The sequence below is a fragment of the Apteryx mantelli genome, chromosome 3 (genome assembly GCF_036417845.1).
Source record: "Apteryx mantelli isolate bAptMan1 chromosome 3, bAptMan1.hap1, whole genome shotgun sequence".
NCBI lineage: Eukaryota > Metazoa > Chordata > Aves > Apterygiformes > Apterygidae > Apteryx > Apteryx mantelli.
In genome coordinates, this window is record NC_089980.1 from 38,445,778 (window position 1) to 38,589,956 (window position 144,179).

The 144,179-nt window shown below is 38.9% G+C and overlaps 4 protein-coding genes across 9 annotated transcripts in view; 3 read left to right on the top strand and 1 right to left on the bottom strand.

Moving 5' to 3' along the window:
- The first annotated feature begins 423 nt into the window (after window positions 1–423).
- Window positions 424–77,003, top strand: PPM1B (protein phosphatase, Mg2+/Mn2+ dependent 1B). 2 transcript variants are annotated; one of them, XM_067293155.1, is made up of 7 exons: window positions 424–588; window positions 32,355–32,499; window positions 46,165–47,028; window positions 49,127–49,244; window positions 61,477–61,588; window positions 67,293–67,350; window positions 75,169–77,003. In XM_067293155.1, exons 3-7 carry the CDS (start codon window positions 46,183–46,185, stop codon window positions 75,196–75,198), a joined length of 1,164 nt encoding a protein of 387 aa, XP_067149256.1. In that variant the 5' UTR covers window positions 424–588; window positions 32,355–32,499; window positions 46,165–46,182; the 3' UTR covers window positions 75,199–77,003. The 2 variants fall into 2 exon arrangements, with proteins under 2 accessions (XP_067149256.1, XP_067149255.1); XM_067293154.1 differs by lacking the exon at window positions 75,169–77,003 and adding an exon at window positions 73,260–74,830.
- A 15,315-nt stretch (window positions 77,004–92,318) lies between these two features.
- On the top strand, window positions 92,319–106,626 carry SLC3A1 (solute carrier family 3 member 1). The gene is made up of 10 exons (XM_013949781.2): window positions 92,319–93,127; window positions 94,391–94,570; window positions 95,563–95,717; window positions 96,841–96,966; window positions 99,035–99,154; window positions 100,028–100,152; window positions 100,787–100,985; window positions 102,931–103,077; window positions 105,239–105,355; window positions 106,172–106,626. Exons 1-10 carry the CDS (start codon window positions 92,701–92,703, stop codon window positions 106,610–106,612), a joined length of 2,037 nt encoding a protein of 678 aa, XP_013805235.1. The 5' UTR covers window positions 92,319–92,700; the 3' UTR covers window positions 106,613–106,626.
- On the bottom strand, window positions 101,723–129,980 carry PREPL (prolyl endopeptidase like). Of its 5 annotated transcripts, XM_013949778.2 has the most exons (15): window positions 129,001–129,717; window positions 125,979–126,179; window positions 125,347–125,413; window positions 124,310–124,516; window positions 120,806–120,929; window positions 117,574–117,790; window positions 115,638–115,823; window positions 113,960–114,163; window positions 113,042–113,217; window positions 111,438–111,654; window positions 111,079–111,228; window positions 109,959–110,085; window positions 108,763–108,845; window positions 107,986–108,034; window positions 101,723–102,077 (listed from the first exon to the last, which is right to left on the bottom strand). In XM_013949778.2, exons 1-14 carry the CDS (start codon window positions 129,214–129,216, stop codon window positions 107,987–107,989), a joined length of 2,223 nt encoding a protein of 740 aa, XP_013805232.2. In that variant the 5' UTR covers window positions 129,217–129,717; the 3' UTR covers window positions 101,723–102,077; window position 107,986. The 5 variants fall into 5 exon arrangements, 4 of the variants coding, with proteins under 4 accessions (XP_013805232.2, XP_067149254.1, XP_067149253.1 ...); XM_067293153.1 differs by lacking the exons at window positions 101,723–102,077; window positions 129,001–129,717 and adding an exon at window positions 129,824–129,980 and having other exon boundaries at window positions 107,957–108,034; XM_067293152.1 differs by lacking the exon at window positions 101,723–102,077 and having other exon boundaries at window positions 107,957–108,034; window positions 125,979–126,176.
- Window positions 129,981–130,066: 86 nt separating this feature from the next.
- CAMKMT (calmodulin-lysine N-methyltransferase) overlaps window positions 130,067–144,179 on the top strand; it is a 237,477-nt gene continuing 223,364 nt past the window's right edge. Inside the window, exons 1-2 of the mRNA XM_067293156.1 lie at window positions 130,067–130,537; window positions 138,360–138,526. Coding sequence (XP_067149257.1) covers window positions 130,454–130,537; window positions 138,360–138,526 — 251 coding nt within the window. The 5' untranslated portion in view covers window positions 130,067–130,453. The remainder of the gene's footprint in view (window positions 130,538–138,359; window positions 138,527–144,179) is intronic.

The window sequence follows — 144,179 nt, forward strand, 5'->3', positions numbered from 1 at the left end:
TCCCGGCCAAGCTACGAGGCCGGATCAGAGAAGGGCGGAGGGAGAGAGCCTCTGTGCGCGACCTCCTTGATTAACAAGGGCCGCAGCCAATAGTTACCAAAGCCGAGGCCAGATGTCCAATCAGGGACAGCTCCTGGGCGGGGCTGGCGGGTGAGCGGCGAATGGATTCACCAATGAGGCCGCGTCAGGGTAGCGCGAGCGGGGATGGCGGCCAAAGGCCACCGGGGGAGGCGGGACCGAGTGAGCGATGGCGCCGCCAGCCAGTAGGCGGGGAGCGACGCGGGCCGGCCGGGCCGGGAAGGGCCGTTGAGCGGCGGGGGGCGGGGCCATGGGCGGGGCCCTCCCGCCCCCCCGGGACATTCTGACGTGGGCGGCGGAGGGCGGGCCCAGCGGCGGCCTTTGGGACGGGGGCTCCCAACATGTCGGCGCTGCTGGCGGCGCTCGGAGTGCGCGAGCGGGCGGCGACTGCGGCCGGCGGCGGCCAGCGCGGGGCGGCCCACGCGTGAGGCCGAGCCAGGCCCACCCTCACCCGGGCCGGGCCGCCTGGGGCCGCGACGCCGGGGGACGCAGGCGCTCGTCCGCCGACAGGTAGAGGTGTCAGGGCCGGCTGCGGGACGTGTTTGCGGCGGGGCCGGGCCCGGGGCCGGGCGTGGGGGAGGCGGAGGCGGCCGCTGGGCCGGGCCGGGCGCTCAGCGAGTGGGCAAGGCCTGCGCGTGTGCGCTGGGAAGTGGGAGGAAGGCAGCGCCGGCCTGCTCGCGTGGGGCTGGCGGGGAGGCGGGCAAGGCCTGCTGCGTGCGTGTCTGTGGGAAACGGGGAGGCGCCGCGCAGGCCTGGCCGCCGCTCTCCCGTGCCGGGGCGGGGGGGGGAGCTGCGGGCCGCGCTGGGGGGCCCCCGGCGCCGCGGCAGGGGAGGGGGGGGCGGCCGGGGCGGGGAGCGAAGCGTGCTGGTGGGGCCGGTGGGCCCGCCCCGGGCTGCGCGCCAGGGTGGGGCGGGCCGAGGCGGGGCAGGGGCGGCCGGCGGGCTGGGCCCGGGAGGTAGCTGCGCGGGGGGACGGCGGGCGGCCGGCGGGCCGGGCCTGCGCACGTGCAGTGGCCGGGGCCGGGGGAGTGGCGGGCCGCGGGCCGGCGAGGCCTGGCGCTTGCCGGTGGAACGGGGTGGCGGGAGGCGAGTGAGGCCCTCGTGTTGGAGGCAGAAGTTGTTGTTCGGCCTGGGTGCTTGTGACTAGCCGGTGGTGGGGAGGGAGTGAAGTGACAGACAAACGGGCAGTGCTCTTGCGTGTTTATTGTGGAAAGGGAAAGAAGTTAAAGGCAGGCCTTTCTTGCCGGTTGGTGGCTGCCGAATTTGCTGACTCTGTGTATAAATGTGGATGTGTTCTTACTACGATTTGTAGCTAGTCAAAGGGTGGGAATAATTCTGATGGCCTGGAGATAGCTGGATGAATCTGCCTGGTTTATATTGTGTAATGTAGTAGGTTGAGCAGTATGTTTACAGGTATGTTCAAATTGTGGGGATGCAGATGGTGGGTGAGATCACATATATTAAGGAATAGTGGTAAAATGGAGTCTTATGGGTTTAGGAGTGATAGGTGGACAAGCTTGTGTATATTTTGAGAAATAAGGTGATAAGCTGGTTGGCTTGTAAGTGTTGTGGAGGAGGGAGGCTCTGGGTGGTAAGCTTACATACAGCTTACAGGCACTGTGGCAACAGGTTGCTACAAGGTTTTGAACTTGTTTTGTTTAGTGGCCAGTGTGGTCACGCATAACGTGTGAGACCTTCATGTGTAATAGGAGATGGTGTGTGGACACAAAGGCATGCATGTTCTCACTGCATGTAACTTGGTTTGTCTGGCACTTGTATTGAGGGTTGAAAAGGATGCCTGGCTGTCACCAGCTGAGTGAGCCTGTTTCTTGTGTGTTGAGATGGGCTATGGCAGCAACTGGAAACATGAGAAGAGCTGCAAATTGTTGTCTCTGCAATAAAATTGAAAACCTGGATATTTGTTGTTTAGGCTATGGAATGCAAATTAGAAAACTTTTAGCAAATGGTGCATGTTGGGGACATGGTAGTGCTGTTTGTAGGTATCTATCCTGTTGACAGGTTATGTCAGGCAGTGTAAACTCTATAAGGACATTAATGCACTCTTGTGGGTAAATTAACATGGATTGTGAGGGGCCTTGGGTATTGACTGAGAGGGAGAAAGGAACAGTGGGATCTTTGAAAGGTTTGTGTAGGTTTGGAAAAGGGGGGGAAGTAGGATGAGTTTGTGGGGTTTATGCATGTACAAGGTGAAGATTATGTTAAGCTATATATGCATACATGTATCAGGGGAATGGTATTTGTGCAAAAGGGAAACTGGAGTTTTTATATTGCTGAGTTAGTGGGAACTCCAGTCTGTGTATGGAGAGAGGAGGCAGGCTGTTTTGCTGAGGATATGAAAAGCTGAAATGGTGTAGAGGAGGGGCAGTCAGCAGAGCAGGGGGTTCCAGATGTGTCCTGAGACTTAGTTTCCAGTAAGTGGCCATTGAGCAGCTAGGGACTGAGGGAATTCTTTTGCTCCCTTTAGTGTGGAGAGAAATATTTCATAGTTGTGATAGCCTGTGGAAACCAAAACAATTAATGAAAATGACAGTGTTTATGACTGTTATGAATATTATCAGATTAAGGGCTACAGAATAGTCAAGGGATTGCTGTTAAAAGCTCTTTTGTTTGTTTTGTTTGTTCCACTGGGAAAATTGTCCATTAACTTCAAGTGTAAACTTTTGCTGAAACTAGCATGGTGTTGACAGATCACCAGCTAATCAAAAGCACACCATTTAGTGTAGACAAGCCCTGTGTATGTGTCTAGTGAGCTCAGGAGCTAGAATGTGCCTGTGCTTGTGCATGATATATTTTAACACTTTAACTGAGTGCATGTGTTCAGAAGGTACAAAATTGTCTGCACTGGGCGTATGGTTGTGTTTGAAAGAGAGTGGCTACATAAATGTTTGAGGGCCAGAGGTCTGTGAAAAGATGATCTGCGTGGAGTGGAAGGCTGGTTGGCTCATCTGGAAACGAGGAAAAATTGCATGTGTGTATACCATGGTCTGTGGGTTTGGGATGTTATGTATTACTTGTTTACACAGCCTCTCCTCTCTTGTTCTGTACAGATATGTAGAAGAAGGTAATGGTGTGGGATATCTGGTTTAACTAAAGAACATAACATCAAGATGTGGGGATACTGAATTAATGTAGTATAGAGAGGTCTGTATATAGCACACGACTTTTTTTGTGAGATAGTTTGAAGGAGGCCTTATGTGTTTGAAGGATAAGCTTGGAAAACTCACTTGTGGGAAGTTGGGTGTTAGTAGGTCAGAGACACCTGTAGTAGCTGCAGAGGACAAAGGGAATGTGGTGACAGTGAGGGAGGGAGGTATTTGTGACTTTTTTTTTTTTAAAGAGCAAAGTTGTTGAAAGCAGTGCATAGAACCCATTTCTCACGTATTGCAGAAGCTGGATGGTGGTCAGTTTAACCAGGTAGGGAGCTATAGAAAGAGAATAGTAGTCTCATAGTAGTTACCCTGCATTACTGAATTCCCTCCTTGTCTCTGTTGTGGAATTACTATTGGAACTTCTCCATAGATAATCACTGCATGCTTCTTACTTTTCTTACTAAAGTTGAGACCCTGGCTTGCAACACGTACAGACCAAACGCAGTTGAAATTGAAGGTTGTGAGAAGTGTGTGTTGAATGTACAGTCTCTTAAGGTGCTGAGTGTCCGGAAGAGCTACTTCTCTCAGAGTGGGTGATTGAGAGTAGTGAATATTCCTTACCTAAATGTGTTGCCCCCATATTACAAAAGGGAGAGGCATCCTGCAATTGGATGTAAAAATTGGTATCTGTGAAATATTTATATTGCAATAATGAGTATCACTTAATTCTGTCTTTGGAGCAGGGTTTATGTAGACTGCTGCAAGGGATGGGGTTGTACATTAAACAATGAGGGAAAAGTGAAATTTCAAGTTGCTGTTTGTTCAGAGAGCACTGTCCATCTTGAATGAAGAAGATTGCAGCACACCTACTTAAATGCTACTGTGATGTACTTAAGTTTTTTTTTTTTCCAAACAAAATTAAAATTGAAATTCATCATCTTGGTAACATCTTGGGTCATGAGTCCATAGGAATGTTTAGATTCATCATGTAGCCCTATTGCTGTAGCTTAGTAAGACAATGCCTGCTTTTTTTCAGCCAGCACTGGAAGATAGCTAGCCTTTGGTTTTTGCCAGTGCTGGCCTTACCAAATGAATGGGAAGGCTTTGGTGAAAGAACCTAAGTTCTTTTACCAAACCCACAGTCTACTCTGTGTGAGTTGTGGAGAGTGGTTAGTACAACAGGTCATGCCTATTTTTGAGCGTATTTTTTTTCTCTAATATTCTTTCTGTGTCTTTTACTGTTGTATCAAATGTGCTCTTTTTTGACACTTAAATTTTGCCATATTGTCAACCAGTCTTTTCATCTGTCTGGACTTGCTGCTGCACTCTTGTTTCTTTTCTCTTCTCTGTGAAGACAAAAAAACATCCATTGGATCTTGGGCCCTTTAGAGACCCAAGTGCGAGTGCATCTGAATACTGGTTTCCTCAGTAAGTTGGAAGAGAGCAATGGTGATCTGTTTCAAAAACTGTTAAAGTTCTTGCTGCGCTGTCTCCTTCCCTGTTTTGTAACTCTTGTTGTTCTGTGCTTCAGTTATTTACGCTTGATTGTCTTCAAGATTTGGCTTCTAGACATACGGTCAGTGAATTGTGGCTTCTTCCTCCTCACTGTCCAGCTGCTATCAGTGTGAATGCAAGAGGCAAGTCTTCTATGAAACTACAGTAAGGGTCTGGTTTAACCCTGGTCTTCAGCATATCTTAGGGGGAATTTAGTTCCAAAATCTGGACAAGTATATACAGGTTCTTAGTAAGAATCAATTTCTCCTTTCTCTTTCAGTCTTATAGTTTGATGTTATTTGAAGTTATGTTTGCATAATCAGTGAAAGATAGTCTCTAATACACAGAACAAGAATGCCGAGTTCACCAAAAGATCATCAAAACTGTTTTTCTTAAACAGACAACCTTACAAACACCTCAGTTGCTTTGACTGATGGCTTTCAGGCCTGGGCAGATATCTAGCATGGAAGATTTCAGCCAAAGTGTTTAAAATGTGGCAAATCTATACAAGATTAATTACTTCTAGCGTGGGCAGTCTCAATCCTGCTTATAAATGTTGTGAACTCAGAAACTTACAGCACTGTATTAATGGGATTTTTAAGGTGGTGACTACTTGAGGTAGTGTCGTGCTAAAACCAAGTACAGATCCTGAATGAGTGTCACTGTCAAAGAAAAGTGGTCTGAAAAGCTTTGCACAGGATGGTATAAATTGAGTCAGGGGTAACTTCTTGCAATTTGGCACATTCCATGAGACATTATTGTCATGATAAAACATAAGGGTTGCCAATGAATGTAGGTTAAATTAGTTGTCCAGCTCTTAGCATAAATTATGTTGGGAAATGAGGCACAAAGACGTTCTCATGTAGAAATCAACAGGAGGGAAAACCCCTTATTTCAAAAACAGCCATTCTTATAATTTTGGAGGAGATTAGTGAGGTCCAGGTATTGTTTTGCAAGGAAAAATATGTCACTCATCATTCTTCCCCCCCCCCCCCCCCCCCCCGGGCATCATTAGTTTCTCATTAACATTACTTGTATGTCATTTTATGATGTTACTGCATTATCAGAATAATTCTATATCATGGTATAGATTCTCTTCCTCTTCTATGGGAAATAACTTTTTCACTGAGTTCTCTTTTGTCTACATAGTACAACTAGGCCCTTCAGTCTGTTCTCACAAGAGTTATTAACAGGGATTCAGCTCAAAGTCAGTTGACTTAAGGATGTTTCAGACTAGGTTATTGAAGTGCCAAAAAAGACTTTTTAGTGTATATGGTAATGACCAGTCAATGACCACAAGCTTCCACTTAAGTCACAAAAGAAAGCATCTGTCTGTCTTTGCAGTTTTCAGGGGATTACTGGGTGTTTAAACAAAATGTCGTCTTTAGTAATCCTACTTCTGTGTCTGCACACCAGTGTAGGAAGTTGACCTTTACTGAATGTAGAACTAATATGGCTCTGCATTGTTAGTATATGAATTAAATGTTTTGCCAATGAAATAATAAAATAAGATTTTTGTTGTGTGGAGGAGGTACATCTTATTGTAATTCTTATGACCAGTGCACCAGTGTATGCAATTCATACAATATTGTTTTGGTCTGTTCTTGCCAATTATTCTCCTGTCATGCTAAAGGCAGGTATTACTTGTTCAGAACTCATGACCTTGTATTTAAAAACTTGTGTAATTAAAAAAAAAAAAGAAGGCGATTAGAGAGGATGCAACTTGAAAATGATAACAGTATTTGTAAAGAATTGATATTTTGATCCAAGTAGAAAACTGGAACCAATGAATCTTATGGTAATACTTTAATAAACACACAAACTGTTGGTCAGCTTATTCAAGAACCAGTGAAGCTCTTAACTGGGCAGCTTTGTAGGTTAAGTTACTGTGCAAGTGATATAAAAGACTATTGAGCAGATACTCCTCTTCCTTTCCTACCAGCAACTATAGTGGAGCCATTGGTGTGGGTTATTGGACTATGTTTTCAGTGTTATTTAAAAGGATGAATATTACTATAGATGTAGGTGATATGTGAAATATGTAGATTTTTGTTTTTTTAACTTCCCTAAGGAATTGGTTACTGTATTCAGAAAAGTTTTCCTAGGTGTGTCGCTTGATACCCCTTAACAAGGGTGGAAGCAAAAACAGATGAGTGATGAGATGCTGCTGCTATGGTCACTCGGAGAGAAACACTCAAATCCACAGTGCGGCTCTTCTTTGTAGGGCTGAAGAGGCATGTGCTGGCAGCTTAAGCCTGCTGGCTTAGTTACCATTGCTTGAGGCACTTCTAGATGAATGGGCAGTGTCTGCCACATTGACTATATTTACATTAGCAAGTACACTGCAATTGAAGATGATTCCTAGAGTGGCACAATAGATTATTGAGGACCCAACGTCCAAGGTGTGTGTCTTTCATGGGATTCTGTTTCAAACTAGTTAATCTGGTTCTGTGGACTGAGTACCCAGCAGTGGGTTGGAGGGTACTAGGTGTGCTCCAGTTTTGGTTTAGATTAATGACAGATATTCAGATCATGTGTTCAGAAACTACTCCAAGATGTGAAAAAGCACAGTAAATGAGGTTGGCTTAGATTTGCTTCAGAAGCGTGCTCCTGATTCAAACTGAAGTGCTAATGTAGATGTACTTCTCTAAAAGGCATCTTGGAGCACAGGCAAGGGTGTTGAGCTGTGCTGGGGGGCTGGGTTCAAGTACTACCTGTATGTAGTACTATAGCACTCCTAGGTGCTGTTGTCAGGACTGGGGCAATTGTGCGACTGCTCTCTAAATAGTTTTTTGTTTCTTTATCTTGAGTGGTAACTGAACCCGTATCAACAAATTATTGTCCCTAATAACCCCTGTTCCCAAACTATTGCCCCTAATTTTGCAATTGCATGTTAAAATGGCTAGTATTAAAACTATAGTAAGTTCTGGAAAGTAGTTATTTCATGGCTTTACTTCAATTAATTGAGAATGAAACTAGTAGCTGTGTGAACAAAAAGGTTATGAAGCCTAGTTTCCTGTGGCTTTGTGTCTTGTGGTTGAATTTTTCTGGGTATAATATGTTTTGAGCTCTGACAGTATTTTCATGTGTTTGGGGCACTTGTAATACATCTGTCCTGTATGGAAAATCATTATCAGTAGCATAGCTGAGCTCCTGCTGCACCTATCCTCAAGAGGGACACTAATTTTGATGTCTCTCCTTGACCTGTCTGCTCATTTCCACAAAACTCATAGGATCTGAACATCTGTGAAATATTTACCTTTGTGGCCAGTTTCAACAAAACTTATTGAGGGAAAACTGCGGCTTAGTTTCCCAAGGTTGTATTTTATCTTTCAAATAATGATAGCTTTTGTTTTACTTCCTTTTTGTACTTATCACTGGTTTAAATTTCTTTCAGAAGAGTTAAGAGTGTTTTTCTTCACTAACATTTCAGGTAACATATCTAGAGGTAGGAAATGATGTTTGTAATAGGAACTGTCAGTTTCTCTTACTAATGGATGCTGAAAATCTCTTCTCCATAGGACAGATAAAATTCTTGGGAGTATCCAACCTGCTTTTTAAACAAAATCCAAATAAATATAGATGGATCTAAGGTTGTCTTTGATGTATTGTAGCCCTTTGTAATGACTTATATGGAACTGGAGATTAGTGATACACACTGGTACCATGTACAGTAGTTTTGGACCATGATTACAGGAGGAAAGTGAATGAACATTAGAAAATGAATGGTTTATTGAAGCTTCTGGAGTATAGCTAGGTTAGATTATGAGGGTAGTAGATTAGGATTTGGAGGGGGAAGGGAATTCTGTGATTGTCCTTGTGACCTTGAAAAGCTGTTGAAACTGTAATACACTTTGAAACTTTTCATATGAGAAGTACTGTATTGAAGCTAAGTGGCACTGCAAACTGAGTTTTGAGTTTTGTCTTCAGTACATAAAAGTTAAAGAAATTGCTCCTTTAGGTTCTATGTTAAGTGGATCTGTACTCAAAACACTGACAGAGAGCTTTCTGTGAAGCTGTAAAAGGTGAATCTAGTGCAGATGTTCTTCAGTTTCTTCTTGCCTCCTTTGTGCTTCTGCTCTCAGTTTGCCTTGTATAGTAATAAAATACTTGTCTTGTTTTACTTGTTCTAATCCCAACAGGAATCTCTCTTCCTAGGCAAAAGGTACTCTCTCTGCCAGTTTGTGCACAAGATGTCACTTCAGATACGGTACTGCTAACGCTTACTGTCTAACATCTAGTTTGATCTCTGTGGGGCATTTGAGAAAGAAATACTTATAGCTGTTTTTTTTCTTTTTTTTTCAAGAAAAGGACACACTTCCTTAATGTGCATCTATATCCAAGACAAACATGAAATGCTTTTTTGACTTCAGCTGTTGGAATATTTGAATCCAGCCCTAATGGGAGATAGTTCATTGATTCACCTAGGCAGTGATCAGTCCCACATCTCAGAAGGCATATATGTTCTGTCCATCTCTAGATTCTCCGTGTGCGTGCATACAAATCTAAAATGGTCTCAGCTCCAGCTCAGTAGAGTCCCAGTGCACAATACTGCCTGTTACTTTCTAAGAAAGTCTCACTCTGTTGTCAGTCAGAACTGAAGTGCTGCCCCTAAGGAGATGATTAACAATGTCCAATTACAGATTGGATTTGCAGGCATTTTTAGTGAGTATCATTCAGTACTACTGGGACTAGTACCTATAGGTGTGTTGAACTGACTACTTCGATGTGATGTTCATCTAGTCACTAGCTTGTGGTGTTTCCAGTCTCTGCCACTTTTGCAGGAGACTCATATCACAGCTAGGGATTTATTGTTTCACTTATTTTTTTTTTCCTCTGAAAAGATGCCTTTTATTGATGCGCCTTTTGGGTGTGTGTGTAAATAATACTATTTTATTACTGTTCTTAATTTTAAAATATCCAGTACTTGCTCTGGACTTGTCATTTCTAGTTCTTCCCCTTACTAGCTTAGGCTGGTGGATTAAGTTATCTTTACTGGAATCATTCAAGTTCTAGGTTCTTGCTGTTTTTGTTATTTTGGGGGACACTTTTTTCTAAACTAGTAGATGGCTCTACATAAAACTTCAAATAGTAGGGGTCTTACACACTTAACAAAACTCTTGTGAAAGCAACAGCTAGAGCTAATGCAGATTTTTTGGTGAAATCTGTTCTGTAAATCCTCTGTAAGCAGTTTTTAAGCAGTCTTGAAGTACCACAATTGGACTGTTGTGTAAAAGATGACCTAGGCATAGTCATTTAAAAGATGATTTAATAATAGAAATTGCTTGTTTTGTAAATTTTTTTCAGCCATCCCTTCTTTAGATTGTATGTATCTCTTACAATGTAAAGAAACTGGATTTTAGGGTGATTCAGTCTTTTAGTACTCATTTGTGGGATCAAGGAAAAGATAAGCATGCTACCTTTGTGGATACTGCTGCTGAAGGGTGTTGTCATGTCCAGTACATAGGTAAATTCATTTCAATTAATGATGTTTAATAATAATGTTAAATTAATGTAATAATGTTAAGTGAATGTTTCACATTGATTACTAGAGTCAAATAGCTGTGCAGTCTCCTTTGCAGACAGATCTGAGAGCTTGTTTTTGATAAATGATCAATGTTTTTGATAAATAGTAAAAGCAATAGTTTAACCTTTCCCTGTGTTTTACAATTGAAATAATTATACCTGCATATGATGTAGAAACAAGTCATTAAGACTGCCATAGTTACATTGGTATTTTGTATCCTATCTTTTTATCATACTGAAACAGTAGAATTTATTTCACTTCTGCTTTTTCTTTGGTTTGTCTTACACTGAACTATGTCTGTGCTTCTATATGTCTTTTTTTTTTTTACCATGTATGAATAAAAGCCTGATATGGGCTAACAGCTGTTGAAGACCAATATCTAGCTTGTAACATTAAGTCCCGTAGGATGACTTCCCACTTCCTTAACTGGAGGAAAAAAAAAAAGTGCACCAAACATAAGATGCTCTAGGCTGGAGAAGAACTTCCCTTAAATATTTAAAGAACTCAAAATAGAAGCTGTTGTCAGCCATAATAGCTTACTATGTAGTCTTGACTACTGTTATAGTATTATTTTAATTTAAAGAAAAGATGAATGTTGTCAAAATTAAACTTAGAGTATATCTTAACTTTTGGAGGGGAGGGGATAAGGATGTACATTGTCCAAACAACTTTTTTTTTTTTAATGCAGTGAAATGGTGAAATGAGGCTTAACTGATGGAGTTGGTGGGGGAAGGGATAAACTTTTAGTGTATTTTAGGATCTTCCTTGAAATGAAGTGCATGTGTACTGTTGTTGCCAATGGTAGGGAATAGAATTTAACATGGTCACAAAACAGCCACTGAATCACAGAATTGCAAAATAGCTGGGGTTGGAAGGCACCTCTGAAGATCATGTGGTCCAACCCCCATGCTCAACTAGAGTCAGCTTGAGCAGGTTGCCCAGGAGCATGTCCAGCTGGGTTCTGAATATCTCCAAGGATGGAGATGCCACAACCTCAGTGGTAGAAATATTCTGAAATTATTATTATTATTATTATTATTATTATTTGGAATAACTCTAATGTATACAGTACTTTGAAACTAACATGCTTATTAAGTATGTCTACGAATATAAAATATTTCTCAAGGAAAATATTTTCCATCTAACGAGTTTTCCTTATATCTGAATCTGTACAGAAAGAAAGTAGGATTCCATCTGGGAAAACTACTAATCAGCTACAATTTGAAGTGACCTTTTTTCACTGTTGCTCTCTTTGTTCAGGAGCTAAATGCTATTGTCTAAATGAAAAATTGGGGTAGCAATTCCATAATCAAAGTAACTTAATTTTTGAAGATGTTAAAGGCCTGTCCAGCCTTGAAGCCTGACTATGTTGTCAGTTCTGCAAAGAATATGAAGCTAATGTGGGGAACTTAATAGGTCTCTCCATATTGTCCCTTCCTCTCTAGGCCTTTTTAATATTAAAGGACTGGTTGACGCAGAAGTTACTGTATATAAAGCAGACATGACAGCTTTTTTAGTAATCATTTTTAGCTATCATTAGTACAGAAAGAATCAATGAACCAGGAGGAACTATGAGCAAGCTGCCTTCTGCACAGTTTATCTTATTCCAATTTCAAAACTGTTGATTCTTTCCAACTAGTGTTTATCCTCTCCTTGCCTTTGGTCAAAGACTGATACTCCTGCTGCAGGAGAGAAGAAATGAGAGAGAAGAGGAATTGAAGAGTAATGCTCTTTTTATTGAGGAAGGAAGCGAAAATGCTATTGAAATAACTAAGATCATAAACTTGTTTAGAATTCAGGGTAGTGCAGCGAATACCTGGGTAGACAGAGCACTGTTCATCAAAGATTTTTATTGTTCTCTTATCAGTGGGTTTTGTTTTGTGTTTGTCTGGCCATGTTTTAAAAAACCCCCAAAAAACTATGATATCAGATACTCAGCCTTTTATTACCAAGTTCTGCTGGCCACTCCTAGCTTACTGAAATGATCTCTCAGAGTTATCATGACTCTGATACTGGCATGGGTAAAGAACAGCAAGTGCAAGTTGGCTACTGGCTTGTGTTTTGCCGGGGGAATGGGGAGGAGCCTGTTATTTTGTTTTTTGTTACTTTTCATTCTTTCTCTTTTAATTCTGTCTGCATGGTTTCTTTGAAATCATTTTCATGTTGTGTTCCTTCTTGGGAATGGGGGGTGGAGGAGGGGACAGCTTCAGTCTGTACTGCTTTTCCCTGAAGTTTGTACCCTTTCCCCGCTGGACTGTGAGGGGTGGGGGGAAAAGTCCTGTAGACAGAGGAAAACCTCGTGCATGGAATGATCCATTCTAGTTATGGAATTAAGGTGATATGGAAGGGGCAGGCTCATGTCACTGTCACCATGGAAGCAAAGATTTTAGAAGGGCTTCAGGAGAATGAAAGGATGCACTTGGGCTAAACTGCCGTGTTTAGAGAAGGAAAGAAAAATTAGAGTGGGCTGAAAGAACCTAGAATTATTTTTCTACAAAAAGAGGGGAAAACAGTCAAGCTTGCTTGGTTCAACTGCCAAAGGATAGTACCTTCAAAACCTGGAGACAGGACAGAGGTAAATCAAAAACAGTTAAAGTAGCAGCTAGTGTGTAATTTATTTGAAACTGCTTTTTTCATTCTGAGTTTCTTCCTATGTTGATTTCAAGGCTTTGAGTCTTATGCCACCTCAGTGAGAGTGCTTGGCACTAAATGCCTCTTTCCTTTGTCAGTCAGACTCTGTTATTTCTTTGTGGCTGTTCTAAAATAATGGGTGCAACATCTTGGAAACTGGCTTGATTGATGTGTACAATATAGCTTTGTTTTTCTTTTCACTATGGGGAGTTCATATCCTCTACACGAACAATATTCTGTTGTATGCTACCTGATGAGCCTCTTTTTTGGGGGGTTAAAGGTGCTTAGAATCACTTTTTTTTCCTCCAGTTTTCAATTTTGATATAGTGTGCTAGAACAGAGCTCTTGCTAAACCTCTGCCTGTACTCTTGACATTTGCTCTGGTAATCCACTCATAATCTTGACTCTTTCATTGGGAAAGAAGTCAGTTATTACTTGAATAAGTTAGTGATGCTGTGTTTATGCACTCTTCTGCCTCTGACCATGTGCTTCTCTTTCTCCTCGTGTTGATACTTGGCTTTGTCAGATCTCATGGTGAAAGTTACTGGAAGTGTGTGTGTATGTTGCTTGCTTATTGCTGGTCTTTGCAATAAATTATCTTTTAGTCTAGCTCCTTGAATCAGCTTGGTACGTGAGCACGTAAGAGCACCTCCTGGCACAAAGGTTGAATTAGAAATGTACACGTGGGAGGAGACAGGTTCACAGCACTATCAATTTAGTTTTGCCAAAGTTGTCACAAGACTGCACCCCTCAGATGTTTCATAAGAGGTGCTTTAAGGTGTAGGTATTAACACTAGGTATTCAAGCTGATGGTTTGGATGCCTGATGACATATCTTGCCGCTGAAACTCATAAATATGCTTGTAATGTGACTGCTGATGACTTGCTTCACAACTAGGCTTGATTTGTTGCCACATGTGGCTGCCATTCTCTGAGCTGCTCTAGTACACCCCTTGCCTGATATTGTTTCTGTCCTGATTTGTTACAGCAGGGGAGAGTTAAATTAAATTTAAATGAGAAAATATAAGAGGAGACAATATTGGAAGTCACGTAACAGTGACAATGTTAGCAATGTCACCAGCTGTGTTGCAGTCTTAAAGAACACAAAGTCAAATGTTGATATAAAAATCTCCATTATGAGAGACAGGTGTTCTTAACTTGCCACTTTTGGATGTTCCCTGAATGCATAGCATGGTGCAGATGATACTGCTGCCCTCACAATGGTCATTCCAGGTGAATTAAATATCAGCACTCACTGACAAGAATATCTTTATTCTGTAGGAGCATGAGAATACAGCATAAACAGAAACTTTGCATAGCAAAACTCATGGCAAAGATTTTGTCAAAGTTCTTGAGTGAGTCGGACTGTTTCTCTGTACACAGTCAGTTGCGTGATGGCTATGTGTACTTGTTGAGACCTGCTTATTTTTTGTTTTTATGCATAAATTCTTGTATTTTGTTTTTGGAACATTTGAACTCTGAATTGTTGAAGCTTGGAGGTTATAATTTTTCTTCAGTTTCAGGCATCCTTGCTATGTTATAAAATAATGAAAACTTCTGTTTCACTTGCTAGAAGCATTAAATATTGCTTTACTCTAGATAATGTTATCAAGAAATGGTTTATATCAAACAGTGGCACAGTGCTTCTATAACCTAGCAATAGAAGAGATAGTGAGCTCAAATCAGTTGATCCTGTTACCTTTCAGACACACTTGCCAAATGCCATACCTATAAAATTCCAAGGCCTGCTATGTAAGCAATACTGTAGTATCTGTTGATGTGCAGCATGAACTAAGAAACTCTAGTCAGCTCTCCATCACCCCAAATTGGAAGAAACCTGATGCTGTAGGACACTTGAATGGCTCTGCATGGAACTAGTTTTTGTCTAGCAGTGAAACAGCTGATGAAGGTGGCTGTCTGCCTGCAGAACCAGTTGAGGTCCACAAATACTCAGTGATGGAGGAGATTACTAACTTCCATTCAACATGATAGGAATGGATTGAGATGTGTTGAGTCGCGTTAAGTGCTCAAGCAAATAGGGATTGTGATTGAGGTGTTAAAGATGCAGGGCATCTTGTCTAATATCCTGTCCTTGACAGTAGTCTCACATATATAAATTCATAATTTTTCTTTGATCAGCTTTCTCCCATATTATTGTGGGTGAATAAACACCCACATTTGACTTACGTTGTCATTATGTCTCATTTCTAATCTGAAGACAAATGAATTTTAGAAGTGGGAGCATAATGTGGTCATTTACATTCTGTTATGTTTGACAGGATGCGGCCCTTCGTGTAGGGGCATGGTTCAAGAACACAACTGAGCTGACATAATCTCTTCCTCTCACCAGTGCTATTTTCCTGATCTTTCTTCTATCCTAGCTCTAGATGATGTTGATTATACCCTGATTTATTTTGGTAATCCATCACACATCTTTTTTTTCCAATGGTTTTATGCCAGTTAATGAGTTGAAATGGTTCAGCAAGACAAGTTTGAATCCCAGGGCTGACCCGGTGAAGGTAATGGGAGCTCACAGTCTGGGGGAAGGAAGGATAGGAAAATGGCACTGTTCTTTTCTGGCAACCATGGCTCAGCTGTATTACAGAACCATATCCTTAAAAGAAGGTATTAATGTGACTTACATCTGGAGAAAATGTTCTAGATCTATGTATTCATAGTCTTTGATAGCTGTTCTTTTATGTGATCCCAGAAAGACAGCGGTTTCTCATGACACCCTTCTGTTCTTGGTCTTATTCTCCTGTGCACTCTTATGGGTCAACTTGGTGGCTAGTTCACCTTTAGCAAACAGTAAGAGTGGTATATATGTTCTAAAGTATTGAATCACAAGTGACTTGTAAACTAGCTCATGAAAACTTGTTTCTGGAATGTGTTTGATATGTGTTTTTTTTGTTGTTGTTTTTCCAAGGGTACTAGTGTAGAAAAGACTTGATTGGTGTAGCTGATCTGTTGCGCCTTGGTTATTTGCTGTCAATCCTAGTATTTGAATCAATTTGAAAGCAACAAAGGTTCTGAAGGCTTCTGATATGGTGACAAGCAGACTATGAATTTAAGGGGAAACTTAAGCTTTCTCCAGTGAGTTCCTGTATCCTATATTGCCTCCATGTAAAAAACTATACAGGAGAATAATTGCTTAAAATGGTGGCCAGAAAAGGATTTCTCAGTAGCTCACTCATAGAAGTAGAAAGGGGGATGGTGATGAAAAATCAGGCCTTATTCAATGGTGAGTTGATTTCTCTAGGATGTTACATCTAAGCACCAGAAGTGGAGGTAGCAAGGCAAGTAGCAGAGTACAGACCCTCGACTTGAGGAGGACATACTTAACTTAAGGAGTCTAGTAGGTAGATCCTGTGGAAGGCAGTTCTGAAGGGCAGAGAAGCTCAACAGAGCTGGCAGATCGTGAAGGACAACCTCCTCCAAGCACAGGAATGGTCCATTGTCATATTCAAGGAAGTGAGTAGATGTACCAGGAGATTGGCTTGGCTAAACAGACAACTCATAGCTGAGCTCTAGAAAAATGGATGTGTACAGGAAGTGAAAGTGAGGATAGGCTACAAAGAAGGATTTTCAGCAGGGAATGCAGGGCTTGCATTAGGAAAGCCAAAGCTCGACTAGAGTTGAAACTGGCAAGGGATGTCGAAAGCAACAAGACGAACTTCTGTATTAACAAAAGAATCAAAAAGGAAAATACAGGCCTGTAACTGAATGGGGCGGGTGAGTTGGTGGCAGAAGACATAGGTTAAGACGGAAGTTAAGACGGAAGTAATCAATGCCTTCTTTGCTTTGATCTTCACTGATAAGGTCTCACAAGCCTTTGTGCCTATGGACAGGGTTCAAGGAAGAAAGGAACTACCAGTAGTGGAAGGGGATTGAGACAGGGATTTCCTGAGAAATCCTGGCCTGTACAAGCCAATGGGACCAGACCAGATGCAGAAATGCTGAGAAAACTGGCTGATGTCACTGTAGGGCTGTTGCCTGTCATCTGTGAGAGACAGTGAAGATAGGGGTGGTGCCTGATGACTGGGGAAGTTTACATTTACATTAATATTTGGAAATAGCAAGAATGACTTTCTGGGGAACTGAGGCCAGTTTGGTCCCAGGGGAAAATCATGGAGCAAGTCTTCTTGTAATCCGTTTCTGGAGACCTGGAAGAGAGGAGGGGGGCAAAGCTTTTGACACAGTGCCCCAGATCATGCTCTTACTTAGTCTGGATGGGTGGGCTACTAGATAAATGGAAAAAAATGCTGGATTGTCAGGCTCAAAGGGTAGAGATTAATTGTTCATACTCTGCTGGGATGTGTGTTACAAGTGGAGTTTCCCAGGGGTCTGTGCTGTGACCTGCTCTTTTTAATGTCTTTATCAATGATCTAGAGGAAGAGATGGAATGTACCTCTATCAGGTTTGGGGTAGACCCTGAAGCAGGGGGTGCCATTTGTAAGCTCACTGGCAGGGCTGCCCTTCAGAGGGACCTGGACAGGCCAGAGGAATGGGCCAACATGAATCTTGTAAAATTCAGCAAAGGCAAATGTGAAGTCCTGCTCCTGGGGTGGGCTAACCTCCAGCAGTGGTACAGGCTGGAGACTGACTGGCTGGGCTATAGCTCTGCTAAAGAAGACCTGTTTCACCCTGACAGTGATGAAAGCTAACAGTTTACCAGGCTGTATCAACAACAACATAGCCAGCAGGTCAAGCAAGAGAAGTGATTATTCCACTTTGGTTGGAACTTGTTTGAGATGTTCTCAGGCTGCATCTGGAATCATGTCTCCAGTTTTGGGGAACAAGAAGGATGTTGATAAACTTGGGCAACTCCACCAAGATGGCCAGGAAGCTGGAGTATGTGAACTCTGAGGAGACACTGAGGGCCCCTCATGGTCTTGCTTACCCTGGAGAAGAGAGGCTTAGGAGGGACCTAATATCAACCTTCCAAGACCTGCAAGGATGGATACTAAGAAGATGAAGCCAATCTACTGAAATGCACAGTGAGAGAACAAGAGACAGTGGTCATAAATTGAAATGTAGAAAAACCTTTGCTTTGAGGATGTGTGTGGTGCTTTTATTTTTATTTTTTTATTTTTTAACAGGTTACTGGACATCCTACAACAGAGAGGTTGTGGGATCTCCTCTCTCTGGAGATTTTTCAGGACTGGACAAAGCCCTAAGCAGCCTGGTCTGAGATTAGCATTGACTGGACTTTGAGAAGGAGATTGAATTAGATGACCTCCTAGGTCCCCTCCAATCCGAATCATTCTATGAAAGATTAACCGTGACTTAAGTAGCCAAGCTAACCAGTATAATTTTATTTTATTTGGAAACTCAGCTCCTTATTTGAGTAGCATTTATTTGTAGTGCTGGTAAATAAAATAGCTTGGACATAATCAGTTACTCTTGTTGACTATTTTTGATGCATTACTGATGCATTACAGCTGCTTGAAATCTGTGCCTATTGCATTGAATAAGCAAGACACATTCACTGAATGCATTATTCATTAAATAAGCTTATTTCATCTGAGAAACAAATGAGAAATATTCTTTCTCTATGTTGAAAAATCAAGTTGCTCTAGAACTTTGTAATGACCAATGCCTTGTCTCTTGCCTTCCTTTATCCGTCATTCTGAATGTTGTAGTAAAACTAAGTAATATGTAGAGCATTTGTTGTTTGCACTACACTGTCCAAAATGGTATTTGAATAGGAAACTGATAACTTCTGAGATTGGTCCAATTCCCTCTTTGCCTAGGCCTATGAGAAGAAGCTGCCATCTTAGATTCTACATGTGGACTGTGTTCACCTCTTTAGAACAGAGCAGATCATGCTACAGAAATTAACTTCAGTATGTACTGGTATCTTTAAGGCATGGTGAGTTTGACTGTGATCATCCTTCAGGACAATGAATCTTAAGAGTTTGTGGGAAAACCAACTTTGCTTATTTCTTGTTACCAAGATGATTTTGGTGAATAGTCATCTGTTTCTTTACTTTTTCTTGTAAAGAAATCTTAAGTAGCTAGCGACAGGCTTCTTGAATACAGTTTCTACATTTAAGACTAAGTTTGAATCTCATTTTTTTTAGTCCTTTTTGAGTCTGGGATCTGGATATACTCTTGTAAATGATTGCATTAATATTTTTAGACCTTCCCTCCTCTCTGCCCTTAAAGTTGCATGCATACACACAAGCACATGCATGTTCCTAGTCTGCAAATGAATTTGCTTGCACCTCTGTGAAGGCAGTGCATATTGACTGGGTTTTTTGGTATGTAGTGGCCATTGAAAGGATTAGCTGAGATCGCCTTCTACTTTTCACCTCCAGCAAATGAAAGTCACTTCTGATAGCTCATGTGTGTTAGTGCCCATTAAGAAGTTGCTACTAAGCAGCTTTTGAGCTATGGGTTTTATTGAGTAATGTGTTAAACTAGGAAAGAAGTTGGTCAATTGTTTCATCTTACTACTTTCAGACCTACAAGTTCTTGTGCTTTATTCAACCCTAATAAACAAGGAAGAGTCTCTAAAGTGGATCTTTATCAGAAGGACAAAGATCTGGAGGAAAATTGAGTCTTGTACTGCATTCAAGGTGTAAGACCTTCAAAATTGCCCATGAGCAAGCAGAAAGCATGAATTCTGAGGCTTTCAGAATGGAACTATTTTGAATTTGTTACAGCTTTCTTCCATAGTGTAATATTTCTGCAAAATACTATAAATATTTTTTATTAAATACTTCTGCATAATTTTGTGAATTATCATCAGATGCATTATCATCAGATGCATATAAACTGGCTGTGGCTGTGTTCTTTACCTAAAACAGTTAAGCAAGTCGCTACATATAACTAATGCTTACTATGCAAGGCTGTCTTTTGCCTACCATAGTTGTTCATACTTCTAAAACTGAAATACTAAGTTGCATGATGTAAAATGGTATGTTTTACTAAATTGGCAATGTGTTAGTGACTATTTCTGATGTACTTTGTGAGGTTCTGTGCTAAGCTTGATGAAATTTCTCTTTGGATATAATGTGGCAGCTCTCAAGTGAGATGTACAATCAATTTCAAAATATTAAGGAGACGAAATCCTGAAACGGTGGATTTACTGCATTTTGGGAGGAATGGTAGATGAATGTGTTTTTGTCTTGTTTTTTTTAAGTAAAGCCATAGGTAATTGTCATCTGTCTGCAAATTAGAGAACTGATCAACTGATAGGAGTCATTAACATCTTCCAGCAGAATGATAACATTTCCTCCATCTTCCATGCAAGTTTAACAAAATGTTTAATAAAATGTTTGTGGTTGTGTCCCATCTCCCTCAACCCCCCCTCCCCCCCCCCCCCAAAAAAAACAACCTAACTGCTTAAGAAGAATGCAGAGGCCTCCTCTAAGAAGAGGAAGAATGGAGAACTGTAGCAAGGACTAGGAAGACAAAACCTTTAGCAGACAGAGTGAAGTTCCCTCTGTTGGAACTTCAGGGAGAGTATTGATGGACTGTACTGTTGACAGGGCTAGCATGTTCAAAAGGAAGAACTAGAAAAGTGGTTCAGAGGAAGACACCCAGCCACCCATCCACACCCCTTGTGGAGACAACAGATTGTGTGGGGAGGGGAATACGAGGCCAAAGTATTCAGCCATAAAACAGATAGTGGAGACATTCACATGGAGTCACTCAGAGGAACATGGGAGATGTTTTGAGGACTGAAAAATACAAGTAGCACTTAATGTGTGCAGGTGGATGCTGGTTGCCTAAAGCTACCCCCTCAATCTTATCTGAAATAAACTACTGAAACTGGCACTCATTGTGCTGAATTCAGCACCTGTTTAGAGCTTCGAATCAGCAGTGTTTTGTTCACATAACTATTTCTAATTTGTTGTGACGGTGTGGTTTTCTTTTTTATATAGTAGGTTTACTGAATTATCTATTTAATACCCAAGCTGAATGTCTACTTTTCTTTCTAAACTGCTAAATTCATCAGATTCTTTCAACTGTCATCCTCTAAAGACCTAAATACTTAAAACTGTATCCCTTTGTGAGCCCTGATTTTTTTTATTTTTATTTTTTTAAATTTTTTTGGTGTGACTACCTGCTCCAGACTTAAACTTATTAAATCCAATATAGAGTACATGCAGGATAAGCTTTATGTGTAGTAAAGTGATAAGACTGAGACACAAGCTTTGGAATATTGAGATATATAATTTTAAAATATCTTGACGTGTTGCCTCTATAAATGGGATGATGGAGTAGGATGTCTGCCCCCTTGCTACAATTAATCTGTTATTTTATGTAGCTTCATGCTAAGATGTTGCACCTATCATCATTCACAGTCCGGTGAAGGCATGTCTTGCAGCCAGTGTTATATAGGAGCAGTAGCCTTTGGAGCTGGGGATGGTGTCTTTAATCCATGTTATCCAAATTTGCCTGCAGCTGATGTCTGAGCTGGTGAATAACATAAAAATAAATGTTGAATTATTAGCATGCTTGCTTCCTGGAATCCTTTTTACTGTCAAGTCTGTGTAGACCTAGCATTGCTGCATTGACTGCCTGTAATGCCCTTAAGTGCCCTCTCTGATATTGATTTCTTGAAAACTGGAATGGTCTCTTTGCATGTTAGTTCTAACATTTTTGCTACTAAAATTGCCCTTTGAATTTTTGCAGGTATAGTTCAACATGTATTATAGTATTTACCTAGTGGCAAAATTAAAACAGTTTTTATTGCCTCAATAGATATATCTGAAGCTTCAGCACTGAAATATATTGCAAATCAAAAGAATTTAAACTGTTTTGATTAAAAGTGAGTCAAACTGATTTAATGTGGAACTGAAGTTGCAGTACTAATTGGACAAAACTATTTGAGTATTTAAGCTTGCAAGTTGCCAAATGGCTGCTGCTTGCCAAGTACTCCTCTGTTTAGATGACAAGTGAAGCAGTTCAAATAACCTCAATGCAGACACCTGAAAAAGATTCCATGTATCCAAGCAACGATACTGGAGACTGCTGCCAGAAAAAAGGTAATGGAAATTTGCTTCACTCTGCAGTTCCTAGAGATAGTAATTTTTATTTAGACTTCAGACACTTTGCTAGAAAGTTATTTTAATGTGATGAAAAAATAAAGCATGCTGTAAAGTGGAGGGGGAAGTACTTTGTTATTTGAAGTAGTCTGACATGCCCTCTGTGATCTGAAACTTGACTTTCTGTGACATACTGGAGATTGAATAGTGTATATCATGTGACTCCAGATATGTAGATCCTGTTATAGTATGGAAGCATATCATGGCATGTAACTTAAAATCAGCTACTTCTCTTAAGCATTTGTTTATATCTGACTTCTTGAAAGTGCTTTGAGATATGCCTTATGTAAAATGAGCCAAGTCGGTTTAACTGGGTTGAATTAGGAAGATAATAAATTTGTTTTAGCAATTGGGAGCAACTTTCACAACAGACTGGCCCTCTTAAGAGTTTTAAGATGTCTTTACTTATCTTATATACTTATATACTTACTGTTGCTTCTGTTTGCACTAACAAAACAGTTTACTATAAAAGGAATAACTGTGCTAATAAATACAAAAACATTTCTTATTGTGGATGACACTACAGGAAAAAAACCTGAGGTTCTAAAACTGTAATTGCAGCACAAATAATATAGAAACTGAAGTCTCCAAACAAGGGTCATTATAATACTTGGTTATTTTTAAATACTAAATTCGATTTAGTTCTTATATAAGATGAATTTTTTTGTGTGCACATGTAGGCTGTTAATTGACATAACAGGTGTTTGAATTATCTCTTTCCAAGTTGTGTGTTTTGCAGTAAACATTAAAATGCCTATAGCATAATAAGTGTTAATATTTGGAAGCTTGTAATAGTGGTATTCTTATGTTACCGATTTGAATGTTCTGGTGCAAGGACTTTATTATGGTGTTGAATTACTCTTCTTCCCCCCCCCCACCCCATTTAATTTAACTCCTTTTGTGTATAAACCTAGCTAATGGTACCATGGCTAAAAAAAAGCCACAATTAGATCCAAGTGGTTAAGTAGCATGGCAGAGAGTTTACGCTGCCTATCACTGTCTGCACAGGAACCTTGGCAATGTCTGAGCTTCAGTTCACTGCTGTGGTGCCTCAGCTTTAGTTCATTTGTATGTTAAAAGTTTTCCTCAGAAGATGAGGGAAGGATAGGAATGTAACTTGCTTTCTTGGACAGAGGAGAACTCCTCCTCCTAATCCTCAGTATCATAAATAAAGAAATTAACACTTCTGATATTCCTCATAAATTTGAGAGTTGATTTCTCTCATTGTCAAATGTATCAACATTAGGGAATTCTTGCTGTACTATCAGTTTCTGGTGCTAACTGAAATATTGTAGTTTTGCAATCTTCTTGCTTGTTTTGCATTTGAAATAATTTAAAGTCCTTTTTGTTTGGTACACCCAAAATTTAGAAGCCCAGTGTATTCCCATTCAGGACTGTGCGTCTTACAACTAATGATGTTTTTCCCCATCTCACAAGTATGACATGCATGTATTGTGATGGCTTAATTCCCTTGACAGACAAAACAGGGTGCTATGGTGTGGGTTAGTTGTTGTAAATGTGGGATCTGTTCAAAAATACATAGAAACAAAGTTTAAGTCTTGTTTTATCAGAAGCAGCAGGAATATAAAATGCAACACTGAAGTTAAATAACTCCTTGTTGGTGTCTGGTTCCTTCAAAAGCTAATTCGGTCTCATTGCATTGCTAATCACTGAATCATGGTCAGATTCTCTACCCAGGTAACAAAAGACTAAGTTTTTTGAATGCTGGCTGCTAGCTGGTTTAAAAAAAAAAAAAACTCTCTGAAAACTGTGAAGCATTAATAAAGAGTTAATCTGCAGAGAATCTCTCTTCCATTTTGTGAGTACTTCCTATGAGAAACTCACAATAATATTAATCTTTTGAAAACTTGCTTTCAGACCTCCTGACTCTATCCCACAGTTAGAGCATCTTAAAATTTTGGAGCTTAGTCACCTTTGCTGTCTTAGCAATAAAACAACGCGACAGCAATGTCAGGCTTCTTAACTACTTATCCTACAGTATTTTGAAGTGTGAAGTAGTGTGGGTTTTTTTGTTTTTGCTTTGTTGTTTTTAATATTTTTATCTTTTTCCCCTGAATGCACAAACTAGTCATGGAATTAACTGATTTGAAATCTCTTGCTTTCTCTAATTTTATGGGGTGCTGCTTCCTTTGAGTTCTTTATGGCCTTGCACTTCAGACATTTTCCTGAACGGCTTAGTAAGAGAGGGCTGTAGAATCAACAGAGAAAGTTTTTATTCCCAAGATTACTTGTGAATTTGAATGCTATTATATTTTACTAACACCTTGCTCTGCTCTTGGGAAAAGGAATAGCAAAATCTGGATGCTGTTTGATACTGCTACAGTAGCTGGAGTGGGTGAGAGCTGTGCTTGTGTGTTGTGAGGTGTGGTTTAGGGGGAAGCCATCTTGCCTGCGGGGACTTCTAAATAGATAAACTCCATAATCTGCTATCAGATGACAGGCGTGGTGAATTCTTTCTCACAACATTTAGCTAGTGCTCAAGCTCTGGTCTCTACATAAGTATCCATCTGCTTAAAACAAGCAATGTAAGTTGTCCACCTGGAGTGACTCTTTTTTTAAACATTGGTCTGCAGGCCAGATGTTCACAGAGGCAACAAATGTACAGAGAGTTTCAAGCTGACTCATTAGCTATTGCTGACTAGAGATCTTAAATTTATTATCTTATAGATACCTCATGGGGATACACCATAGGAATGTGTTCAGAAGAAACTCTTCACTAACAGTAAATATGATTCTTGTTTGCCTGTGTAACGCTCTCTGGTGCAGGTTAGCTGGTGTTTTGAATCTTTGTTGCAGGAGCTGGCAGAGTTGTTACGCTCTGCATGGTAGTTCAGAAATTGTAGATTCAGGAAGATGTGTTCTTATTCTGCATGTATTTGTGTTCTTTTTCTTAATGGCAAAGGGCACTGTCTGCAAGCATCAGCAATTTCTGCATTGTTATGCAGGGCATAACATGTGTCTCGGATTTTTCTTGTGCAAACAGCTGTAATGCAAGATAGATGATAACAGAGTTGGACTTCTGCAAGGACTTGTTACGGAAGTCTTAGCAGCCCCAATAAATGTGTTTATGTTCAAAGTAAAACTGCTCTATGTACAATCCTTCTTCATAGTTTTAATTGAGATTTCCTTAGTAAAAGAACACTAGGATGTGAATGTAACTCTTTTTTTTTAAATTCAAGATCCTTTCTTCTCCTTAACATAGATAAAGATCAGATACCTGACAATAGAAAAGTTTTATGCTTGCATATTTTACTGAAACATGTTAGGTGGCCTTGTTCTTCAGTGCTCTTGAAACTGAATGTTTGAAAAGATATCCTGCTTAACTGATTGAGAGATGTTTCCATATTCCTGTGCTTGAGTTATGCTAATCATAGTTGAAACAAAGTGAACTGATCTGTTAACAGAAGAACAGAGAAGCGCTTGCCAGTGACCTTCCATTAGGCAAGCATAGATTGTATAAATGTATGTGTGTATTCCACTTCTACTAAGGCTGGCTCTCGGTGTATCTTCATCTTTTGCCTGTATAAATCAACAGAGTTTGAGTTACTCATTAACCAGATAAGCACTCTCTGCTTTAGGCATTCAGTTATGTACCAGCATAACTATCTGTGTGGCTGAGCAACAGAGATTAACGTGGAAACATGAACAAGCTGCTGAGGGTGAACATTGCTTCAGCTACCACTGCTGCCAAGAAATCTACATAGCTGTCATTTGTATTTACTGATTTAAAACTTACCCAAAAGGCAATTACAGGGAATTTAGAATTAAAGAGATGCTTTACAAGTATGTATCAAAGATAGGTCTGCAGGAAGAAAGTTCGGAATACCTTTTGTAACTGCTTTCTATAGATATATCAGAAGCCATCTTTTCGATGCTGTAACTTAGATCCAGTGTCTGTGAGCTAATATGTAAAAGTGTGGACCTAATTTAGAATGCAAAGGCCATACTGTTATTAGGCTTTAGAACAGTACAAAATATTGTGCTAAGAGAGTGTTCCTGTTGGAAATTCAGCCTTTGAATAATTCAAATGACTAAGTTGCAATAAAAGTTTGAACCACAAATGTAAAACTGCTGAACTAAATTTTCACCAGAACCCCATATAAATTTAGTCCAAGGCATTTATCACTGTAAGGATCCAGAGATTTGACTTCTTAAATGTAGTAAAAAGATACCACTGTGTCTTTTACCAAACCCTAATATTAGTTAAACTGTTTCAAAAGGGATAAAGCACAAATATTGCTTCATAGGGTTTTTTGTTTCAGACTTCTGTTCTTTCTCCTCCTTTCTTTAGCTGTTGTAATGATTAAAATTTCAATGTGTCTTCAGCATTTGAGGGGACCCCCCCCTCCCCCCAACCAAATCAAGACTCTGCTCAGTTTTGGTTGATTAACACTGTTTTTGTGTGGAACCAAGAATCACTTAGCAAATGCATAGATATTTCATTATCACTTTATTAGAAAGGATGGGTGGACAGCTCTCTTGAGAGTGACAGTTGTACGTTGTCTCAAGTCATTACCCTGAAGCTAACTCCTAGTTTTAATTCAGGCTGTATGTCATATGGGTTGTAGATTTTGTCATGTAGGTTAATGAAGAACTAACGTATGAACTTGTGGCACAGCTCGCATTCTCTCCTGGCATGTACTCTTATCTTATTGTAAAATCAAATAGCTTAATTCCCCTGTGAGAAGAAGGATGTTATCTTGCATTTGCCAGATGTTGGGGACATGCAGTTGGGAAGTTGCAGTATACTAGCTGTGCTGTGGTAACTTTATAGCATAGCCCTTTTCCCTCTCCCCTTAGTACTATTTACTTCTGCAAAATCTTCAACAGACTTCTGCATGAATCAATTTACATGCAACTCAGAGGGATAATTTTAGTAGTGGTAGTAAGGTGATGTCATAAGATCAAATATAGAAACATAAGATTTTAAACTTGTTTCTGTTGCTGTTCAGGCAGTGAGGTTTCCTAAAAGAGCAATGGTTTGACTGTCCCTGAAAGGTCAGAGCTACTGCTGGTAGTGAGGCAGAATAAAAACAGTCTATTACTGGTGCTTCCCTGACCAGAGTCGGGAAGATTTAGGAGGACTGGATGTAGTAGTGTTTTTGTTTGTCTTGAACATTATGATTCAGTTTGAGGATCATCAGGGCCTTGTCATCAAAGATATTTAATATGTATTTAATCTTCAGAAAGACCAACATTTGATGCCTACCTTTCTGTAGAATAAAATAGTAGGGTTCCTCAAATTTCTCCAGACTCTTGCCTACCTATTTTTTTTAAATATGCTTACTATTGAATATTAGTTTTCATTCTTTAGCAGTGATTTACTTAGAATGGCTTTGGCAGTGTAGCCTTTCCCTTTAAAAGGAAATACAAGCATACCTTGGAGATACTGTGGGTTCGGTTCCAGACCACCGCAATAAAGTGAATATCACAATAAAGCAAGTCACATGAATTTTTTGGTTTCTCAGTGCATATAAAAGTTATGTTTACACTATACTGTAGTCTATTAAGTGTGCAATAGCATTATGTCAAAAAAAAAACAATGTACATACCTCAGTTAAAAAATACTTTATTGCCAAAAAGTGCTAACCATCATCTGAGCCTTCCGTCACTCGTAATCTTTTTGCTGATGGAGGGTCTTGCCTCGATGTTGATGACTGCTGACTGACCAGGGTGGTGGTTGCTGAAGGTTGGGGTGGCTGTGTCAATTTCTTAAAATAAGATGGCAGTGAAGTTTGCCCCATTGATTGACTCTTCCTTTCAGGAAAGATTTCTCTGTAGCATGCAATGCTGTTTGATAGCATTTTACCCACAAGAGAATTTCTTTCAAAATTGGAGTCAATCCTCTCCAACCCTGCTGCTGCTTTATCAACTCAGTGTATGTAATATTCTAAATCCTTTGTTGTCATTTCAACAATGTTCACAGTATCTTCACCAGGAGTAGATTCCATCTCAAGAAGCCACTTTCTTTCTTCATCCCTAAGAAGCAACTCCTCATCTGTCAAAGGTTTATCAGAAGATTGCAGCAATTCAGTCCCATCTTCAGGCTCCACTTCCCATTCTAGTTCTCTTGCTACTTCCACCACATCTGCAGTTACTTCCTCCACTGAAGTCTTGAAGCCCTCAAAGTTCTCCAGGAGGGCTGGAATCAACTTCTTCCAGACTCCTGTGAGTGTTGATATTTTGACCTCCTCCCATGAATCAGGAATGTTCTTAATGGCATCTAGAATAGTGAATCCTTTCCAGAAGGATTTCTATTTACTTTGCCCGGATCCATCAGAGGAATCACTATATGCGGCAGCTCTAGCCTTACGAAATGTATTTCTTAAATAGTAAGACTTGAAGGTTGAAATGACTCCTTGATCCATGGGCTGCAGAATGGATGTTGTGTTAGCAGGCATGAAAATGACATGAATCTTGTTGTACATCTTCATCGGAGCTCTTGGGTGACCAGATGCCTTGTCAATAAGCAGTAATGTTTTGAAAAGAATCTTTTTTTTTCTGAGCAGTAGGTCTCAACAGTGAGCTTAAAATATTCAGTAAACCATGTTGTAAACAGTTGTGTTGTTATCCAGGCTTTGTTGTTCCATTTATAGAGCACAGGCAGAGTAGATTGAGCACAATTCTTAAGGGCCTTAGGATTTTCGGCATGGTAAGTGAGCATTGGCTTCAACTTCAAGTCACTAGCTGCATTAGCCCCAAACAAGAGAGTCAGCCTGTCCTTTGAAGCTTTGAAGCCAGGCATTGACTTCTCCTCTCTAGCTATGAAAGTCCTAGGTGGCATCTTCTTCCAACAGAAGGCTGTTTTGTCTACCTTGAAAATCTGTTGTTTAGCATAGTCACCTTCATCAATTCTCCTAGCTAGATCTTCTGGATAACTTGCTGCAGCTTTTGCATCAGCACTTGCTGCTTCACCTTGCCCTTTGATGTTATGGAGACAGCTTCTTTCCTGAAACCTCATGAACCAACGTCTGCTAGCTTCACACTTTTCTTCTGCAGCTTCCTCCCCTCTCTCAGCCTTCCCAGAACTGAAGAGAGTTAGGGCCTTGCTCTGGATGAGGCTTTGGCTTAAGGGAATGTTGTGGCTGGTCTGATCTTCTATCCAGACCGCTAAAACTTTCTCCATATCAGCTGTAAGGCTGTTTTGCTTTCTTATCATGCATGTGTTCACTGGAGTAGCACTTTGAATTTCCTTCAAGACCTTTTCATTTGCATTCACAGCTTGGCTACCTGCTTGGCGCAAGAGACCTGGCTTTTGGCCTGTCTCTGCTTTCGGCATGCCTTCCTCACTAAGCTGAATCACTTCTAGCTGTTGATTTCAAGTGAGAGACGTGCGACTCTTCCTTTCGCTTGAACACTTAGAGGCCATTGCAGGGTTATTAACTGGCCTAATTTCAATATTGTTGTGTCTCAGGGAATAGGGAGGCCCGAGGAGAGGGAGAGAGACGGGGGAACAGCTGGTTGCTGGAGCAGGCAGAACACGCACAACATTTATTGATTAAGTTTGCTGTCTTACATGGGTGCGTTTCATGGCACCCCAAAACAATTACAATAGAAACATCCAAGATCACTGATCACAGATCACCTTAACAGATATAGTAATAATGAAAAAGTTTGAAATATTGCAAGAATTACCAAAATGTGACGCAGAGACACAAAGTGAGCGTGTGCTATTGGAAAAATGGTGCTGATAGACTTGCTTGACACAGGGTTGCCACAAACCTTCAATTTGTGTGTTTAAAAAACCCCAAACACAACAACAAAAAAACCAAAAGCACAGTATCTGCAAAGCGCAATAAAATGAGGTATGCCTGTAATGTAAACATGGTAAAATTCAAATTCTTTATTAGCCAAGGCATGTTTCAGTTATGCTCAATTAAAAACTATTCAGTTGTAGGGTACTGGTATCTTAGTAGCAAAATCAATGAAAGTTGACTGAAATAGCTCAGTCCTACTTAAATATTAAGTGTTTAGATACACCAAACACTTAAGGAGCCTGAATAAAATGCTTAATGCGTTTTTGTAATTCTGTTAAGCCTTAAACAGGAAGCATTCAGTTTTATACTTGTGATCTAATTTATGATAGGCAATCTAGATAAAACCACTTCATTTGTGTGTGTGAACATTTCCTGCACCCAAGTTACTGGGGGATGGGAAGAATAGATTGTTATCCTGAAGCTGGTTCATGAATCCCGTCTTTGATATGGAAAAAAGTGCAACTTATTTGGGGAGGTAAGAGTTGCTACTGTGCAGATGTAAGTAGGAGTAATGCCCCCCTTTTGTGCAGTATTTGGTGTGGAGTGTTTGGTGTGGAGTGTATCTCTTAAGATGTTTCTGTCTTTTGAAACACTTAATACCCATATTTCTCACTTCTGAGAACTGGGGTAGACAGAACTTATGTGAATAGGAGCATATTTTGAGGTAAGATGCTCCTAGCCTAAAGTTTCTATCTTTGAATCTACCCTAAAGAAAGCAACCTGCCACCAGGCTAAAAGTCACTGTTTTCTAATGAATGTTCTTGCCTATTCTGTAGAGCAGAAGAATTTGGGAGGGGTCAAGCCTGTTGCTTCTGGGAAGTGTAATGTTTGTCTTCCGGTCTGCTTTTGTAAGTCAGCAGCTTCTAAATGCTACTGGAGTAGCATCAAAAGAACTGAGGCTCTTGAGCACTTCATCCTGCGAGCACGCTGTAGCCTGGTGGTTAAGGGGATCATCTGAAGGTCAGAGGTGCTGTTTGAGAAGAGTTGAATTCTGGTCTCTAATTCTGTTTGCATGCCCTAATCTCTGATGTACTCAAGAAAAGGGAGTTACGCTATTTTCTGCAACTCTGTGAATTGGATCTTTTTGTTTTTTTTTCTTTTTTTTCTCCTGAAGTTCTCGGATATGGAAACAACTTCTTCTTATTATTATTTTTTTTAAACTGATGAACAACTTAACTTTTTTGAGAGGGATTTTAACAGACCAATACAACTATTTAGAGTCTGGCTTGAGAGCTGCTTTGAGTTTACTGCTGATGTGCTGTTTAGTTCTTTGGAAGAAAAATCTTTAGAGTTCATTAATGATTGAGTGGATACTGCTTAAGGTATAGTTTCACAATATTCTGAGCAAATCTAAATCAGCAGCAGCTGCTGGCTGTGCATTTCTGGCATTGGCACTTGTCTGGTCCTATGGTTCCTAAGCTGGTTCAGAGAGCTAAACTGGCAGGAAATAATTTACTTTTTCTGGCTTAGTTTAATGGCTTAAACCATCCTTATGGTTTGGTGTCAGATGGGAGAGAATCTTGGGGAAAATATAGGGCTTGCAGCAATCTGGCTCTACTTGTATAAAACTCAAGAAGCCTTAAGATTCTTCAAACAGTAGAAAAGTATTCCTTCTTTCAAGAAACTTCTTGCTTATGAGAATCCAGAAAACATAGACACAATTTCGTGGTTCAAAACAGCAGTTGGTGTTCTGAAGAGTCAAGCCGTAATGAAATGTGGTCATAGCTCCATTCTCCAGTCAGTGGCCTTAGAGTCAAGGTCTGTAGTATGTCCCCTTTATTCCTTATTCCACTTGTGAGAGCTCACTAGGCTTTTGGAATACGTGCTCTAATCACAGCACACTTAAAATCGTCAGTCTTACCAAAAGGCTTGTATTTTCCTCGTGTCCCAGACAAAGCTGGCTGTTATCCAGAATTCTTCCTGTGATGGTTCCTTCTACCAGTGTACTGTCATGGTAACTTTTGTGAGATGCGGTGGTTTATAAGATTAAATATGTAGTCTCTGATCCATGAAGGAATTTGGGCGTTTGTGTCCTGTTCAAAACAATGGGATTTAGATGCCTAGATGTTTTTGTAGATGTGCACGTTTGTATTGCTAGTTATTGGCTACTTTTATATTTTAAGCTGAATTTATTATTAATTTTTAGAAACTGCTTTAAAGATGTATAGTGATGCTTATTTTTGAGGAGCTGAAATGCTTTTTATAACTGAAGCTTAATGATCTTGTACATATGTACAAGACAATTTCAAAGAGCTTACAAATCATACACACTGCACTTGGATTTCAGTCTTGTCGGTCACACTGAGCGTACTCTGTCATATAAGCAGGTTAATAAAATTGGGAGAATGGCTCTCTTATGTCAGCAGGCATGCAAAGGCTATTCCTTCCCTAATTAAATTTAGGGACTTGAATGCCAGGTATGGGCTAGATGGTTTTTGAGATGCTAGTCTGTGTTGCTGAATGAAATGGGATTTTTATTTATTTGTTTTTTTTTTCCTCTCCTAGCATGAATCTTTAATGTGCTGATTAGAGCATGTGCTGGAGGGGTTCTGACATCCAGGTTTAATGGTAGTTCAAGCACTTCTGTTTAGGGAAAAGATGCATTCCTGAAAAAACTGGTGTACAAATCTGTTGTATACCATCCAGAGTAGCTAACCACTTTCTTTGTTTCTTTCTAGGAAACACCAAAATAAAGCAGATGTTGTGGCCTGTACTGTTATCTCAAGGTTTTGCAAGTTGTTCTTTTATGTGCTTCTTGGCAGCAGGAATGTAAACTAACCTTTTCAGCACTGAACTAGAACCTTGACGGGGTTGCGGCTACAGGTAAGAACAAATTCTCCCCCTTAGAAGTTTATGGGATGGTATAATCAATTGTACTTTGACTGTTTTATAATTATATATTTGCATTTGACTAAGAATTTAATGTAAGTTTAAAAATACATCGGATAAAGCATATGTGTGAGGTTTTTTTTTCTTTCTTTAAATGCATTTGAATCTTGCATAATCTTGTTTTCTGTAGGGAGGAAATGTGACTTAAACTATAACTCCTCTCTCTTTCTGTGGAAAGCACTGTTTAAAAAAAAAATGGAAAAACTGTAATTTTTTCAAAATGCAAGTGTGTTTTGTCCCAGATTTTGAGGAAGATATTTTCTCAAACAAAAGACTGCGTAGTGTCAGTCAGTAAAATTCTTGAAGCTTTTTGACACCATACGCTGAGATCAGCTTACTGTCTATGTGCGTGGTTCTTTTCCCCTCAAGGTTTGTGTTTCCTTAAATGAGCTACTAGCAGCAGTACTGCTAAAGTTACCTTTTAAATCAATAACAGAAAATCTCTTAATATTTGTTATAAGTCTGCTATAGCTTCAACTTTTGAATGACCTTTTCAAGGGGAAAGGTTGGTGTCTTCTTCCAGGTCAATGTTGAATGTTTCAGCTGCTTGCTTTCTATCATAACTTTATCTGATGAAGGGAAGCGAAGGAGATAACTCTTCTCCCACTACTGGGTGACTGTTCTCGACTGCATGTGGGGAGCTAAAAATCTACATTATTTTTCTGATTGTTAAAGACTGATGAATTTGATGTTACAAAACTAAATAACCCCCCCGCCCCCCCTCCCCCGCAAATACTTATCAAAGGCTGCATGCTTTATTTTGTATGTTTCTGAATAATTTACTCCCTGTTTTTAAATGGGGAGTATGTGTTTGAAGATTGCAATAAAGTGATTTTATGAATATATGCTGAATCAGCAGAATTGTGATTAGTGTTTTAGTCTTAATTTCACCTTTTGGTATCTTACTTGACAGTAAGATTTGCTTGCTTTAGGCTATAATCATTGTTAGTGGCAGGACCAGTCTGGAATATTGATATTGAGTGGTGTAATATGTCTTATTCTTAGGCGGGATGATATATAGGTCAGTAACAGGTTTGTGCCAGGAAGATGGCTTGAATTCTCTTGTTGCTGCAGTGGAAGAAAGGTACAAATGTGTTTTTTGTTTTTGTTGTCTTGATCAAATTTTTATGTGTCAGTTGCATTGCTGTAACAGTTAAGTGAGTAGTGTGTTCCATCCTAGGCAAAAAAAGGCAAAACTCTTCTCATGGTGTGCAAGGCATAGACTACTTTATGTTGCAAGGTACCTCTAGCATTCATCTACCCTAACCCTTGTGTCACATTTCCTCAGGTTTGTGTGTGTGCGTGTGTGAGAATCAACAAGTTAGCCCTCAATTAAGTAAATAAATGGCAATTTTCTGCTGTGGTTCTGCAGACCTGCTGGAGATCACTTATTCTGGTCTTTCATACCTGTTTAGGAACAACTTATTGATAGTATTGAGCTAACCATTCATTGCTGCCTTGTTCTCACAAAAATACATCCGAAATTTTTATTAAACAAAGTTGAAAAGGATAAGGAAAGAATTTGTCCTAAATGTCTGATTTAGGGTAGAGAAATAGTATTTAGTGACATACTGCTTCATGCTAATGAAGAATAAAATAAATTCTTCAACTTTAATACAAAGTGTGTATTGGCTAAACACTGGCTCTCTTTTTTTCAAAAGCTTATGTGCTGTTTCTTTTAATACTGGTCAAACCTGGCTGCTGGTAGTTAAATTGATGATTGGAAAGGGATAAACTAAATTTACCTCAAAAAAAATGGCTGCTCTTTTATTAAATTTAGAGCAGGAAAAAATGATTCTGCAAAGAAATAAATATGAATTTTACTTAGGGATTGTTTTTGTATTAGGTCAATGCTTTCTGGTATCCAAGTGCCACACATGTATCTCTGTTTTGAATAGCCAGGTAAAGAAATGAGAACATGCCTATTGGCTATGGGAAGTATGAGCTGATACAAAGAAAAGGAATTTCAGTTAATACTGTGTGCATATAAATCTCCATAGCAGACTTGCCATAGTATGGGCAGTAGGGAGAAATAAGAGTACAGTGCAATCCTATGGCTGATATAATACAGTAAAACCACACCTGGTTGCAGAGTCCCTGTTAAGGACAAAAAGTGACTGCAGAGCTGATAGGCCTGAAGTGTTAATATCTGATTTAACTAAGTAGACCTAATCAATAAGGTGCCTGTGCACCAGACTCGTATTTCAGGAAAGTGGTGCAAGGGCATGAATACTGACTCACATGCCTCTAGCTTGGCTCTTACAGACTTTAGCCTTCACTCTGTTCCCATGCAGTTACTGTGCTTCTGGAGCCATGAAGGTGCTAGAAGCAATAGCCTGTTTGCTTTGCTGTTGTACTTGGTGAACCAGCTTGGGTATTTATACATCTTTTTTGTATGGTTAATCTGTAACTCAGATAAACTGCTCACATATAACCAAGTTGACTGTGTTTCCCAGGCTTCATAGTATTTGGAGAAAATCTAATAAAGAAAAACTGAAGTTGTTACGTGACAAATTAAGATGCCTGAAATTCAGTGAAGAAGTTGTCTACTTTAGAGTATTTCCCACTGTGAGTGACATCTGCTTTCATCTTCTTTAGCAAGTTCCTAGCTGTGGTGCCCATATAACCTAAGAGCTGCTGAATGTTAGAAGTCACAATGGCAAACAGAATTATGTGCTACGAAGAGCATTACATCTTTTTTTTAAGTTTGCACATGGTCACAAAACTGTGAATTTGACTTCTGCAACTTATCTTAGGGTGAAGCACATGTACGGATAAAGGTTTGGTGGCTGCAAAATGCATTGATCTGAGTGATGTCTTTGTACTATTTGCTGTGGTTGCAAAGCCAGATTCAGAGTCCGCTTTCAAGTTTTCTGTGGATTTCATCCTATATGTCTGAGTTGATCTCTAACTTTGCACCTACCAAACTGCATTCCAGGAGAATAAGACGCCACAGCATAAAAGCATGCAACTCATCCATGAGAGACCATTATATAAGCTGAGCTTGAAGGTCTGCAGTTGCATAGTTTAACCTACTTTTCAGTAATAAGGTTACAAGAAAGCAGAATATGAAGTGAACCTCTGAAAAGACAAACTTTGAAATATTTTTAGTTTTGCTTGATAAATATATTCACTTTATGAGTGCATATTTGATGTTTTTTAAGTTACTTGCACACACTTCTTAATTTTTGGTGCAGTTTAATTTAGTATCAGCCCTTGAACTTAGATGCTCAATAGTTACAAGACTGCATAGTATAGAACATAATTTAAATTGATCTTTTCTTTGAGATGCCAAATGCTGTGAAAGTGACCTGTAGAGATACTAATCCTTTTCCCCTTATGACATGACCACCATTGAGGCAAATTAAGATTTGTGGGTGTTTTTAACTTCACACTTAGGGTTTTTTTTGTTTTGTTTTAAATAACAGTAAACATAACTTCCTTGTGTCCTAGTACTTGATTTGGGATTGAGAATATTCAGTCACCTTCTGCCCTTAACTGTATTCTCGTATTTTGTCAGTGACTTAAGTATATGTATCCAACTCTTAATGTACCTCAAATGCTAAAACACAGTGCTTCTGTGAAATATTTCTGATGACAGAGATCCATAATCTGCTCCACAGTACTGTTAGACTCACAACTTTCAATGGAGCAAGCCATCCAAAGCTTACCAGTTAGACCACAAACATGCATGTTTTCTGATGTTAACAGTAAAAAAGCAAAAAGGGCTGTGGTGCTAAATCTGGCTCTTGATATCACTGCCCTCTTGGATCTGCTGGCTTAGCTGCTTACTTCTAAACTCACTGCAGTCAAAACAGCAAAGTTTGAAAGTGTTAAAGCTAATCTTACTCCTCTTCAATGGAACGTTCTAAAGAGTAATAGCAAAAACATCTCAGCCAGCAGTTCTGAGAGGAAAAAACAGTTGCTGGTACAGTGTAGTGGTGAGTAGTTGAGGCAAAGCAAAAGTGATAATATTTTCGGGTGTTGCTACTGATGTTGAAAAAGGGTGAGAATCCGCAATCTTAAGTTAAGCCTGTGATTGTTTTGTACCTCCACACCAATTAAAGTAGCTGCAGCATATTCTCAAATCTTGTTTATCTCCTGCTTAACTTGCTAGTTTAAAGCTAGGTTTGTTTTTTATGTTTTTTAACACTATTACACTATTCTTTGTAGCAATAGAGATGCCCAAATTCATCTCAAAGTTACAACTGTTGGTCCTGGTCATGTGTCCTACCTGGTTATGGGGATAACTTGCAAAATTCTGGAGTGCCTGGCTTAAAAGCCTGTTATGCTTCCTTCATGTGATGCTGTCAAGAAAAGTTCTTGATTGTAGGTTCTATGCTAAAGGCTCATCTTGATACTTATTGGTTTCTGTGTATCAGAAAAGTGATACAGCTGTATTGGTCAGCTGTATCACTGAGAGCCTTCCTAATGGTGACTACAAAGCTGCTGCATGGCCACAGATTATTTAAAACAAACAAAGAAAAAACACTCCCCCTACCCCCCGCAAAAAGCATTGTAAGTAAACATAAATGCTAATCTATCACTATCCTTTCTTGTAGCTTATTTTTAAACCAAAAGGAAATACTCGGATCTCATTCTCAAATTCCCATACTTGCTATTTGACTTTGTCAGTACTTTGTGGTTATGTTGTACTAGTTGAAGTTAGAGTAGCTGTTACAGCCAAACTTTCTCAAATAGAGCCTTTGCTCAAAAATTCAGTGACTATTTGCCTAAAGTAAATTTATATAGTGCTAGCATTTTTAAAGTCAGTAAAGTCTATGCAGTTTTCCATGCACCAGTACAGGCTGGGGACTGACCAACTGAAAAGCAGCTCTGTGCAGAAGACCCTGGGGGTCCTGGTGGACAAGAAGTTGACCATGAGTCAACAATGTGCCCTTGCAGCAAAGAAGGCCAATGGTATCTTGGGCTCTGTTAGGCAGAGTATTGGCGGCAAGTTGAGGGAGTTGATCCTTCCCCTTCACTCAGCCCTGGTGAGGCCACATCTGGAGTACTGGGTCCAGCTCTGGGCTCCCCAGTACAGGAAAGACATGGATTTACTGGAGCGGTCCAGCAAATGGCCACAAAGCTGGTTAAGGCACTGAAGCATCTCTCATATGAGGAGAGGCTGGGAGAGCTGGGGCTGTTCAGCCTGGAGAAGAGAAGGCTTGGGAGGGGACGGGGGGAATTTTATCAGTGTGTATAAATATCTGATGGGAGAGAGTAAAGAAGATGGAGTCAGATTCTTCTCAGTGGTGCCTAGTGACAGGACAAGAGGCAATGAGCACAAACTGTAACACAGGAAGTTCTGTCTGAATATAAGGAAAAAACTTCTTTACTGTGAGGGTGACTGAGCACTGGAACACATTGCCCAGAGAGGTGGTGGCATCTCCATCCTTAGAGATATTCAAAAACTGTCTGGACACCATACTGGGCAACGTGCTCTAGGTGACCCTGGTTGAACAGGGGGGTTGGACTAGATGATCTCCAAAGGTCCCTTCCAACCTCAACCATGCTGCGATTCTGTGATTCAAAAAAGATCCAAAGTTTTCTGTAAACAAAGGTCTTTAAAGCTTGCTTAATCTGGTTTCACTTATCAAATGAACCTGGTTTTACTTAATTAATGTAATCTTGTATTTATTTACAATACACTTATTCTGTAATTTTTGTGTATATTGAGGGATGCAATGAATCTTTCTTATGAATGTTAAAACTATATATAATGTATATCTATACATATATAGCATGTGTAGTGTGTGTATGCATACATACATGCTCTATATACAGAGACATACACACAGAGGAGCTTTTTACTTTAAATCCAAGGCCAAGTCTAAACTTTTTATTTAAGCCTGAAAAGTCATTTTCTTCACTTTCAATAAACTTTGAAATTGTTTGGTACGGATACTTTGACCATTTGTTTGTCACTTAGAAAATGCTGTACTAGATACTAAAGATCTCTGAAACGTCATTCTTTTTTATAGCAGGAGGACATGTGTTTTGTAACAGGAAACTCTGGCACTGTTTCTCTTCCACAGCACTGACTTATTAAAAATGACTGGCCTGTTGAGTGAATCCCTCTGAGGAGGAGATATTTAGCAGTACACTTTATGACCTAAGCATAAAAGATTGATGCTGGACCATTCTGATTACATGAAAAGATAGATTAGTGCCTCTCTTGGGACTTGTGGCCATCAAGGTATTAGTACAGTTATAATACTGCCTTTGGAACTGACAAGTCATCTGAAAGTTATTTAATGGTGTCTGCTGCAACTTTTATATGGCTTTTAGATGTTATAAGTTAATTAAGGTTTTTTTGCCTTATTTAGGACAACCAGCAAGTAAGTATTATTTCTGCTTGTTAAACCTGAATCTGTAAGGAAAAGAGCATGCTTTTCATTTAAAATAACTGTCCGTTTCCTCTTTGATACAGTGGAAAGTAAGCTCACTGGGGATGTTCTGTAACTGAGTAAGAACTCTGTTTACCATTTTATAAGCAGAACTTGGAGAAAAGCTGTGTTTGATCTTCTGTTCAAAAGAAACAAAATAACAAACCTACATATCTGATTTCAAGACCATTTAACACATCTGATATAATGCAAAAAATCTTGAGCATGTAGCTACTGGGAAAATGATCTCTGATACTGATCCTGAATTTTGCTTAAGTGTCAGAGGATGAGAATTTAATAAAACTGTTACATGTATATAGCATATCAACTTAAACTTGCTTGAACCAATATTTAATGTGGTTTTTGTCTTTATGCTTCCACACTGCAAAAGGGTGAATGACTCTGGTTTTCTAGGTCTGAATTATTGCCTTTCTTCCCTTTATATGAGAAGTTCCTCACGCAAGATTTGCATCAGGTAGGAAACATCAGAGTGTGATGTTAGGACTTAAGAGAAGTAAGGTTTGAGTTAATTTCTTGCCGCAGTAGAGGGATGTTTGTGTTTGTTAAAGACTCGCAGCCCTGTAGTGTCTTGGAAATGGCTTAGCTGTTGATTTAAAACTAAAGATGAAGTCTATACAGTAGAGTGGTAGCTAGAGCTACTGCTCAGATTCAGTCTCCTCCTTTGCCAAAGGAGAAAAGACCAATATTTTCTTCTAAAGGCCTTCCAAAGGTTACTGCTGATGATTACAGGCACTTACCAGGTGATATGAGATTGATTTCCCCACAGATGGGAAAACTATTGGAAGAAGAGAATCCTTGATTTCCATCCTTGGTCTGAGTAATATATATTGTTTTGAAGAATAGCCCCTGGAGCACAGATTAGAATTTAGGTTAGATTAGAACTTCTCTGTTCTCAAGGAAGCTTTAGGAATTACAGTAGACATAATCTTCCAGATTTCCAAAACTTCAGCTAATAATTTTATGCGAGATAAATATCTTTCCAAGAAGGAACTGAAATTGTTTTCTCAAACTCAGGTATTAATAATTAAATTTTATAAAAATTCAGAGTTTTGGCAATAAATTCTCCCTGGCTGAAGGGGTACTGAACTTCAAAGCTTACATGTATTGAGTGAAGCCACAATGACTGAGTTACTAGCTGGAAGTGGACACTTTCACCTGTTCTTCTACTGGCCACATTTTCTCTCGAGATTGAACCTTGCTCTGCAGAGATATTCAGGGCTTATTGCCTTCAAGTCTTTCAAGAAATGGTGAGAGGTGTTTGAATGTTGAAGAGGAAGCATAATGAAGTCTTCATTAAGAACCTGGACAGTGGAACAGAATTCACCCATAGAACTTTTGCTGCTGTGTTGGAATGAGTGGTTGATAAACTAAAGGGTAGACCTTAGGGTAGACACACCAGAAGAAATGGATTGATGTAACTCAAAGCTCAACCAAGTCCTGTGCTTGGGACAGGATAAGCTCATGCCTCAATACAGGCTGGATGATTGCTGTTTAGAAAGCAACTTTGCAGGAGAAGGACCAGGGGTCCTGATGGACAGCAAGTCAACATGAGGCAACAGTGCATCTCTGTGGTGATACAACCCAGTACGCGGTTGGCTTTTATTAGGAAAAGAACTATTATGTATGCACAAAGTTCTCAAATAGGTGAGTGATCAAAAAGTATGGTAGTATCTCATAGCCAAACTATAGGGGGAAATTGTACCATGCTGTGGAATTTATTGTCCATGCAAAATCTGAGCTTCTGGCTGATTGTTAAAGAAAATCTGTCTAAACCTGGAATCTGATTAATGCTGTTTTATTCCACATATCTCTTAGGGGTTCTTCAGAACAGATAATTTGAAGTCTTGTATAAGGAACATAGCATAATACACAAGCATAAGAGCTACTTGAACTCTGGGATTTCTTAGCTGATTTCATATAGCCAGGTGCTTTTCCTGTATTAAAAAAAGAACATGAAGTTGCATGATGTGACAGTCTATTAAAGGATAAAATTGGTTCTGTAATATAATGTTAGTAATGCTTGAATCAAAGGCCATTAGATCTTTATGCATCCCAGCTATTTGAGTTCAGAGAGACTAGTGTCATCACTATTGTGCTACAGGTAAGAGGATCGGTTGTTTCAGTGTAATATTGTAGACACTGTCTCAGTTCCTGAAAACTGGCTGTTGTTGAGATGGTACTTATCTGGGACAGCTGTTGATTATGTGCAATATAACTTAAGTGAAATGGTCTATCATATTAGAAGTCTAGTTTTCTACTTCGATGAAAGCATAGCAGAACTGAGGCTTTAAAATCAAAATCCTAGATAGTGGTATAAGGAAGGAGAAGTAAGGTTGCGCTTCTTGTTAGCGTATGTGTCCTTACCAGTTAAAACAGCCAAAATTAGGACTCTTGATAGTTTAGCTAGCCTAGACTCCAGTTCTTGAGCAAAAACTTTTTTCAGATCTGAGTCTTCCCCATGTGGTCTTGTGTGAGGGAAGATGTAATTGCTTTTACAGAACTCTCTAGAAATAAAATCTTAGCATGAGTATTCAAACATGATCAGTAATAGTAATCATATCCAGGAGGTAGGTTTCAGGGCTTATTTGGCTAAACATTGGCTTAAATTTTTACAAGAAACAAAATAACTTTTGGTTTTGTGCCAGATTTTAAGTCTAAGTTTGATCTGGTAACATTCAGTTCAGGGTAATTTTAAAATGCGTCTCAAAGGAAAATTTTTTACATTATAAAGCTTTGTGTAATGAAAGGCGGGGTTTTTGTTGTTGTTGTAGCATTTTGATCATAAATAAGCAACGGAGCTAGCAAGGGAAAATTTCAGTGAGCGCCTAAATGCCAGTAAGGACTTTGTTAAACAGCCTGCGTAGAAAATGCTGGAGAGTTCAAAATCAATTCTTTTCCCAGTCTATATTGTTGGCTACTTGTGTTTAGAGAGAAACTGGAACTTATCTTACATCCATTTTTGAGCATGACTGATACTGTTATTGTAATGGAAGTTTATTTGTATGAGGTAAAGGTGATAGTGTGTTGTGCCATGAAGTATCAATAAGTTGTTTTGAGGTTAATCTACAACTGTTTTTGGATTAATTTCATTGTAGTGCTATGAAAAATTCAGGGAAGACTTTTGCTTATGTATTCAGGAGTGTTCTAGCTTCTTTGATTAAATGACTGATCTATATACCTTGGATATGATATTGCTTGCTATTCATACCTCAGTGGTATGAAATGGCAGATATTGTGCTTCCAGTAATAATGTGGAATAGGGGAGGCAGTTGAACTAGACATGAGCTGACTTTGTTTTAAGATATGAGATGCATACTACGTAGGGATATAGTAACTAGTAATGGAACAACTGATATTCTTTACAAGAAATCCTTTCCTTTCTGTAGCTTGCCTTAAGGAAGTACTGTACAGAAAGGATGACTAAGCATGAGGACTTCATGGAGAAAGCTTCCTCAGGAAGTGCAATTTCCACTCTGAGTTTCTGTAGAAGATGGACTGCAGAAGTCCTCTATTTATGTGTCTGTAAGCTGTGACTATGGTTAGTTTATTCCTGCTGTTTGAATACAAAATCTGGTGACTGGTTTAACTCCCTCATATAAGAAGCAAATCATGTTTAATATTGGACTGTTTTGTAAGCAGTCTTCTTGAAAATTAGTGATCCCTATTGTTTAAAAACTAAATGCTGAAATAAAATGCCAAAAACTATATAAATTTTTTAAAGCATCAAAAGGATGAAGGTTTTTGAGGTTGATGTTAAATATTTCCTGTATATTTGTAGTGTTGCGAGTGTGTCGCCTGCATGTTGGTGCGTGTACAGATTCTTTTGCAATATTGGAATCTAAGGGAAGTAATCAGAACTGTAGTAGTAGATAGTTACCTGTGTGTTACTTTTGTGAACAGACTGTTTCCAAGTACCACAACAAATTTTCAGTGGTGTCTTTAAAGACTTTTTTTAATGGCAAAAACATTGGGTGCATATGCAGTATGTGTGGTAGTATAATCTTGATATAAATAACTTATGCTCCTACAATAAAGTTGTTACTGCAAAAATACTTTTTGTAAGAATGCTTGCTACTGAGAGCTTGATATGAGATGTTAGGGTGATCTTCCTGATGATCTAGTTCTTATTGGAAGTTGGTATACGAGAAGAGGTTTCTAATATTGACTGCGTAAGTTTAACCAGATCTGCTATAATTATTTTGGACTGGTTGACTTTGTTTTCTTATACCTGTCTGCCATCAGAACGGGTGTCCCCAGTATTCTGCTGGATTGCGAAGCTACCTCACCGAAGGCAGTGTGATTACTATTGATTTTAGGCTGACGACTTAGTTGCTCGCTCTAAGTGTCCAGAGTTGTGGAGGGTTGCCCTTTGGATGTATTTGCATGTTTGGCCGCTTTCATGTGAAATGAGTTTCAGCATGACTGACTTGCATGCCCAATCACTGGTGTATTAGCTGGCATTTTAGCATCTAAGGCTTTGAGTTAAATTTCCCAGTCAGTCTCTTATGTTGGTATTTATTTATGAGAGCATTTGTGGCTGTAACCTTCTCCCTGTGAGGCGGTCCATTGGATGTGCTTGGTTTTAGGCATTATGGTTTAAAATAGACTGCAAATGGACCTATGCAAGCTTTCTTGCTAGGCTAATGAAATTTGCCATTTCATTCTTGCAAGGCAGTAAGGCTTCATCAGAGGAGAAAGAGCTGTTTGCTGAAATAAGTGGATGGGGCTCTTAATTTATCAGGTTTGCTTAAAGTCATGCACAAAAAATGTGCTCTGTAAACTAGAGCAGGCAGAATCTACAGTTGGTGAATCTTTTTAATGGTTTTTGTGTATGTAGTAGTAGCCTCTTTATGTTTTTATTTTGAGCTACATCATGCACATCTTATTTTTACAGAACATCTTCTATAACTATGTATTTCAGGGTTGATTTTGATTAGTAGACGTGAATATTAGGCTGAAAGTAACCTCAGGAGTTCAGGTAACCTGCTTTCGGAGGAGGCAGGATGCAAGTAAACGTAGTTCATTCTTAGCGAAGTGTAACCTTTCCTTAATGAATAATTTCACAATTTTTCTAGGCAACTTCTCTGCTTAGCCACTTTGCATTTCAAAGTAGTTCTTCATATCTTAAAACTCCTTCATGATGAAGCAAACAATTTCTTACTGTATGCACCTCAGGAAAAGTAGGGAGACAGTTAATTTGCACCTTCAATAAAATAAAACATTATTACAAGTGACAATTATTGTGATCCTGGATTTTTTTCTGCTTTTCTAGCCTTTTCTGTGCTATGGCAATGATTTCAACCTCTCTGTAACCATTTCTTCTAAACTTCTGCTGCTGCTTCCTCTGTCTTCTCTCCAGTTTGTCTGCAACTTTCTGAAGTGTGAAGTCCTTCTTTGCTCAAAGTTTATATATGCTGATTTAGCACCAGTCTATTAACTGTTTCTCCCCTGATTGTGGCTTATTTAAATCAATTTAAATGTAACAAGACTAAATCCTTTCTTTGACTTTTTTTAGGAATATATAGAATATTTTGCTTGAAATCTAGAAAATAAAAGTATTCTGACTTATGATTAGAGGTACAGTAAAACTAGACTAAAAAGTAAACCGGATAAGGAATTGCTGCAGTATTTGGGGAAATTTTGTCTAAGTCTGTATTAAAGTAAAAGTGGTACACATGGTTCAAAAGAAATATTACCAGTGAGCAAAATCTTAGTCTCTGTCAAATGGTGGGGATCCTCAGCACTTCATGGAGTTCACTGGATTAGGTAATGAGAAGTTTGGATTATCTGCAAGAAAGTCTTTATGTTACCACAGCAATGAGGTGCAAAGAACCAAACCAAAACAACAACAAAAAACCTTTGTCTTTTCCTCATCACCTTGACAAGAGAGATGAAAAGAAATAGCACAAAGCAAGCTATGGATACTGAAAATGAGTTTAGAGGTGATGAATGGGGCAAGCAAAGTGCTTAACCTTTTTTGCGGACCTGCTAACAAACTCTTACACCAGATTTGGGTCATCCTGACTTTACAGGCTTGGATGCTCATGCATGGGAGGCCTAGGGGCTACTCAGGATCAGTCATGACGGAGTTCTTCTCAAATTCGTGTTGGGTAAAGGTTACTATCACTTTCACAACCAGGCTCTCTGGATTTTATGGGACAGTCTTTATCAGCATAATCAGAGGTTGTGGTGTCTGAGTTTCTGAATTCATCAGAGTCAAGTGCCCTGGGATCCATGGATTAAAGAATACATTCCCTGCCAATTTTGTGGGGTGAAAGATAATTTTTCAGGCCTAGACAGGATAATCTAGTCTATAATATAGGAGAGGAAGTCAAAGGTCCTTTAAAGCTTGAACATGGATTATTCTTGCAAGCTCATTTATTTTGAAAGAGGTCTTCTCTGAGAGTTAAAGAACTTATAATTTTCTGTGGATTATTTTCTTTCCTTTTACTTGGACAGCTAATATCGCTTGTAATTTAAACTTGAACCTAAAATCACATGTAAGCATATAAATGTCTTTTAAGGAAGGTAAAAATAGAAACTTTAAATTACACTCTTGTCCCTTTGTGATAGAATTTTGTGAAAAGTTTCTTGGGTCAAAGTGAGATTTGCCTTGCATTTCCTTGGAAAGGCTCTACTCAAATTTTCCTTTGGCAGATGGTCTACCTTCCTCTATTGTCAAATTTGCCATGCTTTACAGGATTACAGAAGTGACACAGTACATATAAAGCTGATGAGACCAGTCAGTACTTATTTATGGAGTACTAGCTTTTCTTCATACCACAATGAAACTGGAAAAAGAATAGGATTAATATGGATGTTCTTTTTCCAGCATGGATAAGTTTCTGCAGAGAATGACAAAATTGGCAGGGCTGCAGAGAACTGAAGACAACTACTGTGCCTTCATAGGGAGAGCCTTTTTGCATGCTGTAGTCTCGAAGTAGTTTTTAAAAACAAAACAAAACCCACCAGGTAAACAAGTGTCTTTAAGTTCACATTTTATTAATGTGATTTATTAATTACTTTTCCTGCTTGTAATTGTTGACATGTGTACAAATGTATTATCCTCATGCTTTACAACATGTATTATAAAGAAACAACACAAGGAAAGGAGAATGGAACTGGAACATTGCTAAGCAAGCTTATGGAATGGTAGGCTTATAAATAAGCTTTTTCTTCTGTTTTCCAGATTCAATATTGCATAAACATGGGTGCATTTTTGGATAAACCAAAAACTGAAAAACATAATGCTCATGGTGCAGGGAACGGTTTGCGTTATGGCCTCAGCAGTATGCAGGGATGGAGAGTGGAAATGGAAGATGCTCACACAGCTGTTGTAGGTATTCCCCATGGCTTAGAGGACTGGTCCTTTTTTGCTGTCTATGATGGTCATGCGGGATCTCGTGTTGCAAATTACTGCTCAACGCACTTACTAGAACACATCACTAACAATGAAGACTTTAGGGCAACAGAAAAACCTGGATCTGCTCTTGAGCCTTCAGTGGAAAACGTCAAGAGTGGAATCAGAACTGGCTTTTTGAAAATTGATGAGTATATGCGCAATTTCTCAGACCTCAGAAATGGGATGGACAGAAGTGGCTCAACAGCAGTGGGAGTTATGATTTCTCCTGAGCATATGTACTTTATCAATTGTGGTGATTCACGTGCTGTTCTCTATAGGAATGGACAAGTCTGTTTTTCAACACAGGATCACAAACCTTGCAACCCAAGGGAGAAAGAGCGAATCCAGAATGCAGGAGGCAGTGTAATGATTCAGCGTGTTAACGGTTCATTGGCAGTTTCTCGAGCTTTGGGGGACTATGACTACAAATGTGTTGATGGCAAAGGCCCTACAGAACAACTTGTTTCTCCAGAGCCTGAGGTTTGTGAAATTTTAAGGGCAGAAGAAGATGAATTTATCATCTTGGCTTGTGATGGAATCTGGGATGTAATGAGCAATGAAGAGCTCTGTGAATTTGTTAAGTCTAGGCTTGAAGTATCAGATGACCTGGAAAAAGTGTGCAATTGGGTAGTGGACACTTGTTTACATAAGGTATGTATTTGTTTTCCTCAAATAGATGTTCTAAAACTGCCTTCTAAGTGTTTAGATGGGTACAGTGTTGACAGCAGTTCCTGGCCTACTCTACACTTTCTCCCTCTTCCTTCCCTCTTGCTTCTGTACCCATTTGACTGTATATCCTGCTGAAGAATAAACTGCATCACATCGTATTGGGGCTAGAGAGGTAACAGCAATTACCAAAATAAAGTTTTAGTATTTTCTCAAAGTTGCAAATGATTCCAGCTCGGTTTTGTTTCCAAATACAGATTCTTTAAAATTAATAAATTCCACACAAGGTTTTTTGCTTGTTTTTTGTTCTTTCAAGTTGGGCAGTGTTTGTGTTCTTTATGTAAAACCTGTGCTTGCACTATCTCTTCTTCAAGACATGGTTTGTCTGTCACCTGAAGTGGTGTCCACAGCTCATTGTTGTAGCTCAGGTGGAGAAGCACTAAAACTACATCTGAGCTTGTTTGCACTCCTCAAACTAAGTTCATTTGGAGCAATTGCAGGTTGATCTGCAAATGTTTCATAGGCGTACCATTTCCAGCATTTCCTGAAAAGTGCAACTTCTACTAGTGCTAATCGAGTTCCTTCATTATGCTAAAGACTGAAGATGCCATTTTGAGAAAGTATTAAAATTTAGAATTTTAACACAGAAGGATAACATTCCCCCCCCCCCCCCCCCCAAATAACAAGGGTTGTATTTCAACCTCTGCTATACCTTGATCGGTTTAAATGCTGTGGCTTTTCTGACCAAGCACATGACCAGCCTTGTTGATGGTTTTTCACTCTAGTATACTTTCAGTAAAACTGAGCCCTGACCTTGTGTGTAGTTTCTCAAGATCAGATACTGGACTTGTGCAGTGTGTGACAAGATTAGAATGTTGTCGTCTATACTCCATGTGTGAATTGTACCACATAGTATTTATTAACTGCTGTGTGAGGTAGACATCACCATACATTTGCTATGGAAGAATACTGAGAATAAATTTTAAGTACTTCTGAAGGGATTTATTCTTCTCACATCAGACTCCTACTTCATTTCTTCGGGAGAATGAATTGTTGTGGTGGATGGTAAGAATTTTCCAGTAGGTCAGATTTACACAGAAATTATGCAATGACTAATGACACTTAAATTTCTGGGTTAGTTTGGTAAGATTCTATTTACATAATGATTGTTGTAAAGATTTCCAACTTAGTGCAAGAACAGAGAATTTCACAGAACTCCTCCCCCCCCTCCCCCCGCCTTAATTTCAAACCAGTAATGTTGCATTATCACTAATCTCTTCAATAACCTTTCAAGGTGAAGTCAAGAGTTTCAGCTAAGGTTCTGCTGGATCTCCTTGTAGGAGGATCAGACAGTATGGATAAGAGCACTAATGTTTTTTCAAATTCAGATATGGATTATAATTTTGCAAACTAAACTTGGGCAGAGAAGTAGTATTGGAGTTTACTAGTGGAGCATTAGCATTTTAATTAATACCTGAAAAAGCTGTTTGCAGATGTTGCTGAGCATATGGTAGTCTGTAAGGTCAGTTTTGCCATACTGAATGATTTCATATTTTGCAATGTACTTTCATCAAGGTTTTAGGTATGACACAGGTGTAGTCTGAGCAGACTTGTAATGATATGTGATGTTCTCAAACTGAAATGGATTAGTAGATAGAGCTAGCTGTTCTAGTAGTCTAGAATAAATATTCTGCATTTCATTTTGCAACATCGAGTGGTTTTTAATTAGACTCAAGGTAACAGTAAATGACTCCTTAATTTATGACTTGTTTTTTTAATGTTATTTTAACAGTTGACATATAATAGCAAGTTCATTAAATATATTGAAACTTTAAGATTAAGAACATATAGTAAAATCAGTAAAATTAATTTTAACCAGTAGTTTAGTTGAAACTAGCATTATAAGTAAGAGATTCTTATTAATCAAAATACAGTTTTATAGCTAAGTTGTTTTTTTTTTTCTTCCCAGGTAAATTGATAGTGCTGTGCTTGTTCCAAATGAAAATGTGATTGATAACAAGGATAGAAAAGGAGAGATAAGGCTAAAGATCCTAATTCTTCTTTTTTTTTCTTTGTCATATAGGGAAGTCGTGATAACATGAGTGTTGTACTAGTTTGTTTTTCAAATGCTCCTAAGGTCTCGGATGAGGCAGTGAAAAAAGATGCCGAGTTGGATAAGCACTTGGAATCACGGGTTGAAGGTAAGAAATTTATTTTGTTCATTAGAAATGCTGTTGTCACCTTCTTGATTGCAAAAACAAAAAACCCAAAAACCCTGAAAACCATCAAAACTTTATATACTGGATCAAATTCAGGCCTGATTGCAACTCTGAAATTTTATGTATTAGGAAAAATGTTTTAGCAATGTGGTTGGTTTATCCTCATATACCACAAGCATTTTCTTAATGTAAGCTTTGGGTTAGTATTTCTATCTTTACAAGACAAAATGCAACCACTGGCCTTGAAGAGGATTGATATCAGCTAATTAAATTGTGATACTGCTAATGTCTTACTTACAAAATATGGTTAGAAGGGATGCTTGTTATACTACTTATTCCCTTGTTTTTTGTGAAAGTTTTTGACAAAAAGAAAAAAAGCTTTATCAGTTCTGCATGAAGGGGCAATTTATTAATCTAAGTATCCAGACATTTTTAACATCTTGTATTTAGCACATCTTTGAGCTATTTTGCCACTGAGGACTCCTTAAAATATATTTTTGCTAAAAATTAACAAAGTAAATATAAATGATGAAAATACATGAGTGCAAGAGCCTTAAAATATCCTTTCAGATTCTGAATGCATACCAAATGTAAATGTTACGTGTATGAAAAAAATCATCTAGAATTTTTGTGGGCAACTCAACTTAATTCCTAACAGTTCCATTTAGTCACTGACTTTATCACACTCTATATGCATCCAAAAGCTTCAATACAACTTCTTCCCTTCAGCAGAAACAGTTGAAGAAAAGGTAGCTTGGCTGAAAGGTTTGCTCTTGTATATTTATTCCTGTTCTGGAGTGTTCTTCATGTCCGAAAAACTGATGTTTGAAGCAGATGGTCAGACTGTTGCTTCTAATTTAAAAATGTCTGTCACTCGTTAAGGCTGTTCTAAGGACTGACTAGGCAGCTATATGTAGTGGCCTCTTATCTCTTTGATTCACGTAGTGATCCAGGTACAGCTCACAGTTTTGGTAGAGTTGACTGAAGTTCAGTGTTGATACTGAATGTTTGCCTTTTTTATAGGATTGATCACATGTTGGCAGAGGCTTTTAAAAAAGCAACCCAGGCATGAAAAGGGCTGCTCTTGGAGTAGGTTGTCTTTCTGTTATGAATATTGCTAGGGTAGTATTGTACAACAGCATCATTAGAGAGAAGCAGTCTTCAGGAGTTTTGAAAGCCTTGGTATGGTTCTTTAAAACTTCTGTAATCTCATGAGAGGACTAATGAAGAAGTATGTCTTGTTTACTTAATGATGATGAAGTTTACTGGATCTATCAGTTACAGCAACAGTATTGAGGGAATTGGAAGGGCTTACTGAAGAGCAAGTTGACTGAGAAAGAAAGTCGAGATATTTTGAACCCTTTCTTGTTTTGTTTCAGGTCTGGGATAGATTATTCTGATCACTATATCCAAACTTATCTGTTGCATGCGGAGCTGGTCCCTTCGTAGATGGGTAGTGAATCATGCAGCCTTCCTACATGTCTTTTGTAGCTTTTTGCTGCATGCCAAGTCCAATGTTTCAGTGTTAGACTAAATTTTGCTCTCGTGACAGTGCTGTTCTGTGTTCATATTGAAAAATGCAGCATTGGCGGACTGTTGGACTGTTCAGTGTTCTTTACCATAAGCCAATTGAGAGTAATCTTAAATCTTAAATTTGGTTCCCAGGACTTTTGGGACTTTGCAGGTCAGAACCAGCAAGAAGCCATCTCTGTCTTGGGACTATATCAAGGTTTTAATGGCTTAAACCCCAGCTGGGGCCACTGGCAGCCTGAGCTGGAGCCTCTTTTATGAAGGAAGGCATGGCTGGCTAAATGTTCTCAGTTTGGGTCCTGAAACTTTCCAGGCACCCTAACATGGTGTGCATAATCTGTTGTTGAGGTAAAATATTTGTTTTCCTTTCTTAGGACTGTTTGAGAAGTATTAACATAGGACTCCAACACTATTGCATAATAGATGGATTCCATTTCTATTTTTGGTTTATTTGAATATCTGAGAACCACTGGCTTTTTAACATGCAGGAATGGATGCTTACAGGACTGATTGGACATGCTTTTATTACAAAGTAGTTAATATCCAAACAAATAGGACTAGGTATAATGAGAAGTAATTCTGCACTGTAGGTCTGAGGGGATCAGGAATTTTCTGAGAATGTGTTTAAAAGAAAAATAAAAAAGCATACAGCTAACCATTCATAACTGCTCTTAATACTAAGTATAAAACAACATATGACTATTGGAATGTACAATGTGATCTGGTTGCCATGGGGGAAAAAAAATTGTCAGTTTTGCCATAGTATCAGAAATGCTCAAACTTATCTAATGTCATAAATTACATTTACTGTAGATACTTTATTGTTTAATGTTTCATTTGTGTGAAACAACTGAGAAAATCATTCATACTCTTGGCCTGGATGTATGTGGTTTTTAAACTCTTGTCTAACCAAGTGAGATAAATTAATATAGTTCCCCCCCCCCATTTACGTTAGTGTCCCAGTAATCTAGACAATTGAAGAAACTGATGTAACAAACCTTAACTTTTAAATATATAAAAGATGGCCTTCAGGCCATGATCCAGCAAGGTATCTCTGAATGTGGTGTGGGTGTGGTGGAGGTGTTAGGTTTTTGCCTTTTCTTGTTTAAATAGGATCTAAACTGGGTACCTGAAATAGCATGCATATTTGTTGTTTCTGTTGAGATTAGTGGGAGCTAATGGTCACTTGAAATGCTAACTCTAGGCATGTTTCTCTGAACTTGGCTTACGTCTCAGGCTTCCTGGATGACACTGGTTAAGATAAATACCTGTTATCTGCCTATGTCTGAGTGAGTACACAAGCTGTTATAGACTCTGGGAGAAAGCCAGGGACAGTTCCCTTCGCTGTCAGCAGTTACGTGCACACAGAATGGTGGCGAGTTGGTATTGTCTGGTTCTTGGTGTCTCCTCTTGATGAGTGAATAGGTAAAAAAAACAAAACAAAACAAAACAAAAAAACATAGAACTGTTGTGTATTTATTGCTTTTGTAAACAGGAAGATTATTGGAGGGCTGTCAAATAACTTCTAGTGGGAATGACTGGATTAAGTGTGGAAATGATGTAGGAAGCCCTATCTACTAGTAACAATTCAGTGTTGTAATATACCTGAGTTACACTTTAACCCAACAGAATTGCTTCTTAGCAGAAACATATTTTACCAATGTTGTCAACATTCAACAACTACTACACACACCAAAAATTTGGTGGAGAGTCTGGAGTCCAAACTGATGCAAAGCCACTCTGAATGTAACCCAGAATGATTGCTAAGCTTAAGTACTCAACAGAAGTGTGTTACTTCAAAGCTTGTCACTTTGGTTACTTCAGCTGTTCTTGATTTTTGCTACATGAGTTCCCAGTGTCATTCTGTGTTCTGCTAATTGGATAGAGTGCATGACCTTTAAATGTCAAATATTCAAAAGGAATGAGTGCTAGCATGTTTGAGGAAATTCTACCAAGAAATTGGAGAAAATAAAGGAAATGGAGAATTTGGAACTTGAAATACTTACCCTTTGTGTTTTCTAACAGATTTTTGCATTCTTAATAAATTGTATGAAACTGACAACTTGACACAATGCTTCCTTAATTTAAAGAAATAGTAAATTCTTGGCCAAGGAATTGCTGGACTGGAGTTTTAACATCATGTTTGTGTTTCAAGTATTACGAGGTCAAAAATGATACACAGAAGCTTGAAGAAAATGTTTCAAACCACTCAGCAGCATAGGAAAAAACTGTTCAGAAAGCTGTTGGATTCTAAATAAATTAGTCTGATTTGAAGTTTTACGCAGTGAGCAGAACTGTTCTCATAGAAAAGCATGATCACAAGTATTGGAGTAGTAAGGAAAAGTTTTAGAAGGATGGGGCATGTTGTTTGGTCAGGAAGGGACTGACTGCCTTAATCAGTTTTGCATCCATCTGTAGTCTGAGTGAATCTGGAAAGCAGTGCATAAAAGGGTGATGTCTGAAAGGTTGAACTGCTTTTAATTCTAAAAACTAAACTGGTAGGTAAGTTGTGATACCCTAATATGGGTTTGATATCTCTTCTAGTTCTTTTCAACAGACAAGTTCTATTTCTTGGATTTGTTCTAAATATATATTTTATGCCTCTAGGATAGTCTTGTTCAGATAAGCATATTCATTACATCTTATTCATAGTTCTGACTTGTTTTGAAGCTCTGAACCTGGTAGGTTAGGCAGAAACTCTGGGTTATGTTCAGGTACCTATGTTCACTTACAGCAAGTGGCTCTATAGTGAACGTAGTAGATTTACCTATGTTTAAAATGTCAGACTAGATGACAATTTCTTTCAAAAGGAAAATAACTGACTTTGTTCCCATTGAAGTATTGTATGCAACAATGTTTCTTTCTCTATTAAAGAGTTAACAGCTCACAAGTTGTGCCAAGTTGAATAATAGCCAATAAGAATAATTTTTATTTATATCTGTAGTAAAAACATTCTGAAAAAATCAGCCTTTCTTTGAACTACTGAACTGCAAAAATGGAGGCCCAATGAAAAATACAAGCTATGAGTTCTCTTTGATATTTCATTTTTCAATAAATGATTTGTTTAGGTCAGGCTAACATTTGTATTTAATATAAAATCATTTGGGACTTCCCGAAGCAATTTTAGTCTGATAAACAGTATTTGTTCTTAATGAACATGGGCTGTTCAGCAAGGTGTGTTTTTTCTTTTCCTTTGTGGACCTTAAATTTCAAGCTGATTTGGACTATCCTATCAAACCTTTAAGACATTTATTTATTTTATTTTTATTTTTTCCATTGCTACACTTGGGCATTTTAAACTTTGATTTAGAAGGACGTTGTCTGAGGCACGTGGTTGTCTTCTGTCAAAATTTCTTGAGGTGTTCAAAAGCACTTTAATACACAATAAATAAAAACATTTAATTTTTTGGGGTATATTTTAGAGTCTTACAGAATTGTTTAAGGCTGTACAGCTCCAGGAGTCCCAACCCCCTGCAGCAGTGGAGTTGCCAGAGGGCTCTGTGCCGTGTGAAACGGTACATCATAACATCACAGAAGAAGGCTGGAAACTGGTCACTGCTCGTGGGAGGAGAAAGGCTCCTACTCCTCCTGAAGACCTGAAGCTGAAGAACAGGTTTAGTGCCCTCCAGGCTGAGGAGGAGATGGGCATGGCTGCCAGGGAAGTAACCGGGACAACAGACCCTGTGCCCTGCCGGAACACCCAGAAAAAGTGGCGGGTGATTGTTGTGGGGGACTCCCTGCTACAGGGGACGGAGGCATCTATCTGCCGACCTGACCTCTTGTCTAGAGAGGTTTGTGGCCTGCCGGGGGCTCGTGTGAGAGATGTCATGCAAAGACTGCCAAGGCTTGTCCACGCTTCGGACTATTACCCACTGCTGCTCTTCCATGTGGGCGCCAATGACACCAAGGGCAAACTGGAGACCATCAAGCAGGATTTCAGAGCTGTGGGGATGGTGGTCAAGGGTCTGGGAGCCCAGGTCATCTTCTCCTCAATCCTGCCAGTGAGGGGGATGGATGAGAGGAGGAGGAGACGGACTTTCCAGGTTAACGACTGGCTGCGCCGCTGGTGTTGGCAACAGGGTTTTGGTTTCTATGACCATGGGACCCTGTTCGAAGATCAACAACTGATGGTGAGAGATGGGATCCACCTCACGAGGCGGGGCACACAGGTCTTTGCCAACAGGTTGGCCAACCTGGTAAGGAGGGCTTTAAACTAGGAAAGATGGGGGAAGGGGAGAGTTATAGTGCCAGGGTAGTTGGCAAAAGACTGCTCAAGTCAGGATGCCTCCAACAGGTGAATGCAGCCAGGGAAGTGCGCATGGGATGTGGCTATGGAGGACCCTCTTTTATCCCTCCTGGGAAACCTGCATGCTCGATCACCTCCCTGAAATGCCTGTACACCAATGCACGCAGCTTGGGGAACAAACAGGAAGAACTAGAGATATGTGTGCGGTCGCAGGGCCATGATCTCATTGCCATTACAGAGACATGGTGGGATAGCTCGCATGACTGGAGTGCTGTCATGGATGGCTACGTGCTTTTTAGGAAAGACAGGCCAGGAAAGCGAGGTGGTGGAGTTGCTCTTTATGTGAGAGAGCAACTGGAATGTATTGAGCTGTGCCTAGGGGTGGATGAAGAGCGAGTCGAGAGCTTATGGGTAAAGATCAAAGGGCAGGCTAATAGAGGTGACACTGTTGTGGGTGTTTACTACAGGCCACCTGATCAGGATGAGGAAGTTGATGAGGCCTTCTACAGACAGCTGGAAGTAGCCTCACGATCCCAGGCCCTGGTTCTCATGGGGGACTTCAACCACCCCGATATCTGCTGGAAAGACAACACAGCTAGGCACAAACAGTCCTGGAGATTCCTGCAGAGCATTGGTGACAACTTCTTGACCCAGGTGGTGGAGGAGCCAACAAGGAGAGGTGTGCTGCTGGACCTCGTACTAACAAACAAAGAAGGACTGGTGGAAGATGTGAAGGTTGGGGGCTGCCTTGGCTGCAGTGACCATGAGATGGTGGAGTTCAGGATCCTGCGAGGAGGCAGCAGGGCACCAAGTAGGATCGCAACCCTGGACTTCAGGAGAGCAAACTTTGTCCTCTTCAGGGACCTACTTGGAGGAATCCCATGGGTGAGGGCCCTGGAAGGAAGGAGTGTGCAAGAGAGTTGGTTAATATTCAAACATCACTTCCTCCAGGCTCAAGAGCGGTGCATCCCTATGAGTAGGAAGTCAAGCAAAGGAGGTAGGAGACCTGCATGGATGAGCAAGGAGCTCCTGGCAAAACTCAACCAGAAGAAGGAAGTATACAGAAAGTGGAAAGGGGGACAGGCCACTTGGGAGGAATATAGGAATGTTGTCAGAGTATGCAGGGATGCAACGAGGAAGGCTAAGGCCCGTTTGGAATTAAATCTGGCTAGAGATGTCAAGGACAACAAGAAGGGCTTCTTCAAATACATCAGCAGCAAGAGGAAGACTAGGTAAAATGTGGGCCCTTTGCTGAATGGGGTGGGTGCCCTGGTGACGAAGGATGCAGAGAAGGCAGAGTTACTGAATGCCGCCTTTGCTTCAGTCTTTACTGCTGAGGCCAGCCCTCAGGAACCCCAGACCCTGGAGGCAAGAGAGAAAGCCTGGAGAGAGGAAGACTTTCCCTTGGTGGAGGAGGAGTGGGTTAGAGATCATTTAAGCAAACTTGACACCCACAAATCCATGGGCCCTGATGGGATGCACCCACGAGTGCTGAGGGAGCTGGCGGACATTATTGCTAAGCCACTCTCCATCATCTTTGAAAGGTCATGGAGAACAGGAGAGGTGCCCGAGGACTGGAAGAAAGCCAATGTCACCCCAGTCTTTAAAAAGGGCAAGAAGGAGGACCCAGGGAACTACAGGCCAGTCAGCCTCACCTGCATCCCTGGAAAGGTGATGGAGCAGCTCATCCTGGAAGCCATCTCCACGCATGTGGAGGAAAAGAAGGTGATCAGGAGTAGTCAGCATGGCTTCACCAAGGGGAAATCATGCCTAACCAATCTGATAGCCTTCTATGATGGAATGACTGGCTGGGTAGATGAGGGGAGAGCAGTGGATGTTGTCTACCTAGACTTCAGCAAGGCTTTTGACACTGTCTCCCATAGCATCCTCATAGACAAGCTCAGGAAGTGTGGGTTAGATGAGTGGACAGTGAGGTGGATTGAGAACTGGCTGAATGGCAGAGCTCAGAGAGTTGTGATCAGTGGCACAGAGTCTAGTTGGAGGCCTGTAGCTAGCGGTGTCCCCCAGGGGTCAGTCCTGGCTCCAGTCTTGTTCAACTTCTTCATCAATGACCTGGATGAAGGCACAGAGTGCACCCTCAGCAAGTTTGCTGACGATACAAAACTGGGAGGAGTGGCCGATACACCAGAGGGCTGTGCTGCCATTCAAAGAGACTTGGACAGGCTGGAGAGGTGGGCAGAGAGGAACCTCATGAAATTCAACAAAGGGAAGTGCAGGGTCCTGCACCTGGGGAGGAATAACCCCATGCAGCAGTACAGGTTGGGGGTTGACCTGCTGGAAAGCAGCTCTGCTGAGAAGGACCTGGGAGTGCTGGTGGACACCAAGTTAAGTATGAGGCAGCAATGTGCCCTTGTGGCCAAGAAGGCCAATGGTATCCTGGGCTGCATCAGAAAGAGTGTTGCCAGCAGGTCGAGGGAGGTGATTCTCCCCCTCTCCTCAGCCCTGGTGAGGCCCCATCTGGAGTACTGCGTCCAGTTCTGGGCTCCCCAGTACAAGAGGGATGTGGCACTACTGGAGCAAGTCCAGCGAAGGGCCACAAAGATGATTAGGGGACTGGAGCATCTCTCTTATGAGGAAAGGCTGAGAGAGCTTGGCCTGTTTAGCTTGGAGAAGAGAAGGCTGAGAGGAGATCTTATCAATGTGTACAAGTATCTGAAGGGAGGGTGTCGAGAGGATGGGGCCAGACTCTTTTCAGTGGTGCCGAGCGACAGGACGCGAGGCAACGGGCACAAACTGAAACACAGACACTTCCATCTGAACATGAGGAAAAACTTTTTCACTGTGAGGGTGACAGAGCACTGGAACAGGTTGCCCCGAGAGGTGGTGGAGTCTCCTTCTCTGGAGATATTCAAAATGCGCCTGGATGCAATCCTGTGCAATATGCTCTAGGTGACCCTGCTTGAGCAGGGGGGTTGGACTAGATGATCTCCAGAGGTCCCTTCCAACCTCAGTGATTCTGTGATTCTGTGATTCTGTAAGAGTAGATCCTGTGTGTTGTTAGGATGATTTGACTTAGTAGTTTCATAATGGATTTTGAAAGTTATTTAAAACAAACTCCAAAACTCACCAAGTGATAGTCTATGCAGATTTGTAATAGAGTAGTATACTAAAACTCTGAAGCTAGTTGGATCTTGACATGGACAGCGTGTGTATAACTGCCTTCCAAAGCTGGGAATTACAAGAGTGTTCTGAACTACTTACAAGGTTGTAGTTGATGGCTTGTGATCAAGTCATTTATGACAGTGACTGTAGTGATACTTCGATTTTTTTTGAGTTGCTTAATTGGCTAATTTCTGAAAGATTGCAGGTGCGTTGAATAATATTTAGCCTTAGTAGGTCAGGAGATCGGGCTGTTTTTTACTGCCACTTTCAAATGCTACTTTGTGTTCTGTGTACTTGCCTGTTTTTCAGAGACCCACTAATAGGTCAAAGTAAGAGAAAATTAGGCACAAAACAATTTTCCTGGTAAGTTTCAGTTAATTTGAAAGGCTACATCAGAGAGGGAGGTTTCAAACAAACCCCAAATCCTCTAAATAGGAACAATTGCTCTGTATAGACTGAAATAGTTGCAACTAAGTCCATACAGTAGTAGCTGACTACTCAACACAGTGAGTTGGATAGTGCATTTTTCATATGTGGAATATATACAGTATATCAAACTGTTTTGGGGGCTTTGGAGTCAGACCTGGCAGAGAAAAGTGGTGTCTTTCCCATGTCATAATCTGACAGCTAGAGATCAGCAGAGATGTTTGAAAGCAGAAAGCTGTTGCAATACTGTCTGGTCAGGGGTCTATATTTGGGGAAATACCTGCTTTGATATAAAATTTGAGTAAAATTTTGTCTGAATTTTCAGAATGCTTGTCTATCTCAGAGTTAAGTGTTAGGCTTTTAACTAAAAGTATTTCGGAAGTAAAGTAGCAGATTTTACTTTGTAGGGGACTTTCATGGATTTCATGTATGGTAATATCAGGAAATAATTCTTCATGTGTCTAACTCAATTCTGTTAATACAGGAGTAAAGCTTCTGCAATCATGTTTTTTGCACATTCAGGGAAAAAAGATTTTTCTTAGTATAGCAGAGAGAAGTGAAAATCTTGTAAATTCATAACATCTGTGGTTCAAACACATCTGAGGATGTGTGGGGCTTTTTTTGACTTCTGAAACCATGTGGTTTCTTTCTGTAGTGACCTTTGTCAAGCAAGTCCACAGTATGTACGTGTTAACTAATGTGTAATGAAAAAAGGTCAAATTTGGTCATTTGCTTTATACTTGGATTTTCTATTAAGCTTTTTTTGGCAGAGGGGAAATGTTTTTCATACTAAATTTTATGTATGAAATTATTCATGCTAGCAACAGGGAAGGAAACAGCAGATGGTCAGGTTCACCAGAATTACTAATAAAGATTCAGTGCCCTTGGAAAACTGAGCAAAGTTGCTCTTGGTGCAGTTCAGAACTCTCTAGGAAGTGGTTATACATTATAAAGTAAAAGATTCCAGTACAAAGAAATGTACATTAATCCAGTTGTGACTGTTCTTAATTTCTCTTTAAGAAAATGTAAAAATCTTGTGCTTGCATTAATATTCAGCAATTGGTTATTTCTGCATCCTCTTTTCTTATTAATTCAGTGCTATTTGTCTGCTCTTAGTATGTACAGAACTAGATGTGCTCTGGGTATGAAAAGCAGTATAAGCAGAAGACATTTCCTATCAGATATGACTCAGCAAAATGAAGCAATACCGATAAGCAGTCTACTCTTTACTAGGTAGAACTGCACAAAAGGAGGAAATTTGTAAGAAGACTTGTGGCTGATTTATGCTTGAAAAATTAGATGTGTGAATGTATATGGAAAAATAGTGATCAAAGTCTTAACAGCTTAAGAATCGAACACAAAACTTAGCTGTCAATTTCTGCATTAGCCATAATTTATTCTCAGTGGGTGTATGTACATTAATATACACAAAAACTGTCATGGAAGACCATGTAATTGTTTTTAGTAGAATTCCTAGCTCATTCATTGCGGAGATTGTATAGGGCTGACTTAAAATTGCAGCCTGGAAGCCTGGTGCTGTATTTGATGCAGTTTAGTCAAGCTATTCTAGAGCCAGGTGGTGGGCTTTTGGTGGGCTTTCCTACAGATCTGCTCTGTAAGCCAGTGCCTACCAAGTACTCTGTGCTCAATAGTCCCAAGAGAGGCCTGGGTATCACTTGCTTCATAGATAGGTAATGGAGATCAAGGGAGATGAAATAACAGGAAACTTGAGGTGTTTTAAGTGATTTACATAGGTGACATGCTTTTCTCCTAACTTCAGAACCTCAGGTTGGAGCTTGTAATTACAGATTTTGAATTGGGCACCCAGAAGTGGCAGATTTGCCATTCCAGTTTGTTAGGATAATATTTGAGAGGATTCTTTCTTTAATTCCTTTGTTTTGTGAACCAAAAAAAAAAAAAAAAAACAACCTCACCTAGCATAATCTCTACAGGAAATATTACTTCATCCATTAATTTAGCTAGATTTTCAGGAAAAAAAAATTAAAATCATGTATTCTTTGTGACTTAAAAGCATGAAACATTTGTAAACTACAATTTGTAGATAGCTTAGAAGTTTTTTCTGCCACAGGAGAAGCTGAATGACCTGAGGCTGGTGACTGGAAGCTAGTGACGTTATGCCTATGTGAATGTATATAGAACTTATTTGCCTTACAGCAGCTTTGATGAATAAGAACACGTGAAGATTGACTTCATAGTTGAAGCAGTTCTTTCCAAGACAGAAAAACTTACTACCACTGGTCTTGTGTGGTAATAAAGAAATTTGGGCTGTGAAGAAGTGAACTTCTGCTTTGAAAATAGACAACCATATTATCAATTATTGGTTGTGACGGTGCTATATTCTGTTTTGGCCACTGGAGTGACAGTAGGCTGCTAAACATGCCTTTCTTTATTGCATGATAGTCCTAGTGTTTATTCACTAGAGATTCAGGACTTTGAGTATATGAGGTGTTACTCATAATGCAATATGCCAGTGAATTTCTGGGAGTCATTGGCTTTGTGAGTATGTGCTGCAATGCAATGGGAAGGTACTTGAAACAGACTCCCAGCTGTCACCTTTCTGGAAGAGAAGATGCTACAGTCTCCAGAATGTTTTATCCTGCTGACAATCTGCTTCTGAGTTTCTTGGAGAGAGTGGCTAAAAGCAAGGCTGGAAAGGCAGGCTATGGATTTGAATAACTCTGTTCCACCATGCAAATGATGTTTACCTATAATGTAATGAATTTTCTCCTGTTCACATATAACTTTTTTTTTTCTATGCCTGATGTCTCTGTGTAAAAAGTGATAGTATCTTAGATAGTATTTTAGTGTCTAAAGGAAAAGGTGTTTTTCATTAAGTAATCTGAGGACCTCTTCTGTTTTTTAAATCAGAAATTATGGAAAAATCGGGTGAAGAAGGAATGCCTGATCTTGCTCATGTCATTCGCATTTTATCTGCGGAGAATATCCCTAATTTACCGCCAGGAGGTGGTTTAGCTGGCAAGTGAGTACAGTACTGAAATTACTTACAACTGTTTTGTTCACTGAAATAAATACTTTTATTTAAATGTTCTAAAGCTGTCTCAGTGTAATAGGTGAACTCGAGTTAACAAAAGCTGCTGCTTTTCTGTATTTTAAGCTAGTTTACCTTTTCTACTACTCTTCTGTCATTTATTCCCCAATGGTAAGAGGAAACAGACTGATCATGTTCTGGTACATAAAGTACTAGTTTACTCTTTCCATATGGCCATTTAAAAAAAACATTTTTGTATCTTTTGGCTTTTTTATTGCTTTACATTTGTTAAGGACTATCAATAATGTAATAGGGGTCATATCAAAGTATCGGTTTAGACAATGCTCTTGATATCATGCTTCTCCTCTTCCCCAACCCCCTCCAGTGTCCATTATATTTTTGGATCAATGCCTGTTTGCCTAGTTTGCATTGTCATAGAAAATTGCTTTTTTCTTGTTTACTCCTAAACTGAATGCTAGAGAAGAAGAAATATTAAAAACTGGGATATGTATTTGAGAACTCAAATTGAGTGCTCACTCGAGGTCAGAAATGACACTCTTCTGGGGAGCCTAATGGTATTGTTCTAACAACCTAAAATTTAATAATTTCAGTGAACAGGATTTAGGATTGTGTAAGCAGGTTTTAACCTAAGATTCCCCAAACGGAGATCCATCGTTGCTCTCTGACACAGGCCATGCTGCTTCTAGAATCCTTTGGGGGTTTGTTGTTGTTGTTTTTTGTTTTGCTTTGCTTTTTTTCCCCCCAAATTTAAGTCCTGCCTTTTGAGTACTTGTGTGTATGCATATCTTAAGCACTGCTTTCTGTAATATATTTTCTAGCCTCAAAAGAACCTGTACAGTCTAGGCTTTCTTCTCCATTTGTGTGCATTCCAGGCATTCAGAGAAGGTGTGGTGTGCCTGTTCTTCTTAGTCCCTCCCAACTGCTGAATGAATTAGAGCATCTCCTCTTCTTGCTCACTGACTGCATCATGTTCTACTTAATTTTTTTGAACCTTTGCATATAAATTCTATTTTAATTCATTTGTGGTGGCCCAGATTACTTCTTTTTAGTGGACTTTGGCTCAGGATATGCCTTTTGATGTCTTATTCCCGCATCCAGATTACCTGTTGGCTTAGTCTTTTGTGTGGCAGAAGACTGACATTGGGAGGTATACCTACAGCTTCTGTTGAGTATCACTTCATTTTGGTGAACTTTGTCTTGGCCTTCAAACTTAGAACAGAGACAGACAGTTATATATTTAGTTAACCTTACTTGCAAATTGAGCTGCTGAATGGAAGTTCTGAAGAAGCATGACTACACAACCCCAAACCATCTACTATAACTTAAAACTTTTGTCTTAGTAAGAGAAATACAATTAAGATTTTTCTTAGTCTTGAGACCTTTGTTCTGTAATGTTATCAGGATAGGAATACTTACACTCTTTGTACTTGCATCTGAACTCCCAAGATCTGGCTCAAACAGATAGCAGAAAGAGCATGTCTGTGGCTGATATCCCGGTTTTTAGTACCAGTTATAGTTGCTCCTGACTCTCATGTGAGCTAGAGAAACACTCTGTGATGTCGCCTTGACCAGAGTATGTTTGCGAGCCTCAGGGACCAGCTGCCTCTGAAATGCCTGCATTCCTTTTGGCATTATATACTTCCCTCGAGTGTCTCACTTGTAGAAGCCAGTAGTGGCTCATTTTTTGAGACAGGAGATCTAAAGGTGTCAGCTCTGCTTTGGTCACTGGATTGTGATATGCTATCCTTTTAAAAGCTGACTCTTCACAGACTGACTTCTGGCCTAACTCATATTCCACTGTAACTTCAAATACTACCAGAAGAAGGGTTGCTTGTTGCAGAAGATTGACAAAACTTCTGAGCCTCCTTGTCTTTGATTGTTAATACTTGCACTTAAAGTCTTGCTGCTGAATTCTCCTTTAAAGGAAAATGCAAAGAAATTTGCTGTGCAAAGAAAGGAAAGTACAATGAATTGCAAAGATGGGGAAAATTTTCAAGAGGCCTGAGCATTAAGTATTATTTAAACCCTCTACAATGGCTATCTTCCATGGCAACCTTGTTGGACTGTCCAGCTGATTTGTATTACATTGGTATGAGGTACCCTTGCTCTCCATTGTGCAGACAATTAGTCAATATTGTGTCAGTCCACCATCATTAAATGTGGAATTGTCTAGAGAGAGCCCTCTCCCATATCTTCTGTATAAAGATTCAGTTTCTTTTTTCTAAGAAAATCTTCCTTCAGTGTGGATGGATCCCATGCCAGCTCAGCCCCATAATGATTCTAGACTACCTTCCCCCCCCCGCCCCCTTTAAACATTGTCTTTGGTTGATATACCCTTTGGAGAAGCTGTATTCTTTAATGGACTTCTTACATCAGGCTTTACTTTTGGAAGTGTCACTACTGGGTTAATTGTGATGAATGTCTATTCAGTCTGATGGAACTCAGTGTCATATGGAGATGCTTTCATCTACTTTTTTAGATGTATCCTATTCTGGAATAGATGCTGAGATTTCTTCAGCCCAACTCTTCTTCCTCAGTGACACCTGCTACCACAAAGAAAGGAGGCTAGAGTTTCTATATTGTGGAAGGACTATAACTAGATGCATCCACTTGGGAAGTCAGAGGGTTGCAGCAAGGAGTGATGTTTTAGGATAGTCATAATAATTATAGAATTGACTGTGGTACTAGAAGTATCAGAAGCTTTTAAACTGTAAGAGAAGACCTTGCTGAATGCAGATACTTTTTACCTGATTCTAGTGACCTTGAGAAGAAAGGAATTTCTTATTAATTCTATAGTATGTGCAAGAAAACTAATAGTGGTTTTCAATAACTCAAATTTGAAATGGGGAGAAGTGGGACTGAGTAATGGAAGTGTTGCATAAAATGAGCCTGCGCTATAAATATATGATTCCTCGTAAGTCATGACCATCACTAATTTGAGTCTAGTGCAACAAGGGTTTCAGTTGTTTCATATCAAAGATGACAGGATATAGAGATTCCTTACTGGGACAACTGTTTTATAGAAAAGACAAGACTCTTTATATTATGACAAACATGATCACTTCAGAAGCTGTAAACTCAGTAACTCTCAGGATCAGTATTCAAAAACTGCATCCAATTTCCACTTGGCTCCAGGAATTTACAGTAGCAATACTAGATTCCTCAGAAGTCAAGGTTTCCCTTCCTCAGGAGTAATTCTGTTCTTTGAGAAATATTCTAACTCGTACTGTAACCAGCTGTAGGCTGAGATACCGTTGAGAGCATGTCAAATCCTGCTGGCCTCTGAGTAGGTATACTTGACTTCACTCAATTTATATTCTGTATTCTCATTTGAGGCCGTGCTGGTAGTAATGCTAAATTAAGTTTGGAAATTCCCTTGCTGGTGGTAAGTTTTAGGTGCTGTCTTCTGGAGAAGTGGCATCACCTTAGTTCACCTAAGTCAAGGAAGACCCTTGATTCTTCTAATGAGACTTCTTTGCTGGAGCTCAAACATGGCCCAAAATGTGAACAAGCACAAATTGTATATACACCAATGTCTTGAGTCTCTCAGTTATCAGGCATGTCTGTTGTGCCTGCCTTCTGCTAGTCTTGGCATGGTATGTCTAGATAACTGCAGACATCGTCATCATCAACATATTTTGCATCTAAAAGCATGGTAGCACGATGTCTTTTCAATGTTGTAGGTTACTGGTCACCTTGGGGTTTGATGCACTGTCCCTTGCATTCATTGGTCCACAGATCATCTCCCAGAACTGAGTATTTTAGTAGATACTCTTTTAAATGCTGGCTCATGACCGGAAAAATGTATTCCGATACTGGACACTAGATACTGAGATTACCTGACTTACTGCTTTGGCTCAGAAGTCCACGTACTTGCAGCATTCCATTCAAAAACTGAACTCTTTCTGTTTTGAATGTGCTTTTGCTTCTGTGGTATGAACACAAGAATTTGTCATACCGGATCAGACCAAGGATCGTTCTAGCTCTATGTGCTGTCTACTGAATAGCTGAAAGTAGATGCCTAGGGAGGAGTATAAGAACAGAAAAATACATAATATACTTCCCCTATTGCTGTTTCAGCTCCCAGCTTTTAGTGGCTCAGATGCTTCCTGAGCCTAAGGTAGATATATGTGTTTAGTAAACTCTGAAAATTTCTCTTCCACGAAGTTAAATACATTCAGGAGAAGTCTAGTCAAACTTCTAGCATCCTCAGTATCCTCTGGCAAAATTTCTGTTACATCAAGAGCCATCACTGCTTGTTTTTAAATGTCTCCTACTGCGTTCAATCTGATGCCCTTGTGCTCTTTGTCTGGAAGAGGCAATAGTAAGTACTTATCCACACACTGTTCAGTTTTTTATACTCTTGGCCTCTTCTGTACTCAAGAGTCCTAGTTCATGTAGCTGTTCCTTTTTATGGAAGCTGTCAATAACTTTTTTGATCATGTTTGCCATCCTTCTCAGAACTTTCTCCAGTTCTCATTTTGATTTGACGAGGCAGTGACATAACTGTATGCTGTATTAAAGATATGGGTGTGCCAGGGCATTTGTTCTGTTATTGCCTAATTACCAGCTTTTGATTTACCTTTTTAGTTGTTGTTGTACTCAAGTCTTCATTGGAAAATGCACGATAACTCTAAAATCTTGCTTCTGAGCCTAATGGTTGTCTCAGAGCCCATCACTTAGTATGTGAATTAAGCACTGCACCTCCTCATGTCTCTCTTACATAGAATTAAATTCCATTAAATTTAATTTATTGTCCTGTTACTCAGTCTTGTAAGGTTCTTCTACACTTCATCAGAGTTGGTCCATGTCTTACAGTTGTTATCTGCAGGACAGCCAAATGGGATTTCACTTTGACTCTGGCTGAATAATTATTTTCTTGGAGGCAGCACTATCCCAGAAAACTTGAAGTTCTAAAACCCTTCTCATATATATATATTCTTTTAATGGGGGAAGGATCAGGGATCTACTTATATTGACAACCATCTTGAAGAAAGAAGGTTTACCTTCTTGTAAATGCTGTTCTTTGGGTTGTGAGTGTCTATATGCTTGCACCCCTCCCCCCCCGCCCAAGGTCTGTTTCCATTTTGATTTTTTTGAGAGGCTCTTTTTATGTTCATCTCTCCTGCCATTTATGATGGTAGCCTTATATGATGCTGCCAAAAGAAATATAGCTAGTGGTGTTTGGGTTTTAGTATCTACAGTGTGAATAGATGCTGGACTATATACCTCAAAAGTTATAGGTACTGGAAAATACACCTGAAAAGTTTAGAGGCAAGTAGTAGACTGTCTGTATGTAATAAAATAAAAAGTTTCTTCAAATTTCACATCCAGAAATATGACAAGAAGAACAGCTAACTGCAGTAGGTTTGTTGCAATAAGCAAAATAGTTTTTAATATTAATCTTGGCAAAAATCTGACTACGCAGCTGGAATTTTTAAAAGTGCAAAGGGATAAACAGTGGGAAGGGGAAGGTAGAAGGTAAGAGAATGTTTTGTCTTGTTCAGTCTTCACAAGTCCTGTTTTACATATTAAATCCCCAGACATACTAAAAGTGAGTAGAGGCCATGATAGTGGAGTTCATCTTTTTAATAGGCAGGTTAAAAGCAAAGCATTTAGTTGTTTTGAAATCCTTTATCATTGTGCTCAAACTTCTTGAAACTTCTCTTTTTAGGCGTAATATTATTGAAGCTGTGTACAGTAGGCTGAATCCACACAGAGACAATGAGGGGGTAAGTTCCAATTTTGATTGCTATGCTTACTTGTTAATGAGAACATCAAAATAGTTTATATTTTAAATAGTACCTCACTGCCAGTGAAATCTTATAAACATGAATTGTGTATCATAGCATACAGGTTATTTTAATCTTGTTTTGCGTACTAAATTGATCTGAACTTCATCCTCAAAAAGACAGCAAGTTTCAGTGGTACCCAGTTCTGCAAGACTTTTTTTTATAATTGATTACTGCTTTTCTGTCAAATCTGTGAAGCAACAGTGTAGAGTTTTTTTTAAATGGTAGTTTATTCTTGTTGAAAGTTATGGTCAGCATATTTATTCCTCAACTGTGTATTATGGCTAGTATCCAGTAATCTAGTAGAACAGTGCAAGCTAATCTCCTGTTGTCTTCTGTATGCATACAAGACATTTATTCACTGAATGTAACAAACGAGACTAATATTGACTACTTTTTTTTTTTTTTGAGTGCTATTATCTTGATGTATCCTATGTGCAGTGGTCTAAGGCCAGTGTAAACTGATGGTTTGGGTTCGCTTCAGTTCTGATTTCTAAAATGGTTTACATCCATCTGCCCAGTTCCTAATAAGTTGGGTTTAAAAACTTAAATGTATATTTTTTTATGTTGAAAGATGTTTTATTGTCACTTTAAACCTGATTATTGGGTTCATCTTAAAATTTACTAAGTAAAAACTGGTGTTCATAGCAGTTATAGTTAAATTGGTATATATTAAAAAAAAAAAAACACACCTTGCACACACGTTGTCCTCTGCTGTAGAGTTTATATGAACTAATCTGTGAAGATACCATGCGTCTACTGGTAAATCCTTTGTTATCAGTTTTTTAACTGAGATAGCTACAAGGTCGTCTATCAGGAAGTGAAGATTACAGTTGGGAGATGTCAGCTTGTATTTTAAATGCTTTGAAAAGGTTAGTTGCACATTCACAATCTCAAGGTGGAAAGTCTTACTACAATTATCCTTGCGTCCTTCCAGTGTCATCTTTTCTCTTGATTATCTGTATTTAGTTCATTCTCTAAAGTTAAAGCTGTGTAGGTGGAGGGGCTGAAGTAGAGAAACAGAAGAAATCTCACTGTTTTTATTGGTTAGGATTTGCTCCTCTTTGGTTTTTAGTTCAGGAGCGACAGAATAAACACTGTTTTCTTAACTTTCTTTACACTATGCAACCATACCAAAAAACAAGTTGGACAATGGTTGTACTATTCAGCTTTGTATCTTTAGATATCTGCAAAATTTTCCTCTTCTCAGCTTCCTTAGTCCTTCAGAAAACTCTGTACCTTCATCAGCCTATTACCATTGTTCATATTTAGCAGTAACTTTGTTCCTTCTTTTACAGTGTTGGGGGAAAGTGATTTATTTGAAGATTATAGCATCCATTTTAAAAAATTTTCAAGAAAAAGTTTGACTTTCTAGAAATGTCACATTCCATAATTATGCTTGTGTATCTTTTTTCCAAGTCCAAATTTATTTCTGAATAGCTGTGCAAGCTTGCAAAAAATCTTAACATACAGTACAACTTTGTTTTGGATACTGGGTACGTTCAGGATATTTTTGTACATCATCCATTATGTTTTAATGAAATGAGGTATCTGAACTAAATAAGCCAGTAAAATACATGTACAGGAATATAACTTTGGCCTTATTACTGTTGCACTCAAAAACAAGCAGTGTTTTATTTGGGTTTCTGTTTAATATGAAATGTGAGCAGTACACTCCAGTTTACTTTATAAACTTTGCCTTCTGTTGGTATTTAGTGCAAATCTTGATAGTGATCTAAATCATTGTCTGTAGTGATCTAAAGTTAATTGCACTTAAATTTTAATTTGATCTTCTGGTGAGATGTCTTTCACCAGTCAGTACCTTTATTCTCCGTCTTAAGTGATTCTGACCCCAAGAAATTTGAGGGGAGGATGCTGCCCCTGGGTGGTGGGTGCAATTCCTTTTTGCACTTTCCCAACAAGTAGGAATTGTTATCTCACTCTCCCGCAGAGTAGATAAATCCAGTGGGCCTTGTCTCCAAGGTGAGGAAAGTGTGACTGCTGTGTTAGTCCCATTCAGTCCTTAGTTCCAGGTCTGTCTATGGTGGCGATCTTAGTTTTTTGAGCTGGATAATTGGGGACAGGGAGGAGGGGAAGAGGAAGGAAGGAAGATGTTCAGTTACTCAATATCACAATGTGTAGACATCTTACAGAGCTTGATAATGCTGCTACACATCTCGCTTTTAAATAGGAAGCAAAGGTAGGAAGGAAATGCAGTATATCCTGGTGATGACACTTCCAAATGAAATTGAAATATAGGTAATAATGTTCCTGTTATAGTATGAAGGAAGAGCAGAGCTTTATATTAAAAATATGGGCTGGAGCCAGATTCTAAGTCTGCAGAGCATGAGGATGAGCTGACTTGTGCTTGAGAATCTTTTCCTGTATATGGCTAAGCAATGTATAATTGTTTTTGAAAATTGTTTGTAATACATACTACTACTGTTACTAACCTAAAAGTCTGCATGTGGCAATCATCTTAATCTGACTGATGATTTTATGTAAGGTTAAAATCAATTTTTTTACACTGACAAAACAATAATGTTACTAATTGTTAAAATATGAAAACATGTGGGTGGAAAAAAAAAAAAACGCACACATGCAGAGGCACCCCCCCCCCCAACACACCACCACCACCACCAACCAGAGCAACTTCCTTTTAAAGAGCATGCTTTTTAATATGAACATTATAAACTCTTAGGAACCATTACCTTGAGTAAGTGTGAACTGGTGCATAATAGCTTGACAAATTGGCTCTCAGGAAACATTTAAAGCAACACCAGGATAGTATCTTTTTCTAGATTAGGTTCGTTTTTACTCAGCACCACAAAGGTTTCAGTTAGCATTGTGCTTGACTTAGATTCCCCCCCCCCCCCCCCCATCAGAGCTAGTGATTCTTGGAGTCACTTCTTTCTGTTCTTCAGGTATATATTCTGTTGAGTATATTGCCTGAAAGTCTTTGTAGCATATGGCTGAAGTAAGTAGATACTGTGCAGAGTGGGAGACTGAGGAGGAAAGCCATCAGTACTACAGCAGTGTCCAGAGATTACTAGTGTGGCTTCAGGATGAAGCAGTCATTAAAAGCTTTTCTTTTAGGCATCTGGCCACAGTAAAAGTATTTGGTAACTGCAGGGCTGAAGTGACCCAGCACTGGGCTCACCTACAGCAGCTTTGCCAGTGTTGCTTTAGAGGGACTTCTGGAATAACTGTATTGACTTCTGTTCCATTATAAGTGCCTTTGAGGTCATACAGAAGTCTGGTATGTGTTGGGATTTGGGTGCTTCCAGCTCTTTGAATGGAGTGTAAAAGAATTTATTTGTAGCTTAAATAATTGTTACTCTTGTACTGTTACAATACTATCAAGTCAATCATTCACCTTAAAATTCAAAGTACACTTTTGTTAGAAGTATTGCATGTTTTCTAATGGCTCCACTTCCAGGTTGTTTAGGCTGCTTAGATGTATATGTAACTTTAAACATGAGGAACAATGTTAAAGTTAGTGAGTTGTTACCAATTCCAATGGCATTTGTTTAAAGCCAGGTTTATGTTTGAGTGTCTTGCTGGAGACTGTTACTCCCTTGCTTTTATTAATACAATGCTCTGACACTTGCTAAATTGGATCCTGTTATTAAGGGCTGCTACAGATATCTTCCCTTCCCCCCCCCCCCAAAAAAAAAAAAAAAAAAAGGTCAGTAGCAATAAGCTGAAATAGGACACTGAGGAAGGGAAATGCTAGCTAGGAGAATACTCTTTGTCATCCCCAGGGCTTTTCGGGGACCTGTTCTATACTAGGCACAGATCATTAGTGAGAAATGTATGTAATATAGTGTATAGCATATAAGAGGCAGTTTTTGCCCTACTATTATCTGTGGGGTTTCTTGTTGTCTGACACTGAGGGAGATGGCAGAAGAACAAAACAGCCCAGCATCAAGCAGGGCACAGAGCAGAGCAGGTTGTGTGTTTCAATATCAGAAACACTGTAATACCAGAGTTAACTGTGACTCCTAGTAGCATCTGAATTGTTCAGGAGTCTGTGATGCTAGTGTATTGCTTACTGCTTTTACTATACAGCATTATACAGGAATAAAAGTATTTACCTTAGTCTGCCAAAAGGGTTTTTTGAAGATTTGGATTTTGTAAAATGTGGGGGTTTAGGGTCTACCTTTACTAATGCCAACCTCAGAGCAAAACTGGTGGGAGAGAGGGATTGTGGAACTTAGATGTTTTCTGAACTTTAAAAAGCTAGGATTCTTCAGCCCTGCTGGTTTGTTTAATATTTACTAGATAAATAAGTAGCATTTCTGTCAAAATCTAAGAAATAAGATATATATGTGTGTGTGTGTATATATACACACATATATATGTAGCTCATCTTGATGTTGTGAGTTTTCACTGACTTTGTACTCAAGTGACACTAAAACGCTCCCACTTAAGCATTAAAATTACTTTTTTACCTGCTTCTGTTCAGTGAGCTCTTGAAGATCTATCTGAATATGAAAATGCCAGTATATGAGAGTCAGAGATCAGGAAACCATAGTGGAAGGACATACGTCCTTATGCAATAAATTAAGTTTTATGGAATAGCATTGTATGCAGTAATGCTCATTTTTGTGGTAAAATTGTCCCCCTGTAACTTAAACTGTGCCGATCAGTCTTGGTGCTTCTATTCCAGCAACGTTATAGCATTTGTAATTTTTGTGAACCCAAGATACTGTCTTAATGCTACTGTTGAGCTTGTAGATGAGTGATTGAACTGCTTGTAGCCTTTCAAGCTTTTGCAGTAGATGACAATAAAATGAGGTCAGCATGAGAAGAAAACAGTCTGGATTTTGCCTCTAATGTATTGCAAAAACTGCCAGCTTCCACTGATGTAGTTTTATCTGTCTAGCTTGATAACTTGCTAGATATTAATAATTTAAGATGCTTTATTCCCTCAGAGCGACATTATGGCTTTAGCACTCTAAAGTTAAAATATCCGCTATCAGTCTCAGAGCACTGTAACAGAGGCATGTCTGTTTTGCAAAAAAACCAAAAAACCCCTTTTGACTTCTGCTTAACTGAAGGTTTGTTGCCAAATAAGTGGTTTGCAGAGGAGACCTCCATTCCTTAATCAGTGCTTGGTATTCAGGCTTTGTGATGGCCGTTGTCAGATTTGAGCTTAACTAGGTACTCTATATGTTAATTTTTCTATGGGATAGATATATCTGCCAAAAATAGTATGTTACAGGGTTCAAACACCACCTCTCCAGGTGCTGATAGGTAACTGCTTGTTTCTTTCATGGCAGCATCATGCACACAAAGATTGGGTCCCTGATGTATAGGGAATGTTCACTGAGCAATTCAATGTGATGCTTTAACTAAACTGCTAGCAGTGGAGTTATCTATTGCTTTTAGTAAGCTTCTCACAGAGTTGTATTGCTATTGGCTGTGCAGAAGTTCACAATTAAAAAATATTGGCCTGGTGACTAAAGAAGCTTAAATGTTCAAATTTTTCACCATCTGACAACTGACTGCAGTTGTGGGAGGATACCAGCTATATGCACTGAAAGACAGCTACAACCAAGATGGAGTTGATTGGGAGGAGGTACTGTGGTGCCACTGTTTGGCTCGGAATAAATTGAAATGATTGTCAATGCTGTTTTAATAAGTATCATTCTTTTTAAATTGTGTTGTAAAAAAAAATCCATGTTTGTCTATTTTGTAAGGTGTGTGTTGCTAATAAGGTGTTTTTATATTTAAATATGACAAAGCTGATGTTTCCTCAGCCAGAAAAAATGTTTTTAAAATGTCTTTCTAAATATCCTAGTTTAACTACTGATTTTTTTGGGGTCTTGAATCTTAAAAAAAAGGACCCTGGCGAAGCCGAGGAAAGTGGAAGACAGGGAAAATTGGTGGAAGCACTCAGGCAAATGAGAATTAATCATAGGGGGAACTACCGCCACCTTCTGGAAGAGATGCTGACTAGTTACAGGCTAGCTAAGATGCAGGGAGAAGAGTGCACGGCTGAATCAGCTACAGCATCTACTTCAGCTAATCAGGCTGGACCCGGTGACCCTCTGCCAGAGACCCCCACAGAACCTGGGAATCGCCGCGCTGAAACACAGAGCTCACGTGAAGATGCAGGGGTGAATGAGATGAGCGATAAACAAACGTGATGTCTTTATGTTTCTCGTAGCAGATTTGACACCTCTTCACTTGGTGTATTTTCCTTCATTTATAGCCCAACATTTGTCACATCTACCCTAGAAGTCTGTCTGTTTTTGCTCTCGATTATTTGTACAGATTCTTTATATGAAGTTCCCTTCTTTCCTTAGAAGTTCAAAAACTATGGTATATTATAGGAATTGCATTTTATATTGTGTAGCAAGAAGCAGTTAACTTCCTATTCAAGATACCAGTTTTTAAATCCTGTGAACCTGACAATAGGAATCTAACATGCTAATGCAAAAATAAATTTAAAACCCCCTTTTTTTGTAAGAAGTTTCTTAATAATTTTGACGGTACATGTATGCTAATTGTAAAGTAATTCACATCTTAATCGTACATACTTTGTGCATATTAATTGAATTATGCAAATTCTTCAACCCTTTTCTCCTAGCATCAAATGCTACATGCTGCATGTTTGTATTTGAATTGTGTATAGCTTGTTACAACTAGAATTACAAAGACTATCATGTCTTAGGTTAAATCACTCATTCTTTATTAAATGTGATGATTCTTTCAATTTAGATTGTATCCACTGTTCATCACAAATATCTGTTTTCTAGAAAACTGTATTCTTGTTACTTTCCTGGTTGTAGCATAACCTATATCCAGAAATGAAAATGTACTTAGAATTAGTACCTAGTGTCAAGTTCTAATAACTTGTGTTTAAGTGAAAATAAAGAATATGCTGTGGAATAATATCTGTATGCATATTGAGTCTTTTAAACAATTTAAGTAATAAACTTTTTTGGAAATGCTATCATCTTGACATGAAACTTCTCATAGCCTTCGGTATTAACTCATTATGATGTTCACTAGTTTCTACAAGTATTTGAGTAGTTTTGGGTTTGACACATTCATCATTAATGTATTAGGGCAGTTTTTCTCAGTTGCAAGTTAAACAAGAGCAATATAAATGAATGAACTGGCTAGTCTACCTGAGGTTATGTTCTACCAAATCTTTTTCCTGTCTTTCGGTGTTCGACACATGTATGCGCGTGCATTTGGGTAGGTCAGTGATAACTACCACTGAAAATTCTCAGTATTAACTAATCTGCTAATAAGTTAATACTGGAATTCTTGTGCTATGTAATAAGTGCAGTTCATATTCCAACACTAGCACAAAAATATTGTTGTTCCAAATAGGTATAGAGTTCACTGCCTTAATGAAAAGGATCCTATGGGAATTTCTTGTGAATGAGAATACCTTTTAAGGGTTGAATTTCTTAGTATTTTATAGATTCCCCCCCTCCATATTCTATATTAGTATCTTTTGATAACTATGGTTTAATACAATTTTAGGTAGTATTTGTTTTTTTAAGTCTTTATGCTGTAATAGCTTTACTGGGTTCATGTTTTATGAAAGTGAATTCCTTCATGAAATTGAGGAACAAAGAATTTTTGTGCATGGAAGTGGGCAAGTATGAAAAAAGGAATTTGTCATCTTTCTGATGCTAGTGTTCTGCTTAATTGTGCCAGTTAAATCCAAAATGCAACAAAATGTTTCCATTTGTATTGGTGAGTAGTAATATTTCTCCTCTTCTTTTCCTGTAGGGTGCTGGAGATCTAGAAGATCCGTGGTAGCCTTACAAATCTACTAAAATGCTTTTGATTCTGAAAGGGGGAAAAAAACTTTTAAATCAGTTTTCTTCAATACAAGGGAAAAATTCTGGTGGATTTCCAACTTTTTGTGAAATGGGCAGAAAGATATTAGAATTTTCCATCATTTGTTCATTTTTGTGTTTTCTGATATTGCCACTCTTAGCATTGCCTGTACTACAGTATTTTTACCAGCCTCAGGCATACTGATTACATCTGTAATGAACTTTGGCCCTAAAAAGGAAGGAAGGAATGATTCAGCAGATCATGCTGCATGGTGCATGGGATTGTAGTTGTACTCTGAAGATACACTATGGCTTAATGAGATTTACAACATATAAGCATGAAAGAGTACAAGTAATTGTATGAGACATTACTTATTTCACTTTACCGAGTTGGAAGGCTTTGCAGCTCTGTGGCTTGGAAGTAATTTCAATTGGGCAATATGCTATCAGATGTGTTTTTTTTTTTTTGTCTTTTTTTTGTTTTAATTTTCCAGTTTTACCTGTATTACCAGACCGTTAGGTCTCCCTGCGGTGTCCAAATTGTGATATGTTGCCTACTGCTTGCTTGAAGATAAGTGTATTTGGCAATAATATATGAAGATTCTAGGCATCTAAAAACAGTAAGAATTTTACGCATGTGTACAACACACCCTTAAACTCTTGCTAGAGAAAATCTTTTAAAAACCAAACTGATGAATTTATAGCTATTAGTGACTTGCTTTGACATCTCTCACAGCTGCAGGTTTTTTAAAAAATGCTGAAAATTTGCCTTTATTATAATGTAAATTGTGATTTTTTTTTGTTCTATATGTGGTTTTTCTATAGTTTCTTTTTTTTCTTAAGATACAGACGAAAGTCTTGTGTAATATGGGTATAATTTTTAATTGTTTGCATTATTTTCGAAGTTCAAATTATCACTTTGAGATTACTATAAATACACTTAAAATTATCTATTTTAAATTAAGAAAATATTAGAGATATTTTCATGGGTTCAATGACCTTTCATTTTATAAACAATGGGCATGGTACAGAGTGGCTGTCATGTAAGGTACTTGAAGATTCTTAGTTTAATTCTATTTTTGCAATAACCTTGACTTTTTTTCTGACTTCTTTGAGTTGTGCATGTAATGAGTCCAATAAATGCTGAAAATGGAGAAGAGTAAAGTATTTATCTAAAATAAAAGCTATTGGGGAGGGGAAACAATGAATGTATCCATCTGTACATGATTTACATGCTGTGGATGCCTTGTAAACATTTTCCTATTTGTTTAAACTGTGTTTCAGCGAGGATGTAATTGCCCTTGTGTGTAGTTTTAAGCTAATGACAGTCATCAACTGGTTTTGTGTGAAATGGAATTCATGGTATTTTTCTGTAACTTTATCCCCATGGTGAGTCTGTAAAAACCACATGGTCCTTCATACTGGTGCCTAAGGCCAGCTTTCCCAATCATTTTGATTCACTGTGTATCTGATTTTTTTTTTTTTTCTTCTTTTGGTCTAGAGAGGATTATTGCCACAGTATATTTTATTTATTCATTAGATTTTAGCCTTGTAAGTTAAAGTGTTCTAAATGATGATGTTAACAGGTATTTGTCCCTTTACTGTTTTTTTGGGGGTTGTTAAAAGATAGGGAATGAAGAATGCAAAATGGTTTATTGTTCAGACTGTCCGCTCTGGTCCAACCCTGTACTGATAGTACCTTCCCAGTATGATATTGTGATGTTTCATACAATACAGTGAACATAACCAACTTGTTATCTTCAATAAAGGATTGCTAAAACAGTGTGATATGCTTTATATTTTCTTGAGAAGGATTTATCAAGAAAATGCAAGTGTGTTGTATAAAAAGATATCCAAATAGGATTTACAAGGTTTTTCTTCCTATATAGTATATTGATGGGTTTGTTTTCATTACATCAGGAATGTGGTTCTTAGTCACAGTAAGCCCAAAATCTCCAAGTAGGTGTCTCAGTTGGAGACAGAACATACAAACAACACTTAGAACTCACTAGGACAAATCTGTCGCAAGATCAGCTGGAACTAGTCTTATTCCAGCTACTGGAAAGTATTCATTGAAAATCTAAATGTTCAGATTAAACTCAACTCTTTAGTCAACTCTTTTCCTCAAAGTTCCTTAAAGATCTGAGGTTTTTAAAGTTTTGCTTTTATACAGAGTTTTGGATAGAATTGTTTTAACATGAGCACTCTCACATTGAAACTTAATGCTGATTTTATTAGTGGAGTTGTTTATCTGGGGGAAGGAAAACAAACCCTTCATATTACTGACACTGCATGGTAATAACCAGTCTGAATATATAGTGTTACAGTGGAATGGGTGTATTTATTAACCACCTGTAGGAAAGCATGGTTTTCAGTCTTCTAAGAAGTGTTTTCCTGCTCTTACAACTATTTTTGGAGCTGCTTGTACAACACAATCCCTGCATGCTTTCCTCATGAACTGCCTGTTTTAATACCTTATTCCATTGTAGTAAGAGTTCTCACACTCCATAGGCTCCAGTCCTATAAACATTTACATATATATTTTCTTATGTAATGTGGATAGGCTGCCTGAAATCAAAGGCTTTGGACTTGTATTGTGTATAAGTGAAGCATATACATAGCTTTTCGAAAGAGTTAGGACCACAGCCTGCACAGCTACACTGTAAAAGTAAATCAAGACCTTTTTCTTTTTTTCTTTTTTCCCCCCTCTAAAGCAGCACTACTTTTCATTCATACATCCACTGTGTTCAGAATACTAATAATGGTTTTAGTGTAATCCAGATACTGCTTAGATTTCAGCAGTCTGGGGGGAAAACCAAACGTATGCATTTTGACTTTGTATTCTTAGTGTGAGAAATCTGTTTGATTAAAATTTGCTCCTGTATTTTACTGTATGCCATAACCTGTTAATTTTAACATTTTTTTTCAAAATTACATTCTCTTAATTATATCACCATCCTGGAACTAACATAAAGATACTTCTGTAGAATGCTGAGAGACTGGGTGGTGTCACTTCCACCTCAGGTCTCTGACATGTCAAAATTCAGCTTGATTTTTTTTTTTCTTTCTTCATTTTTATGAGTTCTCCTGTACCAGAGATGAAATCTTTCAGTTCTCAAATCTTCTCTCTGATAATCTTGATCAAAATTAAAGTGGTGCCGAGCGACAGGACGCGAGGCAACGGGCACAAACTGAAACACAGACACTTCCATCTGAACATGAGGAAAAACTTTTTCACTGTGAGGGTGACAGAGCACTGGAACAGGTTGCCCAGAGAGGTGGTGGAGTCTCCTTCTCTGGAGATATTCAAAACACGCCTGGATGCAATCCTGTGCAATGTGCTCTAGGTGACCCTGCTTGAGCAGGGGGGTTGGACTAGATGATCTCCAGAGGTCCCTTCCAACCTCAGCGATTCTGTGATTTGTTTTAGTCTTTTAGGAACTGACCCTCTATAACATGGTAAATGGAAGGGAGTAAAGAAATGTAAATATAAGTGTTGTGATCCTGGCCGCCTTGAAAGGTTTATGTGAAAGGTTAAGTACAATGATAGTCTCTTCTTAACAGAATGAAACTTCATGTACGTACTTCAGCCTGCATACAAACCTTTGCAGCACTGGGCTAAAGCAGCCATACTTTTCATGCCTCTATTGTGTGAGCTGATGAAGCTGCTACTTAGGAAAGGCAAAGGAGCGAACAAAAAATTCTCCACTTAGAATAGATGTCAGCTCTCTGAGGGCATCACACGCTAACCACTAGTGGTGAGGTAGCTTCTTGATATCGTGTCTAAAGTGGGCCAAATGTGTAAGTGAGCCACTTCACTTGTGAACTTTCTCATATTGACAGCCCTGATCGAAGTAAAATCAGTAGGAACTTGGGATTGGTTACAGCATGGAATTGAGCCTGAGTAGGCAATTTTTACTTCTGAAAGACTTTCTGATGGTAATGAATACTAATAGATTCTCCATCTAAGTAGATACAAATGTAAGCTAAAGCACTGTTTAGTAGGAGGATGCACTTTGAAGACATGTGGCTGGCAACTAACTGGAGCTTTTTCATTTTGTCCCATGGCAAAAATAGCTGTAAGCTGTGAAACACATGAAACTGGTCCAGAAGAACACAGTATCTAACTAAAATGATGTGAAGGATGAGAAAATCTCAAGAAAATAAGATAAAAGTATTCTTAGTTGCTGCTTGCTCTGTTCTGAAAAAGATTTCTTGCACTAGTAAATGCATGAATATAACAGCAATATTTCAAACACAGATGCTGAAGCAAAAAACAAGTTGTAGCTGCCTAACCTTAAGTATTAAGTATATTCTGGCAAATAGACAGTGCCAAGAAATTTTTTAATCTATTAACTAATACAGATTGTGTTGGGCTGAACAACAATTTTCATATTTAGGAATTGTCTGCTGAAGGCATGTTGCTTTTAGCTTTTCAAGTAACTTAAGTCAGGGAGAGGTAGCTCCATTGGTGCAAGTGAACAGTTGCACTGGATGCTCCTAGTGATGAAGGCAATTCAACAAAAGCATAAGAAAGTAACTAATCATTGAATTGTTGTAGTATAATCCAGGTAAGTAGTCTGCAGTTTATGCAGTTGAAAGTCCACCTGGCATCTCATGAATCTTTGTAACATTCTTTTCTCTCAGCTTGACAGTATGATCTTGTCCTGCTCTCTCGTTCATTTGAACTTGCTGTAAAGATCTGGCTTAGCTGTGTTTTGTTTACCATCTTACATCCCCCCCTAGCTGCTTCTCTGTCAATCAAAAGACAAATAGCTTTCATATCTTACCATAACTGCACCTCTCCTTTTTGTTTTGCTCACTGCTGGAGGTTATCTCTTGTTTCCTTCATTCATTGTCACGCATTTTTTAATCAGTGCTGCTGTGCTTTGCTCTCTTTGTATCCAAAAGGTGATTTCCCTGCCCCCCCCATACCTATTTTTCTTCAATACTTTCTTAAAGCTCTCATTTGCTGTGATACCTGGATTTAAAAACTCATTGGGATTATTGGTAATTTCCTCCTCCATTGACCAGTACTTCCTTTTTCTTTCCTTGTCTGTCCTTGTCTGTATGCAGCTTGACTAGGAATTTCCAGAAGGAGAAGCTTTACTTTAGTGTTATTGTGATAAGTGATTGTGATTAACATCAACTAATTATTGCCTCAGTACATGCTTTTAAAACTTTATCAAAGACTGACAAGAATCCAAGTGTTGGGATGGGTTACAGTAGGAGGAGGCAAGTCATTCTCCTTCAATTCGGTATTCTTGCTGTGAAAGTAGTTACCCTTGCTAATACACGAAGGAAAGCACTGTTTAGTAGGAAGATGCACTCTGAGGACTTGTGTGGCGGACAACTAATTGGAACAGTGCTGTTGGAAAAAATTTATCTCACCTGTTGTCAGATCTGCTTTCGAGATGGCTGTTGCCCTGTTTTCTGCTTTCTCAGATTTTTTGAGTTTAAGGTGAGTTACTGTAGAAAAGTTGAGGCTACAGGCTTCAGTGTAATAGTGTTTGGTATTGTAAGGACCCTGCCTTTGAGCTTTAAGAAGTTGGAAGCAATTCAGTTCATAAATGCCATCAAGAGAAGTTCTTGAAAGTTCAGCCTTCCAGGCTGCTTCTAAATTCTGCTGGGTGGTTATAGAAGGTTCTTTTCAAACATGAAAACTTCTATAGAAATTTATCTGAGAAAATGACTAACTGAGATTTGCTTTTATCACTTTGAAAGAGCTGCAGAGCTTAAATGAAAGAAACTGGACAAATTCATAAAATGAGCACTCCATGCCTTGTTTGGTTAAAACATTTCTTTTAGGAGTTCTAGTGTCCAGAATTTGAAAGGGTGCCCAGAAATGTTTAGAAATGTGTTATAGTCCTTGAAGAAGTATCAATTTCTTCTTGAAAAATCTAAACTATATTTTTTAAAAATTTGATGAGAGGAACTATGTTGAAAACACACCTCAGTGAACTGAGATGATATGGCAGCCACAATTTTTTGTGATCATGTAGTCTGGTTTTCTAGGGTTTTAGATGTTAACTGGAAACTTTAAAGTAAATGCATACATGTTTCTGTAATGTTTTAAGAGTCTGACTGCAGTAATGAAAAGACATTTCTCATTATTTAGTTTCTTAAGGACACTTTTTAACACCATCAACCATCAAATTCAATCTGCGAACACTGTTTTGGTTTTGGCAAGTTATCTAGCATGCAAAAGGGTGGGTCTCTACTTAGTCTTGGACAAAGAATGTATAAAATTTGTAATAATAATACTTGTCTTTTTAGGAGAAATTGGAAAATGCTCTATAAGACTTTTTTTTTTGATTTTTCTCTGATGTTGATCTTCAGTTCACAAATGCATCTAGGTTTTTAATGAGGGATAAGAATTTTGACCTGGGTAGGTAAAGCAGATGTTTTTTTCTAGTGTGGGGTGTTGTGTGTGTTTTTTGTTTTGTTTAAGTAGAAAACAGTTTTGGGAGCAGGGAATGCTAATAATGGCAAAGAATGTTGTAAATAAGATATAAGATAACTAAAATCTGCATTTAACTTGGCAAGATCTAGTTGTAGGAAATACGCTGATAACAAAAACAATGTGCAAGGTGGTAAAGTGTGGGGTTTAACAATTTTTCAATGTCTACTTTAGTTATGAACACTTTTTTGTAGTTCTGGGTGACAAACTTTAAAATGGGGAAATATCTTATATTCATCTACTCAGATTTCTAATCATCCTTATCTTGAAAGCATTTAGCAAGCTCTCTGCTGCTACCTAAGAGATTAGAATTACTGCATTTAATTTCCTGTTCAACTTATTAGAGGGAAGTAACTGCAGAGATCCAAGTATGAGTAATTGTAGCTACTCTTTTTTTATATGCAGTTACCATATTTCAAGTGCTGCTTCTGTGAGCCGAATTAAAGGAAAACATAGCCACATTAGCACCAGAAGGGGCTCTGCTGAGTTTGAGTGCTGTTTTGCTACCTGAGAGTAAGGAAAGGACTCAAACAGCTCCTGCTTCTTCCTGCTTGTTTTTCCATAATATTTTTTTTTCTTGTGATTCTTCCTTTTAAATGTTTAGTTAATGTATGCCAATTACCTGATGAGACATTGATCAAATGGGCAGAAGGAAAGGTTTGTGCAAATTTAGAATTTCTTACAGGTATGTTACTAATGTGGCCTTGATAGCCCCTATGCTTTGAACTGCATTAAATAGAAGGGTTTGGACAAAATTAAGAAAAAGGAGAAAAATGTGCAAGATGGGTATTGCATTGTCATTGATTTAAAAATGTTTGTCAGTGTTTCCCTTCTATTCAGCCTTCAGTTCTGAAATGACTGGAAGATCTATCTTTGAAATGCAAACTATTTTTGTTTTGAGTAAACTAGAGTCCCACTGTACTTGGTGCTACACACTTCTAGGTATCATGGCAAAACTAAAAGCATGAGAACTATGAGAGATGGCATCATATAACAAAAAGTAGACAATTGCTTTTATTTATCCTCTGGGGGGAGGGGGATTCATAGTTGTCACTCCAGAACGTGAGTGACCAGTGAAAAATTTTTTTTTTTTTTTTTTTTTTTAATGTACTGTGCAAGTACTTGCTCAATCTGGAGTTAAATTGTTCCCTGGTGCACTAGTATGGACAAGCTAGGTCAAAGGTGTCTGCAACTATCTTATACAGACACGTAATCTGAGATCTGGCACTGGAAAAGCCCACACAGTTTAGTGGATTCATTAAGTTCAAAATGGAAAGTCTGGTATTTGCTGCAGGCAGTGCTTTCTTGACCTTTCCCCAAACAGCATTCGTACTGAAGAACTGGATCCCTGAATGCTAGGCAATTCTGAAAAAGAAAATTTCAAACTCTTAAGAGCGCTTATGCGTTCAGGTAGCATATAATGTTACAGCTCTGTTTTCAGGCAAAAATATATGTATAAAGGATATGGTATAGTTCATATTTTTAATTTTTTGCAAATAATGGTATATACCAAAGTGAAGACCTAACTGAAATTTCTCTTGCTGTAGGAAAAACTTGCATCAACAATAATAATAATAATAATAAAATTTTGGGAAAAAATCTGCCTGTGCTACATTTCTTTATCAGTGCTTTTAGAATAATGTCCTTTTCGGCTAACGTAGATTCTACTCTGCCTCTTCCTGCTAACTGTAGCTGGAATTTATTTGACTCTGTGTTCTTACTGGCTTTGTTCTGGAAGCGCGCAGTCACTGCTGCTGTGCCGTCCAGGACGGGTCCCTCGTCCCTGTGCTGCTGATCTCCTGTATGATGGTGGACAACTAAGTTGGATCAAGTCTGGCAGTGAGTAACTGAGGTTCTTATGAGCCAATTATGCCTACGTGATAACTAAAGGCAATTTGCTGCCTCCACACCTCTTGCTTCCAGGAAACCTCCTTATGCTATTTCCAAATTCTCTGGGGATCTTCAGGCCTTGTCAAGATGCTCTCTGGTCCTGATTCTGCGACTGTTCCTGTGACTTTCCTATTCTTTTGGATCCCGCATTATCTCACTGCTGATTTAATGACAAGCTTGGAAGAGACAGACTTCTTTCAAGGGCTTTGCTATAGGAAATGTTGTATGAATGGTTTTTGAGACTGTTCCAAAGAAAAATATAGTTGCTGGGAGGTAGTCAGTATGGCTTGTGCTAAGTAAATACAATTGCCCAGTGAAAATGTAGTCAGTTTTCAAATTCAAACTTGGGAACATTTTCATGAGCATTTCTGGCCCTGGTGCCTCCTTTCTGTGTCTTTTCAAATGGGAGTGATACTCCTCTGTAAGAGCATTCAGAGGGTAAATACTTTAGAAGTGAGGAAATTGCATATTTTTGTGGTAGGCGGAGGATAGTATGAAAGAACCTGCAAAACGTAATTCTTTCAGGATGCAGTATAGAAGTAGGATCACTGACAAAAGCCTTGTGTTCACAGAATGTGTTAATTACTGCTTCTCCTGGTCCTGTTCATAGGAATAAAGCTAGTTGTTTATGTAAGGGTTTGTAGGATCGGTCCCTCTATAACACTTCTAAAAGATATTTGATTTTGTTTTCTGTTTACTTTTGCCTGCGATATGCCTGCAATTGGTTGCCACAGTTAGGGAGATGGTGCTGGAAGTCATCAGCTTTGTCTTGCGTCTGCATTCCAAGGTAGCACTGCAACCCGAATGGGACTGCAATAACTGGAGTGCAGGGGGAGCTGTGGGGCAAGTTACCTGCTAGCAGAGGTACTCGCTAACTTACAGCAAGTACAGGTTCTTCTCTCTTTCCTTCTCCCTTCCCCTTTATTTTAGCCTGGAGCAGTTGCCACTGTCATTGTAATTCAGAATTTTTTTCAAACTTCCTGAAAATCCAAGTCCATTAAAACAAACAAAAATAGGGATGAAAAATTAGGGCCTTTGTAGGTTTTTCCCATGTACTTGTTCTTTTCCTTACTAGTGATAGTAGTATCTATGACTGTTTGAAAGCTGTAGAGGATTACAGTTCTGACATTACAACATTGTCGAGACCACCAGATTGAAACTGCAAAATGAAGTCGCATACAGTGGTGGGTCTCTTGCCCTATAAAAAGGCTCAGTACCTTTTTATAGTCAAAAAGCACTGTCGATATGATGCCTGAAGCATCTGATGTGAGCTGGGTTGATTAACAGGATGTGTGCATTTCATAAAGAGAGACAGATCTAGAGAGACTTGCACTGTTAGCTGTGTGGAAATGGGAATCTGTCCTGAGTTTTATGCCTCGTTTATTAGACCATTTCTTGTGTATGTAAAAACAAAAAATCCTCCCAAACTGAACATACTGAATTCTGTATGTTTTAGTACATCTGTAGAAACTTACTTACTTAGGGAGGTGGGGGGGAGGAATTAATCCTCATGAAGAAGGTGTATGAAAGACAATATGACTAAATGACTGTCACAGCATTGCAAAAATAGAAAGTTTTTTCATGAACTAAACATAGTTTTTAATAATAAAAAAAATTAAATGTAAGGATGGCATAGAACCCACTTGAAGGATTTTTGTATGTATACATACAAAATACATATGTATACTGGTATGCTGGTTTCACTCCCAACATTTGCATTGTTTGGGGGTTTTTTGGTTGTGTTGTGTTGTTTTGTTTTGCTTAGCTTTGCATTGCTTTCCTTTCACTTTCCTGATGCTGGACTGTCAATCTGGTCTGGAATCAATGGATGTTTTGAGACACTGTCGTGTAATGCTTCGGGGTGCATTTCACTAGCACAGGGTGAAACATGCTGTACAAAGACTGGCAATTTCTGATCTAAACTGATGTCCTTCAGCAGGAAACTATTTCAGGGGAGGACAACCTGAGTGTATTTGGTCACATGACTGTCATCAATTTGATGTATGTGGCGGGGGGAAAAAGCAAATTGCAGGGTATATCTAGAGGAAGCAGTACAGGCAGGAAAGGATTAATCTCATTATTCTAAGCTCTGGTGAGGCTCAGTGTGAAACGCTATATGTAATTGTGTGATGATGTGTGTGTGATTCATGCAGATGGGGAAACTGAGGCACTGTGAAAAGCAATATAGCTTATATAGTAGGGTGATAGTTCTGGTTGTGTAGTATATTGATGGCAGAGTTGGGAGGAGAACACAGTATTTGTTGCCTGACAGCTTGTCCCTGAAAACCCTTTCAACTGTATGAGGAAGTGCTTAATGTTCAACAGACCAAAACTTACTCCTCAGTAAGTTTTCCTCACTGTCCAGTGAATATAAGTTGTTGCAAGACATAAGCTGCAGCAGGAACAAATGTAGTGTGCAATGGGATGGTTACCAGCGTGCCCTTGGTAAACTGAAGGATGGATGTCGTTGTGATACAGTGCAATGTCATATTGTACTTCTGAGCTTCTGTTTGGCTCCTGTCAGGCTGTCTAGCTGTGCATTCTGTTCGTCTTATGGATTTCCCAGTTCAGAGGTCTTTCAGTAACAACTGAGTCACTCCTGGGTGTATAGCTATTAAAGCTTCAGAAACACAGTCTTTCAGTCTATGATCAACATCCTCAGTTAATCCAAAAGTAAAATCAAGGTCCATGTCTCTCACTAGCAAAGCTTTTAAGGACTAGGCTGGAAAAGAAAGTTGTCATCCCCTAGGACAGAAATAAAAGATGACCGAATCCTATAGAAGAAAGAGCTTCAGTAGTGCAAACTGAAAGAGGTGCAGTTGCATGAGTGAGCTTCCTCCTGAGGAGGCCAACAAACCTGGGGTTTAGTTTAAAACAGGTTTTTCTGTGGCTGTGTGACAGTGTACCGTTTGACCCTCGGTAGGGGAAGGCAGCCAGAAGGCGTTGACTCTGCCTGCTACTGTGGTTGCAGATATGCTAACAGCAAGACTTAGATGACAACTATTCTCATTACAGATGGAGGAAGGAGATTGGCAGCCTGAGCACCCGCAGCTCTGGCAGGTGCCCAGGCACCGCCTTTGCCCAAAGCCACCCCTGAAACCCTGCCTGAGCCAAGCAGGAGGTAATTACAGCATTTGTAATGCCATTAACCTTTAATTGTGTAGTCCATTAGTGGACTAAGAGCATAAATAAAAATCAAAAAAATGGTCACAAAGTGACCACAATTGTATTTAGGAGTTAAAAACACAAGCTGATGGTGGGAGCCTCGTGTATGGTTGGGACCCCCTTAGGGCTGAAGATACCCCATTGGAAACTTGTTTCTAGAGGTGTCTCACTTTTGATGGCTGCCTTCCATGTCAGGGGAGAACTTTTTTAATGCTGTATGAAATGTAGCTTTAAAGGTCAGATTAGCTGCCAGTCTTTTGGGAGCCACTGAAGAAAAATTCACAACCATAATGTTTGCCTTTTTACATGGGTGTAAACTTGGCCCTGCTTCTGTAAATAATAAGGTTATATTTAGATATAAAATGCATTATGTCAGACCAGTTTCAGTGGTAACAAAAGATGTAATGAAAAAACATTAAGCAAGAGAACTTTTAAAAATAAACATCTTCCTACACTTATCACATTAGGGTGCTTAATCACCCCTTTGTACGACTTTTGGTGTAATATGTATGCTATTGAATAACTGGCAAGCTACTTGGCATTTGTATAGCATCAAACAGCAGACATCTTAGTAGGCCAGTACATCTAAATAATTATACGTAAGGAGCGCTTGTGGAAATGAACCCCTCCATCTTATAGAAATAACCATGGCAATCTGTGTGGAGATAGCAGCTATTGCTACCCACATACTGATCGGTTTTGTTTCCCTATCTAACACTAAGGTAAACAGAGTAACTGGCACAGAAAGTGAAGTGTGTTCTTTACTATTTAATGCTTTTCAGCGGATTCTGCTAGTTATCCCTGCTCAACTATAAAATTGCTCAGGAGGGAACCATTTCAGAACTGCTTGAGAGCAAGCCAGAAACATAATGCCTGCATACATAAAATATATTTTAAAAGGGAAAAGTTAAGGCACAGTGGGAGTTGTTGGTGATCTGCCTCTCTCAAGACAAAGTTTACAGTTTCTATTTATCGGCTAATTTTAAGGCAAACTACTACTTAAGAGTAAAAAAGAAATAGTTCTGTAATAGAAACATAAAATATCTGTGTGGTTTTATAACTAATTCACATATACTAGTCTTGGGGCCTAGCAGTTGTGCTAACAAGCAATACAGACATCTGTGATACCTGGTTGCAATTGTGAAGGTAATAAATAAGCTATCTGTTACTTTAATGCAGCCATCATATTCCAGCAGTTCTGCAAGGCATAGAGATAACGGTATGAAGGCACATGTTGTCTGGTCCTTGTTGCTTGTTTTGCTTTGATATAAAAGGAACTAATTTAAAATGTGAAAAGTAAGCTCTTTTTTGTCTGTATGAAGCTAACTACTTTGAGTCTACGAGGAAAAACATACAGGAGTAAGAGGCACCAGATTCCTGGGCTTGCTTTTGAGGGTCCATGTTAGGAAATCTTCCAGGTTCTGTTTTAAGCTCTTCAGCAATATTTTCTCTCCAGGTTTTCTAGAAGAATTCTTAGTATTTGAGGTTCAGACATCTGGCCTAAATGTATCTGTTCCACTTGTACCTGTTTGTACCTCAGCTCCTCTTATATAACAACCTGGAGTTAATCTAAAATATGATTGAAGCCTATCTATAAACACTCTGTTCACCAGGACAGCTACTGAGTTGTTTCCAGGATTGTTTATGTTGTGTTTTAATTTTAAAATAAGGGAGTGTGTCCCTGTGTCTGTGTGAATGTTTGGTAGGCTTCCTAGTTTAGCAGCTGAAGGTAACAGGCTCTCAGTCCTTTAGCACTGGAGGAAGGTTGAGGTGGTGCATGCAGATTCCTCTGTATACAGCCTTAGATTTGCGTGCATTACATTTATCTGTCATAGCAGAATAATCCTCTTGTTTTCAGCTGAATGCTTAGCAACTACGACACGATCTGTCCTGCTTAGGGTATAAATAAGCATTTGGCATTACTTAGGAATTGCATTAGGACAATAGACACTACTTTGAAGAAATAATGTGTGGCAGGATTCATAAACGAAATATTTGCAGTTTTGCAACTGGAAAATGTTTGAAGAAGGGGAGGGAAAAAGTAGTTGCTTCCTAAATGTGTGCACAGGGTGCAACAGTAGCTTCTATCCACTTTAATATTAAATTTGCCTTTATCAGTTGTAAGAGGTATGCATGTTAATGGTAACCAACCTGTATTTTTTGTTCAAGCACACACAGCCCTGCAGGTGATTATCAGCATTAAATTTACAAAATATTGACCATCTAAAATGAAGGGGGGATGAAATCTATCAGTCACTTTGAACCAGAATTTCAACAGTGTTTTGGGTGGTAATAGTCCTTGGGTGAAGTGGAGCTGAGTCCCTGATAACTCTGCAGATTTCTCATGTGGTCTTAGGTAAGTCCTTAAAGGAACTTAAGTTCTCTCTGTTTTTGATTCCAGAGAAACAAACAAGTGCACGTGTGTGTGCACACATGCACATGCACGCGCATGCACACACGTGACTGTGAGACTTAACTGTTACATGCCTTGCTCCCAGCTGTGTAAAGTGAGGTGACAGGACTTTCTGGAAGGGACAGACGGAAATGTACTACAATGAGTGTGAGACACGAAGAATATGATTTGACTGAGCAACTTTTCATCAGTGCTGGCTTAAACCTTGTACCCTGGCCCCGTCTCCCAGCCTGTCCTTATCCTCCTCTCTGTGCTGAGCTGGCAGAAGCATTCTCATGTTGTTTTGCTGACCAGGCACATTAGAAATAGCTTTGTCTGAAGAATGAAAAGATTGGTTTCCGCCGAATCAGTTTTCCAATCCGGTTCACTGCGTAGCCACCTAAATACTTCACCTTGCACAGGGCAGGGGGCAATGCAAGGCAGGAATAAGGCAAGGGTAGGAGTTCCTTGAATTAGCATTAAGTGCTGGTGAATTAGACACATAACTGCATCTTGAGCCATGGTTATATAGTATTGCCTATTGAGTTGCAATTTATTATGATAAATTATGTCAATGTCCCACTGACTGCCAGAGATGCCTTCCAGGACTTGCAGAAGTGCCAGTCTGCATCTCTCATACCCAAATGCTCTTTGTCACCTGCCCTCTCTCATTGTATGTCCATGCCATATAACATTAAATGCAAAGATACTCAAACTTGCAGTGCACTCTTCAAAAGAGATGCCGACAGTGACCTGGGGTAACTTCTGCTTGATGCTGTCACTACATGATACCAAACAAACCAACAGCTCGGCTGGCCTCGGATTTGTGGCCTACGTGTCAGGTAGGAAGTTACAGAGAGAAATGGAAGAAGGAAAAAAGCATTAAAATCTGATTAGATCTCACTGTTAATGGGTCACTAGTTTTACTTTTCATCATGCAGTTGTCTTCCAGCATGAATGCATTCTTCTGATTTTCTACAAATGCAGTAAGATTGTTTACTGTACCTGTTAATCCCTTAGGAAATGACCTGGAATTTGCAGCGTGGTGGCTAGTCTTACCAGACAATATTATGGCTTGGAACACATTTAAAAAACAAAACAAACTACGTACCCCTCCCTGCCAAAACCCACCACTGCAACTTGGATAACTAATGTACAGTTTGCTTGTCAATGTTGTTCCTAGCTGACTTTTTTCAGCAAATTTCCTTTTTGGAAATATTTTTTTACATACTTCTTAGCTCTGTCTTTCTAAAAATCACAACAGGAGTCAAGCTTCATCTTCTAGGCATTGCTTTTACACAGTGTTGTAATCTGGGAGACTTAACTTGTTCTTCTTGTGGTCAAACAGATGCATCACTGAGTGCACAGACACCAACACAGCTGTATGCATGTATGTGTGTCTCTGTATATATGTGCATATACACATAGCTACACACACACACACACACACACACATATATGTCTGTAAGTATATATTCTCATGTGCAGCCCACAACTTAAAAACGTGCTCACGGTCTAGGAAAGAAGAAAATAACAAGGGTGTCCTCAGGTTGGTTCTGTTATACTCGAGGGCTTTCCCAGCTCCCCACCGAACTTAAGTCCTCTCTGTAAATTTGACCATCTTAAATTCTGCTTATTCAGCTTGCCCAAAGTAATGCTGTAAGTGGATAGATTTAAGTCATTCTTTGCTCTTACCTCCCACTTGCTTTGCTTCTTATTAAGCGTGGATGTTTGAAGTAGCTTTTGGGTATGGCAGGAATCTGCAGATGTGTTTGAAACTCTGCATTGGCAGAAAAAGTAAGGGGAAGAATACTATGGTCCCAAGATGGATAGTACACGATCTAAAAATTTTCTGCATTTAAACATGTCCTACTTTAATCTTAAATGAAATCACTGAAATGAAATAATTGAAATGGGGGGGGGGGGAAAGGTGGCTGGTATTACATAGAAGATTAATGAACATATAGCAGAGACCAACACATCTTAATCAGATACTGAGTACAAGCTTATGCCCTGAGTGTACCACACATACTTGGAAACTTTTTAAACTTACAGTCATAGTAAGATTGTAGAATCATTAGAAGTGAGACTTTCAAGTAATTTCCCACTTCTGAATTTCCTGGCAATACTGAATTACAGATACTGAAACTATTGCTGTTATCTTGAGTGTTCCCAGTTAAGTGATCATCTGCTGCAGCTATCTGAACCTAGCACAGGGGGGGTTTGCTGGGAGCCACCATTGAAAGGAAGGGGAAGAATAGGATTAAAATTGTCAGATAAAAAGACCTCCTAGCTCTTCTACCAGCTTCTAGCTCTTGGCTCAGCTACTGACAAAATAATACATATGTGACTCAATGGAATATTGCATACAGGAATATAGTTATTAGTTTATACAACTTCTATAGTGTTTTCTTTTTTGAGGCAAAATTAGTAAATACTGTGTTGTGTCCTAGTTTTTAAGAAAGTCTTCTTGTTGAGAGGCCAAAAGCAACCGCTTCTGCAATGCAGTTACTCCTTGGAATTTCTCTGGGACCCTGACCCCTGGGCAGGTTTGTTTTAACGTGCAAGGCAGCTCCTCAGCTGGTGTATACTCCTTTGCATTGTCTTCAACATGCTTGGGCGAATGGCGCTGGCTCGAGGGGAGGGCTGCTCTGGGGGACGCAGCTTCGCTGGCTTTGGGGGACCCGAGGCTTAGGGCACACATGTAAATCAGTGCACTCTCTCTAAACTTTGGGCGATGCTTTTTCATGACCAGAGTAGCAGAGATGGGGGAGGAGGAGAAGGCTGCTTTCTCTACTTCTAATTATATATTAAAAAAAAAAAAAGTGTGTGGAGAATGTTGTTAATCAGCAGTGTGTTTCTCTCACTTGGGTCCAGCTTGTGCCTGTGCAGAGCTATCCTGACCTGGGGACGGCCCTGGGTGCAGCAGCCTGTCATGTGCAGTGAATTGCAGGATCGGTATGTGTCTTATCGTTGTTACTGCTTAACAGCTGTGGGTAGGCCAGGTTTGGGTTAGTTTTTTGAGTTTTGTTTTTCTAAGCTGTGAGAAACCAAGTGAACAGGCTTCTGTATCTTTTATTTATTTTGTATTGTTGCTCTGGGGCCAGAAATTGTCAACAACTTGTTCTTGCTGTTCATATTTAAATTTCTCATTAATGTTATTCAGATTGTGTTAGGCAGGAGAGACCATGACTAATCTGGAAAGCTGCATATTAAATTTTTTATTGGTTAAAAACTGAAATTTTTCCTCTGCTGTCAAAAGCAAGACGAGTTTAGTTAGTACGTTGGAGAGAGCAACAGTCAACATAACTTCACTCAGTTGGTACAAGAAATAAGCCTGCTTTTTGGGAAGGCTGTGACGTGACGTGACTGTTTGCTATCTTGCTGGAGATGCTTATTATGCAGAAGAACGGAAGCACTTTGCCCTTTTGTCTCTTTTGAACTTTGACCAGTTGGTCAGGATTATTTATAAACCCAGATGCTAATTGCATCGCTTCTCGTTTCACCGAACAAAGGTATTTTGGCACCTTTCCTTGCTGCAGTAAGACTCCTCAGGACAAGACATACCAATTAAAATGGGTGATGAGGAAGCTAAGAGCTTACCTATGGAGCTGAGCGAGAAAGGAGGTATGGAGAACAACGGATTTGTTCAGAATGAGACTTTTGATGAGAAGGAGACCAATGCCAGTAGCCAAGAAGAAATGCCAAAAACGTGCATTGTTGGTATGAACCCTGTGGCTCTGGAGGAGCCAGCTTTGGAGCCGTATGCTGGGATGCCAAAGGAAGTTTTGCTGAAGTTCTCCAGTCAAGCCCGGTACAGAGTCACCAGAGAGATTCTTTTCTGGCTTATAATTGCCTCTACAGTCATGCTGGTGTGTGCTACCATTGCAATTATTGCTCTGTCTCCCAAGTGCCTCGACTGGTGGCAAGCTAGTCCTATTTACCAGATCTATCCTCGGTCTTTTAAAGATAGCGACATGGATGGGAATGGTGATCTGAAAGGTGGGTAAATTTTCATTTTTCTACATGCAGAGCTGGATGCCACTTGTTTGTGTGCTAACCGTGCATGTGTGTTTGTACATACCCATATAGATAGATAGAGGTAGAGGGGTGTGTGTGTGTATGTATTTTTATATATGTATGTATATATACACTGTTGAATAGAGAAAGCCACCTGACTGGAGAGGAGAATAAAAGTCATCTGACTAATCGCTTGATGTGGGCTCCCACTGTCACTAATGGATCCCGTTAGGAGCTTGTTGTTCAGTTTGTTAAATCTAAGCCTGGAGTTAGAATGGATGTTTAGAGGTTGGGCTGAGAGAAATCAGCAGCACAAATGCAATCAAAGCAAAATATCTCTGCAAAACTAAGGTCGAGCAGGAGACTGTGTGGTGTTGAACACTTTGTCATGCTGGTTTGGCTGTCCCTCTATAAAGAATAGTGAGAAAAATAAAACTGGCAAAGTAAGAGTAAAGAAAGATGCATTACTTCTGTTTTTGTTCAGGGTGTGGGTTTTGCGAGCTCTTACGAATGCACTGAGAAGGCTTATCTGATACCAGCAGGCAATGCTAAATAGCAGTAACTTAGCTGAGATTTAATGTAGTAGTGTAGTGTGCATGTTTCAGAAGGAGAAGTTTCAACACTATAATAATAATAATAAAGAAAAAGCACTAGACTGTAATATCCTCTACCAGGATGTGAAAAGAAGTTTCTGTAGTTGCACCCCAGTAGTAACGTGTCAGGAAGATATGAGACTTCTGATTTACTAAAAAAAAAAAAAGAAAGAAAAAAAAAAAGCTCATAATTGTCTTAACCAGAGGGAAAAACTGGAATCTTAGCATTAAAATTGTATTCATCTTCCTTTTGGGTACTCTGAGGATTAGTTGACGTTCCTTGAAATGGGAAAGTAATCCAATAGCTGCGTTTTAATAAAATACAGGAGTCTGTTTTCAGAAATAAATGTTAAATTTCATTTAATAAATGAGATTATAAATGTTCTTACAATACAGAATGGAAGCTGCTTGGATCTGATGTTTTTAAATTCCTGCTTTATCATCCTTGCAAGTGGCTTTGAATGGCTTCCATTCTGTGATTTCATGTTCCTCCTGAAGTTTCAAGGTTGTCAGGCTACCTGAGCTCAGGGAAAATAGAGGATGGTTATACAGAAAAAGGATCTGTGTTCCATCTTTGAGAGCCCAAGGCAAACTTTTTTTCAACAAAAATAATGTCTTCTATAAACAGCTGATGTCCTTTTCTTTTAAACAGGTATCCAAGAAAAACTGGACCATATCATGTATTTGAACATAAAAACCATCTGGATCACCTCTTTCTTTAAGTCACCCTTAAAAGACCTTGGATATGGAGCTGAAGATTTCTATGATATTGACCCCATGTTTGGGTCAATGAGTGATTTTGAGAACCTGCTCGCAGCTCTGCATGATAGAGGTAAACTGCAGCTACGATGAAAATAACTCTTAGAAAGAAATTCACTTATAATAAAAGTAGTACCATGTAGCATTAGGTGTTATGATTTGGGATTTAAACTTGTGCTTCTGGCTATTTCGCCCATGACCTCGCTGAGCAGAAGCAAGTGGAGGGGACATGTTAACTCTCCAGCAGCGCAAGCCCTGCAGTCGCAGCCTGCTGCCCCCTCAGCGGGGCACAGTCCCCTGCGAGGGTGTCCAGGGCGGCGGGCTGACAGACCGCCCGCACTCACATCCGTGGTTGGAGGTGTGCTCCTTTCTGGCCTGGAAGTTTCTTACTGATGGCCGCTTTCTGGAGAGCACAGGAAAAGAGTTACGAGCTGGGGAGGGGACTTGTGTTTCCTTCCTGCAACTGCTTCCTTGGTTGGTGCCTCTATGCCTTGGACCAGATGTTTGCTCACGTGTTTCCTCTCTGAACTGCTGGGCTGAATGGAAGATGGTTTGCCAGTCCCCAAAACATCTGAAAAAAGGCCTAGTCTGTGGGAAAGGTGAGGAAGAACACGTGTTCCCTGATGCTAGCAGGGTTGGTGCCTTCCTCACCTGAGAGATGCGAGACATGTTCAAGTCCTTGGTCAGAGTTACTGGTAGTGGTTTGTAACAAAAAAAATCTGTTCTGATTTCTTTTTTTCCCCCCTCTTCTCCTTTCCATCCCCCAGAGAAGGAGGGGGAAAAAAAAAGGTACCAGCATATATACCAGATACACTGCAGGTCCTGGGTGGGTCTTCCTAGTCTATCTACGTTGGTCAGGGCGTAGTCTGGGCCTCCTTGTCTCTTTGAGCTAGCACAGCACTGCTGCCTGGGGACAGGGGAGCACACAAAGTCAGGCGTTCTCCGTTCCCTCAGGTCTGAACCCCGCTTCTGGGGAGCGCCCAGAACGCCTAACACGGCATTAAAAAAATGTGAAATTTGTCTTAAAAGGCCGAATTTAATCTTTCTCCTGGTTTGGTTTATAAGGGTTGAAGGTGATAATGGATTTAATACCAAACCACACAAGTGACAAACACCGATGGTTTCAGCTGAGTCGCAATCGGACGGGAAAGTACACTGACTACTACGTCTGGCATGACTGCGCGCAGGCTGACGGCACCGTAGCTCCTCCAAACAACTGGGTGAGCGTGGGAAAGGACTCTTGTAAATCACAAACTGATTTACAGGTTGCCACAATGTAACAAAAACAGCTATAACATGATTGTCCCAGTGCACAGTAGGCTATAAATGATTCTTCAGAGGTACAAGCAGAAGTTACTAAATGAGCTTGGGTGCATGAAGATTTAAACTAGCATGGGGTGGAGGGGTTCCTACTTGAAACAAATTAAAAAAACCCCAAACCAACAAAAAACCTGTTGTTTCTCCCCCCCCAAATGTTAAATCTTCACTTTTTAAAAGCAAAAGGAATAACTGTGCACAAGTTGCTCAGTCACCCCCCTTGGTGACTGGTTGCACTGCTCTAGAAATTTTCTCTTAGCATTTCTGAAACCGTAGCTGGTGGGGAGGGAAGCAGAACAGTATGTTGCTGGCTTTTTTCCCCTTTTCTAGAAGGTGAACAGGCTGGGAACTGGGTCGCCCATTTCATGCCCTCTGGTGAAAACAGTAAAATATATGTATTTGTTATGAAACTGAACTGATGTGTGTATGAGAGGAACTTGCATATTTTAACAACTCAAGGTGGAGTTAACAGAGCTATGGCATATTTTGTCATAGCTAGCCTCAATTTTTGTTTTCTTTTTAACTTGAGTCATAAGAGTTATCCTTAGTTTCGTGAGTCTTTCTCATGGAAATGATGAATTTATCATTTTTGAATATTGACCGTTGTTGGAGCTTCACAGGGATGATATCAGATTGCAGAAGCTCTAAGTTAGTTAAAGCTATTTTTAATAATAGTTTTAAGAAAATCTTCCCACCCATGTTTCCCCCTCTATCCCTAATAATTCCTAGTGAAAGCCCATTAAAAAAAAAAGTGAACACAAAATCCATAAACATCTACGGGCCATGTGCACCAGATGTGGCAAAGCATAACTGAAAGTGAGGGCAACTAACCAGAAAAGGAAATATGAAAAGCAAATAAGCATCAAAATCAATTCAAAATTTAGTCTGTTAATTAGGCACTTTGTGCTTTATTTTATGCTTGTAATGCACCATATCTTAAAGCATACATGCAGGTAAATATTTTTTAAATTAAGTGAGTTCTGATTTTTTTTTCTTTTTTTCTCCCCCCCCCCCTTGTATGAGCAGGTGAGTGTCCATGGGAATTCCAGCTGGCAGTTCGACGATGTGAGAAAGCAATGTTATTTTCATCAGTTTGGGAAAGAACAGCCAGACTTAAATTTTCACAACCCTGCTGTTCAACAAGAAATCCATGTAAGTATGCTCTGCACTATATGGTGCACGATACGCTGCACAGAGAGAGAGTACTGCTGCTGCTCCAGTAGCAAGGCAGCTAGTTCTACACTTGATTTGATTATTTGTGTTACACAGGTGACAATCTAGTTGGAAGTAATTCAAGGATTACAGCCTATGCAAACAATTGAAAGAATGAAGTGTCTAGACAAAACATTTAAGTGTATAAGCAAAATTCAAACGTTATATAATGCGTCCAGTATTGGAGCTATGTTGCTTCAAGTCGTCTTAATTAAAAAAAAACAAACAATCAAACTAAAAATCCGAAATAAAATTGTCCTTAAGTACTGGTTGTGGGTATTGTTGCAGTGTTCTGGACCTTAGAAAGGCAGGTCTAGAAAGGTGCCCCTCTGTTGCTGGCTTAAGTCCCCTGCTCTCACAAGTACCCAGCAAGATCTTGATAAGCTTTTGGACCAGGACATTGTATCTGAGGAGGAGTTCCCTTTCCCATCCTCTTCCTGCTAAAGGCTGTCTTAAGATTTCTTTACACTGATGCTGTAGGAGCCTTCTACTTTTCAGCCTAACCTTGTTCACAGTTTATATATAGTTCTCTATGAACCAAACTTGTCCTTCAGCTTAAATAGATTTTTCCACCCTTGTTTATGCTTGTTTGTTTTTCAGCTCTGATAACATCCCCCTTCAGCTTTTGTTTTGCTAGATTAAATGGCAGGTTTTTTTCCGCAAATGCAGATGGCTAGAGTTAAACTTAACCAGAAAAGATGTCTGGGCTGAATCTTGTACAATGGCATAAATACTTCCCCCTTTATGTGCTAGGACTGTTGTTACTTGCTTTGAAGATGGATGCTGGTAGTCAAATAATCTAAGACCACTGCTTCCTCAAAGCAATTAATTGCCATTGGTCTAGTCTCCATCAGGAGCTAGCAATGAATAAATGAAATACCTTTATTTATTGCATTTGGATGTTGTGTCAAGCACAATAATTAATGGAAGGACCAACATGGAACATAGTGTCTCTTGCACTGATGCTTATGCTGAAAAACATCTGAATCACCTGAGTGGACAGAAAGTTTAATTCTTGTTGACACAAGGAGCTGTTAATTAGCCAGTCAAATACGGGCTGATGATGCCTAGTTTTATCAAGGAGATGTTTGCCTCCTCAAGTAAGTGAGGCAATGCTGATATGAATTAAAAGGAATGCCTGAACTTGTGGATAAGGAAGAATTAAGAGTTTTGGTCTGTCTGCGTATCTGACAACTTCATAGAGGAGAGAGACAGTCTATGTTGCAGGTCTCCCAGCAGACACCATGGAATTCATTAAAATGTTGGAAGTTGGCCTGAACCTGGCAAGTCTGACACAAATGCTTTCCCCCCTCCCAAGTCCTACCCTGTGGAGGCAGGATAGCTAGGCTGTTCTCCTCCCTGTATCTCCCAGCTTACAGAGGAAGGCTTTGAGTTTAGCCCCAAGTGTTTGGTACTTCTGTATTACTGAATTTTGGTGCCTTTCTTTGGTAGTAGTCCTCAAGGCTGCCCAACTCTAGTGTGATCATGTCATTGTCTCTCTCTGGGGGGGCTCTGTCCTCACTGGGGTGTTGTGAGTGCATTAAGAAACAAAATGCTTTTGGTCATATTTGTTAACAAAAACATGAAATGAGACTGGCCTTGAGAATGATCCCTGAAAAACTCCACTAGTAACCTCTACATCCTGATGCTTCCCTAAACATCCGGTCCTTCCACTCACCCTTTTTCCTACTGTTGCGCATATTTTCAATGTTGATGGCTAATTTTTTGAATGGTTTTTAGTGAGCTTGGCTTTTGGTCTCCTGAATTTAAGGGAGAAGTTAGACCTGTCTTTATAGTGGATGAAATAATAAGACATGCTCCATTTAGATGTCAATTCTAATTCGATACAAGTCACTTTAATTTTTAGTAAAATTTGAAGTACAAATTCAAAAGTAAATTCAGTTGCATATTAATACCTCCTAATAGTATATACTACTTAAAAAGAAAACTGAACATATTTTGAATGGGATTGGCTCACTTGGAATTCTCAACTTTTATTTTTGCCTAGGATATTATCAAATTTTGGCTTGGCAAAGGAATTGATGGATTTAGTTTCAGCACTGTTAAATTTCTTCTAGAAGCAACGCATCTAAGAAATGAGCCTCAAGTGAACAAGTCCCAGAATCCAGTAATGTATATTTTCTGTCTTTGCCTTTTTTCTTTTTTTTCACTTAGGGCAGAGTTTTTACTGCTTTGGTTCTTAACTGTGGTTTGAAGAAGAGTGAGTGAGGTGCCTCCCTTGGAAAAGAGGCTGCTCGCAGGCTCTCTGTGGCAGGAGCAAGTTTAGGGAAAGGAGCCTCTGGGCTGGGGCTGTAGGGCAGCGAGATTGCTGTGAGCGGGGCCCTGCCTGCAGGAATGCAGCAGGTGGGAGAAGAATCCCTATTTCTGTTCTGATAGGGTTGCTTTGAGTTTTCTGCCTAAAATATTTAGCTTTTTCGTTTGTAGCCTAATAAGACCTGGGTTTTGACTTTTAATTGTTTATCGGTTGTCTTTGAGGAGTCTATTACAGTAGGTTAAACTCAAAACTCTGTCTCAGTTGAGATCCCAGAGCAGTCACTGGTGCATATTTCCTCTAAATTGCCAGTAGGAATCTGAATAAAATAAAATATCTTATCTTGGCAATATGCTACAGTGACAAGTGGACAGACACGTTCAGAAGCATGAAATCTGGTATTCATGCTGTTTGCCTTTGCTGAGGTTGTGAACCTGATGGTGTCAGCTGATAGTACCAGCACTAAGATGCAGTTCCACTGCTGAGCTGGCATAAAAGTGATCAGCTAGACGAATCTTCTTGCCTCCGTAAGTTACCACAACTTGAGTGGGATTTTCATGGGCAAGAGCTGGTTGTACTGTCTCACTGCCTTCTTGGTGCGCTAAACTCATTTTAGTTGAAATTATTTGGACTGATGCATTGCATCCTGAAAAGGACAGGAAGAATTTGGAGTGTTCCAAATTCTAAAATATTGGAGGGCTAATGGGGAATATTGTATTGGTCTTTAAGGAGGATATCACAGCCTATTCCCAGCTCTACCATGACTACACAACCACACAAGTTGGTATGCACGATATCCTCCGTAGCTTCCGCCACACCATGGATCAATTCAGCAGTGAACCTGGCCGATATAGGTAATGATTATTATGTCTAGAGAATTTTTTCTGTTCATCACCCTCTCGCCAGCAATAAAATCTTTTTTTTAATAACACATGCCATAAAATATATAGTGTTTTCTTCATCAAATGCAAATAGTAGTGCATAGGCTATGCTATCTCCTCCCCAACGTGCGAGGGAAGGAAGAGTGCAGTGAATTGGTCCAGATATCTCTAGTATATGTATGGGCTATATAAGAGTAAGCAGAATGTGCAACCATTGGGACTGCAGCACCACTATAATTAAAGCCCATGAGGTTTGTTTATTGTGTAGTATTTAATAATACATTCATGTCAGATACGTGGTCTGAAATTGTTAAAATGGAGTGATGTGGGTATGGTTTTGAAAAAATAATGCTTAAATCAGATCCTTAAATCATTTATTTGACACTCGGAAATTTTGGGGGAAAAAATCTACAAGAAATGTCTCCCCTTAATATTGTCTGCTTTACAAGATATTTATAAGTTTCTCTATATTAATCCTTGGGTGGGGGGAGCAAACATCATGCAAGGCTCTGTTATTTTCCAAGTACGTTAAACACCATTCCTAGTTTCCTTCAGCTCTGTGCAAACCAGGAATGAGCTAAAAAAGGTACCCGTGCACTTGTTGTAGGTTTATGAGTTCTGATGCTGATGACAAGGAAGACACTGAAGCAACGATGATGTATTATGGAACATCTTTTGTCCAAGAAATGGATTTCCCCTTCAATTTCTACCTAATTAACTTGAAAAATCTATCGGGTAACAGTATTTTTGAAGCTGTCAACTTGTGGATGAAAAACATGCCTGAAGGAAAATGGCCAAACTGGGCGGTAAGACCAACTCTTCTAGGAAGGGTCTGTTTGTAGCAGAGATGATAGAAACCTCCCCCTTGCTGCATGGATTTCAGTGGCATCAGCAGCAATCTGAGTCCACAGCTGAGCTATAACTGATATCCGTGTAAGACTTTGCTGCTCTAGCTACAGCAACTGCCATGACAAGCCCTACTTGTCTGTCCTGCCCTTCAGTAATGGTTGCAGCACCCTTGCAAGGCTGACACGAGGGAGTGTGTGATCATACCTCTCCCGCAGCCTCTCCAATGTAGTAGGGGGCATTGGCTGAAAACGCCAGTGAAGATGGGATTTGTGTAATTATTTTCAGCCATAAACTAACTGAGTGCAATGGGTTCTGGAGACCTCCTCAGGACAGGGAAGGACAGAGCAGACAGCAGAGGACAGTAACTTTAAAACCTTGCTGGTATTTGCTATAAAATATGCTTGGGACATGTGAGAGAGATCAGCTATAAATAACACACAGAAACTACAGGCTCTGGCCACTTGTGCCAAAGCAATGTGGGAGCAGGGCTGTTTACATTTCAAACTTGATTCTCAAGAATTCTTTTTATGTCCTCAAGGCAGTCCTTCTAAAAGAAAGATGGGGGCAAAATTCCCAAGAGCATGTTAGAAGGAGCTTTCCACTCTGTTGTCTCTTTTAGAGAGGCTGTGAGCCCATATACAGACCGCATGGGGTTGCAGTCACCACGTGTCTCATCATATCCCTTCCTACACTGAATGTCTTGTCTTTTTTTTGTTTTTTTTTTGTTTGTTTTGTTTTGTTTCAATCCAAACTACTCAAATGTGCCTGCTTTTAAGGCACTTTCGCTGGTAGTTGCAAACTTTCCCCAGCTGCAGTATAAGGGCAGTCATCTTCTGCAAACAAGCACCTCTTCCACACAGCAGGGCAAATGGCAGAATTCTTGGAGAATTGTAACCTGGGAGGAGTTGCATTAAGGAAGTCTCTGTTGGTTGATTTATCTTCCCTCGCTTCTGCCTGTTGTGCAGCTGGCAGGGTTTCTGCATTCGAAATCATTTTGGACAGAAGTTTGTACTGGCACCAAAATAAAAAAGATAATTGCCCTCACAGGCCTGGAAGTGAAATAAAGAAAAAAGTATTAGCTTCGTAAAGTAGGTAACGCCATGACACATCTCTTAAGTGGTAAGGTCCTTTTCTGAAAATGGTGCTGATGGGGCAGTCTCTTGTCATTCTCTCTTTAGGGTGATAGTAACAGTAATGTAATTATGCAATTGGATTATGCATGTGTTTGGTCAATACACACAAAACTCTTTAGAGCTACTTATCTAGATACAGTGATTTTTAGCATGTGTCATTTTACAAAGGAAGATAGGCTGCAATTATCTCTCATGTGGCAGTGTGAAGATATGGCAGTTTAAATCACAGAATCACAGAATGGTTGAGGTTGGAAGGGACCTCTGGAGATCATCTAGTCCAACCCCCCTGCTCAAGCAGGGTCACCTAGAGCACATTGCACAGGATTGCATCCAGGCGCGTTTTGAATATCTCCAGAGAAGGAGACTCTACCACCTCTCTGGGCAACCTGTTCCAGTGCGCTGTCACCCTCACAGTGAAAAGGTTTTTCCTCATGTTAAGATGGAACTGTCTGTGTTTCAGTTTGTGCCCGTTGCCTCGCGTCCTGTCGCTGGGCACCACTGAAAAGAGTCTGGTCCCATCCTCTCGACACCCTCCCTTCAGATACTTGTACACATTGATAAGATCTCCTCTCAGCCTTCTCTTCTCCAGGCTAAACAGGCCCAGCTCTCTCAGCCTTTCCTCATAAGAGAGATGCTCCAATGGATTAGTTTTCTGTTTATTTTGGTGCATATGAAAGGTATTTGACCTGAAATGTTTTTTTTGTCTTAAACTAGTTTCACATTTACATTGAATCTTATCATGTGTTTAACTGAATGATATTTTCTTTAGGTTGGAAACCCTAACAGTGCTCGGATTTCATCTCGGATTGGAAAGGAGTATGTCAATGTAATAAACATGCTTCTTTTAACCCTTCCTGGTACTCCTATAACTTACTATGGTGAAGAAATAGGAATGGAAAATATTGCATCAGAAGATGTAAGTGAAGAGCTCACAAACTCTGTTCCTGTTGTTATTCAGTTCTGAGTGACAGAACTTTCAGAAATACAGTAACTTTTATTTAATTAACTAAATGCAATCTCTCTACACATTTGAAAGGAAGTCAGTTGCTTGAGAGCATAGCTACAGCCACCAACTCCTGGACACTGCTCAGCTCTGACTTTGCAAAGGCCCCTGTCTAAGCCGCAGTCCTTTATAAGGCGCCCAGGCTCTGAAGAGGTCTCCAGAAAGGGGTGGATGTACAGACAAGCCACTGCTTAGCATATCCTGGTGGCTAGCCTAAGTGGCTTTTGCTTGTCATGCAGGGTTCTTTGACTTGCCTTTTAGATCCCTTTCTATAAAAGGTTTAGGCACCTGAGCCTGGGAGGCCAGGTGCCTAACTCATTTGATCATAGTTAGTTGTAACATGGAGCAGGATGTTTGTATTTGTTAGATTACAGAAGTATTCAGAAGTAAGTGCATTCAAAGTCAAGGGATGAAAACAAAGTGGCTGCGCCTTTTGCACTGGGCTGACCCGCATAACTTTCAGTTTTTGTGTTCTCCCCTTATTGTTTCTTGTCTCCTCTATGATCATATTTGACCAGTGTTTTCTCCCTTTGGCAATGGATTAGTAGCATGACTGGAAAAGGTCAGGCCTGAAAGGAAGAGCTCACCTCTGCCTCATAACTGTGTTTAAGAGCACAAGAACATGGTCTGATGGGTTCTGTTTTCACAGTGGAAAGCTGCTGTTATGGAATGAGGCAGCCTCTGATGATGTTACCAACAGTATCAGTTTGGTACCAAAGGGAAAGAGGCACTTGCAGAAGTGCAGGATCATCTTCAGGTTCATCTGATTCGGATGTGACGAAATGATTCTCTGCTTTAGGAAAACTGTCTCTTTCTGAGAAACACCTTGGTCAAACCATCTGCATTTTCTTATTACTACTGATTACTGCTGACAGAATGGGACTCTGATTCACTTGCCCTGTGGCTTGGCCCCCTAGGTTTTCTTAGTGGCTGCCCTCTGGCTCAGGGCTTTGTAACTAAGCAAAACCACTCTTTATTCAACCTGGAGAGGAAGAATCCTTGATTAATAGGTGTCTTAGAAAGATGGAGAGTGTTTGCTCAGGGTATAGTTTGTAGCCCCAGTATCTGAAACTCTTCAAGAAAAACTAAAAGAGGTAAAGATGAAAGGGAGCGTTGCCAGTGCTGAAAACTTAGGATTTATTATTTTTCTGCTTTTCAGAACGTGCTAACAGGAGAAACCCATTATTTATATTGTCACAAAGCAAAGTGACAACTTTTGTTGAGCTGCTGTTCTGACAGATCCTACTGGAAGGTGCCCTTTATACAAAAAACAGTTTTCATAGAAAACAAACAGTAAAAGTATGTGCAAAATATTTTATGCCCTCTTATATCATTAAATTCATAAGTGTCAGATCTTTTGGCAAGCTCCTCAATAAAAATGAGGAAGCTTTTTCAAAATTTTTCTGAACTGTTCAAAATGAGAACTTCAGACTTCTTACATTGACACTTCTTAACCAGATAAAAACTGTTTTCAATAGTTTTTGCACTTTCCCACAGCTGTAAAAATTTCCTATATCTTTCTAACATAAATAATGCTGTCCAAATTGTTCCTCTTGCTAATACAAGCCTAAAGGGTATCTAAAGTGAAAAGGGTAATGGTTACAAAAGAACACACACTGAACAGTGTTTACTAATTGGTCACTGTTACTGTTATAGCATCTCACCCTAGGACTCACTGCCTCATATTTTCACTAACTGCATGTCTAGGTATTTAATGGAATATCATAGCTGTCATCAAACTTTTTTCCAACCACCTCTGGCAAGAGGACACAGCTATAGTAGATTCATTTAGGAATTCAACATTTTGGCTAGTGATGCTATACCTGTAACTGTCCATTCTCCCCCATTTCAGTGATTGACAATACTTTTCTGACCATCTGTCTTTTAGATTTGGATCAGGATTATACATACTCCTTGACAGATCTTAATTTAAACAAACAAACAAAAAAACCTGACATGGTGATGGTGTCGAAGATTTGAGAACATTCAGTTTAATGGATGAGTTTTCAATATAATCAAATTAAGTAACTTTTTGGTAATGGCTCTAACATCACTTAATTTTTTTATTTTCTAGGTGACCTTTCCAGAGAAATCCCCCATGCAGTGGGATGGCAAATTTAATGCTGGCTTTACTGAAGGCAACAGTAGCTGGTTACCTGTTAACCCTGACTATCAAAGTGTAAATGTTGAAGTAGGTATCTATATGTGTGACAAACCAATGGACTGAAAATATTTTAATAAATGGATCTATTTTGCTCTGCTTTCTTTTACTTAGTGCGAATTGGCAGTGTAGCTAATAAAAACAAACCCAAGGGAGGACAATAAAAAGGCACTGAATCCTAACAAATTTTATTAGAAAAGGAAATTCTTGCAGCAAGGATTCTACTTCATCTGTATTCATTTAAGCAAAACAACTGCAATTATGTTGTAGATGTGGCAATTTGGTTCTTTAACAACCTTTTAATGATTTTTAATATTAAACTGAAATTTGGTCTTTTTTTATTTATAATAGTATAGAAAGCACTGTCCTTGCAACAAGAAACTAACATAGACCACCTCTAACATAAGAAAATAATAATAATAAAAAAGTTCAAGACAATTGAGTAGTGGATCAAATGCACTTTACTGATCTACAGTGCTGACCAGACCCAGACATAAATCCTGTGACTTCAGTGGATCAGACTCAGCGAGAAAGGTTCAATATCGGGTCTTTGGGAGCACTGTGGCTTTCTGCCAAATAAACAATACTGTAAGGGACACCTTGGGGGGAAGAAGCAGTGTCAGTGAAATTCTGTCCTGCCTTACCTCTGTCTCTGTCACTACCCAAATCCTAAGGCAGAGCATGAGCACAAACACTTTTTCAGTGGAATTAGCAGACAAAGTTGAAGAAATGTAGTTGTCAAAACTGACTTCTAGTAGGTATGCTCTAAACGGACTGTGTGGATAGTGTTTCCTATATCCAGTGGAAAGAAATGACTCTGTTAATGCTGTGATGATTTTGTTGCAGGTACAGAAGACTTGGTCCAACTCAAGCTTGAATTTGTATAGAGAGCTAACTTCACTTCGCAACAATGAACTACCCATTCACCGGGGGTGGATGTGCTACATCTGGAATGACAGTAATGTTTTTGTGTATGTGAGGGAATTGGATGGGTTAGACAGAGTCTTTATGATGGTTCTCAATTTTGGACAGGAGTCAACAATAGACCTGAAAGCTATAGTTCCTAACCTTCCATCTGAGGCTTTTATAAGACTAAGTACTAATTTTAGCAATGCTGGTAAAGCTGTCAATACCAAAATAATTAAAACTGAAATGGGAGAAGGCCTGGTCCTTGAATATAAAACAGAAAAGCCTGTTCATACTATGGAAGCTTTTCAAGAAAATTGTTTTGTGGCAGAGAAAGCATGTTATTCCAGTGCCTTCAATTTACTCTACGTGAACTGTTAAGTGCAAGAGTAGAATAACCAAGCTCTCATATTAATTTAGAAAATGTTGGTTTCAGGGGAATCTTAGAATTTTCAGTGGCTTTTCAAACTTCCTTTGTGTGTAAAAAATAAACAGCCTAGAAAATAAATGATACCTAACTGTCTTGCATCTATGTTTGTGATGAAAAGGAAAAAGTACGGTATGAACAAAGATCAGTCTAGAGTCTCCCATAGAGACTGTGGAGAAGAAAAGTAAGCTAGTCCTAATAGAGCAGCCTGTTTAAGTATGTGTTTTTGTGTGAGGGCAAGAAAACAGTTGCTTCCTGGGTGCTGCCCCTTACAGTTCCTGGTAGTTAATTTTTTTTGTATTTTCTTTTTTGTATTTCTTTTTAGTTTTGTAGCTTTACCATGAGTTTTTACAAAGGGGTGGTCCTGGATTTGTTAACATAGGTAAAAGCAAGTAAGACTAATATGTAAAAGTCTTGATGGTTTAAGTCTTTTGTCAACTCTAGCAGCTCTGAATATCCTCCAAGTTAGTATGAAAAAGAACAAAAACTGGCTAAGGATGTCTAATTCTGCTCTCAAGACTGAATTTCCAATGGATCTTTCCTCCCCTCCTATGCTGAGTTAGAATACGTTTGCATTCTCATATTTTTTCTTTTTCTACTCAGGCAGCTGCAGGTAAAGTGTGTATATGTCAACTGTGGTTCAGAGTAAGCAACTGAAACAACTCTGCTGAATGTCCCACTTGTTTGTGTGTTTTGGTTTGCATTTGGTGCATCTACATTAGTGGCTTATGTGATACAAAGGAAGGACAGGGGTTTGATCTGGTGCAATCTGTTTTGGTCTGACAACCTTATGGCCACATAATGTGTTTTCCACCACTGAAGTTTGTACCAGTGTAGCTGTTTTGTGCAAGATTGCCTTGCTTAGAGGTCACTGAGCTATGAATCAGTTTTACTGCCTTGTGTAAAATTCTGTCTTGGAACAGAGATCTTAGACCAGAATGGCTGCCTGTACAAAGTGCATCTCTTCACATCTCAGGTTTTCAGCACCAACTGTTTTGTACTACAGCTCTGCTTGTATTGTGCTGCACTACCTGCTTCGGTGAACAGAACTGTCCTGAACTAATTGGTTAATGCAGGAGGCTACTTCTGTACTATCCAGCAGGAGAAATTTAACACTTAGTTTGTATGTTTATAAGCCAGTGCCACAAACAACCTGTCTTTGAATTTCTGGTCTGCTTATGCCCAGAAAGCAGGGATCCAATAGAAGAGGTTTCCACTCTACATATAAATACAAATGTGACCTGAAGTTTTTCAGGTGGTCAATGTATTTATCAGCTATTTGCAGGATTTGATGTAATGTAATGTTGCAGATAACACACTTCTTCACCTTATTCTTTATCCAGTTCTTTGTTCAGAAAAGCAAGGTGCCTTGCAACCTAAAACAATGAAAATGTTTTATTACAAACAATAAACTCTTTATGCTATAAACCTTCAGGTTCTTGTACAGCTATTCTAATCTTCCTTTCCCATATTGATGCTAAGCAGTACCTTGCCCTTAAACAAAACAAGGCTTTTCCCTAAGGATTTAATTTAGGGAAAAACTGCTATACCTGACATTTATTGGGAATTGTAAAAATTAACAGTAATAAACAAGATCTGTGCCCAACTGTGATAGTCTGAGACATCAGTAACAAGAAGGCAGGGTAAGCAGTATGCTGTCTTTTAGCATACACATTTGTAGAAAGCATGAAACATTGAATTCTAAGTACAGATCATGCATCCCAAAATGTAAAGATCAAACCCATCACATCTATTTTGCTCATGAGGAAGATGGAAGTAAATGAAAAATCAGTATGACAACTTTAAGCTCTTAAGTTGTTCTAGCAGGAAAATGTCTTGCACCATACAGTTAAAAACTTTTATTCAAAGCTCTCAGCACATTACAATGGGGGTTTAAAACTATTTTGAGGAATGGTGAGGTTCAATAATCTGGCTGTGCCATTGGCTCTTATTTATACATAAGCAACAGCAACCTTAATTCCAGCAGGGTTTTTTTATCACTGCAAACATGCATGCAGTGACTGCATGAACTACTGAGGCTTAAATGTTAATTGAAGGGAAAACCCCTTACATGTTATGGAAGTGTGCAATAAAGGGGGCATACCTCATTTAGTGAATCCTCCCAAGATGAATCACAATGACTGCCCTTTGCCTCGATGTCTAAGATGATATTAGGGATCCAGTTTCCTGAAACAGCAAACCTAGGGGTCACTAGATGCTGAATGAACAAGGAAAGGTAAAGTGGGGATGTGAAGTGTTTAGGGGTAGATAATTCTGCCTTCTGTCCTAACAGAATTTCTGCCATTTCTTTGGAAAGAAAATGAATCAGTGGCTGGCTAGATGAACTATCTGCATTTGTTAACTACATATTTGAAAAATGTTTATACGTTTAGTGTGTATGTTCTTTTTCTGAGTCTCTTTAGAAAAATGTGCTTTCTCTTTCTGAGCAAAGATAGCAACAGCAACTGCAGCATCAGCTATCCCTTTTCAACCTTTGCAATTGGGCTGCCAGCAGAGAAGGGGCATAATGAAATTTAGAGAGCTAATCCAAGAGCTATTTTGATCCTGATAGTAAGAGCCTCTCCCCAGATTAGATGGTACTGCAAAATAACAGGGCCTGAAGGCAGCTTTTTCGGGAAACAGTCCCAGAGCTGGTGTTAAGTCTCAAGTATAAAAATATCTATACCTTGGCAGAGCTATCATTCTAACCTGGACTATCACCTGCAGTTTCAGTAAACTGGGAAAAGGGGCTTTTTGTAGAGCAGAAAAATAAGATTTTATCAATGTGCTGTTGAGAACTGCAGTCTAACCAGAACAGTAGCTGGACTAGGCAATAAGGGTTCACCTAGCCCTATCCAACAGTCCCAACAGTAGCCATACAGTAAAGTCTACGGAAGAGTGATCCCCACTAATATTCTCCCTGACTTCAGTTTTTTTAAGCTCAGAGGGTTTCCTGAACTTGTTGTGGTTTGTCATTAATGTTTAACACACACTGATTTAACTATTTTCAAGGTCTACAATACTGATGGTCTGTCTTAAGGCTTCAGAGAGTGCATCTTGGAAGCTGAGGTTTATCCATTTGTCAGTATGACTGCACGTCTCATCTTTGCAGATATCAGAAATTACTTGAGAGATTTAGATACTGGATCACATGGTACAAGTGAATGCATTTAAGGAGAAGGAGTTGATCTCTGTAGTGTTGTCTAATTACATGACTACAGATCTTCTGACTTATTAACTGTAATTAATTTTGTAACTGTAATTAATGACTTATTAATATCTGTAATATTTTTATCTTACCTTTCCTGTCTGTTTTGCTGGCATGATCTCTTGCAGCCTTCCTAAGTTTTTGAACGTATTTTAAAACTCCTGTTAGTGGTATTCTTTGATCATTTTCATAAGCTGTGATAAAAACTGAAGGATAATGCTGAGATTAAAAAAAAAAAAAGTTAAATATTTGACAACTGATTTTCCCATAAATTGAGTAAACAAATTTTTCTCCATATAGCTTACTGTAATACTTGTTATGGTTCATCTAAAGTGTAACTATTATGTAATTACCTGCTCTTAAAAAAAAAAAAAAGTTACTCATCACTTGAACTGGAAAAAGTATTTTAGTCTGAAAATGACAGGTCAATATTGGGGGATCATCTACTTGCAACAGGTACACAAAAACATTAAACCTCTTCCCACTCCTAAAGGGCTGATGCATGTCTCCTTGCTGAAGCTTACCAAAAATAGGAGCAATAGTCATGGAATGGTTCACCTTAAACAGTGAGAACAGCAGTTAAGATTTACTTTTGCAATCTTAATACACATATCAAAGTAGTTGTTTTATGTAGTGAGATTTTACTTATTAATGAAGCTATGTAACACAGCTAGCACATCACTTCACATAAAGTAAAATTTCCTCTGAGATGACAATATTAAAGCCATAGTTCCTTTTTCCATTTCATTGTTTGTCTTTGAAAGGTATTTTCTTTGTGGAAAATACCTCCTTCCTCTTGTGAGGAAGTCTGGAAAACCCAGTAGAACAATGGAACTTCCACACAAGGGAAGAAAAGTATTTTACATGTTGGGATCTGTTATACAATAATCTATTAAATACATTACTTCATGGCTGTCCTGTAACAAAAACAGCTTTTGAAGGCAATTGATCATTTAAGGGAAGGAGTTCAGTTAATTTCAACAGTTGTCATGACCCCAAATATTGCTAATTATTACTGAAATAATTTCTGTTTGTATTAACGATTCATTTTAGCACAAATAAGCAGGTCAGTTTTTGTAAGTGTTGGATTTTAAAGCACTGAAAGGGTAAAACAGAATTAAAAAAAATTCCAGTTACCCACTTCTCATTATTTTCTTATAAACTGCTATGCTTTTATTACTACAGTATTTGACATAGAAAGGGCAATTTTACCTGTGGCTTAATATTCTGGTAAGGACAATAGTTTTTGATATACTTCATACTTTTTTCATCTGCTAATGGATTTCCCCATTCTTCCTGTTCTTCCATTGTCAGTGGGAGATGAGTTTTCATCATTGTATTTAGAACATCTAGGAAAGGAGCCTTCAAAGTTATTTAAAAAAAAGAAAAAAGAAAAAAGAAAAAAAAGTTGGCAAATGTGACACAGGACCTCAAATACCTAGGCCAAGGTATTTTCAAACAAATGATAAATGTGAATTTTGAATTGGAATGTTTCCAGTTCTGAAACTGGTGAAATGAAACAGAAAATACAGTTCAACCTCGTACTCTATAAGATATCTGCAACACCTCACCTGTAAGACCATGGCTCTGATAAGTTCTGGATCAGTGTTGCACAGGGCTCCTGCAAGAACTCCTCCAGCACTGGCAGCTGCTAGTGCTGTATATTTTGGCTGAGAAAATCCTAGTTCATGCAGCAGCATAATGCAAGCCTTAAGGTCTTGGAGACCTTTGAGTTTATTGTGCTGACATCCATCCTTGTGCCAGCTCAGGCCTAGCTCTCCTCCACCCCTGAAATTTAAAACAATTCAAGTTGGAGTCTCTCTGGAAAACATTACACAGCAAAGCTTCAGATAACGAAGGACAGCAGCAGCCACAGAACTGCAAAAACAGCTTGCCTTCCCAATTAACTCTTCCTTCCTCTATTTGGGTCTTTACTGTCCTTTATGGCAGAAATACACAAAATGCAAATTAAAAAGTCCTTGTATGATGATTGGTGAAAACCCAAACAGCATAAAGGCACTACATGCACAATCCATCCCTCTGTGCTTATATCCTGGAACTCATAGGTAAAGCAGCACTTTAGGAAGTGTTACTTCCCTTTTTGTATCATTAACGCTCATTAAAATAATTGGGAGTATTATTTCTCAGTTCCTCACTGAAACACTCAGGATTTGCCTTTTGTGTAGCTTAAATTATGAAGCTGTCAGTCAACTTCATTTTTTTTCTAGTTTGTGAATTTTGAATACTACATGAAACATTACAAGTTGTAATATTTACAGAGTTTTTGAATGAAATTTATGTTCCTTTTTAGACAATTGCAATTTTGGTTTTAAGCTACCTGAAGTTTCCTTTCTCAAGTTTAAAATGAATTCACTGATTAGTCTGCCTCTTTGGTACTCCTCCTCTTTGGTACTACCACTCTAAAATAAGTAGGATCCACTTAATGTCAAAAGACACAGTTGTGGGAGGAAGAGCCACACAATGCTTGCCACTGCATTATCAGACTGTGAATATATTTGTATGCTGAATTTGTTTTGGCAGTGGTATTTCAAACAATTGTTCATTTTCCCCCCTTCCTTCCCCTCACTAAAGTGAGTCTTTTGTTATCTTCTTTATCTACTGAATTATTATCTCAATGAAAATGTGAAGCCTATTGTACATAGCGGTTTTATAAAACTAGCAGGTTTGTAGCTAAACAGGAGACAGAGGATTTGGCCAATAAAAGAACAAGAGATGCAGGTTAAACGCTTAGTTACCGTTGTAGAAAGGCAAATGCTTTTCAGAAGGCAGGTTGAACATTAGTACACAATACCCCAGGAAAAAGAGGGTGGTAGCACAGCACTGCAATTTGAACATCTTCCTCAAAAATTTTTTGTGCAAGGACAAGATGAGAAGTTTTGAGATATCTTAAGATTGAAAGTTAAATACAACTATACTGTTGACTTAAGAAACTTGAACCCAATATGTGGTCTTTTAATTTTTTGTTTTCCTTAGGAAAATTTATTTTTTGTTAAAACTATTTAACCATTCTAGAAACAGGTGGAAAGTGAACAGCAGGAAGGATCAGGTACAGCTATGTGAAAAAAAAATTTATGTACCTGCTCAGTTTCATATCAAGAAATGTCTGTGTCCCATTAGAAAAAAAAATCTTAATTTCATTTTATATTTGACTTACCTAACATGGCAATATGCTAATATCCAACCCTCTTCAATTAACATCAGCTTCTCTTCTTTAAAGCTCATGTTCAAATCTATGCCATAAGCTCCATATACATGAACTAGAAGTGGTTTCCTGTGCAGTTCTTTAGAATTTATATTATGAAAAACTGTAATTGGCACCAAAGTTTCATCCTGGAAATGAAGGAGTATTTTATAATAAAGGACATTTCAGAAATCTCAATGACACATGGCACTGAAAACTTTATTTATTTTAAAATGTGTTTTTTTTGATTACAGTAATTTTTTTCACTTAGATTTGTACAAAGCACTCTTGAAAAATAAAGCAAGAGACTGAACCTCTGCTGTGTAGACTTACGGATGCAGAGTATAAAATTTATTTAAGTGCAACACCTGAGGTGTTTTTAAACTATCAAAGCACCCAAGTCTTCCTTCCCCCTTTAACACCAAGAATATCTATTATTAACAAAATAGTTTACCACTTACTGCAGCACAAACTCTTTATTAACATCTCTAATTTTTTATACTCAGGCTGTTAAAACTTTCCTTTCTTGATTTGTACTGTGTAGACATTGGGGGGGGGGTGTTCTTTTCAAGAACTGGCATCCTTTTTTAATCTTACAGAATATGATACCATCCATCAACTAGCAAGTCCAAGTTATATTATACAAAGCTTCTTGGCTCATCATGTACTGTTATCCCTTCTAGCACACCCAGATTAATTAAAAAAAAAAAATCTTATCACGACTTGTTCTTTTCTATAGCAGTGAAGAAAACACCCACTGTTTAGTAACTATAAAAAAAATATAAAGAGCAGTTAGTGCTAATCTCTATTCCCTGCCAAATGCATTTTCTTTAAATGGGAGAGGAGGAAGGGAAGAATAAAGGGAACAGGGAAAGGACTGAAAAATCTTACCTTGCTTTTAGCAAGTAAACGTGTAGTGTGACAATTCTTAATAATTGGTACCTCTTGCTCAGCTTGTTCAATGAGATTATTTTCTTTAAATGAATATGCAAAGCACTTGGGGGGGTGTACTGGGGAGCTGAGCTGAAAATAGCAAGTGCTGGTGGTATGTTCAGGATGAGATTCCAATTCAAATGCACAGGCCCACGTAGGCAGCTGAGAAAACATAGCATTTTAAGTGAGACCCTTACACTGCTTCTATACTTTGCCTAGTGTGCCCTTCAGAGGCAAAGATTTTGAGTACCAAGCTAATTATCTTCAGTTTATACCTAGCACAACCTGCCTTTCTTTAAAATTCAGTAATGAAACAGTCAGAAAGTGAAAGACTTTATCTAGCAGTCTTAAGGAAAAAGTTAACTAAAGTTCAACAAGAAATAAACTGGAAAATAAATCCAAATTCAAATCCAGTTTAAAATGGGCATTATAACAGTTTTTTTTTTTAAAAACTGTATTTCAAATAGGATCTAAAAATTTAAAAACAATGCAGAATCTATTTCCCCTCTGATTTCCAGTTCTACTTCAACACATTATGCAGCCAAGTCCATATCAGTTGTTATGCTTTTGCTGCGAGTTAGCTCAGTAATGCTAAGCCACTTAAAACCCCTGCCTCTTAACTTTGTTCCTAGTGCCAGCCATTGTGAGGAACAAAACCTTTTCCTGGCGCATTCACCCTCAGACACTTACTGCTATTATATGTAAGATTTTTAACTCTGCCAAGAATAAAAGAAATCAAGATTCATTCTTTGAAAGCAGCAGGAACTTAGTCAAACCCTCTGCCAGGCCACAGTTTACTTGGGTTAGGTTGCTAGAGTCTTCTGAAATGGCAGCAAAAGTCAAAGTTCTACAGAGTAACTGCAGACCTTTTCTGAATAAATAAACTACAACCATTTTTAAAAATCAAAGGTTTCAGAGACCATAACAGAGCATTGTGTTTAAAAACCTTTATCTGTAGCCATTTTATAGAATATACCATTGGTGACTTGTTGCAATAAACTTATGAGTTATTCAGATTGGTTTGTTGCCCTGAAAAAGCCCTATTAAATAATTTGGCTGAATGGCTTCCAAAAATCATGTTTTTGAATTGAGTCACCTTGTCTTTAATCCACAAGTATTTAGCACCAACTAGAGAAGGGAAAAAATATTTGCAAAAAATGTACTGCAATATCAGTTTTCTCATTTTTTTATGGGATGGTGTCCATATTTGTCTTCTGAATGTTCAAATCTCTCTCCTCTGGGAGAGCCAGGCTTATTTCTTTGCTTAGACTGAGGCGTGTAACCAAAAAATAAGCCCAGTAAAACTAAGAATGTTTAGGGAAATCAAGTACTACAAAATAGTACATTAGAAACTGGCTATATGGTAAAAAGCTTGACAGTAATAAGCTAAAAAAGGAACTGACTCACAGTATAACTGCTTTGAAACTTTGTAAGCGCTACAGTAAGCCACCATGTGAAATCCTGAAGAACATCCTCAGGTAATACAATTAGTCATGATGACAAAATTGTCACTGTTATAATTTCCATACCACCTCGACTCTTGGAATTTATCTTTGCTTTCAGTATATGTTATAGTGAAAAATTTAATACAGCACTACAAAAAATATTATGCTGCTTAATACAATCTAGAACATACCTTAATTGACTGAATTGAATGAGAAACAAAAGAAATCACATTTAAATAAAGATGACCGGTGTGTTGCAGGAACATAATACAGTGATTACTGAACATCTCCAAGTCTATTAGCTTGGTCTTTTCCTCCAGTGCATAAAATAACTGCCAGTTCTCCATGCCACTGGAAGCTACTGGTGCCTTCATCAACTACAAAAGCAAAAAAGAACAACCCTGCATTACTAAGAGATGTAATAAGAGTTAACAAATGAGATGTACAGACATACAGGTGATCTCATACAGCATTGTTATGGTGAAAGTGTTGGTTGTTTTTTTTTGGCCTAACTAAAGCTGGAAGCTTTTAAACTACCTTTACTGATAGCAGGAGAGATGTGTGTGACAGACAGCCATTATTTTTTTACAACTCTGTTTGCAATTGTATTACACTCCTTTAAGATCAGTAGGTTGGCAGAGTCCCCTGGGACAAGGGGAACAGGGCAGGGTAGGGGGTCTCCGGGAAGGTTGCTTCTGCTGCCTGCTCACCTAAGCAGTCACAGGCTCTCTGTCTAAACTCCAGTCTTTGAGCTCCTCCTACTATGGTTCTCTTACTTCTTCTGCCTGTAACACCCCAGGCCTTTCCAGCCTCCCCTTTCAAACAAAGTTTGTTGAAAGTGAGCTTGGGAGGAAGGGCCTGTTCTGCAAAGACACAGCTGGCAGGGAGAGTGCTAGTTACAAATTCTTTTTTACTTCTGTCTCACTCTTAAATAGAGAAGAGAGCCCTTTAAAATAACTGGAAATTAATTATTCTTATTTCTATCTACTAAAACCTGCCCATTTCAAGTTTAAAAATGTCTTTTAACTGTCTTTGGGAAGCTCCTGTCAAAGCTCCAGCCCAATTTCTTTTCACAGCAGAAAAGCTGCTATACAAAGCAAAAGGCTTACACTACACAGGTGACAAACCTAAATCTGAACTGCCACAATCCTGCCCTCTCCGCTCTTCCTATGAGTTCCCCGTGCCTGCTTTGTACTCAAACAAGTACTTAATCAGCCAAGTGGTGAACTCATTCAGCTAGCTGATCCAACATTAAAAAACTTATTAAAAAAACAAACAAACAAGCAAAAAATGCTGAACTTTTTCATCTCCTGGTCACATAGGTGTTAGAGCCAGTGCAGGGAAGGAAAGATCAGCAAGCTGGACTTACCTATTTTTTCTCCCAGTAAGGGTTTTTGCTTCAAAAGAAGATAAATACTTTCAAAAATTCATGAGATTATTTGAGTAACTGCATTGGATATTCCTGATTGCGTACGCAAAAATGAGTAAGTTGGATATATACTGCGTTGACGGAAGGTGACGTTTTCATATCTGAAGGTCAGCACTTCCCAGCTGTGCACTACATACAAGACAAGAACCTGCCATCTGAGCAGGAGAGCATTTCTTCTCAGTAAGTGGTGGTATACTCTCTGAGATACTATTATTATACTACCATTATGAAGGAAAAGCAGCCAGTGAAAACGTGAGACTGTCACTAGAAAAACTGGCATGGACAGAAGTAAATTTATGGAAAAATTTGCAAAAGTCAGTTTAATTCTCGTATATTAATCCACTGGTGATTTACATGTAATAAGTGCTTTCAGCGTGGCCAGTTGAAGTGCAGGCTGTTTGGTTATAAAGACTGAAATCACCAACTTATTTTAATACAGGGCAAATGGCAGTTAAAGCATAATCATTTCCATTTGTTACCAGATGAGTTAGTTAGAGTCAAATCAGCATGCTACAGGTGAAAGACTCCACATTCTATTGTCAGTCTTTGATGCCATGCAGTTCTCTGTATGTCTAATTTTCTTAAATTATTTCAGTAAGCTGTGGAGCACAGAATTAAAAGCTAGCCTCACTATGTCTATATGATCTGTAACATGCACCTGAATGAATACTACTAATCTTATTAACAGTTAAGATTACCTTATATTCTGCAGGCTCTCCATATGTAGTAAGAATATATAACTCATCATTTCTGTGCTCAATGTGATAAATGACCCCTTTTGTTCGTGCTTGTACAAGAACAGGTGACTTAAAAGGATGGCTACAGTCAACCAGCCAAACTTCTGAGGTTGTCTTGCTGTTGCTGTTGATAGTAAGAAAACGCCTGTCCTTTGTGCAATATATGTCCACAAAAAATCTGCAAGCAATAAATAAAACTAAGCTTAAAATTGATTAACATTTAAAAAATACATCACTTTTTTAGTTGCTTCAAAATCATGTGATTCTAACCACAAGGTAAGAGATAGCATGCCTATAATTAGATTGGAGAAGTTCCAGACTATGTGGTTCCCAAAACCACTTCTGCTGCAATTTTCCTGGGATTCAGAAAATCATAATTTTGTGTGTGAAATCTGAAATCTGCAAGGAGAGCAGTTGAGTTGTTGCCTAACTGAATTCATGTTTTTGCATCACTGAGATGGACTGAAAGGTCACAGATGCATACAGGCTGTAAAATTCATGCAAAACCTAGAAATCTTTATCGAGCTAGTAAGCCTTTTTCAAAAAAAAGTAATAAAGGATAGTTAAAATTAATAAAGGACATCACATGGGAACAGGAATAATCCAAGAAAAATAGGAGCTACTATAAATCAATAAATAGCCTAAGTGTTACTGATCTAAACTTTGGCTGAAGCTAACAACACATAAAGACTAACTTTTTTAAAAAGCACAGAAGCCTATATGAAACAAGGTTGACCATGCTGAAGTGATAAAGCTGGAAGCAAGAAAAGGAATTAACTGAGCAAACAAACAAAAAGTCATATATGGAGACAAAGTAACAGAAGGAAAACAACTCTGAAAAAAACCTCTGAAAATAATATTGCTTGGCTTTGGATATGATTCAATTCAGTGCTGCTTCCAAGGTCTAAGGCTGATTGGGTCAACAATGGGCATAAGATAGGAAAAATGATGGGAGGGAAAAATGATGTGTTTTGATTTTCTTGACAGCCTTGATTGTACCTATTTGAGGTTTGATGTAGATAAATACGGAGAGTAGGAAAAGACAAAAAGTTTCTCTGAAGATATCTCCCCTCTATTTTTTGTCCTGTTCTTTCTGAATAACTGTACAAAGGTTTGTTGTGATGTGTTTAGGAGTAATTTTACTGAAAGAGATGTCAAATATCAAGTGTTAGATACCAAAATAATAGATCCTGTACAAAACTTGGTATTAGCTAGTTTGAAGAAAAGCAACTCTGCTCACACAGCTGTATTGTATCTTAGAGACCACAGAGACCTTGAAGAGGAATACCAGTAAAGGCAGGGTAATGATACTATTTCCATATGCAGAATTAATTAAATAGTTACTGTATCCAGTTTTGGTGTCTATATTAAATTTATACATAACTTTGCAAAGCATGCAGAAAAAGTAACTCAAAGTCTGGAAAAAGGCTTTTTCCTCCACGATAATAAGATCGGTATGTTCAGTCCAAGGTAAAGTTAAGAAGTTACACGAACAAACCAAAATAGCATAGCCCAAGAAAATATCTACTGATTTTAAATGGTTCTAAAATCTAGCAACAGAAAACATAATGATAGCCAGTGGCTGGATACTAATACTAGACAAGTTCAGGCTGAAAGTCAGATTCACATTTCTAAATGAATGATTCTAATTGGAATGTCTCATTTGGGACATGGCACTTTCTTTGTCATTTTGAATCTCTCGGAGTGGATATCTTAGAGAAAAACTACCTCCAGCATAAAGCTCCAGAAGATTTCACGAAGAAACTGCAGGGCTGAGTACCATAATCTGTGTTACGCAGGGCAGATTACATGACTGCAATAATGATCCTTTTAGGCTTCAAAATATTTGCCTGCTGAAGGAAAGGAAGCTTTAGATAGCATTTTTGGTGCTTTTAATTACTTGCAGGTGGAGAAACTCCAGTACTTTTTTTGTTATTATTGGTTTTCCTATTTATATCCTCTTGACATCTTTAGGAGGACAGGGAGAGCTGAGTTTCTGAAGTCTGCAAGGAATCAGCCTCCTGCCTCTCTTAATACTTGCAAATTTTGCAAGAGCTAGATACTGCATTCAGTAGGATTCCAACAGTTTAGCTCTGCTGACCTCATTTCTAAAGGAGTCAAGCTGAAATGCAGGCTATACTTCTCCACAAGTACCCAGGCCTTGATATCACAATAGTTTTTGTAGTTGTCAATGTGGGTTTTTTTAAGGAGGTCAAGAAATCTTCGGCTTCTAAAAAATATTTGATTGCAAGTAAAAGAGTTAGTGAGATATAGAACAATGGCAATACAAAAGAATGTCTTGCCTTCTCCCACCGACAAGTGAGTTCAGTTATAAGCTGCACTAGTAGATGAACCTTTAGAGTAAGTTTCTCTTAGATTTACTATAATGACTATGACCTTCAGAATTATGCCAACAGTTTCCCTGTAGGGAAGTGTCAGGTCAGTGTACCTTGCTTTTAAAAATGTATGTATTAAATACAGCTGGAAAAAAGGATCTTATTTACTCCATCTCAATTGTAGATTTTTCTCTGTTTTTTTTCAGATGGAAGTATAATTGAAATTTCTTTACTGAACCTGTAACTTTGGATGAAGAATAATCACAAATATTTACAATATAGCATATAAATCTGACATCTTCATGCTACATGGCTGAAAAACTAGTTCTGCATACAATTTAGCAAGAACCCTCTTGTCTTCCTAAACCCTGCTTAAAGAAAGGTTATTGAGAGGGTATTCAGTCAACAATAGTTCTGTCTCTGGGAATGCTATAATGATTTTGCTCATCCATTACCCAGAGCAAGGATTCGCCTGAACTTCTCTGTTTTTTAAAAGATGCATCAGACATCAATAGCAGAGAAAACAAAATGAAATCCACAGTCTGATGTACCCTGTTTGAAACCATCACACTTTCATTAAAGGACACCCTGTCCTGAGACTGACCTTGACATTTATAAACTCAGCTGAACTCATGAGGTAACAGAGAAAAGTTAAATCTTCGTTGATCACAAATCAAGAGGAGAACGGAGCATTCTCAGACTGCATATGGCAATACTGACAATAGAACACAACTTAAATGACTTATACCATTTGGAATATGATATGGAAGATTTTTTTTTTTCCAAGTAAGCTATATTTTACATATAAAATACTCTAGAATATGTGAAGGACTTAATATATTTTAGATAAGTATTACCTTGCATCTTGTTCTGTGTAAACTAATTTAGTATGTCTCTCATTAGTGAAAGTTGTCATAAACACTTCCTGGCATTTAAGATTCTTTTGACTTGTGTAAAACAGAACATCACTTGTAGCCCATTCTGGAAAAAAGACAAATGCGTATCAAATTTGGAACAGTATATTGTACTACTGAAAGAAAAGCTAAAAGAAACTAATGTTTTTGCTGTCAAAAAGCAAGTCTGGAGGACAAATTATATAGAGAAAAAAGTTGTCTTGAGAATGTAAATCTAATTAATACAATGCTAAATTATTTTTGGCCCTTCTGCTCCAGTTAAATTAAGATAATCACTGGCTCTGTAGTCAATTCAATACTTCTGATTTGCTTTAAAAGAGGGATGGGGAAAAAAACATTACTTACATGCATCTGTTTTCTTCAAGATATGCTGCATATGTATCATGACCATTCCTTATACAAGCAGTAAGACCAGAAATCTCTATCTCAGTACCCACATGGACTAGTGAGGACCACTCGGCAAAGTCTTGCATGCACATAGAAAAGGTTCAGCTCGTGCTTCTTCCTAACAATGTCTCTACTTTGGAAACACTAAGGCTCCTCTTAGAAATCTGAGAGATAGGTGGTAGCTGCAACACACAGGCAATCACTCATGAAAACTAGTTACAGCTACATAACCTTTTCTTCTCCAGTGCTCATCTGTATGTACACTCTCACCCTGGTAATTCTAAAAATTTAGAGTCCTCACAATACTTTACCTGCCTGGTGGAGGATCCCAAAATCCCTTACTGAAAGGGCAAAGGACTCCTACCCCCAATGTTAAATCATCCTGGGTGATCTGACAGTGGTGTAATTCAAGAGGAAAGGATAAAACAAGCTTCAGGTGGCAGATGTCAGCAGTAGAGAAATTCAGCAGAATCCTCACTAATGTCATTTAGCTTCAGTTCCAAATGCTACAAGTAGCTGCCTCTACTCTATTTTTTACCAGACCTTTAACACAAATAATCAATGGAAGAATCACTTCACTGAGATGGCTTGCCTTCTGTCTAACTGGCAAAGGTTCAGAAGGAAGGATTTTATATTCATGATGTCAAAGGGCAAAGAATGATTAATAGCCAAAGCCTAAAAAGCCTGCAAAAGACCATAGCATGGACCTGAACCTCCTCATTCTTTTTGTTGAAATAATAGCTATGAAGTCTGTGGTAAATGATGAAGAAGGGAGCACAGTCATCAAAAAGCAAACTCCACCAAGAATTAAGAAAGAGGTTCAGTTCTACTGAGGGACCCTAACAGTCCTTTCAGAAATCTTATTGATCCCCTGAGCTCCAAGACATCCAGGAGTGCCAGTCGTGATTTGACAGACCACTGAGCTAAACAGTGAGCATGGAGTACCTCTCAGTCTGAATGTCAGGGGAAGAGAATCCAAATGCTCATACTAGCTGGTATTTAACACTGTCAGAGCCATCATAACAAACACCGAACAGAGATCAGGAAAGCATGCAGGGATATCTTTGCACTGTATCTACTGTGTGACTTAAGTAAGATGTTGTATCAGTACACATCGCCTCACGCCTGGGGCAGACAGGAAAACATCCATTACAGCAGTGAAGTGACTGACAGTGGTTTCTAGAGCTCCATAAACATTGGACCCAATGCTGAAAAAAGGCAGGCTGCAGTTGACAAGGAACTGAGGACAGCACCTTTATATCCCAGAGGCTGGGGCAGGCCGCAAAAAGATTTCTCCAGCTTTGAGTCCTACAGATCAAGAATCTCAAAGTATTAAAAAAAAGCCTACATCAGCTGACAATGGTCCAAGGCTGAACAGAGTAAAAGAAGTTTACATAGAGTCAGCAAGATAATAAAGAGGACATAAGATCTGCAACATTGCATATGATTGCATGCAAGCCATGTAGAGAAGAGACACGGCACATGCCTCATGGGTACTGCTGAAATAAAAATTCTCCAGTTTTCCATGCTTGTGTATGTGTTCCCCAACATTCAAAACACAAAAACAGGGAAGCCTCACTAACCCAAAGTTTATTAATCTGAATGATCCAGCTAAATTACTGCTGTCTCTGCTGCTCCTGTAGCCACCAGAGTAATGATGTTTAGTATATACAGTTCAAAGAGTCGTTGTATGCCATCTTACACATAAATATTAATTTTCAGTACAACATCACACTGAAGTAATATAAACAATTGCTATTTGAACAGCAGCGTGGCTCCAATGTTCACAGACAGCTGAGGTTTCACTGTAAAGATGAGCCTTTACTAGGGAAATCCAAGTTTTTCTAGGCTAGCTTTTAAATAACCGCAAATGTAAATTTTCCAAGAGCTTTCATTTGTCTGTCTGCTATTGCACATCATCCAATGTGAGCATATACTTTGCAAGTGGTCATAAAATCTTTCTCTTGTTCTGCATCTCACTTAAACCTGTACAAAATGGTTATCAGTACCATTCTGATTTGTCATTTTTTGTACTCTGTTATCAGCTGTAATCTGTCACATCTACAGAGTTAACATGGAGTTAGGTTTTTTTAGAGGTATTAAATTTTCCAGGCAAACCTACACACTCAGTCAAGTATGGTGGAAAATACCACTGGCTTGTTTCCTGGTCTGGTTTTCAACAGGCATTATAAACTTCAATTGTGCAAACACTGAATTATTGTTCATTTTCATTTTGGTAAGCAGGAAGTTTTACTTAAGAGTTTTAAAATTCTTGCCCAGTCAAATTACTTACTGCACTGTGTATACTTGATGACATCCAACAATAATAATCTTATAATCCAAAATACAAGAAGATGTGGAATATTATATACACTGTTGCACTCTCTTTGCTATATTCTTTAATATGCTATAAAACAGAAAGATTTCCCATTCTTTTTCAGTTTACCTTTGCTTATTTTAATGGCAAAATAAAGCTCATTAATCTATTCTGGTGCAATAAAGTCCACAAAAATCATGGAAAGAAGTCCTAACTTATTTCAATGGACTCTGAATTGTAACCCACATCCTGGAGTCCACTGGAAATTCCTGCCAATGCTCAGCACTTAGCACTTACGCACATTTCAGAAGAGCTGAATGCCTGCAGCTATCAGTGATTTCAGTTGTAGCTGCAGGGGTTCAATATCTAGAAAATTTCTCAAAAAGACCCTTATCTTGCAAACAGTTATGTCAGTAAATTTTTACAGAAGCATGTTGAATTCAGTAAAAAGAATGATGTGCATAAGTTTTCAAACACATATAAATGCTTGCCTTTACAATGAAGGAACACTTGTACCATGAAAGGATTTACTTTCATTCACATCAAATAACTTGTAAAAAATTATTCAGTGTGGAAAAAGACATTTGTCTAATAAGAAACAATTCAACAACTATGAGCATTACCTCCAGCAATATTACCTCCTTATTTTGTTTAAAACAAATACTAGCAATTTTTTTTGTTGGCTAAGAAAAACGTTTTATTGAAAGTTGGTGTGGTCCACAGGATATTTATAAACAACTTACCAAAACTAAAAATATTTGGAATGACTTTTTCCATGACAGGAAAATGATCAAGTTTCATAATAACACAGGTGGCCTCTTCAGAATTTTCACTTTTTAAGCTGGCAGCCATATACCTCTGATCTGGCGAAATTCTGATCTGTTGAATATGGGCATCAGAAAAGCCAATATCTTCAGTACTGAATAAAACGTTAGCATTTGCTTCATCTACTGCATAAAACAATACAGATAACAAAAAATGCTGTAATTAAGGAACTGACAAAACAAACAGGAGCTGTTAATAATCAATAACTTGATTTAACAAGTCTGCCTGCAATATTCACAAGTATACTGCTGGAATTTATTAGCACCAAATATTTGTTTTATGAGATACTTGCAAAAACATTTTTTGAAAATAAACAAAAAATTACAGATCCAAAGAAAAAGGCTTTCTCCTTATTTTTAAAATTATTTCAAAAGTATAGATATTGGCTTCTGATGAATGTATTAAATTTTAAAATTCAGATACCTGAAATACAGTTGTTTTTACTAAATACAATTAGTAACCAATTTTTTTTACCCTCTCAGAAGTAAATAAAAAAAGGATGAATGTACTTTGCCTTTTTTAAAGTTTTAAGCCCGGACTCTGAAAAGAAATGACTTCTCTCTTCCCTCTCCAGAAACTTACCAGCATCCCAAAACAGCAATTTATGATGAAAATCTTAATATAGTATTTATATTATCAGAGCAATACAAGATGACTTAACCATATTATCCTAGTAAACATGGAATACTGTAAATAGAGAGAAGATGATAAATATCTACATTGATATGTACCCATATATACTATTCCCTAATTCTTTTCACCCCACCTTTTCAGATTCAGGATTCTAAAATTATTTACTGATCATTAAAGAATTTTATCAAAATATTGTATTTGTAGTATGGTTACATTATTTTTAGAAACCAAGCAATTAAGCTTCAATGTAAGAAAAATACCCTAAATAATTGATACATGCAGAGTATTTTTCACAATCATACCATGTGAGGAAATCTCTTACCATCATCTGCTTTTGAAAGAAATATGCAGCCATTTTCTTCAAAGTACACATTCTCTCCAAACCTAATCTGTTAAATGCAAAACAAATGTGTTTCAAGTCCAATACATATGTAAAATAAAGCTTGGTCATTTGTTAAAGATTGGACTATTTTCTTAGAACCCCTCTATTCAATCAGTGTTCTGTCAAACACAATTATAATGTACACAAATGAAAGAAAATGTAATGCATATATCTGATATTGAAAAGGAGAATGAAGGAGTTATGTGCATCAGAAAGATGTCTGAAGTTAGAGTAATTAAGCTACCTATTTGTCCTCTAAACTTAATGAACTACTCAGATCACCTGCATTTTCTCTTGCAATTTAAAATGTCTCAAGTTCTTTGTCAAAAAGTCAGATGATTATTATATAATTTGTTTTTGACCATGGTGAAGTTAAATTCAAATACACTTTTCATAACTGATATGAGCTGTTTTAAAAACATGCTCTATGTTAAACACAGTTATAATAATATTCAAAAATCAAAACCACGACCATAAAATAAACAGTGAAACAGCATTTTATGGCAGGAATGGCTTCACTGTCTTTTATTTGTACCAAATCATGGCAAATTTTTGTATTATTTGCCACTTACCCTTGGGCTGCTCAAATTGAATGTATACTTGTTGTGCAATCCCTCTAATTTTTGCTTGATTCTTTTTGTCATAGATTCATAACTTGCTGAAATTTCATTCCAGTTTTCTTGCTCTGATCTCAGAAGGTCCTTGTACAAAAGCTCTGATGTTATTACAGATGGATTTTTTTTTCTTTTGCGAGAAACTTTTGTTGTTTCCTGCTAAATAAGGAAAGACAACAATGGCTGTAAGCCAGCACTCTATTCAAATATGAATATATCAATGAGATAATAATAATCTTTCCTAAGCTATGGACCCACAAAATAACTGCATTATTACAATAGTATGAGTCATTAAAAAACAGTTGGGATGAAGTTTTCTTTTCAGTTCTTCCTGATGTTTTAGGAGAGAATTTTCAAATGTACTTTTGAAAAATTTATTGAGGTCTCTTCTTCAAAATTTAGGTTACTATTAATGTATACTCTTAATTGATTATATGTGAATGTGTTTGTTCTTGTCCTAGAACTGGTTTTCCAGTTAATTTTTATTGAATTGTATTACTTTTCTTTCTTCAGAGGTGTTTTCTCATTGTTTTCCTATCTTAGATTATGATTTCTCATTTCCTTCTCTTGACAGCAATGCCCCCTCCATTCTAGCTAGTAGTCCTGGCTGCTTGTTCTGGTCCTTGCTCCACCTCCTCAAAACCGTCAGTTTAAATGTTCTTAGGGCCAGAAAGTAAACTGAAGCAGTGAACCGATACAAGTTCTGCAACAATTTTCATCAAGAATAAGCTCATGAATCTGGTTTTCTGGACAGAGCCATGAGCGGACTACTGCTACCTGCCTGCCAACAAAGTCACATCTCCTCCTGCTAAAACGTCAAAAATGTGTTAAAACTGCTAACACAAAATTGCTTGCTTTTTGCTTGCTGTAAAATCTCTTAATTTGATCAAATAACAAGTTAAGTATCATATATTACAGTACATAACAGTGCACAGATGACACAAAGTAGCATTTTATAACATCCAATATATTATGTAAATGTCTTTAAACTTAAAAACCAGCATACACTTATACACCATGCTCACTCTGCAGCCAAGAACTGTTGTTTTGCTCCTGGTTTCTCTTCATAAATGCTTGAGATTTTAAATGTTAACATTATGGATAGTTCCTCTGTTCCAAAAACCTAGTTCCAAAAACCTCTGTTCCAAAGCCTATATGCTCCGATTACCAAACTCCCTGTGAATGTCAACTACATCAGTCATGACAGCATATGAACGTTCATTATTGGTTCAGACCAACAGTTGCTCTAGTCTAGTACATCAAACCAGAAGCACAGGTCAAAGAAACTAAGAAAACCCTTAAAGAAGCTCTAAAGCAACTGGGTAATTGCATTGTGAAGGAAAGACAAAGCAGGATGTGTTACTTGTACCACCCTCTCCCATTTATGGGGACAAATGGAAGTGGAAAAATTGCTTTGATCAAGAAAACAAAATACTATTCCCCCAAACAGAAGCAAACAAAACCCCCCAGGCGCCATAACTGGATGCCTAGGGAAGAGTAAGAATGGGGCAAGCATAGATGATACTCCCCAACAAGTATTCTCCCAGCATTCAACTAATCTTAGCACGGGAATTTCCTGAGCTGAATGTGGTTTCTGGATATTTAAAAGTGGGTACTTAAAAACTTCTTTCATGTACACATAGAGTCTCCCCTTAGACCTATGTAAAATTGTAAAACTTCTATGTTAAATTCCTATGTAAAACTTTTGGCAAGTTCCACAGACCTACTGCCTCCTTTGTGAAGATTCCCCCTCCTTTTGCTTGTTTTGACTGGTTCCCATTATACTTTTTTGAAAATATTACATACAGCTAATGGCAACAGTGTAGGCATATATTAAGGAAGCTACTGTACACCTCAATCATATGGAGGTAAAAGCAGTCATCTAGAAGAGTATCTAGGGAGATTGCGAGGATAGTAGAGGATGTCAGTGACAATTTGTTTGCAGATATTTGCTCCAAGGCAAACAGGCACAGTTTCATCTCAGGCAAAGACCACCCGTTTGTCTCCTGGAACCAGTGCTTGTAGACCAGCATTTATAACTGTTAGCGAACTGTCAATTAATAAACAGGACCACAAAATCTTATTCATCAACACTTCAAATACTCTCCTTGAAACAGCTGTTTACATTCCAGATACAGACTTAGCAACATTAGTTTACATTATTGTAAGAAATAAAAAAGGGTTGCAATATGTATTTTGAAGATGATCTTTAGGTCAACTTTGAAGAAACATTAACTTGAAACCATTTTAGAACAACCGCACATCCATCTGGAAACATGTCTAAGATAAAATAAACCAAAACAACAATCTTTTTACATTATGCATGTAAATTGATTTATAGCCTGTCACACCACAATAAACTTATTTTTGGAGTACCATTAGAAAACTGCATTTTAAGACACAGGGACAGAAGAACTGAAATGATTTCAGGCCATTTTCTGGCTGTGTGCCTGATATATTACCACTGTTTTACACAGTATTTTCTTACAAAAACAAATCCAAGTACTTTTTAAAGTAGTTTATCACATGTGAGTGCAACTGTGAGACATCAAATGTTCTAATACGGTGCAAAATGTGACTCACTGGTCAGCACTGAAAAGGTCAAGTTTGTTGAGAACTGAGCTGGCTCACAGTGGCTAAATGTGGTATCATCAGTTCGGACACTTTGTCTCTATACTGGCTGATGTCTCCCTGCAGTTTTACCCTGACACTTTAACCGAATCTTTTAGGAAGATAACTTTTTTTTTAAAACTGCTAGAGCAGCAAAATCAGCCAAAGTGCACTTTGACATCAAAACAGTATAGAAAGGTTGAGCAGAGTCATGTGTCTTTGATCATAACTGAAATCCGAGTATGTATCCCCCTGCTTCAAACCCTTTAGGAAAAACATGTTTCCTTGACATTTGAAATAACATGGCTGGCTTCCTTAACAGATGGGTCAAAATGGCTGTTGACATTAAGTCTACACTTAAACTGCATACCTTGCAGGAAAGGAATCTCCACCACAGAATGCTTCCAGGTGGCAGAGTGCTTCTGCATGCATTTCCTGAACAGTCCAGGATGTGGCATTTTTTTGGTTTTATTTGACTATAAAGATATATTGTTTGAAGATGGTTATGCTTAGAGTAGTATTTGACACTGAAGCTCAGCGCTTGGAAAAAATTTTGCAGTCCAATACAAGAAGCCCAAATCTTCATTTCTTAACGGTCAACCTGAAATTTCTGAAAATCCCAAACTGCTGGTTATTTACACTGTATGTGAAACACTCATAAAAAACTGGAAGTAGACCTTTCTAAAATAGCAATAGTATTTCACCTTTCAAAATAACATGCTAAGTGAATCAGAAAAGAAAAAATAGTAAAACTTAAGTTGTTTCTTCACAACTCGCATAAACAGTTTAGCTTGCACTTCAGCTTGCCACCTTTCCCCAAAATGTGCTTCCAGATAGCTGCAAGTTTAGCTGTAGTGAAACTATCAATAAATGGAAAGGAAGATGCAACTAGGCATCTGTTTAAATGCTCCCAAACCAAAACCGGGAAGGTTCTGGGGAGTTCAGAAAAGTATCATCTAATAATAAAATCACTTTATCCCAGGAAAGCAACCACACAGCAAAGAGATGGACGCCACTCGCAGGAAAATTAAGACTTTTGCAGTTCCGGGTGGAGGGGGGAGACACGGACACCCCTCGTGTTTCACAGCCTCCGGGTACCCCCCGCCCGGCCCGGCCCGGCCCACCCCGGCGGGGCCCGCCCGACCCGTTCCCCCGAGCGGCGGGGAAGGAGGCGCCGCCGGCCATGCCCTCACCGCCGCAGCAAGGCCGTGCCGGCGGCGAGCAGCGCCCGCGGCCCCCCGCAAGGACTCGCCGTGGCAGCGCGGGCGCGACGCGCTCTCCCTCCCTCGGCGGCGCTGCCCTTGGCTAAGATGGCAGGCGAGCGCGAGCCTTCCCGGCTGCCTCGGGTCCCGCCCGCAGCCAACATGGCGGCAGGGCGGTCACTCAGCAGCAGCGGGCGAGCACCGCTGATGTCAGAGGGGGAGCGCGGCGGGGCGCGCCCGCCGACGGGCAGGCCGGGACCCGCTTCCGGGCTCTCCCGCGTTTCACGCACATGCCGTTTCACCCCTGGGGCGCTAAGGCGACAGCAGAGCCGTGCCGCGGCGCGCCCTCCCGCCGCTGGCGCGTCCGCAGAGAGCGCAGAAGCGGTGTGCTCCTGCCGCGCAGTCCCGGCGGCGCTGCCTCGCCGCGGGCAGGTGGGGGGCGCGCTGGGACGGGCGCTTCTCCTGCCCGTAACAAAGATGGCCACCCGCGCCCTCTGCCCCGAGCCCTAGCCCGGCCGGTCCAGGCAGTTGCGGGAGGCTCCTCCGGGGCCGCTCTTCGCCGGCCGGGGCCGCCGCTCCCCGCGCACGGAGCGGTGGTCTCTGCGCGCTGCCCGCCGCCGCATGGCCGAGGCTGCCGGCTCCCCGCGTCCCCCCGCCGCCGCGGGCAGGTGCGTGGCGAGAGCCCGCTGGCGGCTGCTCGGACAGGTAGGGGGAGCCCGCGGCAGCGGAGCGGGGGGGCTCGGCCTGGAGGCGCTGTCGTCCCGCCTCCCCCCGTCCCGTTGCGACGCGAGGGGAGGCGGCCGGGTCGGGTGGCCGCCGGCCCGGAGGGAGGCGGCGGTTGGGGGCAACCGTCTTCCGCCCCTCCGCGCGCGGCTGGCGCGCCCCCGAGCCGGCGCTAACGGCCCTCCGCTGCCGTTAGCCCGTAACGGCCGAGGGGCCGGGCTGCGCGCGGGCGGGGCGGGGAGCGGCGCTCCGCGGCGTGTGCCGCGGCGGGCTGCGCCCCGGGCGGCGGCGGCTGCAGGTGCTGCTGGTGCTGGGAGGCTTGCGGAAAGCCGGGCCCGGGGAGCCGACCTGGGAGCTGCCTGGGGCTTTGCGCCTCTGGCAGGAGGGCTGTGAGTAAGTGTACCTGGGTTTACAAGTAGCTTGGCAATCCACTTTCTGAGGGGAGAAAAAAAAAAAAAAGTACACACACACACACATATATATATATATATATATTTGTGTATACATACGTATAGATATAATATACCCAGGTCTTTAAAGTGTGTCTAAAATAGACTCCCAAAGCAGCCTGCAGTCTTCTAAATACTTCTCATGGGGGAGGAGAAGGAGGGGGCAGAACCCCATATGACACATTTAAGCCAACAGGCATTACTTTGGGCTTTTTAGGTTGTGCTTTGATACCCTACGCCAGTGTTGCTCAAGCTGGTCTTTGTAGCTGCTGCCTAATTCCTGTGCTTTGGTTCCCCCCCCCCCCCCCAAATGCACTTCATACAGCAGCACAGGGAAGTGGGGTGCGATCCACCACTGAAAGCCCCCTTGCAGCAGAGATGGCCTTTTATCCCCCTCAGGCTGCGGTCTTGTTAGCTGCACGGCAGTACCGGGGAGAGGGGGTGGTGATGGTGAGGGGACAGGAGGAAGAATCAAACAAGTAGTTACGCCAGCACTTCTGGATGAAAAGCAGCTTGTGAGCTATGGCCTTCCTCGCTTTTTTGAACCCTTTAGGAGCAGTGCAAGGCCACACATTGAAAATGATTCCTCTGTAGGTGAGCATATGTGTAAAGGCTTAAAAAATCTGGGTCTGTTTAACTTTTGATTATTGGCTGCAGCATTTACAGCCCTGACAAACATTCAGTTTTGTGGAAACGGATGCCTGGAGCTGCCCAGAGGTAGCTCTCACTGAGGCAGGCCTGGAAGAAGGCAGCACGTGGAGTGGGGCCTGATGAGAGCGGTGTAGCTGGAAGGGGTAAGGGGGGAGGCATCTGATTGCAATAGTGTAACAGAAAGGGAAGGCGGGAGAGGCTGATATTGACCTTTTCTTGGTGTGTCTTTTTTGGTTTGTAAATTCCGCCCCTGTTCAACCGGACAAACTTGTGTTTTATTACATGCTAAAGCAGGTAGGAATATCCGTTTTGTCCTTGTAGGTTTATGTTATAGTAAAGTATGTAAGGCGTACTCAACAACAATACTCTTTTATTTATTTTCAGCATATCGCCTTTGGCATATCCCTGTCTCTTAAAATCATAAGGAACTTTTCAGAACAACAGAATAGGTGGGAGGGGTGTGTTTGTAGGTATTTGGGGAGAAGGCTTCTGTTTCTTCTTCAAACTACATGTATCTGTGACCTTTTCCTCTGCAGATTCCCTATTTTTTCATATTCCTCAGTTTTTCTGTTGATTGTGTATGGTACAGTGAACAAGGATCAATGTAATCTTAGTGGTACATCTGAAGTAAAAATCAGTTCTGCACTCTTTATTACAGTGATGTTCAGATGTATCTATGGATTGGAAGAAGGCGTCAACCTTCCTTTATATATTCCTGTAAAGGAGCACTGTTGAAGTATTTCTTACAGAGCTTTTAAAAATGCTTTTCATACTGCTTATAATAACCCCTTACTTGAAATCAGTTCTGTGGTGTGTTTATATATTGAATTTGCTTTTATTCAATGCATACACAAATTGATTTGCTATGGTAAAGACGCTTGAGTGTGTGCTAGCTGATTTAATTAAGAAAAAAGCCCTTTTATCAGGTATCCTATGAAGCTAGCATAAAGAACTAGGGGTTTGCATATGTGTTTTTTTAATCAATAAAATGTTTTATGTATATATTGAGTTTGAAGTTTGGCAATATTTTTAAACTTGGCTTGTCAGAATCACGGAAAATATTCTTTGCTAACAAAATGCTACAGTAAGTTACATGTGTAGTATGCATTATGAATGGTGTAAATTCTGTACGGCTGTGTTTGAACTCCTTCAGGCTGTACAATTGATGGCATTATCCATAGTATCTAACAGGGAAGTTGGAGAAACAGGCATATGCCAAGTTTGATAATGTTCCTCTTGTGGTGTGGGGGGAGAGAAGGGATTTGGATCCCACCATCCTTGCTCCCTGTAGAATGTTTAATAAAAACTTTCCTGAAATCTACAAGATTAATGTATTGTGCTGTTATCTTCCTCTTGCTCTTCTTCTCACAGTCCTTCTCATAGAAATTTTATGTGATCACCCACTAATTTACTTTTATTCCCAGAACTGAAAAATAGGTACTAAATGAGGATAGGGCTTTGGCTTTATTTTGGCTGAACTGAAAAAATTTATTAAAAGTTTTTTTCTCTTCCTGCTTCTGTCTCTGTAAATGGTGCCTGTGCTCCAAATCTCTTTCCATGTCTTTGTTAATCTGAGCTTGTAAATTGCTTGAAGGTGAGTAAAACAATTTGGTAAATAAATGATTTGTAAAATATATATATATAAAAAAATAGTTTATTTACCAAATATATATGTATATACACAATCCTACTGCTGCTATATAGGGACAGTATAGTTGTAGCTTATGCTATAGCTAATTATGTAGAAATTTTCCTGCATATGCAAAATATTACATTGCAGTCAGTGCCATTTAACTGAACGGAGTTGTATAGAACATCAGTTATAACTTAATTTGGCTTTTAGTGCAACTGAGCCAATGCGATGGAGGAAAGACAGTGAATTTCAGGTGACTGCCTTTCTCCATAAGTATTTTGTGAAAGCAGATCAAATGTCTTTAGGTTTTATATTCCAAAATATGGTCCTAATATAGTGATTAAATTCCCAGGGTCCTGTGATTTTGATCTGTGATAATATTTTACTAGAATCTTTCTAGAATGGGTGATGTTTTCAAGCATATTTTAATGCCACATGTTTTAATGATGAGAGAAGGTTTTTTTCATGCTCTGATTACGACATGCTGAGTATACTTGAAATTTTAAATGGAAATGCCTCTTTAGAGAAGCTTTTCATCCAATAGTAAGTGATAATTTACTAGTTTCTGAACACTCATTTGAAAATGTTTGCAGTAACCAGTACTGGAAAAATCTCTAGTATGTCTGGTCTTGGGAGGGAGATCCAGACTAAACAGACAGTCCATCTTTTTTCTTTTACAAGCACTTGAATGCCTCTTGGCAGTAACTCACATAGATTCTAGAAAGATCCTACCAAATATTTCTTTTCTACTCATATCACTGGCTCATTTGTATGCAGAGTTTTAAAATATCATACTTAACACATCCCCCAAGAAGGATGAGTTTTACTTCACAGATGACAGTTTTACATCACAGATCTTGTGATGAATGATCTAATTTAATGAACACAGTATTATCAGTATAACCAGCCTGCTGTTCAGGACTCAGTGAAATACTACAGAAGAGAGCAAATTTTGCTTTCTTGCTAATCTCAAACCAAGAGGTGGCTTTCACAGGATTATTTTCATGAATTTTACAAAATGTACCCTTATCCCATCCTGGCTCTCTTGAGCTCTAGGAGCTTGGGTTCACCTTAGGTCAAAACCCCAATCTTGTATCCAGCCAACTACTTTGTTTTCACTGGTATCTCATGAGTCTGGGGAGCTGCAGTCTCAAGTTGTTCAAGGAACCTGTTACCATGTGCTGTTGCTTTTCTGGTTCCTGTTTTTGAAGGACTGAACGTTCATCTGTGGAGCTGCATAGTAACAAACAAGCAAGTGGAGCACAGGCTCATACAGTGCAATGGGCAGCGGTGGACTGCTTATCTTGAGGCAAATTGGCAGGATTATTGGTTTTGATTACTTTAGTGTCCGAAGGCGTAGTGCCTAAACATGAGTCAACCCTCATTTTAGTTGCAGGATTTCTAAAGCAAAGTACAAACCAAAATGGCAATGGTGATTGTTCCTACGTTTGTGTTACATATCTCTGGCCTGACTGAGTTGTCCTGAAGCAGTGGGAGGTTGGTACAGATGCAGCTGATGGCTCCAGGCTTAGCGCTGAGCTGGAGAATGTACTTTCAGCTGGATCTGAGCTAATGTGAAGAACCTTTGCACTGTAGTCTCTGCTCCTCTGGGCTTGAGGAGGGTGGTTGGTATTGAGGTGCCTGATTTGGATTAGCACAGAATAAATTCTGGCCTGCATGACATGTTAGCTTGATCTCCACATCACATTGGATGGTTAGCATGGCATTGTGCCTGAATTTTGCTAAAACTGTGCCTGCAAGTTTAATCTGAAACCTGGAAAAAATCACCTGCATATAATGAAGAGCTGGTTATATTTTTGTCTCCGTTCTACAGATAGAAAGTTGGGGGACAGGTAAAATGATATGCCTGTGGTAATAGATTAATGTGTCGAAGTTTCAGCTTTCAGACCTGTTTTGGTTAATTACAAGGCAGTCCTCTTCTGGACATCATCTTTTGCATATTTTCTTTTATTTGCTAATTGGGTAGCTGGAATGGATGGTTTATTTTTTTATTTTTTTCCAAATTTTGTGTGCGTGTTCCTCTAATCCCGATTTTAGGATTTGCTTTATCATTCTGATAAACAGAGAATAATCTGTTTGTTTTAGAATTTTACATTGCTAGGTGAAGTTAGAGATGAAAGAAAACATACATGTGAGAAAGGAGAACTGGGAGGGTAAAAGTGAGAATTTAGAGCTTGCATTAGAATTTTCTGGCCCCCTCCCCCCTTTTCTTTTGAAGATAAGGAGTTTTCAGGAGACAATCTTTTGTTACAGAACCTAAAATACTATTTTGTATGTATGACCTATGCACAAGTTCACAACTTCTGTACTCCTACAACGATCTTGTGCAGAAGGCAGGACCTTTCAATAAGCACAAAAGATATGGAGCTAAGTGAAACAAGACTTCTGGGATTTTTGGAGACAAAAATATGCAGGGAAACTTTGAACTAAGTTAATGAGAGAGGAGAAGAAGAGGTGCAGTCCCTACCATAGACCAGTGGTGTCTGGTGATTCCTTCCCCACCACAGTTCTACTCTGCCATCATCACAAAACAGAATTTTGTCTACACTGCTGAGAATCCTTAAGCTTGCTTTGGTATTACGTACTAGTTGTATAGGTCCCTGGGACATGTTTGTTTAGAATGGCAGCATGCAGAAAAATGAGGAGTTTCAAGTTCATTGGAAGGGCATCATGAAAATAGAGAAGACTCTTTCAACCTTTTCAAAACATTATTACAATTTTAGATAGGTTTGTCACCTTCTGTTTTTGTCTGTGGTTTATGCTATGGCAGCAGTATATCTATTTATCAGTTTATGCTATAGCAGCAGTATATTTTGATGCCTTTAGGAGCTGACTGAAGGAAAAAAAACCTTTGATACATATGTAAAAATGCAGAGTGAAATATAAATAATTCAACTTATTCTTCCTCTGTGCTCTGTTTTCTCAGTTATAGTTAAGTTTTTAAAAGATTTGACCTGCTGTTGTAATTTTCAGATCTTAAATCTCCTGATTTTAGTTTGACACCAACAGAGAAATGCTCTTTTGAAAACTCAAGTGCTTAGGAGATTTTCTGCTAATCCAGAAAATGTGTTTTACAGAATGGCTAGAAGATGTCTCTATAGAGCAAAGAACGGAAAACAGAGAAGTGCTGTCATTGCTGGATTCTTTTCCTCTTAGTAATGCCTCGCCTCTGTTTAAAAAAACAAAAACAAAAACAGACTTTTCTGAAAATTATGTCTTGTTTGGTTTTTTTTAGTTGTCAAGGTAGTCCGTTCTGTTTTTAGGCACATCGCTATGACACGAAGGTGTTAATTCTGATAGTGTTTTAATTCTTTTCTCCTATTTTGGTAGTTTTTACAATCTCCTTCCTGTGTATATTTTTCCCATGTGTTACTAAAGTAGAAGCAATAGTGTGGACAAGTCATTTTTAATACTTTGATGAAAATGCTTGTACCTTCATATGCTCGGATCTGCCAGCGAAGATGGCTCCAAACACAGTGACCCTGATTCATCAGACTGGCTATGAGAAACTAACAGCATACATAGCAAATATAATTGCTCTGCTCACTTACATGGGACTTCTAAACATCCTGCAGTGTAATAGGTCATGCCCCCAAGTTGTAGGGCTGCTAGATCTGAATGCATTTCCAGTTAAAACACTGCTGACAAAGGTTGGGGTGCAGCAATGGAATCGCTGGCCCATTATTTTCTTGTGCACACCCAGTATGCAAAACTTCCATTTCAATATTTGTAATTCTGAAGAGCTACTTCTTATTTGACTTCAGGTTTAGCTCTAGTTTGCAAAAACTGGGAATGGAAAAACTGTAAATTGTAGAACTCTCCTACTCTATAGGGCTCTTCCATGTAAAGCTCTATCTACTTGCAGCGATGAGTTTATTTTCTGCTCCTTTTTTTCATCATTGTAGACTGCTTATCTACCTTGAGGTAAAAAATGTAATGGCAATTTTTTATGTATTATGTATTCTTCCTTCAAATGTTGGGAGAAAGAACTTATACCCAGGGCATCTCTCCGCTCCTTCCACTTCACTTTCCTAAAGAGTAAGACATAAGAATTTTTTTCTGGCATGAAGATGCTCGCTGTGTTCTGTAAAATAATACAGCTTGAACAGGTTGGTTATTGGATTTTCTGGTACAAATGAGTTGATAGTCCTCTCCTGGGAAGCATGGTTGAATGCATCAGTCTGAGCAGGACATTGGGCCCACATTTTTCCTTTCCCGGGCAACTGTTTTAATCATTTGACCATTATACAAAATGTGAATGGTCGTATTCTCTTCCTCTGCTACCTCCTTGTCTTCTTCAGTCTCTTAGCGCTAAATTCAGCGTTCTCAAAGTGTTCGGGGCTTACCTAAAGGGTGGCTAATGCATCAGTGCCCTTTCTGAGGCCTTGTAGGGGACTAGTTGCAGAATCTGAAACAGTGTGGGGCCTCCGATAGATAGCAAGTTGCTCAACTCAGGCAAGTTTGACAGCCATTCTGGATGTGTGTAGCAGTAGACTTTTAAGCTGGTAAGTAGTTTATCTGGCAAAAACATAGCTCTCAGGCACTTGAGGGTCATGTTTTGGTGCTTAGTCATTTAAATTCTACTGAAGATATCCTTTGTTTTTTGTACCTGTAGTGACAGTGAGCAGGACAGAAATTGCTTAGTGAGGGTGCTGCTTGGTCTGGTCTGTGAAGCCTTATTTGGGGTGATGATGTGAGAAAAGATAAAAAATAAAATAAAAAATAAACAGCCTGTGTAATCCCAGTATGGATTTGCTGGAGTGCAAGTTAAAAAAAGCAACTTTGTTTAGCTGTAAACAAGAGTACATTTGCTCCAAAGTTACTGAGACAATAAATTCATAACCCATTCTCTTGACCTCTACTATCAACACCACTGTTATTTTTTTCATGCCTGACATACTTGGACTAGTTATTCTTAGCTATTAGCTAATGCCACAGCTGTAGCTGTAATGGTTGATTCCAGACTTACCTCTTCAGTTAAATGAGCCTATGTTTTTTTCTTTTCTTGAAAGTTTTGTTCTTAATGTTTAATTTGTTCTTCATTTCAAAGGTTCTGAAGAAAAAGCACTTGAAAGATGTGCATCTCCAACAAGTGTCTGTAAGAAGGTTCACATCGTTCAATCTCTTTTCAATAGAAGACTGGAATAAAGAAGAGGAGACTGGGTCCTGGGTTCAGTATAAAAGCATCTTTTATCCTGAGTATAGTGTGTCCTTAAGGTAACCATCATTCAGATTTTAAGTACTTTCTAAGATCTTGTAGAGGACTTGAATATAAAACTTGTTAATCATTCTTCTAGTGTTTTGTACAACTAGGGCATAGTTTACAAATAAACTCTTAGATGTTATTTTTAGTTGTTTGTAAGCAGCTAGTCTGATATTTTCAGTACGTTTCACTGAAGTGCTGGAGCTTGAAAGAAAATATGGATGACTGTACCTATAAGAAAATGCAGATATGAGCATTTATTTAATATCTCTAATAGCTTTCTGGTTTGATTTTCAATTTCTCCTGATATAAATAGAAAGTAATAAAACTGAACAAATTTACTTGTTATCTGAGTAAAACATTTTAATGACATGATGTTATTCATATTGTTCTAAAGCTTTTTTGGTAGTGATCTGTATTTTATTCAATTTTCCTCTTAATAATTCTCATAAAACTCAGTAATAGTTTGGAAGTTAATTTGCAAAAGAAAAGAATAAAAAAATTTCCTCTTCTTACAGACAGGGTTTTTACCTAATGAAGAAATTTGTTTTATACTAGATCAGCTAAAACAAATGAGGAGACCTGTATTAAAAAATAGAATAAAAACAACTCTAAAGGAAGTTAACAATTTCTGAGTAGCTTTAGCAATACAGAAAAGTTTATAGCTCTGTCCATTCACTACTGTGATTTTTTTTTTTTCTTCTCTCCTGCTTTTGTGTCCTTTTTCTTGTGCAATTTCAAACATATCTGTAACTTATTCCTGCCTCAACAGGTATCATTGCAACAGTAACTTAAGCATCCCTGAATTAATACTTGTTTTGCAGCCTCTAATTTGCCCTGCTGAGGGTGTAGGGTTTTGTGTTCTGTGCACAGTAGAGGATATTCTGGAGAGCCTGACTCACTGAATTTGTAAAGTGCATTTTTATTTAACTGGGACCTTTAAATTGAAGTCACTCTTAGAGACTAAGATCTAACACAAACAAGTGACCAACCATTAACTGTGACATTTTGCAAGGTTATAAAAAAACACTCCATATGTGGGTTGTCTTAAATTTGCCACTGGGTATAAAGCCAAATATCAAATTGCTTAAAGCTTTATAATTTTCCATTTTTCCATGCTTATACTTACTGATGCTAAAAAGCTTCAAAAGAAAACTTTACCATTTGAAAATATTGCCTATTTGTAATAAAAGTAGATACAGCGTTTCTTCTGCATACAGACTTTTCCAGTGAACTGTCAGGGAACCTAGGGATTCAGCCAGATGATCACAGTCCAGCTAATCTCTTTGTGCAGTGTCTCTATTCCCTGGCTTTAGGTCTTTAGAGGCACACATAATAGGAAATATAAAGAATGTAGGAACGATTTAGGCTGAGCAAGTCTGGTTGCAATCCTTAACTTCTTCATTCAGTCTCCTTAATTCACTACAATGATTTGCAATGCTCAGTGTCATTTACTTGCTCTACTAGTTACAGATATGAGTCTTAAGGTAGGAGACAGGCTAAGGTCCACCTGTGCTGGCAGTATAACAGTCAAAGGTGTGTCTGGCTGGGCTGACTCTCAGGGTTAATATTTGTGCACTTATGTTCCCATCACTTCCCATGTCATCCTTTTACTTAGTATTTGTTGTTTGGCTAATGGTAGCGCTTCATTTGATGATAGGACACGGCTCAAATGGTAGGTTGCAAACAAACATGCTTGTTTATGCATGAATTTATTACTGGTGATCACTGTATAGAATTCTGAGTTTGAGGATTTTGTTTTTTACCTTTTATGGCGCTCTGAGCTTGGCTAACAGAAATGTACACTGTTTATGTGCTACAGCAGGCTCACATTGGATTTCAGTAACTATATTGAGGACAATAGGGAGAGTGTCTCCTGGTGGGGACTTCTTTTTCCTTATATTTTGTTCCTTTCCAGAAAATACTCAATGTTCTATAAAAATGATAATCACAGTGATAATTCTAGAAATAATGATCAGAAATTACTAACAATTAGACTTAAATTTTAAAATATTTTCTCTCTATATTGACCTGGTGACAATAGATAGCATATACTTGTTATTTCAAAATATTGGAAGACGGGGAAGACAGGAGAAAATACTCCCTGTCTACATTGCCAAAGTATAAATACCTGTAACAAAATCTATTTTATCATAAGTCTTTTTAAAATAAAGTTGCTTCCCTGTTTTTGCAGAAGTAGTTATTTAAGAGCTTAAACATTAACAGTTCAACATACATAAAGTAACAGTTCTCCTTGCTGAAACTTGTGTGTCTAGAAGTATAGATAAAAACCTTCAAGTGTTCCTGGATATTTGGCAACTGATCTTGTCTTGGAAACTTAAGGCTCCTCTGAATGCCTGTCAGTCTTTCATCTGTTTTCCTCTTCCTATTGGCAAAATATTAATTATCATCCTTTTCATTAATTGAAACAATTTTCATAACAAGAACATCAATCAGATAAATACAGAACACTATACTTGAGCAGGAGAGCCTTCTTCTGGCAGGGGAAAACAATGTTTCTATGACCCCTCTAAAATCTTGACAAAAGTGCTTTTGAGTTTTCTTCTACATATGTTTTCCTCATGTATTAACATCTCAGGAAAGCCCATTGCATATGTTGGATGTTAAAAGGATTGTCAGCTAATATCTTGACAAGACTAAATACTTTAGAAAGTTCATAAGGTTGTTAGTGGCTTTTGGCAAAAAGTCTAAAGGTCAAGCTGTATCAGTTCAAGAGCTATCAAAACTTATCAAATTGTGTATTCAGATATGCTATGACCTAGCTGGAATTACTGTACTAGAGAGACTTGGGGACCAATCTGTTAGGCAAATAGAAGCTTCAAGAGGAGCTACCTGTCATGTGCTTGTTTTTCTGAACTTCTCAAAGCAGCTGGTTTAATAAGCTGCTATTTTTCTAACCAAATTCAGATTGGATTCACATTTGGAGAAAGAAGAGAGTTTATGCTGTGTTTTTCTGTCAGTAGTTTATTGGAGAATCATTGCTGATGACGAATCTTTCAGAGCAGGAAGCCAGAATCACCAGTATAAGGCAAGTTTTAGCTTAAAGTATTTAAGCTGGGTTTATGTGCCATTTTCTTAAGGCAAGAAGGTTATTGGCTTATTTTAAAAATCCACATTGAATTCCCCCCATAACTTCCTTCTGGTTAATCAGTGACCTCTCCTATGCTTAGTGAAATGTAGATCCACAGTATATGATGGGAGGTGGTTTCCTGAGATTTGTGTAACATGCTGTCAGTACTAAGGTTCTTCATGATAACTCCAGGATATGAAAATGTGTGTCTAATGAGTGTGTTGGTTTTTTTTTGTTAGCAGTGAAAAGTTCTGTCAAAATTAAATTTCTTTTGTTACAATATAGAATCTCACTTGATTAGTCTAGTCTCATTTGGATTTGTATCTACATTGATGTTCCTACACTACGTCCTGGACTTGATGGTATGAATTGAGTGGTTGCATACATGAAGTTGCTCTCTAGTGCTGTTTGCAATTAATGTTAGTTAAGAAATAAATCCCTAAATTTCTCCAGTAAGCCAGGCTGTGAATCAGGCTGTATGTTTATGGCAGTCTAACATGGAGAAGTTGGACAGATGTACTCAGTACAAGCTGGAATCTTGGTGCAGTTTTCTCATTCAGGTTTGGATGCACTAAACAAAAATAATCTAGTCTACAGGTAACAAATATAAACCTCATTTTGAATGAGGTTTCTAGCAAAAAAGACATCTTTCATCACACATATTATCTGGCCTTCTACATCCTTTGTCCATTAGAGATATGTTTTTATTCATGAAGTTTTTGTGTTTATCTCTCAGTTTTGTTTAAGTTCTTTTTAATTGGGGGGGGGGGTATTTCATTTTGCTGTTCAGTTATTATGCATGTGTTAAGTATTTGTTTTCTTGATGATAAGAATATATATAGCAAAGAAAGCCATTTTAAAATGTATTATTACATTTAAACATGTACATCATTATATTTCCAAATCCATCTATTTAGTCAGGAATATGCTCTTAACTTTAAATTTATATTGAATAGTTTTATCAATGAAGTGATTATAGATCATGAAGATGTAGTGTCTTGCTGTGGTCATGGTGTCTGTCTTTTAGACAGGAAAAGTGTCCTTTTATTTGAGTTTTTTTAAAAAAGAAGCAATCAATATCTTTAAATTTTCTTTTTCAGACTATGGATTTACTCTAAAATTGTAGGCTCATTTTAAGCAATTAGAGAAAAAATAAGTTATTTTTCTGGTAAAATGTTTTCCATTGATCAGTAATTTGGTACAGCAAATACTAAAATGAAAAGCTGGAAAGAACAATTTCAGCAGCTTACAGGAAGGGTTATATCTTTTTAAAGAGCATTAAGTGTTCTTTGCAGGATGTTATGCCTTTATTCTGAATACAAACCTTCAGATAAAAATATGAAAGAAATTCATTAGATGATTCTAGACCTTTGGTTTAGAAATGAGAGGTGTGGTATTTGTCCTTGGTAAGTGATTCATTAGAAGATGGTTTAGGAGTGAATTCCATTGGATATTCCTATAGGATACTTCTGCTAATAACATAAGGAAGATGTAATTTTTTTTTTTAGATGCAGACATATAGAATGAAGCGATGTGGATATCAAGGAATATTGTCTACTCTTCATGGCCAATTTGTAAGGATAGGATAATCTTTATCTTCCATTTATTGCTTGTAAAGGACAGTGTGTGGACTAAGCAGCACAAAAGCTTGGCCACAAGCCAACCTATTTAAGGAAAGATAAAAATTGATTTGCCAAAAACACCTGTTTTATTCATTGATTGGACCAAGACTATTCCATCATATTGTCCAAGACTTGCATATTTTTTAAAAGAATTTGTAAACAAAGAAGCCATTGTTTGAGTACCTTACCGTATTAAATCGAGAGCTCACCTGGAATGAAAAAGGATTTTATTTTGTCTTGCTGTACTCTGGCCCAGAAAAATCTGATCTGATTGGATACAAAGTTTGCAGATAATCCTTATGAGATTCTTACTGGGCTGCAATGACAATTGATGGTGAAACTCAGCAAGCGTTTTTGTAAAGTACCCATAGCAATAACAATTTTACCCTTATCCTGCCTTTTATTTTCCCAAAATATTGTAGTTTCATTTATGTATGGTGATGTGGGTTGTTTTTTTCTTTGTCTGTCTTAATCTTTGTAATTTTTTTAAACTTAGTATATGTATTTAGGCATTTGTATTATTTTCCCTTATTCAAGTGAAGAATAATATAAAAGAAGAGAAGGAACTTTGTTTCATAAAGACTGATGAAAAGCATACCTTAATAGAGAACTACTGAAAGATTATCTTTATTCTGTTGTCTACAGATATTTATAAATACGTGTAAAAGTCTGTCACTTGTGCTTCCTGAATTGGAGAGGGAGGATTGTTAATATATTTTAAAGATAATTCTGTCCTCCTCTCTATATAGCTTTATTTGTATATCTGAAGATAATTTATTCGTAGTCCACAGTAAGGAATTTTGATTTGTTTCATATCAGGAGAAACATGAAATAAATTAGTTTATCATTCATAGATTTGTCTTCTATAACTGTCAATGCCTCAGCCATACCAGTTTTTGCATACTGTACCTTGAAAATTTATCATCACAAGAACACTGTACATCAGATTGATCA

Bases quoted from the DNA above. Each gene is read 5' to 3' on its own strand.
- PREPL (XM_013949778.2), bottom strand. From the start codon at position 129,216: ATGAAGATTTGGGCTTCTTGTATTGGACTGCAAAATTTTTTCCAAGCG. The intron at 120,930-124,309 runs GTAAGTTGTTTA...TCTTTTTTCCAG, and splicing joins TCCAAATATTTTTAGTTTTG to AATGGGCTACAAGTGATGTT. The intron at 111,229-111,437 runs GTGAGGTGTTGC...ATAACTTTGAAG, and splicing joins TCAGAGCCATGGTCTTACAG to GCTCCTTTCCTAGATGTTCT.
- SLC3A1 (XM_013949781.2), top strand. From the start codon at position 92,701: ATGGGTGATGAGGAAGCTAAGAGCTTACCTATGGAGCTGAGCGAGAAA. The intron at 93,128-94,390 runs GTGGGTAAATTT...TCTTTTAAACAG, and splicing joins TGGGAATGGTGATCTGAAAG to GTATCCAAGAAAAACTGGAC. The intron at 100,153-100,786 runs GTAATGATTATT...CACTTGTTGTAG, and splicing joins AGTGAACCTGGCCGATATAG to GTTTATGAGTTCTGATGCTG.
- PPM1B (XM_067293154.1), top strand. From the start codon at position 46,183: ATGGGTGCATTTTTGGATAAACCAAAAACTGAAAAACATAATGCTCAT. The intron at 47,029-49,126 runs GTATGTATTTGT...TTTGTCATATAG, and splicing joins TGGACACTTGTTTACATAAG to GGAAGTCGTGATAACATGAG. The intron at 49,245-61,476 runs GTAAGAAATTTA...TTTTTAAATCAG, and splicing joins CTTGGAATCACGGGTTGAAG to AAATTATGGAAAAATCGGGT.